This window comes from Adelges cooleyi, unplaced genomic scaffold (assembly GCF_023614345.1).
Source record: "Adelges cooleyi isolate 19-005CV unplaced genomic scaffold, UGA_ACOO_1.1 ACOO_flye_CR_arks_rails_tigmint_CR_PRNA_651, whole genome shotgun sequence".
In the NCBI taxonomy this organism is placed as follows: Eukaryota; Metazoa; Arthropoda; class Insecta; order Hemiptera; family Adelgidae; genus Adelges; species Adelges cooleyi.
This window is the reverse complement of record NW_026096352.1, coordinates 12,887,380-12,994,500: the sequence shown is the minus strand read 5'-3', so window position 1 is coordinate 12,994,500 and position 107,121 is coordinate 12,887,380. Positions and strand designations below refer to the sequence as shown.

Sequence of the window (107,121 nt, the reverse complement as noted above, 5' to 3'; positions counted from 1 at the left end):
GATGACGGAAACGGAGATAACGGACAACGACTACGGAAAATTGAATATGGCAAATTCGGATTTTATGACAACGATTCTTCTGACGACGATAATTATGATGAAGGTTTTAGAACTTTTAAAAAAATTTCGTAATTATTAAAAAGTCCGCATAATCGGACCGTTAAGAAAATGTGTACGCTCATTAAGATTGTAAATAAGGGATAAGAGATTAGAGATAAGACTTAATAAATAAGGAATTACTAATTAGTGATAACTTATAAGTGTTACACTATGAATGAAAGTATGATGATTTCATTTTATTACGTTTCAAGTAAAACAAATCATTTAGAATTAGATGCTGAGATTTCTCTGACACTTGCTGATTTTTGTAGGGCTCTTGAAAACCGTAAAATATCTCCTTCAGATTCTTTTGTTTTTTCTTTTTGCAAGTTTCTATATCTTCTACAATTTAACCATGTTCTTCTTTTAATTGCTATGATACTATAAAATATGGTCATACCAAATTTCCAAGTAACCCATGAAAAAAACATGTTAAAGTTAATTCTTAAAAAAAAAAGGAATTGGTCAGATTAAAAACGTAGGTCATGTATATCGTAGTTTGTCTTAAGTAATTTTATTATATCAAGTTTTTGTAATAATGGTTGTTGGTTGAAAATTTAAATTTAAAATATAACAGACCCAGGACAGTGGAAACGGAGCATATTGGGGAAGGGTAGCTCACGGGTCTACGGAAATTATAATAACTGAAAGTGATCAAATTTCTTTTAAATAAACGCTTCGGTGCGTATTTTTAGATAACAAGCATTGTCAATAATGTTGACTGTTAATTCAATTCAATCATAGCAACCTATAAATTTACTACGGTCAAAGTGAATGAAAAAGTCTGGCTTTGAACGGATCCAATAGTTTTAAAAATTCATACACGAGTACAACACTAAATACTGCTACTTTTAAAGATGTCTAGTTTGAGGATACTAGTATAAAAGTACTGAATTTTTAAGTTTACTAAAGATTAACTGATAAACTTGGTAGCACAAAGTTGCCGATAATTGCAAGTGTTCTTTATTTGAGATCGGTTGAAATGGTGTGCTCTTAAAAATCCGTTTAATTATTTTTAAGAACGCTGTCTAGGGTCTATCTAAGGGAATGACAAGTCTCTTGTAATAATGACAACGGGATACGGTTTAATTAAAATAAAATGTTTACCTGATCTCCAACAAAATCGAGAAAACGCCACAAAAATTAACATTTAATTACTATAGATATAATACTTTGCTGCATTCCGTCCTTACTTTGCTGGCTTTATCAATTCAACAATCAATATTGTACAGAAAATTATCCAGATGTTGTTAAACTATACAATTGTTTCCCAAGCAACTACCCAACGGCTTACAAACAATCTTGATTGTTATTTATTATTATTTATATTTAGCAATTATTAGTCATTTACACTTTAATTTTTTTTATGACCACTGAGATATTTTGTTTTGAGTGTCATCATAATGCCTAACCGTTTTAGTTGGAATCGCAACAAAAAAGATAAGGATGAAGAGGTATTGGATGAAGCTCCGCCACAAAAAGGCAATAAAAAAGGTATATATTTAATATAGCATTTGAATGACCGGTTACTATTTTAAAAAGACACGATTGATATCTTTAACGGTGTTGAGTTCTATTCAAATAGTTTGTTTCTTGTATTAGTTAATATTTAAATATATAAATTTTACATACATGACTTGTCTCGTATCTGAATTACCCGATTTATTTAAGGAACCGGAAAAGAGATTACCCCGTTATAACATATTATGTTTAATGGTAATTTTTTTAAAACAGTTAAACATCTGGTTAAACAATAATTATCGCATATTACACTTTTCAATATTGTAGAAAAAAGCACCGTTTTATTTATGTGATTAGGTATATTAGTTTATATTTAAAAGTTTTATTATAGTACATTGTACTAAGAAATAAGGAAAATTTCCTATTTATCCTACCTCAACACTTTTTATAATGCGATATAATTAGATATACTTTTTTCTCTTTCTTGTCCAATTTTTAGACTTTCAATCAAATTTCTTTGTATCCTTTATCATACTTATTATTTGTAGTAAACAAGTATTTCCATATATACTTAAAATGTGTATATCTTGAATACTTATTGATATTATACAGTAGGTACATCCAATTACAAAAATAATACCATATTGATAAATTTTGCTATAGGCATGCCGCATGGGTAGACTCTCCGAGCAAGTAGTAAATTTCCAAATAGGGGTTTGGAATTTGGAAATAAAAAAAAAACTAAACCATCAAAAAACAAATTAATGTTATAATTATAAGATTTAACATCACATAATAATAATTAAAAACAAATTGGTAAAATTGACACAAAAAAAGTATATAAATACATACTTAGTTCTTGATTTTTAGTAAAATTATAAAAGAACTATTCATGTAGATCATCTGTTTAATTAAGGTAAAAAATGTATCAACTTTGTGTTTTATTTTAATCCATTCAGAAGTCGTATTTTTAAAAAAAATGAATACACTCATTTTCATTTTATTTTTTCACACACATTGTGTCACATTCACTGATTTTGAAAATTTGCCTTTTTTATTATAAAAGCTAAACATTTTTTTTATTGGGGATGATTTTATAATTTTGTTCTTATACATTTTAGAAAAAGCTTTTATATTTTTACATTGCTTCCTCAATGAGAAAGTCATGATTTCCTAAAATTTAACCAGCAGACAAACTGATTAAAATTTGGTGGTGATTGCATTTTATTTGAACGAAAACTTTTTCTCGCGATTTATTGAATGCGTAGTCAATTGTGCCATTTATGTAATTGACTGAATTTGAAATGTGATAAAAAAGTCGGCTTTGAGGTCGATAATTTAAAAAATATAGTTAAAATAAACTAAAAAACACGCTTAAATAGTAAAATAAACTAAAGAGTAGAAAATAATTTTCAATATAGAAATCAATTAATAAAAAATAAATAGTATTATTGTGAAAAAAGTGTGGGGCGCTTTTCAAGAACTGATATATGTAGCACCCCACGCTTTTTTCACAATAATACTATTTATTTTTTATTAATTGATTTCTATATTGAAAATTATTTTCTACTTTTTAGTTTATTTTACTATTTAAGCGTGTTTTTTAGTTTTTTTAAACTATATTTTTTTTATTTTCCACTTTTTAGTTCGATGTGCTTTAAAATCGTGTTTTTTTAATTCTAGTACATACGTGTCTCTATTACTTGAAAACTTCAGGTAAACAACAATGAATACATGCATGTACGTTCAGTTGCCTATCTCTTTTATTAGTTACATAGTTACATACAAACATACAAGTGAAGCTAATATAAGCGTGTTAAAAATGAATGCCTATTTTTAGTGTTATCAGTAGACCTTACCTTAAACTTCTTGACTTTGAGAAAAGCTTTAATGGGTTATTCTGCCAAACTATTTTCTTTTAATTTTATAGAGATTTAATTTCTAATATCAGTAGAATTCGATTTCGAGGAAGTTATTTATCAATGATTTGGTAGCGGTTGTATAGTTTTTATTATTAACCTAATCAATTTTCTAATAACTGAATAACAATTAGGCGCCACGGAGAATGTAGTCAACTTCCCCTATATAAAAAATCCAGCACGTGACTTCTGCGAAAGTATTATTTGTCAAACCATTGCATATCTATCTATCGATTATCTATTTATATATATATATATACATATATATCTGTTAAATCAATATTATTATTTAAAATTCTATCTATGTTTTATTTCAGATTTAAAATCGCATTCGTCGACATCGGTTTCGAGACAAGTAAGAACAAGCTTGCATCCTTTAGAAGAGGCCGAACATGACAGGCGGTTTCGCGAAAAAGGATTGTCTGACGCAACTGAGTTTAACTACGAAATTGTGCCAGCTGTTCGAATTTCATCGACGTTATATGAAGGATTTAGTTCACTATCGACCGTTGAGAGTAGATACTTATTTAGGACAAATACTGATACCAGTTGGAAACGTTTCAAAGCGTTCCTACGTACGGAACAGTCTGTAATGTTTTACACAAACATTATTCTCGCGGTAACTATGCAAATACACCGCATTACACGAGCACCTACTGAATTAAGGAGAAACTAAAATTTTAGTCTACAAAATTGTATTTTTCTATTGAAATGAACCAAACAGATTTGGGCGCTGGTGTTGATGGTTGTGTCCGATAATTACTTAACGAATATAGACATCACTAGAACATTTCTCAATCTGGAGACAAACAAACAAATTGTTTTTACTGTGTATAGTGGAATCATTATGCTATTGTCTTGTATATGTGGAATAATTTATTCTGTGAATACTAAAAAAAACCTGTGTTATTGTGTACGTTCATTACAATATAATATCTATTTGATACTAAGAAAGTTTAGCGAAACAGTTTTTAATTAGAGTTAATTAATATTTTGTAAACCCTCGGTATATTATTATTATTTGTTTGGCCAGATGTGTTATGGTATGCTTTTTGGCGGATTTTTACAATTTTGCCTTGGAATAATTTCCATAAACAGAAAAGTTGATCAACAAATGTTAGTTAAAAAGGAAATGAAAGCTAGTTTTTTTAGTTATAGCCACGAAGCAGATATTACAAAAAGGTGGAATGACTTTCAAATTGAAGTAAGAAATCTAACGTTTGTAATTGGTTGTTAATAAAACCGATTAACAAATGATAACGATATGATGTTTATTATATATTCAGTTAAATATGTATTTATTTGTGCACATCTGATAATGATATCAAAGTGCAGAATACTCTGACTTGATTAAAACTAAAAAAAAAAGACAATTTCTAGTTTTACACGTTTAGTTTTATCTGTTATATTTGCGCAAATAGGTTATTTTGTACAGGTATTAGTTGGTAATTTTATACTCGACTCTCGAGCAAACGATCGTTAATATAAATGTGCGTACCTACATCGAATTATCGGTTACACAGTCTTACTGGCACCAACCGCCATTGATTTATTGTCATGAAAGGTGCTTGATTTTAATGTTTTAAAATGTGCAAGTCTTTGTTTATTTGAAAGAAAGTTTAAAACAAATTTTTGTTGACATTCACACTTATTCAAACATTTATCCGATTACTAAATGTCAAGTAGGTACACACTATTAGTATTTATTTGATAATTCGGCTTTTGAGAGGTTTATATAATTCGTGTTTAAAATATATAAGATGCAACATTGTATAATAGTTAAAATTGTATTTCAGTTTTCTTGTTGTGGTCTGTATGGAGTCAATAGCTACATTGCAAAAAAAATAAAAGTGCCCGATTCTTGTTATGATATTGTATGTCCTCAATATGGACAACAATGTCAAAAAATACCCCATGATGGTTGTTATGATATTGTGAAAATTTTGGAAGCACGGTTATTGGATCCAGTCATTCTTACTACACAGTTTTGTTCAGTCTTACAAGTAAGATAACAAATTAAATCACAAATTGATTAAATTAGTTTAAATGGTATATTTATAATTATAGATTTCAAACGCTATTTTAGCTTTGAACTTATTAAGGCCAAAACCAAAAGCTAGAAGATATCAAGTTCACTATAAAATACCACATTTTGTTGTAGCTCAAAAATGAAATTAAAAATGTAGGTATTAATATTAATTATAATTAATAAATTAAAGAACTGTTTACAAAAAAAATATATTTATATATATCTTTTTGGGGGATTTTCCGATTTTAAGGGTGAATGTCTTAAGACCTCTAACATGCTGTTTATGTAAGAGGCCGGTGCAACATAGCGGAAGGACAAAAATAACTCAACAAAATATGTACAGCAATAATAATGTATAATAAAGAAAATTGAATACCTAACAAGTGTAGTTTTCTATTGTTGGGGTTATTCAGCGGCTCGGCTACTACCGGTATAAAATAAATTTGTCTTACTTTGCCTACTAACATTGTTTGATCTTATCAAAAATACTATCAAAATTTGCAAGTAAATATTACACAAGATAAGACAAATTTTATGAAAGATAGGCGAACATCATGTAGCTCGGTAACTTGCTTCGATCGATCCAGACGGGTGCCAATCGGTCAGTCTTAGTTTCAACTATTTGCAAGTCCAATCCTGCAATTTGCAGTATATATAAAATAAATGTCTTTCAAGAGAAAAAAGTCACTATACTATATTATTTAAGAATATATAAATTAAAATATTCATAAAAACCTAAAAATGTTTTTAAAACAAAATTTAATAAAAAAGTATTGTTATATGAGTAACCTGTTACAATAAACTTTATTACTCCATTGTCACATATAAGTTATTAATTCAATAAATCAAACATTGATCTTCTTATAACAAAAAAACGAAATCATATACAAAACAAATGTCTTCCAATAGTTGAGAAATCAAATTAATTAATAATATAATAATTAAAATACAGGAAAAAAAAATTGTTATGAGATTGTTTTTTATTAAGTAATATTAGACCATCCAGATTGTTTTAAAGATTTCAAAATGGTGTCAAATTAATCGTTATAATTTGCAATTGACGTCCTATTTCTCTAGAGTTTTTTTTTCGTGAAAAACGCCAAACTTCTCCCCTCTCCCAATTGCTCTACAGTCCTTAAAACAGCGTCAAATCAATTATTATACATATTATTCAATAAACTTGCAATTTCATATTGCAAATATATACTTATTATGGACTTTATATCTTGTTTTTCATTCAAAGTATTTTCTATACATTTAGGTTTCAAGTTATCAACGGTACTATGCAACAATTTGTTTATAATAAAACTGGAATATAATATGTTTGTATTTCTAAGTAATTAAAATTATTTTACCATTTTTCAACCACCAAAACCTCTTCTAAGAATCTTAAATTGTTTAAATATGACCATTCTTTTTTACCTCCTGCAGCACCACTTGCTCTTTCCCCTAGTGTATCTTTATATAAGATACTTCCACCTCTTTTTTCATCCTTGAATAGAATATTTGCCTCAATATTAGGACAATTTATCATAAATTTTTAATAATAGCATATGATTAAACAGATTTTCATACTATCAAATTGGAGAAATATTTTGTTCAATAAATTATTTTTTATATTTTCTGATCTTTCTCCTAATTATATTTTATGATTCCAAAGTTGTCTGCTTACTTCTACTGAAGTAATGCGATTGATCATATCTTCTTTGAAAATTCCTACAACTTGATGGTTTGTAAATATTAAATATACAGTAAAACTAAAGCTGGTTATCAATAAATTTATGAAAATACTATTTTTATACTTTGAGGGTAAACATGATTCTTCACAGATTCTGTTACAAAAACATAACAGTCATTATAGAATTTCCCCAATGAAATAAGTAAATTAATGTTTATAAAGAAAATTAAAAAATTAAAGGTAAGTATGCATGCATTAAAGCACAAAATTGTCTACAGTTTTACCAAAAAAATAAATTGAATGTATTTAGGAAAATAGTTTAATTATATATCGTCGTTGCGCGAAAAAATCTCCCATGTGTTAAAACCTATATGTTCAGGTGACACTAAAACGTCTAAAATGATTTATAGTAGGTAATACATAACAGGTATTATTTTTAATATAATCTACAATGGCGATAGGACGTTGGAGATTTCATCATAATATGATACCTAGTTTATTTTTTTCTGTATCCAAGAATACCAAAACCTCAAAATCGTAAAATTGGCACATAGGAGATTTTTTTGCGGCAACGACGATGTACCATATTGTAACCTTAATGGAACCGCGTGGTTCAGCCAATCAGAGAAAAGTATTTTACACGACACAGCACAGCATCTTATATCGTCTTGTGATTGGCCGTTGTAATCACGGTATGTTTAAGTAACCATGACCTACCGGGTTATTGCTATAGATAACATTCAATTAATCTCACATTAAATTGTGAAACTGAAGCCAAAACCACACGGCTGCCCGGCTACAGCACGGAGTACGAGTTATATATTCATCAGATTTTTGCGACTACGGACTAACGGTACTTGCTCATAAGAATATTTCACAATGACTTTTTTTATGAAGTCTTTTAAAGTCGGTAAATCATTATATAGTAATGTTTTGGCATCAGAAATCAGGTGAGATATTAAGAATATAGTCTTATGTTCGGATTATTTTTTTGTAAGCTTGGTAATTTGAGTATTTTTCAACATTATTATAATTTGTTGTTTAAGCTACATACCTTAAATCTTTTTTTTGCAATTTTTTAAATTTATTTAGGGTAACTTCAGTGTTAGGTCATAACATAGTTCGTTGCAAAGTATCAGACGATACTAATAATTATACAAAGAAAAGCGATGAAAAATCTGTTGAAGATATAGTTAAACAAAATGAACAGTTATTAGAAGAAAATCAAGTTCTTAAGGTTTGTAATATTCTTTTGTTTATTTTAAAATCAAGATAAACATTTAGGGTACAAATTAAGTACTTATTTACTTAAATTTAGTTTAACAAAATTAATATTATGAACAAATATTTTGAAAATTAAATATTTGAGTATAAATATAATAATTTTAATCATTGTAATAGATAATGATTTTCTAATTTTGAATAATTTGATACCTAGTCTAACAATACCCATCACAATAGTTTAAGACAGTATTGTAATTTAAATGTACACTATTAATTTTTACTCAGGACAAATTCATAAGATCATTAGCTGAAATGGAAAATACACGTAAGCAAGGTGTAAAACAAATAGCAGATGCCAAGATCTACGCTATTCAAGGATTTTGTAAAGATCTACTTGATGTAAGGTATAAAATGTGTGCCTATATTCATATTTTTATCAATAAAAATTGTGTAGGTTGCTGATAGTTTGGGGAAAGCTATTGAACTAGTACCAAAAGAAGAAGTCTCCGATAGAAATCCACATTTAAAACATTTGTACGAAGGCCTAGTATCAACAGAATCCCAGCTACAAACGGTTAGTATATTTTTGGTGTTCATACAAGTTAATTACTTCTTCCTCTCTTTTAATTTATTACAACCACTCTTAAAAATGTTAGTGAACAAAATGTGGAGCATTTGATAGGCGTTTTAACTGGGTGCGCTAGAGCTACTGCGTTTGATCATTAGATTCTAGTACAAATATAGAATAATATAATTTATGGCTATTTTTTGCAAGAACTTTCCTCTATTGAACTTCCAAAATTAAATTAACAACAACTGTATTTGTTCACAATATTTCTATATAAAAACAGTTGTTCAAAGACGAGTCTTTTTAACTTAGGCAAATATGTAGCCTGGTTAGTTATTTGCGTTAATCGAGTTACCTTAAATACACCCTATTTAAGATTTTAAAAGATGAGCATCCAAGAAAGTTGAAAAATAGTCGACATACATAGTCAAGCATCAGTTTTTATTTGATAATATTATAGTTCAGATAGTACAATGTTCTAGAATATATTATGATTGGTATTTGGTTTTTTCAGATTTTTCAAAGACATGGACTAGTATCAGTTAATCCATTAAATGAAGAATTTTATCCTAATGAACATAAAGCTCTATTTGAACAAGTAATCATTTTTAACAATACAATAAATTAATAAAACATGTATTTATTTTTCAAAATTATAATTTCTTAGGTAGTTGAAGGTAAAAAAGGAGGGTTAGTTGTTGTAGTGTTACAAATTGGATACAAGTTACACAATCGTGTCATCAGAGCAGCTGCTGTAGGTATTAGCAAAGATGCCAACCAATAAAACTCGGAAACGAGTAAAACACAATTGTAGTAGTAAGACAATTTAATGTAAATAGAACCTTGTTTTCTCATTTCTTGTTATTTGTCTATTCAATTTTTAAAATATCACAGAACAAAAAAAAGATGTTTAAATATATATATATATATATATATATATCATATTATTATGTATTATGTTTTTTTTATGAAACTTGTATTAAATAATATGTCTAGATGCAATTTTATTATAACACACAAAGCGTATTATTATTTCTACTATTGGTCGTTGTACGTGACATATGGTATCGGACGTCAAATTCTGTACTAAAAATATCGGGTTTGGTTGCCACAACACTGCAAAACAAATGTCTACCTGCAACTTGCAAGGTCTGCTTATTTGAAGAGGGCGGTAGATATTATTAATAAAAGAACATTATAATTAAGTGCTCAAAGGAATGGGCATAATGAAGTGTGTTTACAAAAATGGATATTAAAAAAAAACCAGATTAATAGAGTTTGTGAGGTTTTTTTGGAAACTATTATAACTGATACATTTATCACTTTCAAATACACGCTTCGATGCGAAACTGGAGGTCGTAAAAGCAATTGAATATGAATTATTTTAAAAGACATTAAATAACTGTGTAATTACATTTTTGTGTACAAAAAATAACAGGGGAAACACATCATTGTAAAATCAATACTTTTTCACCTTTACATCGAAGCTAAAAAAAAATTATCTTAAACTAAATATAATATAAAAAAGCAACACCAATGTAACAATTGGCCATAGTATTCCTGAAGATCAAATTGTTAAAACTGTTGTTTGTTTTTTTAAAAAGGAGAGTAATTTCATGATCATGATTATTGCTCATAATCAGGGGCGTAGCCAGTAGGTAGGCCCGGGCCTAAACAAAAATTACACTTTGACCGCAGTCAATATCTAGGTTGCTATCTTGTGTGTGAATTATCAATGCACAGGTTTTTGAAAATATTTTCGTTGTATTTTTAATACAATGGGGATTGTTATAGACAATATTGTAAAATATCATAGACAGACGATAAACCCTAATCGTATCCATCCTAATTAAACATATTCTTGTTGAGCCTTGAGGGAACTCCAAACAATCAAATTAAATGTAATATGTAACGGTGAAACACAACTATTACATTACGGACAATTTCATAGGCATAAACGTTATCTAGCGTACGAATAGTATTTTCGCTATAACTACCGGAACAACACACTTCAAACATTGGCCAATGGGATTGCGGGTTTTTACGAAAACATCATAAAATTCACCGACAGCAATCGCATAATCAGATACAGTCTTCTGTCAACCATCCGGTATCTTCTTAAGCTGGATCAGAAGTTGGAAGCCGAAAACTACACTATCAACCGCCAGCGTCTACCAGCAGTAGCAAGCGACACTAGCATGTAAACCACAGCGGCCCCAGCAGCAGTGTGAACCTGAGGCAGAAGTGGCAACCGCAGCATAAGTGCCGACAGCTCACACGTTTGCTACTCGATCGATTTCGCACATCGAAGGCCGTCCTTCTTAAAATACAGAGTCACGTTTTCAAAGTTGCGCTTCTCCTCGGTGACTAGAGTCCGTAGGCGCTTATTCAGAGCTGCGCTACTTCCTGCTAGTCATCCAAAACATCCCAAATAATTCTGTGTACTCCTTCTAGGACAATATGTGACTATAACGTTAATAAATAATTGCCCTAGTAAAAACGACCACAGTAATCAAAATAGTAGAAATAATTATAAATAAAAGCTCTTTAATTAGCTCTTATTTTGTTATTCCAAACGTTTCTATGAAACGTAAAATTATATATATTATACTCGTACATGTACAGAACTATCAGAATTTCGCCCTATACTTGATATTTTTATGATATGCTCAAATTTTGAAAAAATGTTACCTATGTAAAACATTTTTGGTTTTTAACATACTATAATAGATTCAAGTTAATGTATTTTTTTCAGTCAGAAGCCAGATTTAGAAAGGTAACTTTTGAAATTTAAATGGTAATGTATACATTTTGTTAGTTATTTATATTGAGAATAATTTACTAAAAAGTTGTCTAGTAAATAACCAGTTTTTAGTCAGTACTATTGAAGTTATTAGAGTTTTAAAATTTAGGATGGGAGGTGCAGTATAGTTGAGTAATCGACCAGACAACATTTTCATAAAATTATTCCCGATTTAAATAATTAATTAAATGTATACGTTATCATTTAAGTTTCACTAACTTGTGTTAAATCTATAACATAATTTTCTTTACGGTTATCAACGTACATTTTCTTTAAAACTGGTTCAACAAGTTTAAACAGAAATAAAAATTGAATATTAAAAAATTATAATTCAGTTTATAAACATATCAATAATTTCCAGCCTTCATTTTCTATATTTTAGAAATTGCTGAATCAAAATGAACTGGAATACGATCGGTCTAACAAGACCATAAAAAGTTATAAATGTTATTACACTATTATAGACATTGACCTACTGTAAATAATAGAAATAATGGGTTAAGGTTCAAAACAATTTAATAACATAGGATAGATATAATTAAAGGTCATAAAATTACATCAATTTGGAGATAATTTAATTAAATTAATTTAATAAATACTTAAATAATAACTTACATCATCATAATTAGTAATATAAGAATTTGTGTCATCTTCATTCTGCTCGGCAATTAAAACTATAAATAATTGTATTACCTATATACTTATTAATATGAAGTTAATATTTTTTTTTTTGCATTGAATTATTAGCCTACTAATAACAGTATCGTCAATAAAACCCCAAAAAATATGCACCGATGAATTCGATTTGAAGTATAATTACCTATCTTAGCTAAATGAGTTTGAAAAAGAATTTTTTATTTTAATATCAAATGTTGAAAATTTTAATACAGTAAAGAAAAATATCATAATTTAATATTTTCACTTATATAGCAAAAAATTGTAAATGTTTTCAAAATGTCGTCGAACACTTTTTTGTATGTTTAAAAACGGCGTAGAGCATAGGCAATTTCGCTACATAAAAGAATAGTGTGCTTCGTTGAGGCGTCTGCCCCCATATTTCACTTTTTAATACTTATATAGGTCATTATATAGTTTTTTCGACTAGGCTTTTGGATAAATCAAATTTAAATTAAGCAAACTACCTTAGTATTCATATCTAATCCATTTGTGTAGATGAAGCACCATTATAATTTATTATACATTATACAAACAATCTACGATATTATTTTTTATTATGTTTTCTTATTGTTTCCCGTTCGCTTATTTCTATCTCAAACTTCTTGAATTTTCAGAAACATTTAACATGTGTTTTTTTTTTAATTAAAAGTTTTAGAAATAATAATAAGACTAGTTGGGCAGACAGAAAATTACATTTTATTAATTATAAGATTATAATTTATAATATTAATTATTATATCTAATATAAACGTAACACAAACCATAACAATTTGAACAATTTTTTTTTAACATTGTAGTACAATGTTAAATTATGAATTGAAAACAAAAAATAACACAAAGAACAAAATATTATACAAACAAACAAATATTTTTAAATAAATTTAATCAAAATAAAAAAAATGGAAAATAATAAACTTTGTGAATTAATTATCAAAAATGTATTAATATAAGAACTTGTGTTATGAAATTATACACAAATAAAGATGAACATTTTTTAATATACACATTTTAGTAAGCATTAAAATTTTCAGAATGTGACACCGATCTTGGATACTGCCGTTTTGTTAGTAAATTTAACTGTCATTAGCGGCGGTTAGTTTTTAGGTAAAAAAAAAATGAATTAAGATATTGTGTAAAAAAAATTTTTATTTAAAATTATCTTACACATGAATTTTTATTCAAATTAAATTAGGCTCCTTAATAAATAACTAATTACAAGACGTTTCCATTTTAAATAAAATCTTAGGATTTACTAGTATCCGTTGTTTGAATTCCAAAATAATTATGATTGTTAAATATCAAACTATTATGTGTAAAATAATCGCTTATAAAACATTTTAAATATAATTACCTAAGAGATAACAATCATATCATAATAATTTTTTTTTTCAACGTTTTATTTATTTTTCTGTATTTTAATTATTATATTATTAATTAGTTTAATTTCTTTGCCCTGGAAAGAAATTTTTTTTTATATAAACTGCAAATTGTGAGGTTGGATTTGCAAATAGTTGCAAACCGAGACGAACCGATTGGCACTAGCCCGGAGTAGATTGGAGCAAGTTACCGGGCTACATGAAGTTGGCCTACCTTTTATAAAATTGGTCATCTCTTGTGTAATATTTAATTGCAAACTTTTGATAGTATTTTCGATATAGTCAAAAACGTTAGTCGGCCAAGTTCAAGTACGTGGACGGGAGGTAGGATATAATGTTTAGCTGCACGCTTTACTTTATGTCTCTACCGTACTCCACCTCCCGCTGCATGAATAAATATTATAAAGAATTCAAATGTTTGTTCTAAACTTTAGTATTTTTTTTGTAAAAAATAATTGTTTTGAAACGTACTGTAAGAAGGTGAAACATATGTATTTATACAAAAAATAGAGCCTATATGCGTTATACAGGTTGAAAAAAAAATGAAATATCAAAACAGGTACTTAATGTGTTAAAATATGATCTTACAAATTGTAGCTTAATGTTGTTTCATTGAAATAAAGGTTTTAATTGACAATGCGCCTTAAATCTTAATAAATGCTACCCCCTTAGTAAATAACTAATCATTTTAAATAAATAATTAATAACAAAAAAAAAGATAAGCAATCAAATAATAAACGATTAATTATAAAATTATTTTTTATTTTTCACGTTATTTTGGTAAAAGTTAAAAGTTTTATTTGTCAGATTTATCTTTGTCACGGGGTAAATCCAAGCAACGGTTTGTTTCAACCTTTATACTAAAACATTTTCTCTAGTCTTATTACAGTATTTTTTATTTGCATTGTTAATTGTTTCAATTACAAATTGTTCTATTGAATCCGAATTGATATTATTTTTACTCAAAATTAATATCGGTTCAAATATTTTTGAAATAGTTAAGTTTGGATGGGCTGCTTTCACTTATCCATCAATGAAATCGCCTAAGCCACAATGCGCTCAGGAAGTACGTCTTGTTGCTTTAAGGCCGCCGAGAGTGTCGAAACAGGTTGCGCGTAGGCTGCTTAACCTTATTTTAATATTATTATACAAATAAATAGTTTTTACTGGTTTGATTATATCGTACGACAAAATGTTGCTTTATAATGTGTTACTAAATACAAACTTTAGAACATTTTTAAACATTTTAACGCAGCCTTACGTAAGGCTTGTTTTTAAAAGTTCCAGAGAATGAAATTGGAATTCAGGTACAGATATGATTTTAATGACCATTTTAAGTAACTATTTGTAATTTTGGATAAAAACCATAATTATCATATTAACATATATTATAAAATCATTAAGTTGTACTTTCTGTTATTGTAATATTTTCGATTTTACGACGTCTTCGAACATTCCTTAGTTTTGGACACCAACCGGACGCTTTCGATCACCGTGTGCTTGCTGACAGCTTTACACATGTCGTACACGGTTAGGGCAGCCACTGTGCAAGCAGTCAGTGCTTCCATTTCCACGCCGGTCCGGTCTTCGGTAACGGCGGTCGCGGTCACGGTGACCGCCGACTCCTCACGGTCCAACCGGACGACAACCGATACTCCGTCCAACCGGACCTGATGGCACAGCGGTATCAAATCCCATGTCTTCTTGGCCGCACAAATACCCGCCAGCTGCGCCACGGCCAGCACGTCCCCTTTTTTCATCGTATTTTCTTGTATCAACTCAACGGCTGTCCGGTTTAGTTTTACTAAGGCCGTGGCCGTGGCCGTGCGACGAGTGGCCGGCTTACCGGTCACGTCCACCATGCGAGCCTTGCCGGACTCGGGGTCAACGTGGGTGAGTTCGTGGCATCGACGAATGATGACGGTGTTCCAGCCCGGATCATCTGGTCTTGATAGTAGTGATCTAATCTTGTTGTTCGTCCGAGTAGTCCGAGTGTTGACCGACGATAAGCCATTTGCTGATAAAAAATAACAATAAAAAATAATTATCACAGGATGGCCTGGTTAAGATATGCAGGCCCTAGAGTTGTCTATGGGGTAAAAGTATTGTAAATAGGGTACAGTTGAGTCTGAATCTAAATTGTTCTCTTGATGAAAAAAAATTGGGGCATTGAGACCTCTGTTCATTAAAAATGTCAAATGTATTTGTGTAGCCTACGTTTAGCCCCTTAATATTTTTATCCTAGGTTTTGTTCTATTTACTTGATAAATAAGTTTCTTAGGTCATGGTTTATATACTATGCAGCTAATGAAATCTGTTAACAGGAGTTGGGACTAAAACATAGCAGCCCACCCAACTGGATTGCTATTAAGTGGTTACGCCAATGATGGTATTTTAGGCGATCGTTTTATAAGACGGCGTCGAGTATAGACAATATAGCAACGCTCATGACGAGTATCCGACAATTTAATCGACGCCTTCGTTTGTTTATGTAACGCATTTCTGTATATAGTCTAACAGACGACGCCTATCATATAATTATTGTACGATTGTAATACAGTTATTATGCCAAAAATTAGTTTATTAGACTAGACTTAGATTACACTCATGTTACCCTACTTGCGTCAAAAAACAAAATACACGGTATTACAATTATAATTTGTTAAGAAAAGTTTCTGAAAGTATTTCTTAAGTTATTCTATAATAAAATAAATGTTATGCTGAGTTACATTACACTATGTATTGTTTAAGTGGACTTACCTATCCACCAATCAAAATCATCGGGCGATTGGGCATATTTGGAAGGTTTTTCATTCCTAAAAACATATTTGCATTTTTTTTTTTTAATAACTATTTTATTTGTTTTGGATTTTATTCATAGGTTGGCGGACATAGGGATTGTCGATAAAAAATTCTGATACAATATGTCTACTTTTTCGGATCGGGCTCGTGATGGAATTGTCGATAAAAGACATTTTTAAAGAAATTTTGTATTTTATAAAAATATGTTTACCAGCGTGTTTTCGTTTTTTAGCTTTTACTGCATCCGATATGATATTCAGCAGTTCCTCTTCCGGCGCTCCTCTGCGGAGTGGATCTCTAAAAACAACAAACTTGTAAACAATAAACCTACAATAATGTAGGCGTGCAATTTACCTGAGATTGATTTCATCGTTTTGGAACAGACACGATTTCAGGTTGCCGTCGGCCATCAGTCTTAGACGGTTGCAGCTGTCGCAGTAGTCGCTCGTCATCGAAGATATAAAACCCACTTTGCCCGCAAAATCCGGCACCCGGTACATCTGCAAAGAAAATGTAAGAGATCTTTCAATCCTCTATATTATATTCAAAACTTAGATAACACAATAAGGTGTAAATTGGAAAGAGGGGAAACCTTTGAAGTCGAATTAGGGTCGTCGTGATCGCAAGGTCCGAAATTTGGATAAGACTTGCTGATTTCCCGGATGGCTTCTTTGTACGGGACCAATTGTCGTTCGTCCCAGTCGTTTTTAGAGAATGGCATAAACTCGATAAACCTAAAATGAACGTCACGGTGCCGAGTGGCTTCCACGAAGTCACAAAGTTCGTTGGCATTGAAATCTCGCATCAACACACAGTTGACCTGAAAAATTAAGAATAATATTTAAGCCTACAGCCATGTCCTATGTAGACTGATGACTATAATACTGGCTTTGTGTCTTAAGAACTCTTCATAATTTTCTATAAAACAGTTCCTTTTTTGGGGAGTCTTATATTTTTACTCTATATATAGATTTTTTTTTATTAATTAATTGCCTAACTTATTTATCTAACTGATAAAAAAATCAATAACTCACAAGGTAACGATACAAACATTATCTCACAAGATCGTTTGAATTTGTCTTGCTTACAATTATTTAGGATGTGTGCCTAACTGTTTATTTTCCATGTCTTAGATTAATCTAATAAAAAGAAAATCTAAAACACTAATCATAGTGTTAACCTGCTTTAATAGTATTTTTATCAATAATATTAAAATCATCGATTTAAATTAAAACGCTGTTTAATATAATTTTATTAGAACCTATATAAAGGGCAAAAAGAATATTTTGTTGATATCATGATTAAAAAAATAAGGTATTAATAAAATCTATTTTTATAATAAATCCTATTATTTTAAATAAAAATAAACATGATGTGATTCTAACTAGTATTTCTTAATTGGAGAAAAATACTTAGCTCCAATAAATTCGTCCTAAACTTATTATTTTTTGTATGGTTTCCCCCTCCTCCTTTAGGATTTCAATGTTATTTTCGTATTTTATAGTTATTTATGTCGAAAACCTTGACAAATGTCAAGTCTCAGCATAAGTTGTTTGAATAATTCCTCTTGGGTACTTTGAGGTAATTAAAAATGTTAAGTTAGAATTATTTAATTTTTATTTCTATTTAAAATAGTAGAATTTATTATAAAAATAGATTTTTTATATTATTCATGTTAAAGCGTGTACCTCGTTATTTTTATGTTTAAATCACGAGAACGGCGAAATACTTCTAAATCTTTTATATAGGTTCCGATAGAGTTATATACAAACAAAATTTTAATTTTAATCGTTGATTTTAATATTTCTGTTACATAACAGGTGGTTGATGCCAGGTACAAAGAATACAAAACAAGTTAAAATAAGAACCACCCTATTGTAAACATACACACCATTACCGGTATTAACAATTGTTATGCTAAATAATATATTGTGGACGTGTATACGCACCTTGACCGGGCTGAAACCGAGCTGCAAGGCCAAATCGATTCCGGCCAACACCCGTTTGAGTAGCCGACCATCGCGTCTGGTGATCTTTTCGTATTTGGCCGGTTGCAGAGTGTCCATACTTACGTTCAGAGCATTTAAGCCAGCCCGCTGTAAGTGCACCAAGGTTTTCGTCAGGGTCAACCCGTTAGTGGTCATGGCGATCGTCCGCAAACTCTTGAAACACTTGAGAGATTCTGCTTGTATACAAACATAATATTATAATAATATATGGAAGATAAAAATACACAAATAATTATTACGTTGAAAATAACAGCTACTATGCTGTCACTTATTTTTGTATGTATATGTCTTATGATGTAATTTTAGTCTTTGAATAAACATTGCGGGGGTCTGGTAGGAATAGGATCTGGATAGGTGTGTTGCTTTTGACAGGTATTTTTTTTATATAAAATATTATAGTTAGTATAGTAATAGTAAATTCACTCATTTATTTATTCAATTCACTCATTCGCGTTTAAAAGAATACGAATATTTAATTAAAATTCCCAAAATATTAATTTTTTAGAAATTAAAATGGTCGTTTTCCCTTTGCATGAAAACTGTTTCCTCGAATTAATGCTGAGCGTGTTCAAGTCCAAAGGTTATTATAAATCCTATGGGTTTTATTATTTTATGAGAATTAGTATTTGACATTTTAATATTTTGGAAAAGATAGCAGGGGATTAAAGGCGAGTAAATCAAACTGTGCTCTTAAATGTATTGATACCTGTTTTTTTATTATTCTATTTCATAATTATATTTTTTGTATGTACATATTATATTATATATGTACATAGAAATAATAGTAATTAAATATATTAGCACAGTGTCGAGGCTGGACCCTGCAGGTAACCAGTTTTAAATAACAATAAATATTGCACGATATAAAAATAGTATCTAACGTATCTTCCCTCGCATGTATACTACTAAATTATTCAAAACATAATATGTTGACCATTTTCTTACAAAGACAACTTTCAATTTTGCATAAAATAATAAAAAAAAAAATAAAGTTTTAAAACTATATTGACTGCAAATTGAAATAAAATTAAATCGGACTCGTTGGACCCGCCATAATTGTCATAACGACTTTATGACAATATTCTTACCGACGATGTGGACTATGTCTTTCCTCACGGTCGGCTCTCCACCAGTAATTCGGACTTTATCGACTCCATTTTTAACAAAAATACCCACTAACCGTACCGTTTCCTCAGTAGTGAGTAAATTGTCTCTGTTTGACAGCTTTATTCCATCTGCCGGCATGCAGTATTCGCCTGTTACAGACATATTATAATCAATAACATTTTCAACTAATCTTATAACCTAGCTGGCTTTTTTTATTTATTTTTATGTTTAGCTTATTTTTTCCACTCAAATGCTTATATTATTGCATGTGTACATTTTATAATGACCAAAACGAAGCATAAAAAGCTTCCAAGCTTTGAAATAAGTTAAAATTTCCAAAACGTAATCTCACATAAAATATAATTTATAGTATCAATATTCTCTAGCAGTAGAATACTAAAATGAAAATCATTAAGAGTTTACTCACATCTTAAATTACAACGTTCGGTCAGAGATACTCGAAGATAGTTGTGCTTCCTTCCAAACGAGTCCGTCAGTACATTCATTAAATGAGAACTCTAAAAAAATACATTTTTCTTGTATTATTATCAACCGTATTATTATCAATCGTATTATTATCCAACATAGTTGGTCTAGAATTGTATTTTATGTAAAATAGCATTGAGACAATTCTTCCAGTTCGAATCACAATACATAACCAGTTTCTTTGATATAACATTTATAAAAATACAATAGATATTATTTTCTCTGTAATTATAAAACAAATTCATAGGCACATGAGAGACACAATTAAATAAAAACATTGAAATAATTCCATTTTAAAACTAAACGATTTACTCACCTTAGTAGTAGACATGGACTTGGCGTTAAGCGGCCATTGTTTTTCGAATAACAAGCGAAACATCATCACAGTGTTATTTAATAGAAACAGGTAAACTCGGCGATTCTTCAACAGCACTAAAGAATATACTAAATATCGACAAGATTGTATTGTTAAATATTATTACATAACAGTGTTTCGAACAGTACGGGGTGAGCTGTCTCACAGGACTACATCACTGGGGGTCGACTTAAGCGAAAGTAAAGTAGATATGGTCTGACACATGCGGCGGACATATAAGTAATATGATCCGAACATGCTTATCGTCGTGGTGACAGAATGGTGCGGTTTCTAATTAAAATAATTTTGAAAACATGGACGATTGCATAATAAACATAATACATGTATAATAAGTGATAAATATTGTGCTGTGTCGTTATTTGAACAGATTTGATTTTCTTTATCTCGAGTATGGCTGATAAACTATTCGTCACGCTATAACTTCTTAAAAAATATTCAGAACAAGTCAAATGCTTTGAAACCATTAAACAGCCGTTTAATTATTATAAATTAAAATATAAATATTAACTTGTGTTTTGAAGTATTACATGTTAACGTCTTAGGTATATATATATAAATATGCATTTTTAAGCAATAATATAAAATTAAAATTGTCACGTTTATTTGCAGTTCTTTCTCGACCATTTTCTGTATGAAACAATGCGATTACAATGTACTCAGTACTGTCGTATATAAAGATTTATTACAACATAATATACACACACCTTGACCGAACGAACTTAGGACACACTCTAAGGGTACAATATATCCTGAAAATTCAGTTTTACTAGTCTATTACAAATAAAATTACAACCTTTTGTCTGTCGTAGGAGCTAAAGATCCTTTTCTTTTAGTTTAAATCCGTTCACAACACAACACGTACACATTATATATATTATTTAACAACCTAATCTACAGCCCTAATTGCCCAAGATATTTATACTAGATACTAGATAGTGTTCTATAAAACGAAAAAATTGTATATTATATTTATTGTAATATTTCAATCGTCCAGAACGCTATGGAATGTATTGTTCTAAAAAAAACTGGACCAGGGTTTTGCAAGTTAAGCGTCACTTGATGTTGTTATGGTCTTGTCCAGTCTAACATGATTGTGTTGTTTTTACCAGCAGTCGTGTGAAATAATATAATATAACAATAATATTTAAAACCGCACCGACTGTTCTGTAGACAATTCCTCGCGTTGGCAGTTTACCCGAACCAAATATTATAGTTTATTTTTTTTTCTACTACAGTCTACACGAGTTGGTGTTTATAAACTAGCATTACATATAAAGCCGATTGCTATATTTTATAATCTGGTTTTGATTTTTTTTTTTTCAAATCTGACCAAGCGAACTACCGAGAATATTATCTATCTATTTAATACAATTTGTTAAAAACTAGCACACCGTTTACAGCCGGTTTCCCAGGACGGCGTACCATCTATTGCGACATCGTATGATGTCATCATCATTCACAGTAATCGAATGTCTTCTGGGTCACATCGGACAGTGCAGACCAACTAGTGCAACGAGTCCCTCAAGTCCACCCGCTGTCGAACGATGATGTCAACAGGAAAGTGTCACGGAACGGTGTTGCTGGTGCTGTTGGTGGCGGTCATCACCGCCGTCGTCTGCGATGGTGCACCGGCCAACAACAACAACGATCGAAGAGCGCCGGCCAACGAGAGGACAACCGCCGAAAAGAGCGAAAATGAAACGTCAACTATAATCGCGGAAGCGGCCAACGGGGACGACGAGCACATACCAGAAAACCGTGACGGCAACGCGGACATCAAGAATAGGGACTCCAGACAGGCTGGTAGCGACCGCGAACATAGGTGCGCGTCGGCCATTGATCGCGCTTTGGGACGGTCGTCGGCCAGATCGTGTGGGCCGACCGCTACCATGTCGCGTTTAGCGTCGTCCGGCAACGACGACGTGGCCGTGCAAGACAAACAGGTCGTGTACCGAGAACGGCCTGTCGTGTACCGGGAACAACCAGTGGTAGTCCGTGAGAAACCAGTGGTGTTTCGTGAGCGACAGACTGTCCTGTACGATAAACCCGAGACCCCCGTCATGTTCATTCAACAACGAAAACTGTCCGGCGGTTTTGTCGTGCTCAAGCAACCACATTACGTATATGACGACGATTTGGACGAAGGCAGGATAGTACACCGCAGGAGACAGCCTGTTCGTATGAACGTGCCATGTGCAGAACAATCGATTGTCACCCGAGAACAGAGTGATGCGGAACTGCTGCAGATGAACGACGTGCGAGAAGTGTTACAAAGGGTGTTCTTCGAAGGCGTCAAAGCTGGCGAAGCAGCGGCTGAAGTCCGCGGGAGGCCGCCTGTCGTGTTGGACGTCAAAGGTAACTTGTTTCAACTTTTCTGTTTTCAAGTTATAAAAACATAATTTATTTGATGATTATGTAAGCAAAATATTTCGATAATGTTTCGCTATTATTTTTTTAATTTAATTTTCTGGTACTTGTATGTTATCGCGACTACTTTTATTTTGATAGAATTGGCAGACTGATAGATATGATTTTATATTTTGGTGTTTGGGGGTTGGTCACGCTGATAAAATAAAAATGTATGTTATGTTTTGGAAGAACTGACCTCAGTTGCGTTATTACCATAGAAGGTAAACCCCAGATTATCATTATTAATGATTGTCAAATAATTCAACAAATTAAAATTTTTAAAAGTTCAAAACATTTAAGTGTAAAATTAAAATTTAACGTTTTTGTGTGTTGATAAGTCTTACAAGGTCATACAATGTTATTGTGATACCATAATCACAGTATAATTTGGTAGTCGCGACAACATACTTGTAATTACCGGAAAATCGTAGGTAGTCACGATATCATACAAATAGTGGATATATTGGGATAACCTTGAAGAATGCCCCCTAAAATATCGGTCTCGCGTAGGAATCTCGCAGCCTGTAATGTAAGGTTTGCGTTGTTAATATAAATTCATTGGCTTGATTGTTTTTTAGTTACAAAGGTGGGAGTCTGAGCGTAGTTTTTTTTTTGCCAATTCCGCCTTTAACGTTTAGTTTTGTTCGTTATATTTTGTAATGGTGTTTTTTAAAGTACATAAAATACAAATTACAAACTATTAATAACAAAAATAATTTACTAACATCTCGTATCTGACGCTGTTTTACTTCTGTGGCCTTTTGAACCGCTGACACTATTTCTAACTAAAAAGTACACAAAATATATATTTATAATATACTAATAATAATTATTTTTTAACGATCATATGCAATATATGCTAACAGCTAAAGGACTACCAACAAAAATCTTAAAAAATATATCGGTTTTAGACATGTTTGTCTGTATAATTCTGAAGAAAAAAACAGACAGCAAATCACATTTAGACTGATTTAAAATGTATCGTAAAAAGTATTATTTATAATATATTTTAACACGGTTGATATTTTTATCATTTGCATTATTGCCGTTTGGTTCTAGAGATCTTCTTCCTCCTCACTTTACCCCGCACAAAAAGAGTAGACACTAGACCAACATCTCACTCTACACTTTTCTACTCTATTTACCTTCTGTATTTATTAAAAACCATCCGCCCGCCCTATTTATGACATAGATATTTCTTACCGCTGGGGTTTATCTTAAAAATTTGTTCCAAACGTAACGCGATGTGTCACACTCCACTTAGGTCTTATTATTTAAAAAAATTAAAATCAGAAATTGGAAATTTGAGTATACTTAAATTTGACATTTACTCGGCTATAAGACATATCCTTGTTCCTTTTATCCGCTTGTAGTGTGGATACTCGGGGTTTGTTTACCTATAGGCGGAGATCACAAAGAAAAGTAAAGCCACCCCTCTCAAAGAATTGTACTAAACTGAAGCAATAATTGTTTTTATGTATTATACAGGGTTATCAACTTATCATGAACCACTCAATATCTCACTGGGTTTAATTAACAATTGAATTGTTTTTTTCTTTAATGTTTGTATTATATAATGTGATCTCAATTTCTCACAATGGTTTTGTTTTTACCCCGTCCGGCTTGGTTTTTTTGATAGCAACTTTTAAAACTTAAATGGCAACGCATACATTTCATTAACTTTTTAAATTGATAATAATGTACTAAACATTTTGACTGGTCGATAACCAGTTTAGGATAACTATTTTTCAAGTTTCAAGTTTAGGGCAGGAGGGATAGGTGAAGTGTAATACTATTTTTATCTGCGCGCATTTCCCAACCGCACTTAATCCAAACTAGCAAAGAATAAACACTATATACACAATAGGGGCCTTCACCCATTTATTTTATTATCAATACTATAAGTATGACTCAAATTTATTTTTATTATTTGTTAGGTAGTGTTTAAAATAATTTTTAAAATAACACTCGAATAAATGTTTTTTTTTCATACCTGAACTGTTTGTTTTTTTTTCCACAGCGTAAAAGACTGTTTATTTCAAATCGAAAAGAAGCGACAACTGCCACTGGTGGTAAATCTACAATTATGGTGATTTATAATAAAATAATATTATTGAAAACTATTAAACTAACTTGTAAACTCGTGTACCTGCAAGATTAATACACAATGCTTTAATATTATCGAATGTGTGTGTATGATATTGATTATTTATTATGTTTCTGTAATAGCCAGTAATTTTTATATGTATGAAACTATGCGCAACATTTGTTTTTTTCTTATTACGCGATTTGTTTATTACTAACAAATGATAACATTAAAATATGTTCGTACTTCCACAGGGTGTCCCACAAAGAAATGGCAAATGAAATAACTTTTGTGTTAGTGAATATTTACAAGATTGCTCAAAACTGTTTTACTTTTTTTTAAATAATTTTTTATTATTTTGGTTGCTTTAATTATTTTTTTTAAATCTTGAATATTATATTCAGTTGAACAAAAGTTATTTTATTTGACAAGTCATCGTGGGACATCCTGTATTATTATTCCGTAAAATAATAAATATTTCTATATTATATTATTCAAGAAGATTTCTGCTTAACTTCGCACTTCTTTTTTTCAATATTTTATGTAATTTTTCTAGACGTAGGGTCATGGCTTTTGTTCGGAATTCGAAATAAAACCCATAATAATATAAAAACGAATTGTATCATCGTTTAAAGGTCGTTGAACGAAATAGTGCATGTTTTATTATTGTAATTATATAACTATATTAATATATAAATTATCATGCGTTGTTAAAATAGAAGTGCAATAAATATAATAAACATAAATACCATAATTATGTGATTTGTCAAAGACCAGTTTAATTAAACTTAACTACCATGTGTATTTCCAAAGCCGGAAAAGTTATAGGATTAATCGAAAATTTACCGTGCATGGTTCATCGCTTCAAACGAATTTTGGTTAAAACGTGGGGTTTGATCGGTTTTTATTTTTTTAGGTGCAGTTTTAAAATGTATGAGTTAAAAATTAGACTAAGTGTAGGTCTAATCAATATTTGAGACGCAACATGTATAAAAAAAAAAAGTCTGTTGACTAATTTGTTTTGTTATAAAAAACGACTAAAATATGGATTTTGAAAATGGTACTAACTAAATTTAATATACAATACCTATTATAAACCGAAATACTACATTTAATATGTACAATTTTAAAAATTGTATTCTTCTTTTGTAAATCTTTTTTTAAATGTAATATAGGTAATATACAAATTGAGGGAGGGCCTCTAACCCCACAATTAAAGATCAAAATGAAAACTAATATCAAATCTGAAATTAATATCAAAAACAAATAACTCGACTGGTTTTGAAGGCCCTTACACAACAATTAAGAAAAAATTAAATTTTTGAAAATATTCCAGCTTCGATAATAAGAAGGTACGGTTTTACAATGATGGTCATTTATGGAATTGTGTTTATTTGTGTCTGTTCACACAATTTTATTGTTGTTGTTCATTTGGTACTGGGCTTTCACGGGAATAGGCGCAATTTCTTTATCAATTATTTAGTAGACCTTCGAGAGTAAATCAATATACCTACCGGGCAGCACATTAAAAAAACGCACATGATCTCTGGACCAATGTACGAACCGAACGCTTATTTTGTTTTGTTTGAAATTTACAAATTCTTGCCATTAAATATGCGAATATTATCATTTTCAAACTAATACTTAAATATATTACCAACACCGAGTAAGCATTAGATAACACTAACAATAATAAAAATAATGAATAATATGTGTTTGTTTGAGTAATGAGGTTGCGACTTGTGTTAATTAGTATTTCATAACTCAAACTTTGCATACATCAAGTGCAAAACAACAGTTTAACATTTTATTTTATAAACATAATATAGTGTAGCTCGAATAAATTAATTCTATTGCATAAGGTAATGCAACATACTAAGTACCTAACTTTTATAATTCATAAATCATAATTAATGTACTTTTATTTTTATTTAAACTTAGCTTGTACGACTGTGTACTATTATTTGTTAATTTGTACAACTTTAATGATAGTAATAATAATGAAAGAAATGTACGATAACCAAATAAAAAACCCAGCACAGTCTGAATCAGCATAGTATAAACCCGCATAGAAAGAAATTACCAAAGTGGGTTATTCAGTAATCAACAAATTCGCAACGAAGTGTTTTGTTGAATGTGATTGTATTACTATCTCAAAGAAAATGCTCTTGAAATCAAAATACTATACCTTAAAAAGTTTGCGAGAGGTTAGGTAAACGTGATGGATCCATCTGTAAAAGACCATCTAAGTGAGTACTACAAATACAATTTAAATGCAATAAGACAACTCAGTCATTACCTACCATGAGAATAGATGCCATCGCAATTATGTAAGTTGTATGAAGACAGCTTACTATAATATAACTAACAAAGTAAAAAAGAACACTAAAGTAAAAGTTATTAGAGGAGAAAAATTCCTATAAAGTAACATTCAAGAAAGCGCTTAAATGCAAGTTTATGTAAACTAACTGTACTTTGGTCTTTGATCATTTCTTACTGTAATTGTTTTGGACTGAACTAAGTTTAAACGGTGCTGAATTATTTAAATATGTTTCTCATAAAAAACAATTATTAGTCATATTTTTTAAAAAGTCGTACATTGTTAGAAGTTTAAAAATAGGTCTTGAATCAATTTTTTTTATTATTTAACATTAATAATTAAGTTGCCGATAATTAGTAATTATTCAAAACTAAATCTCGACCAGTCATTCTTTTTTTGTAACTTCTCTACTCTCCTAAGCTAATAGGTAAATTAATACGCAAGTTGTCATTTAAATTTTAAAAAAATAACCCTATAAAGTAATATTTTTTAACAAGAACACCAAAACTAGTTTTGATCATAAAATATAATAAACATTTTTATTAAAATATGATTAGCTAATATGATTATTATTCCATGGAAAAATGTATTGAAAAGTAAAATCTTGAATAACCTATGAATCTTAAGTTTTGATCTACGAAAAACCGTCTCATAAATACTGACAGTGGACAAATTCTGATAAGGAAGTATGGTCTCTTAGTACTTAGGACATCTCCCTAATTAAAAAAAAAACCATAGTTATAATAATTTATTACAAGTGGCTATATACAAATAATAAATTGTATAATGCACATATACCTTTTCCTTGAAGAATGCAGCGGTTATCCCAAAAATATGCAGATAAGCTAAAAAATGTCTATCAAAACAGCAACGGTATCGAGAAAACAGGAATGTAGATAAAATATTATAATAATTATTAATTTAATCAGCTTACAGACGATATACTAGCAGCATGTTTTCGAGCAAAAACAAACAGAAAATGGAAACCCTTTTTTTGATTTGTTTTTATACATTCACACATTGAGTCTAATGGTCATCAATTATAGAGGTCGATAAGAATATAATATATTGAATAACTCAAAACCTGAAAAAGTTATTACTTACTATAATATGCTGATATATTTGTTTTTTCCGTATCGATACCGGCCTCTGCCTTAAATAAATTAGAAGCACAAAATATGTATTGCTTATTTTAGATTTTATAGTGCTTATACTATTATTAATTAATTTTAATTAGCATAGCAATTCGTGCATTTATTGGATTTATAGTTTAAATGCCCATTTATAATTCAACTAACTGGTAAAGCATTATGTCTGATACAGTTCAATATGTCTTAGGGTATTTAAAAATGTATTAAGAAACTGTTGTTTTTACAAAAATTAATAGATTTCATATTTTGCACTAACAAGCCTACGTATAAGAGATAATTACTACTAAATGATAATAGCTTTATTAGTTAAAAAATAATTAATAAAGCCATGATTACTTCTATTAACATTTGATACCGGTTTCAGATTTGTGCAACTCGACGTCTATAATTAGAGTAAATCAAAACTATAAATAATTTTGACTGTTTAAGCACAATTTAATCATAGATTTTTTTTAATGATACTACAAAACCAACAATAATGAACAATTTTTAACCTGAATATCATTTTATTAATACTCGAACACATTACCGGTAGCATAATAAGAATCATGCTGCTGGGTTTGCTAAAGAAATAATTGTACCTCCCCTATGTATGGTAAGTTTTGTTTAGTGAGTCAGATGATCCGAGCAGCATATTCGAGTCCGACCAACCTGTTAACTAGAAATACGAAAGATCACTGTCAACAGGAGTATAGAAAAAAATTTGTATTTTTTTATTTTTAATACACAATAACAAACACATTAAGTGTAATAATATAGTATAAACATACACGCGTGCGTGCATATGTAATTCATCGAATTTGCAAATCACAATTATAGGTAATAACTAATAATAAAAGTAAAAATTGTAATCAAGTATAAAAGACATTAATGTTAAAATATAAAACGTATACAATAATAAAAATAAAAAAACCTAATAGTTAATAGCAACGAAACACGTCCACTGTCAAACGTACAAAAAAAATAAATAAATACAAATAAAAAAAAATAAAAAATAAAAAAATAGGTAATCGTACAATGGCTTAACAACTAAAATGGATTTTAAATAGAAATATTAATAATAAAATTAAAAAAAATGAAGGTGGAAGTGTATGTACTACTACTAGAGTCTAGAGGTGCAAGTAAATGTAATAATACGAGGTAGGTCCTATGTCAATATACACGTCCGTTCTTCGACGGTTATGTTGATACCGTGCTCAGCTCGCAAAACTATTTCGCCCACCAGTCCCAGGTCTTGTTCAGGGTCCAGAGATTTAATCTTGTAAGATTTCAAAATGGTCGCGATCGCCACCTTCAGCACGATAATGGCGAACCGTTGGCCTGAAATCCGTAATAATGTTATGTGAGATTTTATCAATAAAAAATGAAATGGAGCAAAAAAAAAACTAATAAAACAATTGTAATACGAAAAAGTCAACACTAGTGTATATGTCTTATGACTTTTCTAACTAAACGATTAAGTACATTTTAACCATTTAGTTCATTAGGTTATTGTTTTTGTTAAATAAGATATAAATCTAATTTTTTAATGACAAAATAGATTAGTAAAAATGTAGTTTATTTTTGGTCTACTTAAATGATGGAATCTATAAACATCGATTGACTATTCAATTAGTGTTATTAGGTAATAAAAAATATATATTCAATAAAAAAATAATACTAAAATATTGTTTAATTTAAGTTAAAAATGGACTTAATTATTTTCTCTTTTGCTACTCTTAAGCTTTCGCTATTTGTATGTTTTATATAATTAAAGAGAGCGTAGCAGGTTCAATTTTAAAACGAGCAGACTGTAACTGTCATCGTTTACCCACCTATGCAATTTCTTGGGCCTGCACTGAATGGCAAAAAAGCGAACGGATGCCTGTCATGTTTGTTGTCCGCCAAAAATCTGTCTGGATCGAATTTGTCGGGGCTGTCGAAATGTTTCTTACTTCTGTGTAAAGCATACGTGTTTATCATGACCGATGTACCCGGCATTATTGTAAGGTCACCTGGCAAGAAAAAGAAAAACATAATTGCATATAATTCATAATAATTATTGCCAATGTTTAAGTAGTAACAAGCTAGGTATTTTTTAATTATTTTTCAGAACTATTTCCTACCTAAGCTCACGGTTAAATAAAAAAACACGAATTATATAATAAAAGTTTTTAAGAAATATGCTTCAAGAATGTTTTTTTAGTATTTAAAATTTGAATTCTGTAATTTGTATGAAGACATTTTTTTTTAGAGTGACAATAACCCCTGTGGGTGGGGGCCAGAATACACTCACGGCAGTCCATGCCCGTCGTAAAAGGCGACCAAAATGGACCTAGCAATGGGCAGCAGCATTGTTAGTATCTATACTTGAATAGCATCCCTTAGTAATACGAGGTGCCACTGCGATGCAGAAGGCAACGGGAAACCACTGCATTAATTTTCTTAAACATCAAGCAATGAAGGTAAAACGTAAGAATGATAGAGAACGTTGACATAAAAAGACTGGCTTTTAACAAAGAAGAATGGAGAACCAGATTTGCAACGACAAGGCAAGGTCTTTAGTAGATAAGAGAGTGACAATTGACAGTTGTTAAAAATGTAACATCATAAACCGTGGCCGTAGAATACGGGTAGAAACTTTTTAATTATATTTGCGCTCTTTTAAAAAATTGCACGAAAATGTATTGAATTATTTCACAAAAATATATTTCATGAAATTTTAAGAATAGTTGCTTTTCATGATAGCATAACAATAGATGATAATATCATTGTTATGTGATAGCATCAATTGTGTAGATCATTAAATAATAATAATAAGATGTTTGTTTAATATTATTCCTCAGAGTTCAAGTTCACATTATACTGCAAGGTCAAATTTAATCGATTAAAGAAATATTAAATGCAGTAATGAAATAAAATGATGTAATATTTTTACTGAAGTCCAAACAGAAATATATAAATAAACATCATGCAAACTTGGACTAAATTTAAATTCAGTTCTAGTTAATTAGAAAATGTTGACTAACAAATATTGGAAACTAAGACTTAAAACCAATAGAATCTCAGCTTAAAAATAAATTATCACTTTTTAATTAACTGATCAAATGTTAAAAATATATATTATAATTTAGTAAATAACAGAAACACTTAATACCGTTAAGAAATCTAAGAATGCCATGAAAACATTAAATTAGTGTACAAATAATGACTTATGATTAAACTAATTATTTAACTAGTTCATTTTCTTCAGTAAGGCAAATTACAATAGTTAATTGTAAAGAACGTTATTTTTAAAAATGTATTTACTAACAAAAATAGGCAAAAAAGTAGTATTATTAATCTGTTTTAACACTGGGAAAATATTTAATCACTCATATATACAACCAATGCAACCCAACTCTCTCTCTCTCTCGATGTTTACTTTTACAATAATCAATTGAATACAAATATAAAAAGAGTTTTACCTATTGTCAGTGGTTCGTATATTTGTCGACCGATCAGGGGGACAGCTGGGTATAGCCGGAGCACCTCTCTGATAGCCCTGTCTAGGTATTCGAGCTTAGACAAGTCCCTCACTGACAATTCCTCGTCTCCGAAATTCGGCAGTTTTTCATCGAGTTCGGTCAATATCTGTTCTTGGGCTTCCGGGTGTTTGCCTAGCACGTACATGGCCCACGATAGTGTCGTCGACGATGTGTCCACACCCTATACATTGCAAATAATACAATAATATTATTACTACTATAGTCAATGTTTGAATAAATGAGATTTTTCTTTATTTTAAGTAGTTCACTATAAATGCTGAACACTAACCGCAAACATAAACGTGTCTACTTCCTCTTGAATGTCTTCGTCGCTCAGCACTTTGCCATTGTCCGACACGTCGATCAACAGGTCCAACAGAGCTTTAGGTCGTTTTTCTGAAATCCACATGATATAATATTTTTATTTTTGTCCTATTCGATCAATATGGTTTTCATACTTATTATTATTATTATTATTATTATCATTATGTTAACTTAGTACATTAACTATAGACGTTAATTGAGAGGGAAAATTAAGTGTGTGTTTTGGGGGTGAGAGCTATTCAGTCCTAGTTATTTAGCTGAGGCAAGAGTCCCCACCTTCTATTTAATTTAAGACCCATCTGCGCATGATGTTTAAGACAATGAGCACTTACTGTAAATTTCGTTTTTATTTGCGTCAGACACGTGTTGATCGGCAGTAGAGGATTTCAAATTTTCCTTTCGGTCTTGGATTACCTGTATGTAAGATAAAATTCAGCCAATAAAAAAAACCTGCTAGATCCGTGTAAATACAATGTTGAAATGTCATTGAACTGTATTTTAAGCGTACAAACCTTTTTGGTAAACGTGTGTATGATATTTATGCAATGTTTTAATCTTTTGCCGAGTCGTGTCGAGTTGAATATTATATTGGGTTTCAGCCACGGTGTAATAAATCGTTTTTGCATTATATAGGTCACTCTAAAAACAAAACAAAACCAAATATTATTTAAACAGTCATAATCGTGTGTTATTATCATAGCAAACTTAGGTATTGCCATGAGATATTTACCATGTTATAGTAGGGAGCTAAATTTACTGGCAATGGTTAAATCCACACCTCTATTGATTTTCATATTTTCTCTTCTCTACCTTATCAAGGGTTCTATACTAGTCAAATCGGTTCTCTCCACAAATCTCTATCCATCGCCTTTTGTTCACTCTGCGTACTCCTATATCCTTATTTATCACACCCACCCACTTTTTTTTCAACCTACCGCAAACACTATAAATGTTTATAAATCTTTAAACTCCTCTTGACACACATATAGCTACTGACCAAGAAAAAAAATCAAAGAACCATCATTAAAGACCCGTCAAGTAGGTCGTTAGAGAAGGAAACGATTATAAAAAAAAATATAAGTATTGTAAAAAAGTAATTTTAATTTTCGACCGATAACTATAGACATTAATTTTAGAAGATTTTATGATTTTTTTTTTCATTCGTAACTGTCATATATATATATATATATATATATCAAATGTTGGTCACGAGGGTTTTGCAAAGTTATACATTTTAATTAGAGTAGTTTAAGAGAACTTTCAGACTTTTTTTTCGAAAACAGGTTGTGGCTTTTAATTAAATGGTCCAATTGTGGACCAACCAGGTTATTGTAAACAAATTTGACTTACTCGTCCAGAGCTTTGACGTAATCGCTATCCGAATTTTCCTGCGAATTGATTTCGCATCCCATTGCTGTGTTGCCTATAATGTCCAGGGCGGCCAACTTAGCGTAAGGTGTTATGTCAAATCCGGACTCCTTAGCTACCTCTTTTTTCAACATGAGCGCCAAAATTTTGCTTTGACGCACGATTGGTGGTAGAAACTCTTCGAGTATGTTAAAGTGAAAAGTTGGCGTCAACAACTTCCTTCTGCCGTGCCATTTAGATCCTGTAAAAAAATGTAATATTATTAATTATAAGTATCGCTGGTAAAAGACTTTGACTTAAATTTTTTAAAAAAAACGGGGTAAAATCTACATATCAACAAATCTAAATACTAAAAAATAATTTGTGTACATTTATCGAGATAATACGATATTATTACTATTATTAAAGGACCAATAATAATAATAATCAGTTATTATAATACTATGCACTAAACTTATTCAACCAATGAAATTAATAAACATATAATTAACACTCCTCTACCTCCACGAGGTCGCCCAGATGTAAATTAGATAAAAATGATTTACATCTGTATGTACAACGATACGAAGGCAAACATTTTAAGTGAACAAAGAAATTTAAATTTGATCAAATGTGGATTTAACCAAACTAAGTAAAATATAGTAAATAAATGTATTGGTCATTTCTTGATAATTTTGTTTTTTACTCTAAATTATTTGATACATATTATAGCACCTTAAAATTCGTTTAAAATGAATTATCTCTTTACCTTACATTTACCCTAGGCCTCTGTTTGCTTGCAATTGCATTTATTCGACCCTCGTGGAGAGATTATGTTATAAAGTATAAACTGATTTTACAAAGGCATGACAGAACCATCATTAAACTTGTCCGGCTTATAGAAATATGCGAGTAAGTCAAAACGGTACAACAATGCAGCGGCTCTAAACCGACATAACAATAATATATGTAATATAAAGAGCAGCAATAACTCTACGTCGATAATAGTTATTTAAAAAAAAAATATGTACTATAAATTATTTACTGTTTTGACGTTTATATTTTTTTTTGAACATAAATAAATTATTACAATATAGTATGGCTCACTACAACTTTTTACGACCCTTATACATAATATGTGCGTACAACGCAACTGCATTAGATTTTAACGACTTTGCATAAAAATAAGCGGTGCATGTGCATTGTTCATGTATAATAATAGTATGTAGCATTGTTGTACACGGTCACCTCGACCATCGCAGTTGCACAGCCCCCTGGCTGCGACCATGTCTAGACGTGCAATAAGTGCAGCTCCAGTGGCATTGTTCAAGGATACAGAGGCTAGTTTGAATTACGGTCATTATGCAGGCAGACCGATTGCATCTGTATGCAATACTTATATGCTACGTGCACATGTGGTGGGTGGATGCGAATGAATTCAAAATAATAATAAACTATGTAACAAAGTCTCGATCCGTTGTAAAATCATTAAGTGCCCACATGAACTTGGTGATATTGAATTTACATACAAAGTTGCCGAGAAAATTGACCGGAATATTGTTTTTATTAGTTAAGACAAATTCTGTGACTTATGTCTAAAAGGGCAGATCTCACTTTTTGAAACTTTCGGGAAATGAGCTTTAAAGTTTTTCTTTTTCTTTAGGCTTTATGTTAATTTTTTCACCAAATTCTTCATAAGTAATTCATTTTTTGGCCTCAGAGTGTCATTTTTATCGCAGTATATAAAGGATGTTAAAATTTTTGTATTTAGTGGACTAACACGTTTATGTCCAAAATTAAGATTGGCCTTTTAGAGTCAAGCCACAGAATTTATAATGGAATGCTGTTAATAAAGGGGCAAACGATAGGCAATATTTTTACAAACGATGAGGTCATTCGTAGCCCTTTTTCGCGGTATGACTTTCCCCTTTAAAAAGTTACAAGTTACTTAAAATCGACTGTTCATAAACTTGCTGCGAAATATTTCATATTACTATAAATGCTTCTGATCGGGAATGGTCATATTCCATAAGAGAGTTACACCAACGGCATAAAACATGGAAACAACAACAAGCACTATTACACAATCGAATATTTTGTAGCATGCGCGAGGCAAGTAATAACTAATAATGAAAAAAACTAATAATGAATGTAGAGTAGAGCAGCTGTGGAAAGAGATGCTGGGATAGTTAAAGATTGAAAAAAGTAGCTGGATGAGACACCAAGTCGAATAGAGCAATGTTATCGAATAAAGAAGTATATTATTATGGAGAGACCCTGGACGAGCAGATACATCATTTAAGGGGTTACGTGTAGGCATTTTTTACACAACAATTATTGAAAGCTAAAATTTTAGTTTGTATATTTTAACGTAAGTAATAAAGATTGCGTTTATTGATGGTTATCGTTATTTTTATCAAATTATCACAGAAACAATTTGCGATGATTTTTTAAAAAGTAACTATTTTATTTGATTACATGTTCATAAAATACATGTTACAACGTTTTTACAAACAAGTTTTGTCCTCGAGTTTTTTTGGCAAGTCCGCTAATTTGATTCTTATTTATGTACATTTAAAATCAATTTAGCATCGCTTTGAAGGTCCCATTTTCTATATGGACAGGTATACTTTTTAGCATAAGATATATTATGTAGATGCGATTTGTTCTACATGGAAATTTGATAATGATTTATTAAAAACTTAAAACTACTATCCTATACTAGCTGTATAGATTTTACAGAAAATTGACGAGATAAAAATAATAATTATCTTATTTTAATAAAATTAAAATATATCATTTTTATCGTACTTTGTCAATTCGTTTAAAAAAGTCAGATTTTTTCAAATAAACAAAAAAAAAAACGCGTACGAGTTTTGCAATATTAAATTGTAGTTTCATTAAATCACGATTTTATATTGAATCGTTATATTTAATATTGATTAAACTACTGCCAAAAAATAGAAAAAACTCTAACAATGAGTTTCCAACAAAACTTAACAAAGAGACCAACGCAATCGTACGTTTTTACAAAATTAAAATCGAACCATCCCAAGTAGGTGAAATGTTGTTGGTGTGAACCTTAAAAAAACCAAACCGCTTTCAATCTCTAAAATATTTAAGAATTAAACCGTAAATTTGTAGAAAATTTTTATGTAGTAAATAATTTATTATTGTATGAATTTTTGTCTGTATTCTTTTAAGTATTCAAATTAGATAGATTTTGCTACAAGACTTCTTTTTTTGTATTTATTGCTTTGTATATTATCATTTATCTAGTTGCAATAAACGATTATTATTACTATACTCGAGAGTTCCAAAAATGGTAATAAACATATTATTAAATTCAAATCGTGCATTTCGCGTTTGACACGGTGAATTTGTCGTAAATTCATAACGCGCCTGATGATTAACCTTTGCGATATGTTTAACATTGAACTTTTGTATGCCACGTGGAACGCTACACTGTTGTTGTTCTCCGCCTCTTACAAATAAATTGCACTCTAAAGACCGATTGAACCGCATGTGGAACTCCACTAAACGAATTATAATCACTAATTGTTCTTTTTTATGTCAAAAATGTATGTAAGGCGACTGCATTCCCTGACTGTGTTATTGCTATTGAATTTTCCACTTAGGTTGATTTTATTTTATTTTAACCGCTACTCGCGGTTTGTCTGTACGGGCAGGCGCTTCCCGCGATAAAGGCTTTAACCAAAGAGGGCAATTAACCAAGGGCAACCCACACGATGATTTCCAGTAAACTTGTGTAGCTGGTGAAATGCAAGAAAGGTCTGTGTGTCATCGATAAGGCAAATGCGTATGTTCTCCTCTGTGCTCCGGCAAAACGCTGATGCACGACCGATTTGTGCGCGATCGAATAGGCACTAGCGTTTTGTATAGATTGTAGCAATATAGAGTATACATAAATACCAATTAACGTGCTCCTTAGGTAAAATGCAAGTAAAAAAATATACAAATGATAACGCCATTGGAACGTGTACAATGTGTGCCAAGGCTCACATTTTCTGACCGCGTGCGATGCACCGCAATAAATTTGCAATGTGATTAATAACTAAATGTACAGCAATACTCAAATGTATGAGAACAAAATCGATGAACACACTGATATGGTTATTAGCTCGAAAAAATATGCACATGAATACACCTCCTCGATGAGTATGTTTTGAAATCGAGAAAAATGTTTTTTTAAACAAAATGTAAATACAAATTTGTATCTACTTAAATATACAAATTACTTATCAAACTATGTAATTGTACTCATTACATACATTGCCCAGACAATCGTGTCTTTTTTATTCATTTACGTGGTAGAAGTCTTGTCCTTACGATGAAACTCGATACCTACCATATACCTTAATAAACTATTTGCTATCATCATAATATGCTAAGTGGAAAAAATAGTAGTCGCAGTAACAGGATTTTACCTAAAAAATATTTTTTTATGATTGTCTCCAATTTATAGATTAGATAGTATTTTAATTTTTGAGTGGAAAGAGTTTTTATTATTATTTATAAACAATTATTGTAGCGATTAGTGAAAAAAATGTAAATACTAACCTTAAATCTCGTCTAATGTTTATTGTTTTAGAGAAACTGCTTGTTTACGACCCCTTAAATAAAACATACACTTATGTGGACTGAACCGAGTTTAAGTTTAACTGTACTGACCTCCCCTCCCCCCTTTAGGCTAATTACGATAAGTAATTAGGATTTTAGTCTAAGAGAGATTACATTTCAATGTGAAGTATACGTTACTGATAAAGAAGGTTGTAGGCGTTTAAACTTTGTAGGTATTATAGCTTGATATGCATTATATTATTAGTACCGGCTCTGATATTCTGGGCCCTAATACCCTTGTCGACTCCTTTCAATTAGAAATAGTAAACAGGAAATTTTGTTTTTTTAAATTTGTTGCGAACCGCCTTGACATGACATCCTAGTTGTCCGAGCGTAGACACTCTGTTAAACTAAAGGTCCTTGATGGGTTATTGACCGACAAATTCCCCAATTCTTCTGTCCTCGGTCAATTATTTTTTAGGTTCCTACAAGTCATACTCGTTTCTTTGTCCTCTTTTACATTAAATATTGCGTCCCATTAATTAAGAATGGCTCGCTAAAAAGATTAACAATCGCTGCCAATGCAGACCGAAATCGTGTTATTTTTTTTTATCTGTTACGTTAAATGACACCTAATTGTATATTCTAAAATCGTTTAGCAATGGCATTCGCTATATTAAATTGTATAAGTGCTCTTGAAATATTATTATAACTAAGCATATACAATATATACACAAAATAAGTGAGTGTGAATGACCGCAGTATACGCGCTAATTTCCAAAGCGCATCGACCCTATGGTACGACATACATATAATATATGTATATTATTATTATTATTAATATGTACACGGTACATCGGATTGTTTCCCCTTGATCTTTCTTTCAATACCCTCTGAACAGAAATCGCGCAGTTAAAGTAATAATAATTATAATATTGAATTTAAACGTCCACAATATACATGCAAAATGTATTGACACACAGCTTTCATACAAAGTACAAAACACGGGGGAGTGTGTAAGACATCATAAACAGCCCAACGTACGTGTTTGGTTTTATTTGTTTCGGGTAAAGAAACAATAGCAATATGAAACTATGGAAGTCCAATTATAATGTAGTAATGCTTACCTGCACTGGTGACTAGTCCGGTACCGATAAACGGATGTAATAGATCGTACTCCAGACTTTTGTGTATATGTGTCGGCGAACTGAGGATTTGCTGCAAACATAATATAAATATGTATAATATATATCAGATTGTGTATACAAATAACTTTTTTTACCCTCTAATAAATAATAGCCTATTAAAACAAGAAAACTCTGAAATTTCAGTTCCCTAGCTTTTAACTCTTAGTTCTTCGCGCATTCATTTTTTGCGTTTGATTAACATGGAAAATTGTAATTTAAAAACTTAAAAACTAATCAAAAATCGCATCATGATAAAAATTGTTCTTATCAAGTAACAGCCCACTGAAACTGATACAACTGGAAACTTGATAACTTTTTGAAAAAAAAAAACAAAAGATGGACTTTTAAGTGTCATATTTCAGCTTTAAGAAATGCTTTTCAAGTTAATAAGTTTTTATTAGTTTTTAAGATTTTTTTTTATGAAAAATAAAATTGTTCATGTTAATTAAATGCAAAAATAAAATCACGAGGAAGTAATAAAAGTTCAACTAAGAATCTAAATTTTTATTTGAATAAGCTACTAGCGGTTGAAAGGCTAAACCGTTAGAAGAAGAAAAAGAAAATTTAAAACAAAACAGTCTAATGTATTTATTATATAAGTAGGTACACTTCGAACACACAGACTTCGGATGACACATAGATCCAAAAGATTATAGGTCAATTTATCGTATTTATAGCTGATTGTTATTAACTCTGAGTATACAATAAAGTGTAATATGTACTATACATACATATATCGTTATATTATTGAACTTTGTATCAAAATTTAAAAATACCATGAGTTATAATTTTACAAAAAAAAATTATATATTTATATGTATATGATACGTTGAGGCCGCATAGTTTTTTTTTTTTAACTTGTATAATAAATCTACATCGATACATTTTAATCAATGCTTTTTCTAATCAGTTCAACAAGTTTGTAAAAAATAATTTGCATTACGTAAAATTTGCTACTTCCGTTATTTCTTCATAAAAAGTCACGGTTATAAGAAGTCATGGTACACAATTTCAAAATTTATCAGCTTTCATCAATCATATATATATATATATATATATATATATATATACGGTTAAACAATATTAAATTGTTATTAATCACGTGTCAAGGTATTATGTAACGGATTTTGGTAAGTAGTATTTTTATAATTTAATATTACACAATTTTGCATATCTCTCAGTATATGAAAATCTATAAGACGCAGGTTAGGTTAGGTAAAATACAGTAGGTTTTTAATACTGCGTTTCACTGAATAATGGTGGACTCTTTTTTCTTCAGCATAGGATTTTATGCATTATGGCTCGTGCACACCTTATGATGGACCTTAATTCTTACTATAGTAATGACCACAACCATTGATAGTAGGATCTAGCTCTTCTTTATTTAAAAATCTTGATAGAACTTTAGATGACTCGGGGAGGGGTTGTAGCCATGCTCTTGTTTAGACCATCAAATGCAAGTTATTGAAAAATATCCATCTTGATTTTATACAAAATAGTAATGTAGAGTTGACCACTATAATAAACACTACCTATACGTATAATTATACACCTAATTGATTCTGTGAACATATCCATGGCGACACAAGGTTTTTACCTCGTAGGCAATAGTGTAACTATATTAAGTTGAAAGTGTACATTTTTTTCTAATTTCACCATTTTTTTTTATAATTTTGCATTTATTAATAAAAAAAAATATATATATATTATACGAAATAACTATTTAAAATTAATATGCATCGGCTATTGTAACGACAAGCAGTTGTTAATTTAAGGGTATACAAAAATAGTTAAGCAATTGATTACTTTTAACAAAACTAAAATTAAACTTTTATTATATAAATAATTAGCTATATTTGTCTGGATTATCAAGTTTTACAGATCCACTCCGAGCTAGTATTAAAAACGGGTCTCGAGTGAAACCACAGCTATTGAATCTATCGAATACGTACTACCTACGACCACAAAAAGGCAATTTGTGTTTATTCATATTGCATTCGCCACGTGTGTGTAGTATTATGTAGCAGTGCAATGAACGTATCCGTGTAGTATATTGATAAGCTCGATTGATGCGAAATCCCGACAAGGTCGCTGGCAAAACACCGCCGTGAACTTTTCAAGAATAATATTTGTACACGTGTTGGTGGAAAAATGAAAAATACATTACTTTTTTGTTTCGGTTAAATTAATTTACAACTTATGTACAATCTACCTACATTGAAAACAATAATTACATAATGGTATGCTAATGTTCATTGGTCTACACGTGTGTGTGTTAATGTTAGACGTTCCAGCAAAAAAAAAAATCTTTATTATTTTTAATAATTTTAGAATTGTTTGTTTAAAAAAAAGCTTATTGACCAAAATCTAGGTAGCAAAAAATTTCCTTAATAAACACTTAAAAGCATGACAAAAATTGTATTACAGTATGAATATAATTAGCAAAATATACAATCAAATATTATTCAACCAACTATTGTAGTTTCGAAATATATGTAGCTTAAACTTTATTTTACAAAAATATTTATATTTTTACAAAATCCTGTTTAACATGATATTGGTTAACCTAAATTACTGCTTACTCAGATGGTGGATCAGTAACTAATATATTAACAAGTCAAATCAGAGATCCAATTGAACACTATATTTTCTTCAAGGTGTTTATGATTACTAAAAACTAAAAATAACTAAAATAAATATCAAAGCACCCAAATCAAGAACAGAAATGTTATTCATAATTTTATTTCTTTAAAAAACCAAAACACTATGACTAGGTACTTTAATGGCGATAAAAATATTGACATTTTTTTTGTTGATTCGAACAACTATATTAATTATTATTAATAAAATCTTAAAATAAAAATACACATTAAATTAGAAAAATTAAATTATTTTATTCTATGTAATGTTGGTATAAAAAAAATCACTTCAAGATTACTGATAATTTGTCCTAGTATACTATGATAAAATTATAACTGCCTGTAATTTTACTAATCTCAATATCATATTTCAACCGTAGATTGTATGCGTAGGAAATTCATGATTAATAGATATTATGATATGGTTTGATAATATTATGATGATGTTTCGATTTAATATTTGGTTATTTAAATTTGTTTTATTAGCATTATTTATAAATGCTGTAAAACATAAAATATTAGATTAAATAGATAATATTCAATGTGTGAACTTAAATTTATGTTTTATGAAAGCCGAAAGGCCTTAAAAAAATAAATGAGAATTCTTATCACCGATTTTATTATAGTCGAGGAAATTTTTAGTTTTGATCACACAATGATTTATATATATATTGTTTTTTATAATAATTTGTTAAGGTAAGTTTATTACCAGAATTTGATCTGCGTCCGAAATGGAAAGGAACGGCCGTAGTCCAATCCACAGCTGATAGGTCTCGCCAAATTTCAAATGCCATTCCCTCAGGAGTCTGAAGAAGTCTGAAAGACAGAAATGATCGTTAGATGGTATTGATAGTTCAATCAATGCGTCCGCACTATCATCACAACATAACATTAAAATTACGAAAATCATCTATTATTATCTTATTGAGATTTGCAAACTCTGGTCCAGAGTAATACCACTTTAACCTGAGCCAACTACGGAAATATTTATAAATTATAATTTAATAACAAAACAGCGGCTAGTCATTATGTTTAAGATTAGGCATTACAAATTTTCCAAACATATAAAAAATAATTAATAAACTCGATTTGTTTAAATTTAGGCTGCAATAAAACCTATAACTGTATACTAGTGTATGTATAACGTATAATAAATATAGTCATACAGAACGATTATTTTTTAAAACTAAACTCTTATATTACAATATATTAGGTATAGCAACGACGGACGAAGGTTATTTTCTGCGATTTTTTGTACGCACAAAAATAAACATATTAAACCGTATAAAAATAATAAAATAAATCGTTCTTACAATTTTAGAATAATTATCATAACACAAAGGACTACGGTTACGACGATCGCAGATATATCTTACGTACATTGACCCGATCACACGCGGCCGTAGTACTATGCATTGTATAATAAAATAAACTATAATGTTATAGTCGTTATGTTCAATTTTTCTACGGTACTTTATTATTTTTTAGGGTTTTTTGCTAGTTGTTAAATCCGAAGATCATGTAAAATTGTAAACACAATAACATATTATGAGTAAGTCGATGCTTGTCCCGTTGAGAAGTACAAAATATATAACCCTTACCGGGTGGTTGTTGACAATAAAAAAAAACTACGGTGCAACACGAGAAACCGGTTTCGTTCAATCAAGAAAATGCATCGAGATCCATAGGCCGTATAGGTATGATAAGGGTGGGTAGACCACGTTACAATAATATTATAGTACTTTTTTAATAGTCATTTCTTTTTATTACACCATTATACCTTAAACCGATAATTCTTACATTTAGATTGCTGTTTGATCGCTCAAAAATAATAATAATTTTATTTGGGACATTTTTTAGCTAAAACAATTATTTCACAGCGGAAATTTCTACTAGTCTATACGACTTTGAGGTTTTGCATCACTTATCTTAATGTAAACATGATGAGTATGTCAATGTAATATTCTATTTATGCCGTAAAATCAACTTCAAGTCAATACAATTGAAATACAGCCATTGATTTAGACGAAGAAATATAAGACAAAAGCCCTCTGAAAAAAATATATTAATGTTTTTTTAGTGTTGGACAATGTTTTCTTCAATTAAATCTTATAATATAATTATGTGTTTTTTTTCCACATGCAATCAGGTCACAGGTTTTCGGGAATTATTTTCACTAAAAGGGATTTTATCAATAAAGAAAAAGGTGCACCTCCTTTAGGAAAAAGGAATTATGATATTTTGTTTGTATATAGTACTTTTGAACTAATTTGACCTTTTTTAAATAAATTCCGTAATTACCAGTTTAAAATAATATGTATATGAATATATGAAATAATATGTATATAAATATGTAAATTTTTTGGGTGTTTTTATTGACTTTAATTTTACTTTTAATTTTTGGTCCAATAAGGTACTCTTCAGGTACGATTTCAGATCAATGGACTGGCTATATTAAAATATCGGTTCAGCGACTTAGAAAATATCGAGGGTCAGATATAAAAAAATTTCCAAAAACCTTTTCTTAAAAAAGAGAAATTTTTTGTTATTTACTTTTTTAGGTGTAGTTTAAGGGGAAGTAATGCCCCACCAGGCAAGTTCCTCCCCGGAATGCAATGGATGCATGGAGATAATAAAAAAGGTGTAGTTTAAGGGCTATGATCTAAAAGTTAGACTGATGGTAGATGGGTGTAGATCTAGAGTGGGACTATAACTATTAAATTTTCTTAAAAATCTGTTGTCAAACTTTTTTTTTTAGGAAAACGGTAATATAATTTGTTTTATAGCTCTTGAACTAAAATAACTGCGTGCGGCCAACGACCGATTTTAAACGAAATACGTACTACACAACAAAACAGGCCTATATAATAGATACGAGATAAATTATAATAGTAATAATTATGTGTTAAGTAAATATTTGTCGTTCGTCTGAACGGAATCGTGTCCGACGGTCGAAATGCTATTAAAACCGCTGTGACGCTGTGCAATAGCCGTGACATTGACAGTGCACATAATATCAACACACAGCCGCATGGTATAATAATGTGTACATTGCACATTATAATGTATTATAATAGTAGATATACACACAACACGTCGGTCGTAGTCGTTGTATTATTTATAATGTTAATCGTAATAAATTTCCATTCACTTTCTCACGACGCGACGATGGTGACGGAGATAACCTGTATATTATACTGCGCATACCATTAGCGTACGGATGATAAGAAGATGTTGTAGGTATAACATAATGCTAATTATTGTCTTTACAGACAGAGGAAGATAATACCCAAAATAGGTAGTATCGTAATTTGCCAAAAAGAAAAAAAAGTTGACACCTCAAGGGCAGTGTGTCAGACAGTCTAGACGAGCTCTCCGTGTCTGACCGGACTCGATACAAGTATATTATTGTAATAATACAGCATTATATTATTATTATTATTATTCGTCGTGAGTTGCACATAGTGACCTACATCAACCAGTGCACTTTGTGCGTGGTATCGTCAGCAGACATCCGACTTTTTGGCCATTAATAAGGTTAACGTTGATACAACAAAAAAAAACTCACATTTACTATAAGACGATCCTCCCATGCCAGCCACCCGACGCGTCTTCTTCAGAGTTGCAATTATAATAATCAATTTTTTTATTTAGCAATACTAGCGGTGGTAAAATGCTAGAATACATCTACTCAACAGGCGAGTGTCTGACAGATCAAAAATTAAAAAAAGTCATCTCAGTTATTAGCATTAAAAAAAAACTAGGTATATCAATTAACAATTAATTTGGAATTATCCGTGTTTATAATACAGTATCTCGGCTCTACTGGCCAAAACTTATAAATGCTAAAGACTATCGATAAGTACTATCAAGGCAGTTTTGAAAGGGACGAAATTCCCTAAATAAAACAAACTATCATCTTGGTGTATATAAAAAAAATGATATACCTATATTAAAAAAAATGGTATATTTTGTTAAATATGGTGATCTGTTTAACGTAAGACATTAATAGTTTAAAAAAACTTAAAAGTTTTAAAAAAAATATAAAATTTTGAACATTGTTTTATACTGTAAAATAACATTAACGAACATATAATTATAAAATTATAATTATTTTCAGAGAAAATAATTGTCTTACGTTAAATGGATCACCCTGTATGAATCAGAAGCGTCGATATCTAAAAGAAAGTATAAAAACTATGATAGGACTGTACAAACAATGTTATAGTACAAAAAAATACATTTACTTTTTATTAATTTCATCTATGATAGTACGTTCAATACTAAAAATTAAAAAATAAGTTTAAACTAAAGTTTAAAACGTTGTTAATATTTTTCGTTTGGTTTTAAGTTTTTAAAAACATGTACCTATGCATGTTTAAAATTGTATTACGACGTTGATTCAAATTTCCACAATAAAATTAAAAAAACAAGTAAGCTTTCGCCTATTCCTCTTTTTTAATTAATAAATTGAACACATTCAAATTCTTGATTTCCTATGCTTAATGATATTAATTACTATTAAATTCGCGTTTTGTCGCAGTAACCAAATAAGCAGGCATATTTGCTTAGGTTATAGGCTAGGTGTACCTAACCTATACCTATAGCTACAAATAAAAAAAAATTAAAATCTATCTATCGCCGATAAACAAGTAACTGCAGCTTATTGAAACTTTGCATCGATGACTTTGGCACGCCATTATTAGGATAATCATCGGTCTAGACAACCAGTCTAAATATCAGTGGCAATTTTTTATTGCTACTTGTCTGTCTACTGTAAATACATAATATAATATTATATGTGTTTATAAACGCAATAATGACAATATAAAAAAGGTAGGTAATATGATAAATGCACGTGATGGCGATGACGCATTGATTGTGACGATGACGCGCGTAGACGAATGCTCGAGTTTCGCTTTTCTTTTGCATTATATTATGCGATGACCCGCGAAAATTAAAAATACCATTGGCGATTTTTTTTTTAATTATAATAATAACAATATACCAATAAGTGTATCTTCTATAGTTCACCTCTCTGGGCGGGCTCGTTTTTATCCATTAGCATAATATTTTTAAAAAAGTAGCTACCAATTATCTTTAAGACAATACTAGTGGATTAGCACTAAACTAATAAATGATTATTGGGGCACCAAGGAGACTCGCCGTTACCGGGATTGTCGTATTAGGAGGGAATGATTGTGAAAAAGTTAACTTTTTTTTTTTAATGGTATTATTACATAATGAGTAAAACATAACTATAACAACCGTTCATCCTTAAAAATATATATTTAAAATTATAAATACAAATGTGTAATTTAAAAAAAAATGACATAATACACGGTTTATATAACATTCCTCGATATAATTCTGTAAAATATATATGTCTAGACTCCAAGATTTATAATTGAAAATGAGTCTTCTTCCTTGAAATACTTATACCGTTCACAATACGCTGATTCCCCTACCTGATTATAAAACTTAAAGAAAACCCAACATAAAATTACTCTGTCTGAACCCTAAGCGATACTCAGCTGAAATGCCTAAATTCAGGCTAATGATCTCACAAACAAATCACGTTTAAGTTGTAATTGTCAGTGACTTGTTGATTTTCTACAGATGCTAATCAAATTAATTAACAAAGATAAATACAGTAGAAAACCCGCATCGTCCATGTGCTTTATTAAAGATATATATTGAAATAAATATTTAATGTCGAATGGTGTAGTACATAATACGTTTTACAAATCAGATTTCTATATAGAATGTTTACAGATAAAAAAATATACCGGCATTGCAAAAATGTGATTATTTATTGCATGAGTAAAATACGAACTACCTTTATATAACATAAAGGCAAATATTAATAAATATATATTTCGTATGACAACAATAACTATGGGGTCAGGGAGTATAATGAATATAATGATTACGTTGTTGTGATGGTTATTAGTTATATTATATTAAAACAGTATACAAGAAGGTAAAATATAGTGAAACATTAAGGTCGATAATTAAGTAGTGTGATAGAAATTAAACCAATGACTAATGTGAGACCAATGTGAGGTAGGTGTTTCAGACTTGTTAAGCTAAAAATATAGATACGTAAAGTGAACCTAACCTATTTAACTATATTATAATATGTTATGTAACTTATAAGACCGTTCTTAACAATTAAAGCCAGAATCGCTGATAGAGTATTGGCAGTATATTAACGCCTCGTGTGAATATGAATATCGCGCTACTATATTGATAACTTTTTTTGTTATGACGTTGGTGCTGTACGCTCAAAGTTTTGGTATCATAATATAATCTATATTATTTTGTTGTTTCAGAAATCGACTGACATAATATTTAAACGCGTGAAAATGATCTAATAACAATAATAATACCGCACACAGGTATGCAAGCGCCAAGAAGTAATACGTGTTTGCACGTTCTTCCATCACACGTGTGAGATTTCAAAGAACAATCCACGATTGTATCAGTCAAAACTGTGAAATCGTATGCGGTAAACGGAATACCTACATACCTGAATATATAGCTATATTTTGTCAAAAACTACTGCTGTTTAACTTAAACTAGGTCTAACAAGGCTGTTACGACTGATAAAATTGTCAAACTCAATGCAAAACGACCATAGGCCAATCACCGCGATCACGACTAAATTGAAGTACAATAGGTATAGGGGCAACAGTTTGTTTAGTTATAGTCCACATAATAACTGAATAGGTCAATACACCTATTACATTATTTGTATACAGTGTGGATCACAGCGATTTTTGACACATTAGTAAACGAAAGAATAGATTTAAGTTTGTCAAATCCTCGTGACTTAAATTGTATAGATAATTGCAAAACTGGGGTTTTATCATTTTTATTTTAGAAAAATACAATTCAAAACGAAAAAAAACTAGGTACTTGTAAGATTAATTATTAACTATTTATTATCAAAAATTACATTATATTTGTTACTTGAGATTTGAATTCAATAGTTTTTTTTTAAATTTAATTTTTTGACATATAAACATATTTTATATTATAGTATATCTAATGAATTAATTACATTTCTATTTATACTTTCAGCTGTATAATATCTAAAAAATTGTATTTCAATAGTATTAATGCATTTTCTACAAGAAATATAAATATAATTTGATCTCTATTGAAGAAGAGAAAAAATATGTTTTATTCAGATGTGTACAAAATTAACTTATTAAGAGTATGTTTTATCATAATGGCGTTTCACAAAAGTAGCACGCCACGTGTGTTGTCTCATTAGTTGGTAATGTTAATCATAACATATAGGTATTTGTACATAAGAATACTGTTATCGTCGATCAATATTGACAATATAATACTAATCGTATCACATTAGTGTGTTTATACTATTTTACAAAATATTAAATAAACGTGTGCGTTTTTTGTTAGACTCCCGAATTACACCGTCAGGTGTTTGTTTTTGTTTGAACTTAGGTCCGACATTGTATTATTATAAAATAAATGCAATGTACATTAGGTGTATTTCAGAACATAGTCTAATATAAAATATCCGGTTTCCACATTGACGAAAACTATACTAGCTCCCAGCATCACTTATAGTTGCAATAAAAATTGAAAACTATTTCAATACGAGCCAGAGGTCTCGCTGATTTGATGTTTGTTTTTCTAGACATACCTATAATACGTATGATCATTTAGATCAAACGTAGTTGTGGATCTCTGACTGTCTAACTGATTGAGTTAACAATAACATTTTGTTAACATCCCTTTAAATTGTTTTTTTACCGGAGGAAGGGCAAGTTCTTCGGTTTATCGCCTTTAGATTTAACAATGATAATGTCATCAAGCCGAGTCTAATATGATCTCGTCACAAATAACATATACCATTATCCATAGTCGCACTCTATGTAGACATTTCCAGTACTTCATACATTTTTACTCTGACAATAAAATCAAAACAATCAATAAAGTCAAAAACCACCGAGCGTCGCCTCATCTAATACCTAATGAAGAAAATAATTATAATATTAAACAATTAACACATTTCCAATTGTTTAACGCAATTAAAATTTAAAGAACAAATCATACAATCAAAACTGAATAAAATCAATATTTTTACTTGTTTTGATGTTTGTATAATTATTATTATAATTCTAATAATTGATTCATTTATAGTTTGTGCGAGTACTTTTTTTGTCATATAAACATTACATACAATAACTTTCAGTGAAAACCAAATACATATAGAAAAACGTTACGATTTCGGTATTATTAATTATTAATATTTTTGAGTTAATATTTGAGTTTAATACATGAGCATATAATTATTTTAGTAGGTAGCGCGGCTTACATTTTAAAGTGGAATTATGGATGTATGTATGTTTGAGGGTAAAATTGAATTTTTCCAGGCGGACATTTTTAGCAAAGCGTCATTACAATAAATATTGTACGTCTAAATTAACTGTTAAGTATAATAATAAAAAGTCATAATAAAGAAAATTAGTTAATCACGCATTTAAATTTGGAATGAAATTGTAATTATAATTTTGAGAAATCAACACATTTATTGGTTTAAAGTGCTTAATATTGCAGTTTAATGTGAAATTTATTTGCAAAACATTAAATTTAACATGTTCTATAAATAAACAATTACATTGAACGAGACCATCAGAACGAGTTTCAAATAGTAGTCTATGACCAAGGTAATTGAATTTCGTGATGTAGAGCGTATACAGAGTGATCAACTTAACGTAAGACACTCATTTTCTCTTAAGACAATTGCAATTTTGTAGTTTTTATTTTTAGGCACACTTGAGTTTATGTTATTTTACAATATACAATAGACAGTATCTAGAGCTCTATAAACTTTTGAAAATGGTAACTTATATATTATCTAACTTTTTAGATTAATAATAATTTGTTGAAAATGTTGACTGGTCTATATCTAGTTTTAGATAATTATTAAAGTTTAAAATTTAGGACGGGAGGAAGTGTGAAGTATGCGCATTACACTTCCGCACTCCTTTTCATGTCCTCAATAAAATGTAAACTTAAATAACTTTAAAAGTAATTATCCAAACTGATAATTGACCAGTCAAAAGTTTCAGAAAATTATTCTGAATTAAAAATATAAATTTAATAGGTTATGTTACACTTTGAGTTTCAAAAGTTGAGAGAGCCTTGAAAAAAATTAAATAAGGTAAATATTTAGTAATTTTATAAAATATTATAAAACAATTTAAGTAAAAAATTTTCCAAAAAGAAAAACTACAAAATTGTAAGTATTTCCCGAGAAAAATAAGTTTTTTGCGTTTAATTGATCACACTGTACATTTTATTTTAATACTAACAATGATTGTATAATATATTTTTTAATATCTAACCGATACATATTTTTAGATTAATTTTAATTACCGACGCAGGGTAGCGTGATTGTGTGACTTGGTGGATTCATTAATCAAAAAACATATATATATATTTTTACTGTTTTCGAACCAAGTAGTCAAATATATTATTATACTAAAGTAGGTAAAATATATACTCACATACGCATGTTACTCGCAGCAAAGCTAAACAATAATATTATTCGCTATGCGGATAAATAGATCATAATATTTGCGGACCGAAAACATTGCCGTTTGAATAATTACAGCATAAAATGGTCGATTTGTTTTTATTCGCCAACATTAGGTACAAACGGATATCTTTTATACTTACTTACCTGGTATTATAATACAAGTGGCATATAATAATAACACGAGAAATTTACAATAAAAAAAAAATGCCTAATAACCGTGCGGTTAGTCAATTAACGGGCCAAGCGATCCAATCAAAGTTCCTCGGTTGTGTATTCGCACACACACACCCAACAAATTGATACCGGCAAATAGGTAATAATTATTGAACTCGTTATCAGTGTTATTCGACGAGCTCACGTTGTCCGACAAAAGTGCACTGTTACAATAATATTGAATGTTGTTATGTTATTACTTTACGACGATACCTGACACTAGTGCAATTCTCTTGAAATGCCTTATTATGTATTATAATAGATACATATATTAATGTGTAATTCGATTTGCACGGTGTGGCGCGATAGGTTCGAGTGAGAGCACACAAGGGAGTGATTTTTATCGAAACACTTGGGGAGGGCCATCGACCCGGTAAGGCGATCGAGGACGCGATCCGCAAGTCAAGAACCAGGTAGAATAATATTAATATAATAGTAATTATTAGTATGAAATTCAAAAAAAAAGATAGGGGGGAGACCCTTCTAACTTGTATGATTATTTACAATTTTTACATAACAATGATTCAGACTTACCGGACGGCGAACCGTTAAGCTGCAGAGCGTTACCGAAGAAAGGTACCGACGGCGGTCCGGGTATGTCGCGGAAAGCCGAGACGAACTTGAGCCGTCTCCTGGCGAGCAGCACGAGCAGCGCGACGGCCGCACACACCAGGACGACCGTACCGACGGTCATGTTGCCGACGACTCGAGTGCAAAAACCGTAATTTATAGGTAATTGATTTCAATAGTTACGGGTGCTCGAGTGCAAAAAAACGGTAAAATGAATTCTCATATAATATAAATAATAAAAAAAAACAATTTTTTTTAACGTAACTTTCAAAAAAAAAATATATATATGTGTAATAATTCTTCAAACACCACCGTCAAACGCGGCCCGACGAGTCTCACGGAACACGACCGGGAACGGCTCGATAACGACGGATAACAAGTAATAACCGATGTGTAGGTACAATATTTTATTATTAATATTGTTGTTATTGTTAATTTTTATAATTCGGTATCACGCGCTGCTATGACATTCTCCGCCGATATGGTGCGATCCGGTTTGCACGGCGCTCTCTTATATGTGCCGGGGCCATCCCCATTTACATTACACGGTACACACACACACACACACACACACACATACGTACATACATACATGCACACGTACATACATGCACACATACATACACACAAGTACCACATGTACACGCGGCAGCGACCGGCGGCGGCGGCGGCGGCGACGACGACGGCGACGACCAATCAACCGACCAACCCCTACCCAATGGCCAGGCCAATTTATAGGTGTAGTCCCGGCGGTCGTGGGACGCACACGCGCCAGTTGCCCATAATCAAACTTGATACACATGCATGTACAATATGCCCCAAATTATAAATGTCTCATGCTATAGTGTTTTGGTCGCCCAAAAGCTTGTACAACATTGTGTATTGTTTTTTTAAATATATTAGCTACACGACGTGGAAAATACTACTGGACTTGGGGAGGGATTATACTAAGAACAAAATTCAAGTTGGTTAAACCCTAAAATATTGAAATACTTCCGACAGTCGGGCATCTCTCTTCAAGTACAGCCTTGTACCCGTCATGGCATCACTAAAGGTCATAAAACAGAGTTTAAATTTCTCCGATAAAAAACATTTTTATGCTATTTAATTTGTATATCTATTTAATCGCTTTTGAAAATTAACAGAAAATAAATTATACGAGGTCTATGAGAAAACCATTGTTGTTCTAGCCACGTTCAAATTATCACTTGGTCCGGATTGGATTGCATATAATGGAATGGTAAAGACTACCTATTCGTATTTTTTTACACGAGATTTGACGCGTCAATGAAACGATTTTAGTTTCAATAAATACACAGCATACGAATTTTCAAAAACAAACAAAAATACCTTCTTCTCTCACAGGAATAGTGTATTAGAAACTACCCTACTAATTACTATACAGATTACAGGTGCTCAGCGAAGTCATTTTTCTTACGGGTCTGCCAAGACCATTTGCCTACTGACTTTACGAAAAAAAAAAAAATACACACGTATCTAATTAAATCTATTTTTTATTTATTTTATTTTAAATGTAACATTTTCTCAATGAGTATGTTAAAAGTATTATGCAGGGTGATAAATTTAACGTAAGCAATTTATTTTCTTGAAAAATAATCGCAATTTTGTACTTTGAAAACATTTGTATTTATGTTTTTTTTTTTTTAATATTACAATATTATTAAATATTTACCTTTTCTAGTAGGTTTATTTCAGAGTTCTGTCGACTTTAGCAACTTAAATGGTAACGTATATATTTAATTAACTTTTAAATTAAGAATCATTTTCTAAAAAATTTGATTATCGACCAGGCAACGTTTTCAGAAAATTTGTCTTAGTTTAAAAAGTTTATTAAATATAGAAGTTAATATTTAAGCTTTAAAAATTGACAGAGCTTCGAAAAGAATAATACAAAATTTAATATTGTCTAATATTGATAAAAATGTTTTAAAAAGAATAACTACAAAACTGCAATTATTTTAAGAGAAAATAAATGTCTTGCGATAAATCGATCACCCTGTGTAATATATAACATCCAACAATAAAATTACATTAGGGTAGCTATATTTACACAAACAAGTAATGCATTAGTTACAAAAAGTTATTAAACGATAATTTTTTTTTTTTAAATAGATCTTACCATAAAATATGAGTCATAAGACATAAGATCATCAACAGTTCTTCACCAATTTTAACTTGTTAAATGAACGCACATTTCCTGCAATAATTATTGGAACTCTACACAATAAACCAGACTTTATTTATTAGCAAAATTGCAAATTAATCTGATACAAGGTCTACTTCTTGATATTGATATAATGTACTTCAAACTCAACCTGTCAATGTACTATGTAACAAGACAACAAAAAACGTTTTGGTAAAAATTTTATGACATTGTGAACTCCAGTTTTAGTCAAGTCATTCCATATAGATACAGTTAGATTGACCAGCTCATATACCAGGGTTAACAGTTATAAATTATAATTTTTTTTTTTTTTAATTAGGATCACATTCAGATTATTTAATATTTTCGAATGTATCACTTTTTATTTATTTTCGCTTGTAGAAATAATATTATAATTTTAAGCATTTTAATTACTGGTGACCAAAATAATTGTTTAAATTACACCCTTTATGAATATACAGTTCCTATGTGTTATATCCTTGTCGCCAAAATCTAAAATATAAAGTGTTTTGTATTCATTATTATTTATAAATATATAATATCATAATGATTAAAACAAACTGGGAGTTTTGGCGGTAGGCCGTGATATAATATTATTCATTACTTTCAGAACTAGTTATGGTTAAAATTACATTTATATTAACCCGATTCATCGTATGATAACTACTTCTAATAATACGTCTAACATGGACATTTAATTGTTCCATTATAAATTACGTAATTTTGTTTTCAGTTGTTTGTGAGTACTAATAATAATATTTAAGATGCTTAATACACTAAAATTACCATTTTTTATGTTATTTATTTATTATGTAATTAATTGTAATTAATAACGATTTAAATTGATGAAAACGCTTACCTATTGATGTCAACTGTTGAGACTTGTTTCCATGCAGAGTTCATAGAGAAATAAAATAAAAAGATAACACTAAACTCAAGCATTAGGTAATAAAGAGATAAAAACCTACAGAATTATCGCACTTCACTCTGCTCGATAACTTCTATGTCTCGGGTAAGTTTAGGGGGTTGAGTTGCTCACCCAGCCCCCCTTTAATTTCGCTCTCCTGATCTATAACATATTATTAAATGTTATCTAATAACTATAACCATTAAATTTTGTTTTTAATGTTTATACAAATTGAACTTGTGATAACTGAAGCTCGTTTCAGCATATCATTATATAGAAAAAAATGTTGTTGCATTAACGGAAATTTGGCTGCATCCGCGACGACTAGATTTTGTAGTTACACCAATAGTTATTTTAGTTTTCACAACAGTTGTTTAATCATTATTGTAGTATAAACATAAAGGGTGTGGCGTAGCTCAGAGAGCTAGAACCCCTTGTTAAGGTTGATTATTATTTTAATCTCACCCCTTTAACGCTTTCGTAAAACAGCAATGTACATAAATGTTGTTAAATTTAATTCGATGAAATAAGTATGTTTCTACTTTCTAGAACAATAGACTTTAAGAAATTCGGAAATGTGTTATTTTATTTGCCAATCTTATAGTTGGATATTTAACTGGAGGACATGTTCCACGTGAGGGACTATGGGGAGGCAACTGTTTCTTTTTTGACAGCCGTAAATTTGTTTGGAACGAAGTTTGCTTTTGGGATGAATTGCCCAACCGTGCCAAACCTTCTTATTCAAAAAGGGAAATCAGAGTGCTTGCTCTAGTTTCAAAGTGATGTTCAAAGCCCAAGGACTCAACGTCCAAACAGATGATGTCGAAGACTGTTTCGGTTATCGGGGATGTACTTTAACGTGTATCTATGGACAACGTGGCTAATGCAACGCATCGCATTTTACTGTAATTAAATAAGACAGCAACAGCTGATGGCATGGATCGAAACGCAATAATGTTCACGTCGTGTAGATAAAAGTCGACAAACCGTGTTTACAAAACAAATTGCATGATTAGAGTCCTATATAGGTGCTATAATTTAGCGTCAAGGTTGATACATATAGATAACTATAGTACGTATATTGTAATAGTGTTATCTAAGGCATAACTACAGCACGCCAAGCTGATTTTTAATCATACTATATTATTTTTTAATACACTCACAAACGAGTGTATTAAAGACTTGCATGCAAGTCAAAAGTGAGATTAACCATAAAAATATTGATCAAGCTTTTCGTCTACCTTTAGCGACACCTCGCATTTTCAAAGGATTCCAAGGCATTGATGAGTGCGAAGGACAAAATGAGTGTTTGGGATTGAATAGCAGTGATAAAACAAAGATTCAGAGAACAGAGAAGATTCTGGATTAAGTCTTAGAAATACATATTCATTAATTTATGTTTAAATTAACAAATCAAATAATCGAATATTCCCACTCGTATTACTCATAACGTTTTATTCGCGTTTAAACTTCTAAAAGACTTATAATAATGTTTTAACTTTTTTTTACTAACCATCCTTGTAACAAAAATTTGAATTGTTACAAACTTTTTCTATTAATATATTATAAAGTACCGACTAGTTTTTTAATACAAATTATACTTTTTTTTTTAAATTGTTGAGACGTGTATATCAATATTAATAGTTTTTTTTATATAATTATAATTTTTGTATGAACAGTTTTTCTCTTGATAAACGAACCATTGCAGTTTATATGGCATTTCAAGCCTTAAGGCATTGCGCTGTAGCTGTAAAAATCACCTTGTTTCCATACACAGCTAACAACAAGTCAGCAACCATACAGCCATTCAGATTGTACTGTGTGATTCCAGGACTCAGTGTGATCAGGTCCTTAAGTAGTTAAGTTAAGAAATGCGTAAAGATAAAAATAATACTCCACTTCACCTTCCCGTCCTAAATTTTGAACTTTAAAAGTAATTATTCCGAGCTGGTTATTGACCAGTTAAAAAATGTATTCTTTTTTTATGAAGTTAATAAAATAACCCATACTATTATAGAACTTTTATTAGGTTTGTGGTTTTTGTATTTTTCTAGTATGAGACAGCCGCTAACTGTTATAATATTATTTAAGTATACGCGAATATAGTGAACATTAAATTATTTAACTGTTGTGTTACGAAGCCATTCGAGTAGATACTTGTGCGAATTCACAAAGATGATATTATCTTCAGCGTATTTTCTTAATAATATATTATTATTATTATTATTATTATTATTATTATTATTATTATTATAGTTGTCTATAGCGTCAATTAATTAAGATTATTTAAAACACTACACGTTTTGCCTAATCTCGGTCGTTACAAACGCAATCGATGCTTATCTAATGACGTACAAATAACGGTCTTAATATTTAAAATGCCATGCAAAATATTTTGCTGTAGATGCATTTTTTATTAAGTACTGCACTTGTGTACTAATATAAATAAATATATAGAGTGACGTGCCCGCCAAAAGTACCACACGCACACCGACATTTATCCATTATTTTTGTAGGTTTGTAAATATTACATATTATTGTTGTATACATCACTCATTCGTGTGACATTAATGTAATGCGGGGAATAATTGATTTTTGAACTTTTATTTAGGTCGATCTAACCGTAAATGATTGAACATTTTGATAAAACATAGTTGCTAAGTAACAAGTGAAGACAATTAGATATTTGTACCTGAGAATCCGTAGCCAAGTCGGCTTTTCAGGAGAGCCAAAAAACTGAAATCTCTGTCATTTTTTTTTTAATATCTTCATCAAATATTTACGTATTAAAATAAATTTGTTTTTAAAAAAAAGAAGAGATACAATTTGATATTTTTTATCTACTAAAAAATTATACTAGCTATGTGTATGTTACGTTAATAATATTATTGTTCAGGACTTGGATTACTTCGCTCTAGAGGAATTTTTGACTTTCCATTAATAACTTTGTAAGATCCAACGTTCTACGTCCTACACTTGGATTATATTCTTTGCAGTGATCACATTTTCGGACCTAGATCATATTTTTTTTATGTATAAAAAGATCTCAAAAAATATCCATTCTAGCGCGTTAAACCATCCAGGTAAAATAACTCAGGACAAAAAATTACATAGAAAAACACCAAAACCTCAATTTTTTTAAAAAATGGACTTGGACCGATCTGATTCTCGGTTTCGTGTATTAGTCAAAGTATAACAGAAAAGGCGCAATTTGCTAGTATGGTGGGACTAATAACAGACAAATATACTTAGTTCCAATGGAACCCGAGTCACATAATTTGTAGAATTAATTAATAAGTGCTGATGCGACGTCGAAAAATACAGCATATAATCAATCAAGAATTTTTTTTCTTCTAAGATTAGACGGAAACCGCGTTAAAACTAGTGGATAACGACTAGCGTAGGCAGTAGACAAAACAATTAGACATCAGCTATTATAATAAGCAACCGGGAAGAACAACATAGTCTATTATAGTACTATGAGATGTGTTTATGGCGTTCGGACAATCGTCTGGTATTAAATTTTATCAGCGAGCAGAGTTAATTTTAGCTGCTGGGTATCATTCGTAGTGTATGAATATGTACAGAAATTTGCATACTATAAGTCGGTCAATTTATATGAAAAATCTATCGATTTTTAAAGTTTTTTGAATTTTAATGAGCTTACTGTCTTCAAAAAACGTAATCTCCAACGCACAAAACTTATAGAAATCAGAGGCAAAAAGTTTATTATGATGTTATTGAACAATACTCGCACTTCTCATCTGTATTATTTCTCCAATGGCAAAATCATGTTGTTCTACAAATATGAATTTAAATAATATTTTTTCTACATAAATAAGTAATGTTAATTTATGCTTTATGATGTCGAGTCTATACTGTTGACTACCCCAAGGACGTGCCTACCACTATCGCATCCGGTTTAACATTATAGAGTGAACCACGAAAACAGTCTGCATAATAAACCAATGGCAAGTTTGTTCAAACTCAAAATTTCGTATAAAAAATGATTTTTGAGCCATCGTTCAAAGTAGTAAATTTTCTAATCGTTTTGTAGTTGTATAAAAATGTTTATCTGAAGCCTACTTAAACATAGTTATATAACGTAAATGTATTATTATTAATTATGTACATATTCTCATCATAATTTTTTTGAGTAGGAAGATTTTTTTAATAATTTTCTTTTTTTTTTATTCTCTCCGTAGAGGTCATTCAATAATATTAATTTATATACGGTGGCACGTGATTAATTATAATTTATAATTAGTTTGTTCACAGATAAACTTACTATGTTAATAATTATAAAAATAAAATATTTGTACTAAACAAATCATTAATCAAAATTTAAAAAAAAACGAAAATTAAATATGTCAAATATGTTATTTCCGAAGATATTATTATTAGTATTTACTGTTGAACACAATGTTCGAGGTTGATAAGATAAATCAATATCCAAAAGTGCTCCACACACATACACACAAATATATTTTGAATAAACAAATTAAAATGTTTTTAAATAACAAATTTATAATGCGATTAATGATATTTATTATCATATGACTTTATGAAAATGGTATAACAGCATTGATGTAATACAACTCAACCCCTAACATGGATATGGTGTATAATAACTTTCATTAGATATATAAATACATCTTATACAAGAAAAATAATTTGTTATAATTTACAACGCTTGTTATACATTAAATTGTAACAGATATTGTAAACTATTAGAATACCCATACATGCGGTATCATCACATTACGGCTATTTTCGTGGTATAATCATTTTATTGAAAACGGATAAAAATAAAAGAGAAAATTATACGATCATTTGTTGAATAATACTAACATATTTTATAAATCAGCAAAATATAATTTTACGCCATTAGTCATATCAACCTAAGTCCTAACAAATACCACAAACGTATGATTTCAATTAAGCAACAAAAAAAATGATTTTTTTTTTTATAGAAGAACGTTTTTTAAGGGCTTTAGATTTACTCATTTAACTTGTAAGTTTATTTTTTATTATTAGCTAGTTACATTTTATTAGTAAATCAATATTGGTTCTATAAACTTATTTAAAACCAAATTCTATTTAACTACCTATACAAATTGATTATAGTAGTGAAATTTACTTGCATAGGTCTGCTGATATGCTTATTTATTTGTACTCATCTAATTATAGGCGAAAGTAAAGATATATTTTTAAATGAACACGTTTAATGTCGTTGCTTAAATTACATTAATCTACGCCATGTGTGATAAAATACTTGAAAAGTATAAAAATTATGTTAGAATAAAAATATATTTTATGCAATATAATATTAGTCTTTTTTTTAGTATTGACTCTATTATTAATGGATTGAGATAGGCATAGTAATATTATTATCATGAATACAATATAAAAGAGCTCTTTATCATAAATGAATAACTGTATATTATTTAACAATCAAAATTCAATATAATTAAACAATCTGTTTTACAAGTACAACCTTAGACCTAGACTACTGATCATGGCCAAGACCATTAGGTATATAGACATTTCGATTTACTATAATTAGAACTTAAATGTACTAAGAACTAAACTATTTTTTATCATTAATCATTATAAATTATACTGATGCTATTATTATAAATTTGTGTTTAACGTAAGGTACAACGTTTGTGTCTTGTAACTTACATATTCTGTATACCAAAACAGCTTACAGATATAGGTAACATAGACAAATCTTAATTTTTTTTATTAAAATAAGTGATATTATTTATCATAGTATGACTCCTCGCTGTTGTTCGATTGAACTATGAAAAAAAAATCCTACGTCTAAGCCGTTTTTTAAAAGGTTATGCTTATTATATGTAAAACTTTTGAATCATAAAAAACTCTAAACGGTAATTCTCATTTGCTAAGTATGTGATTCTTTATATATTTTAGAGTGAGTGGCTATGTAGATGGATGGGTTTATTTAGGAGTAAAATATAAAAAGCAAATGTCTGAGTAAAAAATTTGACAGATCGCATTAAATATACGTAGAAGACTAGTTGAAAAAACCTAGGGTAACCATAGCCAGAGGTCCCCGTTTGAATATTTTTATAGAATATATAATTTTAAAACAAATTTAATGGTCCTTACAAAAATATATAAGCCGATTTTTAAATTAAATGAAAAGAACACGTGTTAAAAAGCTATTGAAATAATTTCTTGAAAAAGCATCTTTCATAATGCTATGTTGGCCGAATAATACATTTTAAAAAGCCAGCACAGTGGGGTCGAGAAAAGTGAGGACGCAGCAGATTGGAATGGAAAAGATCACAAGTCTTCAAGGCAAACATGTAGATGGTAGAAGTACAAAAATAAAAAATAAAAACATTGTGAAAAACTGCAATGTGCTTAAAATCATATTTAAGTATAAGAATTGATCGTTTGCTTATAAACATGTGTTGCCGTTTTACCCAAAAATCGTAATTAACAATATAATGAAAATATTTTTCAAAACTGAATGAATCAATAGATATTGATTCAATCACACATACTAATTTACCTAGAAATTTACAACGGCGAAAGTGCAATTTTCATTTTTTTTTTGTTTCTTCCTTAGTAAAAAAAATTGCATTACAGATTTTTATAAAAATCGTATATTATGTATTATGTTATAGCTCACTCTAGATGTATTATCAGTCTAATTTTCTAAATTAAGGTCTAAGACCTAAATGAAAAAGAGAAATAAAGAAATAGTTTCACCTTCTAGTGGAAAGAGTCTTTTTTGGTTTGACAACGTTTATTGACGGTACTTTATCTAAAGAAAATTCCATACATAAATATTTAAAACTAATATGACAATTTTTAAAAAAGTTATAACACTGAATTTTAAGTTGTAAAATATGTATATTTTTTGGGTGATTTTCTCGATTTCCAAAGGGAAGTAGTAAACAATTTTAATTTTCGGCCCTAAATAATACCTTTCTAAAATTATTTCAGATCTTTATGTGTTTGGACGCATACTAGTTAGTTGCCTCCATAAAACTAAGAATTACTTCCCTTGCTTATCGTAACTTTTAGGGTCATATACTTAGCTTCGCATCGAAGCTTAAAACTAAACCTATAATTTGAATCTACATGTTGTGGGATACTAGTCCGTTGAGAAAACGCCACATTAACTATACATTAAGGAGTACAGTTGACTGTATAATTTACTTAATAAACTTTGAAAACTGAATGTTCCTAATACACGTTTACATACTCATATAGTTACATAACTAAGGTATTTTCCCTAACTTTTATTTTTTTTATAACTTATAAGCCTTTAAAAAATATATTGTAAAATCGCATGTCATATCACTCTATTTCAATTAAAGTAATTAGAATATCAATAAACGCCCATGTCAAATTGAGTAATATCTTAATCTGCATAATAGCTAGAGCCGACGATTCTACACGTCTAGAGAGTGTTGCGGTTGACAATTTTACATGAGTACCTACCCAAAAGTAACCTCACTATTTATAATTGTCATAGGCCAAACATAGAGAAAAACGTCATTGGTTAGTGTTTTTTTTTTTTTTTGTATAGACATATTTGATGTGTTTGTGTAAAACATGCTAAATATATATTGCTAAGGTCACGCGGAGCCTAAATTTTAGGCAATTATGTCTATAAAGCTCATTACATGTTTATTAAAAAAAATAACATTTTTTTTTTTAAATATTGTATTTTTATACATTATAATTTATATTAGATCCTAAACCGAATTACCTTGTACGACACACGTGCGTTTTGGTGTGTTTAGTATATTTTTGAATATGTGAAAATATAATATTATTGTGTATACAAATTCTAAAAGAAACTCACATGTAGGTTAGTTGGTTTACTTTAGAAATTTGGTAGTGCTGGAAAATGCATAGTAATGAAAAAGTATTATCATATACGAGTACAATTTATAGCAACGAAAATTTCCGAATTCCCCAATTGGTCCATTCCACGTTTTACTGTTATGAATATGCTTCAGACAGAGGTCAATTTTTTAGGTACTTTTTTTTATTGCTTTTTGAGTACTTACACGGCGATTACTGTGGCAAATACTCGTCAGACCAGTTGTGCTAAATTGTATTTAAAATTTCGACAACGCCCGTATTATTATATTGTTTGTTAATATTTATGAACCTAAATACGTGTCTAACTGAGTACCTGCTAAAAAAAAAAAATACACTAATATTATGCTACACATTTTAATACTTGTGAGTTACAATTTGTTTTCTCTTCCAAACTACGTCATACCGATTGGTTTCTCCCGACCAATTTAACATAATATTATATTGTTGAATTTTACATTTTGTTGCCCGTAAAGCAATCAGATTTTCCGACCAAATTTTTAATCTTTAAACGAAGCTTTCATTTGTAAAACATGTGAAAAATTTGATTTCAGTAATTTTACACCCAATTTTCATAAAACTATATTTTAGTTGATTCTTTATAATGTTTTGATGTAACAATGATTTTTTAATTTTAAATAACTTGTGTTTACTTGAATATTCCTAATGTAATGTTAGCTTTCAATTATTATATTATACTGTTTATTATCAATTATCAATAATATGCACTATTTTTTTTTAACACGCACGTGATAATAAACATTTTGTTAATATCGTTCAATATTTGCTTACTGTCAGAAGACAGTAAGCACGTTTTCACGTCTTCGTTCTTATATTATCTTCCCCTACTCTATCTATTCCCTTTTCATCCGCTGGTGACTCGGTTCGGGATACTTTTCATAAGCATATCGAAGAGATATGCTGCAAGGCATTTAAACTGCTCAGGTTCTTAAATCGTACGTCTCTTGAGTTTTGCCTTGCTATCCCTCTCAAAGTCTTATACTGTGCTCTCGTTGGTGTCATTCTTGAATATAGTTCTGTACTCTGGAACCCTGCTTCATCTGGGGCCAGAGATATGATTGAACGAGTCCAGAGGCGCTTTTTACGAGTGGCAGCATTTCGTCTTCGCATCCCTTGTCCTCCTCGCGATTACTCTCCTATCCAAAACTTTCTTAACCTTCCTTCCTTGTCTGATCTTAGGCACACGGCTGATTTATCATTCCTTAAATGTCTTCTGTCCAGAAAAATTGATTCCCCTACCCTCCCTTCTGAATTTAACTTTAAAACCCTGTACGTTTCACACGCTCTTCCTTTCAGTTCCTTATCCCCCATTGTTCTACAAACTACTCCCTAAACTCACCTCTTAACCGTTTAATGAATACTGCAAACACCGACGCCTTCACTACTTGTTTATAATTTTTCTCTTTTCTCTGTGTAAATAAATTAAATAAATAAAATGTTTCAACTTTAAATTATATTACTATAGTTATTGTTTAGTTACAGTTCTATTGTTATACATTTTTAAATATTGTACTGTATATATTGTCAATTTTGGGCTTGTCCCAGAAATATATATTAATTAATTAATTAATTAACATTTAGGTTTTCAAAGTTGAAGAAAATACTAAAAAAGATAAATATTTATTAATTTTATAATATTGTAAGATAACATAAACAAAATTTTTTTTAAAAAGAAAAACTACAAAATTTCAATTATTTTAAAATATATTTGAGTGTCTTATCCTTAATAAATCACCCTGTATATATAATTAAGAGGCAATATTTGAAAAATAAACTGTTGGTTTGATTAGGTCATGGAAATTATGTTAAGATAACGCTTAATTTTTCTATTAAACGGATTTAATTTTTTTTGTGTTAATTGAAAAAGCTTACAATTTTTTATATGGGAGCTCAAGTACCAATTTTGAATTGTATCTTAGAAAATTAGTTACAAAAACTATTGAAGTAGGTATAAATGTTCATATTTTTAAAAATAAATATTAGAAATTTACGTTTTAGCCCTCATAGCGAATACACGAAGGGTCTGGTTTTTGAAAGCTGTTATCGATCTTACACACCAATATAGATGAATAAGACATACAATACTCGATGTTACCGTTAACCTGATAATTGCTTAAATAAATAAAGACAACCGTCGAATAAAGAACAATAAAAATTGGAAACGAATGAAGTAGGAATGGTCTTAAAGAATTACTAAAACTCTATAAATGATTTAATGCGATTTGTAAGCATGCTGAATATCAAATGATACCGCTATAGTGTGTTGTAGTTTTTTTTTTTAGTACGATTTTTTCTCAATAAAACAGTAGTTTGTAATTCAGTTTTGTATATCATTTACATGTGATTATGTTGTAATTTTACCGTCCGCCTTTAAATTATAGACTCGTTATTAATACATTATTAGTCATTATTTTATGTTATATTAGTTATAATTTTTAATTTTACTCTCTCATATAAATTATGTGCCCCCCCCCCAAGTTTTTTTTCACCAATATATTCCATTTGAAATACATTTTTAAAAAATGTGATTATGTTACTACTACTACTACTACCTATTTGGATATTATTCTTACTTTGACTCAAAGATAATACCCAGGGAGATAAGCGAATAAAATATTTCCTATAAAAAATAGCAAAAGACCATGGTGTACAATTACATAGATTAGTTAATGAGATAAGACCTATGATTGAAACAAACTAATTCCAATTTCTAGTAATATTGTGTCGTTCAAAAACCAAATGAACAAACAGATAACAAATAAGTGTATCATTTGGGTACAGTATAAGTAAACAATTAAATTATATCTCAAACGTAAAAGTTTAATTTGAGCGGTTCAAAACTACACCTTGGCAAAACAAATAATCACTTTAAAGTGCACTAGTTTAAACTAACTTAAATTTTTAAAAAACCGAAATACTTAAAAAAAATTGACATTCTGAAGTACATTCGTACAATATTGTATAATAATAATAATCATAATTTTAAGCAAATGTAAATTTATAATACATATAAATATATTTACTATAATTAAAAATAATGAAATAATAATTTCATTAAATCGCATGAAAATGTCATAATAATATATTAAGTATCAAGCAATTTTTTTTTTTTTTGTTATTTAAATAAATATAGAATCGAAAACTGTATTAAAATATAGTGAACGTTTTCTGAACTACCGCGGTATGCACCGAATATTTTAAACTTATTGACAAATATAAAATACTATATATTTTTTCTTTTTCAAATTAATTATGTTTTTTTTTTTTTAGATTTTTTTTCCCATAAATATAATCTTTAAATAACAATAAATTGTATTGTATTTTTAAAATATAATGTATAATGCGACAATTAGTGAAGTCACTTGAAAAAGTCGCTCGATCTGAATTAATACTATATAACATAAGGTTATTATTTTTTATGTGCTAGAAACTGATTACAGCAGCAGGCAGTAATGAGACGGTGTTCTCTGCACGTGTTGGAGTGAAGGAAACTGCAATCGGCAAATTGGCATTCATTCGGCAAATCTGTAATAAACATAATACAAAAAAAAATTATATATAATAAGTACTTATTTATTATAACGGAATGTGTCTACACTCTTAACGGTTTTGTTAGTATAATAGTTATACCTCATTAACATACATCTAGTGCACATACATCATCAGGTGAAGGGTCACTGCTCGCAAAACGTATGAGATTTTTCAAAATTTTAACTTAGATATAATAATTTGCGTTATAGAGTATAAGTAAAATGAAAATACAAAAAAAATTGTTTTCGATTTATCATTTGCATCTTTTGGTTGCATACCTATAATAATGCGTTTGTCCAAGAGAACAATATATTTTTTCATGTAGGTTTTATTAACAATATCTGTCATCTCCCTTGTATGACTCAGTCATAATGATATACCTAGCTAAATATGATACCTAGCTGTCATGCGGTTAATCAACCCAAAATTGTTTAAAAAAAAAATTTTGAAAATTCTTTATACTCAAATGAAAAATGTACGGTTATTTAGCAGACAATAACTAACGATTTTGACAAGATAAAAATATACTATGCACATATTATTATATTATAGCACAAAACTGCGCTTACGGAATATTCATAGAATTTCAAATTGTAATTTGAAAATTACAGTATTTTTTTTATACATTTTATTTTTGGCAAATTACAGGTAATGTCTTAAGAGGGGAAATGTGGATAAGACAAATTTCGTAGCTTTCTTGAGGCAACTGACGAAGTAGTGGCAACAGTTTTAGTGTAATTTAACATTTACAAGTATTTAAACATGCGTATTACACACAAAAATGTACTTGGAGAGCTATATATATATATAATATTATAAAATTGACAGACGTTATAGTAAGAATAACCCAAATCTTTTTTAATAAAAACCAGGCAATGGGCTAAGATGGTAAGTGAAATGCAAGGTTGTTTCACAAAATCTCAAATTTATTGAATTTCCTCTAAAAAAAATGTGTTATGTTTATAAGACATTTTCTTTGTATTTACATTACTAGTTTTGTAGTTCATTTTTTTTTTTGACACGAATAATTAAATAGCTGTTAAATAAAAAAAAATGAAAACATTAGGTAGGTAGGTCGTCACTTACGTTGTCCTTGTCAGTTCGACAGGCACGTGACTATACAAATGACGTAGTTCGCCACTAACCTGGACAACAATTGTGGGGTATTATTTCATTGAACACGCGTCGAATAAAGTCACTATTTTAAGGTCAGTGTCAAGTTTATAACTGTATCTACGCTTCCGTTTGATTCGCCACTATTGTTTGCTGCTGACAAATTACTTGTAAAGTATTACATAACGTGTTATATCATATAACGTTCTGGTTTTCATGTACAATATGGTGGTCAGAACATATTTTTATCATTTTTTCTGACATTGGCCCAAAGACATTTGAGACGGTAGTGGGCCAATGTATAAGACAGACCTATACGATAAACTGGGTCTCAATAATCGCTAATAGCTCCGTTTGTTGGTTTATATATTGTTCACTGCAACAACAGTTGGGTTTGGGGTACACCGAAAATTTGTAGATTTGACTATCCGACACGAAGCCAATATTTAAAAGAGATGAAAAAAATGATAAAAAACGAAATTACGTTGGAAACCGTTTATATAAAAGTTTAGAAGAAGACAGACACGTGTCATACAATAGACAAATGCAGGGTATAAGAGTTTTTTCCTCAACAATTCGTTACATAACTAAATATATCAAGGTAACTTTAGGCGAATAATACTAAGGAATTAAAAAAAAAATTAAGCGGTCGGACACGTGGACCTACATCCGTGACAGACGGAATTTTTAAACTACAATTTGAAAAAATTATTTTGACTAGGAAAGTAATTTTAAATAACTCAACGAGGAAAGTAATTCGTAATTTTTTTTGATGGCCTAACGATGAGTGAGCGAACTACGTCAGTGCTTTGAATATAATATTATTATACACAAATTGCTCTTCAATAGTAATTAATTTTTATTCTGACATAAAATAACGCTGTTTCAAAAAAGTCGTATAATGTAGTATACATTTGAAATTGCACACGTAGTTTGTAACTTTATATTGTTTTAAAAAAATGAGTTTTTTTTCTATTGTCTGTTGTAGTAAAAAATTAAAGCAAGTATAGTATTATAAGTATTTACCCAGTTTATTATTTGTACATTTAAAATTACACATAAACTTTTTGTGGACGTTGATAATATCAGCTTTTGAACCAAAGGCTTTTGAGACAAAGTACGTGGACGACACTATGCATCGACAGAGCTTAAAACCTTATTTGTTTTTGGTCTTGTGCACTTAAATAGTATTCTTATAAAAAAACATTTATGGTTTCACAACATTTCGGTATCACAACTCAACGGGAACTATGAAGTGTAGTTTTTCGAAAATACAACTAGTTTTATTTATTATTACATTTAATTGGGCAAAACAATTTTTCTTAATTGGGCGGATACTAGACAATATTTATAGTGAAGTGTATTAAAAAAAATACTCAATAAAATTCAATGTACTGAGTATTATTATATAGTGTAATAAACTACATGTTAAAGTGTGCTATGTCCATTCGGTCAGTCGACATTGCATTTTCGTGACCAATATTATGAATTTCTTATTATTACAATCTAGGGACTTCTACGCTAGCATTTATTCAGGCGCGTTGTATAGACAATATTTTACTAAAAATAAACAGAAAGTTAAAATCAAGCTATACTCATATATTAAAACAGAAAAAAGGCACCTATTTTTATACTTCATGTATTTTCCAACTTTTATAATATATTTATTTCAAGCAACGCGTGCCTGACAATATACTCCTGTTTAAGTTTTGAAAAATGATATGAATTCTTCATGACATTAACACGGCATGGGTCGTGGCAACATTTGCTTAGGTTAGTTTTTACTCTAATGTTTAAGGAGCCTTCCTATCGGTTTAAACAGCAAAAAAAAAGTGCCCTTCCAAAATATTGAATATTTTGTTTTGCCATTATCAAAGTATTAATGTGTTGAAATTGAAAAATAATATTCAATAACAATATAATGTTGTTTAATCGTTGTTTAATTATTGTTATTTACCATTATATGAGTACCATTTAAATCGATGATTATACATGCACATCTCGATTCTTAGAAACTTTATTGTTAGAAACAAATAGCCTTGCGGTCACCTTGTATTTAATTTATATTATCTGTAAATTCAGTTTCTTAGATCTAAAGAAGGTTACAGATTTATTTTTATTTTTTACACCCACAATGATATAACTTTAACAGGTCCAGAACTAGGAGACAAAACAATATTATTACAACAACGATATCCAAAAGACTTCTCTGAATCATTATTGACTCAATTATTACTTTAAGTAAAAACATTAAAAATGCTCTATTAAAGGTGTATACTTAATTGTATTCTTCTACATTTAAACTGAATAGGAAAGAAGCGCTTTCGATTTTTTGCATCGGCACCGAATTTTTATATTTACACCCCTTTAATGTTATTATTTAATTTGTCAGTGTCTTATAAAGTTAAATTATTACTAGTTGACATTTTTGTAATGTTTTGGCCATAAAGCAAACAAACAGTTTCAAGTTATAGGTATACAGAATATCGAGAAAATTCACTAGTTGCTTCTAGAAGGGAGGTGAGAGGAGGGGGTAAAGTACAAATGAATTAACATGCATCTATTAAAATCGTTTAATTCGCTACTAATTGTTGTTTATGAACCATACACAATATCGGCTTGATTGTTGTATAAATAGTGTTATGTATCTTATTTCTTTACAATTTATTTCTGTAACATATAGTTAGATTGGACAAACAGGTTGAGGCAAAAATAAATTATAATATTTGTTGACCAGTGAAAATCACAAATATCTTGGCTAGGCCTGTTGAAAATAATTGTGAAAAATATTATAATACAACAAACCATGTTATACTCGTTTTAAATGCAACAGACAAACGCATTTTTCTCAAACACAAGGCCAAATTTTCTCAAACACGCGGCAATAGTACAAACCGTTTGATCTGGATTGTCCGGTCACCAATTTTTACAACGGCGGTTACCGGTTTTTCTTTTTCTGCTGCCAAAGATCCCCCGACAGATCCCGGGTGGCCAACAGTACCGGCACCACCACGGTGGCTGCGACGGCGGCCAAAACTTGAATTTTGGTAACTGCCACTGATTGTATACATACGACGGCGAGTGGTACCTATTAAAATTCGTGTTGGGCCTTACGCGCGACGGTAAAAACTGGGGTCCGTCTCCTCCACGAGGATTGTGGCCGCCGCCGGGCACACGTGTCACCGACCGCCGCCACCGTCGACGCCGCCCGAGGGCCGCGACGTCTTGGCCGAATCACCGATGGAAAACTCGAACCCCATGTTGTCGGGTGTGCGCGCGTGTGTGTGTTTATATATCATTATCATCGTTATCGTTGTTAAGCCGAAGGGGCGACGCCGTATCCTTGACCCGGCGGCCGCAAGTACACCTGACACCGAAACCGTCGGCGACGGCGAAGAAGACACGGCCGAGAAGGCGTCGCGTCGCCATCACCAGAAAACAATATCAGCCCGGTGCACATCTCCACCCCTGCCGCCAACGACTAGTGCGGTGGACGGACCAAAGGGGGTGTAGCGGAAGACGGACACCGAAGCGTCCTCAAGGCCAAAGCGTGGGACTACGCACGACCGGCTGCAACGAGGGTGTCTGTCGTGCGCCACTGCCCTTGCTCGACACGTTTGTGAGAGAATTTTTTCAGCTGGCTTGTTGTTGTGAGCGCACATAGTACTTGATGATTTATGGATATATACATTTGAAATCTTGTTCGTCCGAGGTATGTTTTGTACAGGCGATTATTGATAACAATTAAAAACTATAACATGGTGTCTGCGGTCTAAAGACGGGTAAAAACGTATAACCTCTTGTAAGTGAAATCAATCATGTATTATAATATTTCAAAAATGTTTGATTTTTACAAGACATTGCGCAGTGGACAAGTATCGTCGGTAAATTAGTCGTAATTCAGAAAGCTAAGCAAGATAGGGACAACCTTAGTGACACGTGCACACTATAAGTTTTATAACTTTTTTTTTTATAGTCGTTATTATAAAACATCTATAGACTTTTAAGTATAAATGTCAATGTGCTTTTTATTTGCTTATAATGACAAACGTCTCAATCGTAATTGCCAATAAATCAGGTTATGTATATTTATACTTAATATAATATAGTGAACTGTTTAGACTTTAGAGTGCAATACTTGTGATAAATTGTAATAAAAAAAAATATTTATTCTATTCATCAATATTGATATTTGTATTTTGTGTATTTTAAAGCCGCTTATCTAGTTACAGGTTGATCTTATGTTTCAAGATATATATAAGCTTTTATTGTTAATAACATCAGCAATGTCTATTTTGTCTTGATTAAAACAGTTGAATTAAATCTAAAGACATTATTAGTATTACCGGTATCAAACGGAGTCAAGTAGCCTAATTTAAGGAGACATTCCTTAATAAGTGTACATTGAAAAAAATATTGGAATTGTCTATGTCTCACCTAGTCCCTAGAAAACTAAATACTAAGAGGAACGGTAAGATCAAAGTTTCACAACAATGTCTCCAAATAAAATTAATTTTTTTGTTGTTGTTTGGAATGATATCTCTTTTATGAGGACAAGAATGGCCTACTTTTTATTTTTTTTTTAAAGAGTTATATTTTTATAGCTTTTTAAATAAAATTAACTATGCCCAGTAAAATTACAATTTTTTTTTGTACATATTAAAATTTAAACAAGTGATTCAATTTTTTTACCTTTCGCTCAAAATGGACTATACGATAAATAAAAAATAAAAACGGGTTTACGCGGGTAATTTGATTTTACATAACTGTAATCGCTTATAACGGGTCCAAGCAAACGGATACCGAGTTGGCCAAATACTGCAGGCTTGGTATACGCACTATATGCTGTTGGATTTAACCAAAATTCTTTGGATTAACGCCAACATTATTACACAAATATGCTTACCGTTTGGGTCCAGACAACAGCAGGCGTCGTGGAGCAGCTTGTCGGAGCAATAACTGTACACGCTTGTGTCGCACAGAGGACATCCGTTGGGTCGTCGCTTCAATGTCATTGGGCCACCCTCTTGCACGTCGCTCTGTGGCTCTTCGTTGTTGTCGTTTTCCGACGGCACATCCGCCTCGGCCGAATGCGCTTCTTCCACAGTTTCTTTCACCGGTTTTCTATCTGCAAACAATTCAAATCGAAAAAAAACGTCACAACCAACTTTCACAGAGTTCACCGTGAACGCCTACATGGACCGGAGTACGGTCATAGTGTTTTAAAATTTCTTTAAAATCGATTGCAGTGCAATATTTGTAAAGTATGAAAAATAATCGAAACGATTTCTGCGTTACAAACACTTACAATTTGAGTAACACTAAAAAAAAAACAACATCGTACAGCATTAAAATGTTAAGTGCTAAAAAAATGACGATACCCTTATCTTAAAAATAAAAAATTAATGAAATCTCATTTAATAATTTATATTTTTTTAGTATTTGATTGGAAATTTAAAAATCAAAATTAATAATAAATATAAGTCGCTTATAAATACCATTACTGATATTTTATACACATAATATATATATATATACAATTAATAGTGTATTATTCAGTCTTAAACTCTATGATTCGGTATTAATTACAATAATATACATCTTATATACTAAATAACGTCATGTTTTTTAAAAACAAAATAAGACTTGTAGACCAAAACAGTCTTAAATTTATGCCGATGATGTAGGTCAGTCTGATTCATAACCTGGTACCTAACATTAAACCCAAGAAACTCAGCGGCTAGTCTCTGCTGAATATTTTACTCCTATCTGGTAGAAAGTTCACGTTGCAAAAAGAAAAATACTGAGCTAAATATGCGCATTATTTCAGGCACACAGGTCTAGACTCACTGGTACAAATAAGGCGCACAGTGGTCTGAAACGCAATTTTAGGTGGAAAAAACTTATATTGATCAAATTTTCCTCAGATTTTGTCCAAAAAATTATAAAAAAGTGGTGCTTAATGTTTTTGGGGTCAAAGAGTTCAAAATTTATATCAATTTTTAAATTCACGTATAATTGTAAGATGCAAGTAAACATAATATTTTGTTTTTAAATTGAAATTTAACTTTCGTAAACTTCTTCATAAGTTTTATAACTTAAATTTAATAATGATTTTACGTCATTGTCCAATTCATTTTTTTTTTTTTTGGTATGTTGCAAATTGGAGGAGGAGGAGTGGCCGAGTGGGTAAGGCGGCAGTGTGGTAGCGCTCACTGTCGCCGGTTCGACACTCGGTCACAGGCGCTCCGTTTGCTGGGCGAGCAATCGTCCGGTAAAAAGGAACCGCCATCCCCCTCTCCGGCGACGGATTGACGACCCGTCCCGGAAGCGAATTCGTCAAGAAACCATCTCATGATGGCAGCGTTGGGCCTTCATGGCCCGTTAGCTACATGATGATGATGATGTTGCAAATTGAGGAAATATATGGATCTGAAGTGACAAGTAATAAGTGTAGAACGTCTTCATTTTGAGCTACTCTACTAATTTTTCGCGAGTGATGTTCGCGATAATTTTTATAGTCTTTATTTCGAGCTTCCTGTGCTTCCTCGGAAAGTTGTCCTTAAAAATGTTCATATTACATTAGTTAATTATAATAAAGTTTATAGTGGCTTTTACGCCAAAGTCTTTGTAAAACCAAAGTAAACTTTAAAATTGAATGGTTGACTAACTTAATGTGTATTGCGGTTCCCATTTTACATTTTCATACCGTGCCCTCAAAATTTCAAATAAATAGTTTCTCGATTTTAAAAAATGGGGATTTAGTGGACCTCTATTTTTTAATAGCTGATAAAAATCATTATAAGAATAATACCGAGAATCAGTGTTATTCCAATCCAAATTGTCGTCAATTTCAGAATCATTTATTCCAACACTGCCGCTAGAGCTACCTACAAAAAAAATTATTAAAAATACAGATGCAAATGAATGCAAACCAAATTTTGGGATCTGGTACTGAAGAACAAGTACTATATTGTATATATATTGAATAACGATTTATATGGGTTATTTTTTAGTTATACACTTTGAAATATCAATACTAACATTTTTTTACTACTTTTTTAACTTTGTTTTAATAGTAAAATAATAAATATTTATAATATTAATATGAAACACTTACCTAAGTTTTCGAATTCATTACTTATATGAAACTAATTCAAAAAAAAAAAAAAAAGTTTACCTGTGTATAATATACTAAAAAAATGTAATGTACAATCGGTGAACGATTCGACGTTTGTGAGCGCGTTATTATGTTTTACTTATCGCTTGCGCCGCTTGGTAATGTTAATATTATCTGAAATTCTATTTTTTTGTTATATAGAACTTATATATAATGGGTTAATAACATAAAATACCTATTTTTATGAATTTTAATAATTGACTTTATTCCACCTAAATTAGCTTTTAGACCACTGTGAGGCGCGGGGAGGGGGTTATGAAGGGGACTTTACCCCCTCAAATTAAACGAATTCCCCCAAATCAAACCCTCATCAAAGGAGTACTTACTATAGTTGTTTTCTACAATTAAAAAATTAAACCCAATAATAATAATTAAAAAAAAAAAATGCTTAATGAGTAGATCGACACAAAAACACTAGACCGTCAAGTGGTTGGCAATGTTCTTTAATAATTACCAAGAAAAAAGATTAATAGGTAATTATAAATAATTTAAATTTCTGTTAATTAACTACGAAGGATAAAATATCTACAATTTACTATTGAGACGCGAAAATAATTGTTTTAATGGGCACGAAATACTTTAAAAATATTTTTACTATCTTTTTGAAACGTTAATTGTTAACTTCTGGGTTGGACACAGAATTTTTAAAAGCAAAATATAGATGCTTACCAACATACCTCATTTACGGAAATAATATTATTATTACTATTATTTATACTAAAAATGTATTTATTATTTTTAACTACAGCAAAATTATTATCATATGCAGAAAAATATATCATTTTTTTTTCTATTAGCTTCATTACTATTGATGAACGAGTTATTGAACTATTAACATAACATAAATATTTACACCATTACACGGAAACGAATGATAACGTCGGTAAATAATAAATTAACATTTACCTTTGCCGTGTGTCAACCTTGTCCGAAGTAAATTGTATGTTGCCTATCTACTTCAATAACAGGTTTTAGACTAAATTTGTCGTCTGCGTTGATAGTGACAGTCAAATGTATAACATTATATCAAGAGTGACAAACAAAAATAATATTAATCATATATATTGCTTAATTTATATTATCAGAGTAGGTGTCAGAATCGAGCAACTTTCTATTTCCTCACGAACTTCAGTTCAAATAGGAATGAGTGGATAAATAATTGATGCAATAATTGTCTTCAGGAGAGGTAAATATAACTATCTTGACAAATGATGGTTTTTACAAAATACTAATGCTCATTCTCACCAGTATAGCTTAACAATACTCAACATATTGACTAAACTACACCTAAAAATTTAGCCAAATTGGAAAAAAATGATGAAATTAATTTATCAAGTTGTACCTTTACATCCAGCCATAGCGATAAAAACGTATTAACAGCGTTGTTAATATTGCAGTGTTCTTAATGACAAAAAGTTTAAGGAACGATAAAATACAAACGTGTAGATGTTATAAAGTAAACCAAAAAACAATCGATCGCTTATTTAATTATTTTAAAATAATCTCTATGTTGACATCTCTACAGGGGATACTACTATTGTGTCTTAGTAAAAATGGTTTTATTACCAAATTATTACTTCTATCATAACATAAAAAATTATGCAAAAATGTTAAACACTAATATTCAATACTGTATTTCGATTTTTAGACCTCTGACTTGATGTCACACAGCCTTGAGATAAACTGGGCGGGAATATAAACTAAGAAATTTAAAATCATAATAAGGGAGGCAATATACTCTCGTATGCCATTTTAGTTGCCTACACCAACGCCCAACACACTAATTTCTGTTGTCATTACTGTCGTAACACAAATATTGACAATGAATTATAAAGAAATTGATTCGGTAAAGATTAAACAAAGATTTCGTTTCAATTTATATTATTAAAATGACTCATAATTAATTATTTCTCAACATATGGAAATATTTACTATTACCTACATGTCATCCGAGGCAAACTTTTATTTACTGACAACCGGTCATTTGAAAATGAAAATAAACGTGTGCTCAATTAATCTAAATATTTATTACACAAGTAATATTTACAACTAATCAGATCATTTAAAAACAACGACATAGGTACACAATCTTATATATCGGGTGTTTCATAAACCATTCATACCTCAAAAGATTCAAGTCAAATGTATTTGATAACTTCAACAGTTCAACGTGAAAACCAGGACATACGTTTTAAAGCGGTTATTGTATTTTACTATTATCCCTAAATTTCTATCAGATTTATATAAAAAGAGCAACATTTAAATAAAATGCGTATAAGTTAAACTCCATTACAATTTGGTGAGTTCAAATAGTATTACTAATTAGACAAAAATCCACGCAATCTGAGTAAGGCATTTAATGATATCACGCCGAGAACCTTTTGATAAAATACAATGAAAACAGACAAATGATAAACAAATAAAAGTTTGTTTTATATTATTTAGTAATTATAAAAAAGGAAAACTATTTAAGAAAAAAAGAAAGTAATAAGCACAATTTTATAAATATTTTGTTTCCGAAAAATTCTATATTATAGACAATATTTTAGAAGAGTAACATCATTATTGTTTTCATGTACACATTAACTAAGAATATATATATATTGTTCATATAATTTTACAAAGTCCATTAACAATATATTATTGTTTACATGGGATTTGTGTTTGATTTAATTTAGCAAACCGAAAACTTATATTTACATTATTACTATTATTATTACAGTTAAACACGACTTTTATATTAGTGAATATTTCGGTACAATGTACCGAATAGCAAGTATACTTAGTACACGTTATTTTTTTTAGATAGTAAATAACACAGTATTTATCATTGCCAAACATTTATTAGTATTTAGCAGTAACAATAATTTCGTCATAAATACAACACAGAGGTAATCGCCCTTTTGTGTAATTGATGTATGTGAACTCGTATGTCATTGAACATGAAAGGTTTAAAATAAATTCATATCCAATGCAAATAAATAGTTGAAGTATAATTACGTTTATACTACATACATATTTGTTATAGGGCATCCGGCATGAGTACCTATGCTGTACATTTCTACTAAATTCCTTTTGCGGAAAAAACTATAACGGTTTCAGTTATTAATATATTTATTGTTTAAGTTTTTAAATGGTAAATTTGATGTGTTTCAATAAAGTATCACGATCTTAAAAGTTGTCAAACAAAATATTGGCATAACCAAAATCTAGTAAAGGAGAAATTTTGTTAAGTATTGCTTATATTTTACTCTTGTCTCTTGGATATATTATAGTTTGTAAATATTTTTATACTGTTTACAATATAAATTATATTAAATTTTTTTTTTCTATTAAATTGTACTCAAAAATAAGATCAGTGTTAGTGTTTTAAGTTTTATTTTTAACAAAAAAATGTTTTAATGAGGTCAGATGGGCTTTCTGGTTTTTTGTTAATTCCATCTGATTTCCTGAAGAAGTATCATCTCTATCGTCAGTACAAAAAAACAAACAGTAAGCCCAGAAGGCAAATAATTCAACACTTGCCTTTCACTTTGAATATTTAATTAGCTGGTTTTAGTTTTCAAACATAATGTAAAATTAGCCTAAAAACTAACTTCTTAAATATAAATTTATAGTATATATTATTTCAGGTCTCTGCTGCAACTTTTAAGAAAGTAATGTTTTAATTTGTATGATTCGAGAAATAAAACCAAGTTAATTGTTAAAAGTTAACCAAGTTGACACTAGGGTTGCCAACCGTCCTACATTGGCCAGGACAGTCCTACATTTGTATGATTTGTCCTACGTCCAACAACGCTTTAAATTTTTTGTAGGACTATCCTACATTTCAATAAATGTACCCAATAATATAGTTTAGTCTATGAAAAATTAAAAAACAATTTTTATATTTCATTATTATTATAAATTATTTTTTATTGTATCTATGATTTAGGTTAATCACGTCTTGTATTATGTATACAAAGGTCATTGACAATTCAAAAATATTTTATCATCTATGCTTGTATATACCACGGTCTTAAACATAACTCTTGAGTCTTGGACCAAGACTCAAGAGTCATGTATATTATTTTTTATTTTGTTTGTTCTCATTAGTTTCAGTATGCATTTCATAATTAATATTGTTTTTTGTTATGATAATTTATATTAATAAATTTCATTTTCTTATTAACTTAAAATAAGTATTTACTATTTGGGTGAGGCTCTCATTTGACAGGGGACCATAGGGCCCCGCTGCCGGCTTGGATATGAAAAATATTGTCCTACATTACACAATTTGAAAGTTGGCAACCCTAGTTGACACGGACATTACTCGTGAAATGTGTACTTCTTTAAATCAAAAGTGTGCCTGGAATAAAATAAAATTTAATTAATTTAACCTTTGAAAATTATCTATAATTAAGAACCTTATTGTACAGTTTCTGCACCAACATAAAAACTATCTAGTTAAATTTTCAAAAAACCAAACAATACATATATAAATAAGTAAATTCGTTGGCTTGTATGGCTTTGTTGATGGCTTTGTTCTGTCTGAAATCTATATTTTGTACAAGCTATAATACAATTATTATTCCATGTGTTTTTCCTCTGAAATCATAATAGATATGATGTGAAGAATAACGTCTTCAAAGAACAAAGAAAAGCGTTAATAATTAGGCAAAATTTTATATTTATAATCACACTTGCTGTTTGGGTTGTATCCGAATTATACCGTAAACGTACATTTAATGCTTGCTAGTTCCTGGTTGTATGACCATTGAAAATTGTACATACTTCGTCCACATAATACTTATGACTAAGGCCGGAAGTTCATGCATTTCTATGTTTTTACGGGATGATCAAAGAAAAACAAATTCTCCAAATTTGAGTTACACTTAAAAAAATTGAAATTCAAAATTTGATTTTGCAATATTTAGATTTTGTTTACTTAAAAGCATCAATAAAAAAAATGAGAATATAAAATAAAACATTTTTTTTAAATATAGTAACTATAACTTAATATATAATAGTGTTATCGAATAAAAATAAGAAAGTAAAAGTTAATAAATATTCTCTTTGAACAATTTGTTTTATTTATGGTTTTCAAAAAAGTGTTAATTTAATTTTTATTATTTTTAAATAAGTATTTTGAGTAAGTATAAGTAAACATGTTTAATAAAAAACGATCTATGATCATTTTTTTAGTCTAAATATATGCATATTTCGGTATACTCTAAAACTAAAACTTCCGAGCCCTACTTATGATGTGAGAAATATATTTGAAGGAATTTAAAAGTTTGGATTTGAATCATGATGTTAAATTAAATAATACACAGAATTAATTATCAAAGTGACGTTCTTTAGTTTTACTCGCCTAACTTAATATAATTTATCTTAGTTAATGTAAAACTAATATTAGCATAACTCGAATTAATTTAAATAAACAATAGAGTTCTCCTTTATAATTCACGCCTCAGTCGTCTTAATTGTGGTCATAAATCATGTCATAATAAACTGATATCAAAGTAGTAACCTTTTAGAAACCCATCCATGTACATTTATGGATGATAAGAATATAGCTTTAATTATAGAACACTTGTAAAATAGGAATACTTCAAAATTTAACACGGTTTTAGGTAGTCGAGTCCAAACCTAACCAACCAGAATTTTTCGACTTTTTGACTAAAGGAAATGCTGCTGATCTTTTTATAAACTATGTATTGTAATTATAAATAAATAGTCATTGGCCATTATCAGCTTGCTTAAAAATATTGAGTGGCGTTCTTAAAAAACGAATTTGATTTCGCTTTTGCAAAAAAAGGGATGCTGCAGTAAACACAGCAAGTCTATATCGTTTCAAACTCGACTGGAAATTAAAGTCTGCGTACGGCCATGTGTTATACATAACTTATCAGTTCCACATCGAAGCTAAAACATTGAAGAATTCTATAGCTATGAACCTGCTACCCGAAATCACATAGGGTGGATTTTACGATTAAGTTTGTAATAATATAGAATAAGTAAGTTAAAGTGTAAATCTTTTAATTTCCTTACCTTTTAACAACACTAATTGGGCGAGTTTAAATTCTTTTACTAGCCCCGTCCAAAACTGTAACAGTTAATCTGGCAGTGGCTAATAAAGGACGGCAAAGCTCCACCCAACCCCCCAGCTAAGTACCCTTAATCAATTAACTACCAAGCTTAATTAAATCTAGGAGCCAAAAATTAGTGGCCCGCCTGAACAGAGCTTTTTATTTCATAATATATGTAATAGTATTGTGTTTATACATTGGGTTTCTTACTTTCATGAGTGCTGGGAGATCTGGAATTCGCACAGCCCACGCACAAGTAGACGGCCACGACGACCAGCAGCCAGTTGCAGGCTGCGTTGCGCGTACCCATCATTGTTGTAACACAATAATATGTATGCGACAGACGGGTAAGTAATTATATTTCCAAGCTCGCCGACCACTGGTTATGACGTATACATTAGACCGACACAACAATTTGGGATATTGATTTTCGAAATTTACAGATTTACACGATGTGGGCCTAATAATAATTTATGGACACGAAACGCCAATATGGGAACTTAAACAACGAAAACGTGTATGGTTCGCACTTGCCAATCGACTAGAGCTCGTCGCCGGCGTTTAATAAGGAGATCCTGTTTTTTATTTGTATGTGTTTATTTATTTTAATTTTTTTTTCCAACTAACGATACCTATATCTACTGTATTTTCTTCGCCGACCGTTCCCACCAACGTTATGCGGCCGGTTTAATGAGGAAGAAACACTTTCATTCCGCGCGCCATCGTTTCCGGAACCGATAGCCTCTATCGAGTGGGGTTTTTTAGCGAGTCGTTCCGGTTCAGTGGAGTCCGGCTCATACATATACCTATACCTGCCTGCGTATAAAGTATCATGTAACGAGTAAAAACAAAAAACACAAAAAAACCTAACGGAGAAAAAAAAACTCAAAACACTGGGAAAACAAACGTAACAACAAACCGGCGCACACAATGGTCTGTTGGTGCTTCGGAAAAGCGATAAAACCGTTCGGGCAATTCAATGACCTTTTTTATAACGAATAACAATCGGCCATGTATACATGACACCACCTCCGACTTTACCTACCAAAATATTCCCACACGATAAACGTTTATAATATATTTTGCTGGAAGTCTACAAACTTACAATGAAAAAATTCTCGAGATTTAAAAAAATATAGTGTATATTATTTGTGGACACCGCAACTTTCTATTCTTAGGTGTAAAATCTAGCCAACTTTTAACCGTCCTACTTTGCATCTTGTATTATAGTCAATTATAACATGATACTCTATGATTTTTATTGATGAATAGTCAATAAGTAAAGTCTTATGGTGTCGTTTTATAATATCCAAATTTTTATGTTTTGAAGGACATCAATAGAAAACGATAGAAACACTATATCAAAAAAAAGCTCCTGAATCCTGATTCATGATGTGAAATACTGATTTCTAAGCGCCAAAAAAAGTTATTATTTTAAGACTATACATTTACTGTATTATAGACGAGTGTACTGCACAATATAGTAGGTAATAATGATAGATAGATTAGTTAAAATTATCAATGTATTTTTTAAAACCCAATAGTATATGTTATATAACTTTTAATTATAACTATATTTTTCCCTCTTTTTCAAGAACTTTGATACGTTCCCAAATAACCTTCTTCTTGAACACAATTTTAGTTACCTTATTGAGTATAGTTACTATCTTATAACGCAAAACATTTAAAACACATTATGATATGCTCATGTTTCAAATTTGCTCATACAACAGAAAATAAATGGCAGGTAATTAATGTTGATAAAAAAATAGCCATATATTTTTTTTTTCTGAATAGCCGATAGACGGCGTCCTATAATCTAATGACAATGCAAATTCATTCAAATTAGTTTTCGAGATATAAAAATACGCCCTTTTTGACATTAGAATTTTAGATTTCAATTGTATCATTAATTCCTCCCGGCTATACGGTATATCTACTTCTATAATATGTGTTTATATACCAACAAACGACGCTGTTAAACGTATCTATATGATGTTCAGCGAAACTAATTTGGTTAACATTATACTGTCACGGTCCCATGTCTATTGTTTTCATCTATCAAGTTGAACCCCTGCAATAAGTTTGGAAGTTACTAATACTATTGTTCATTACACTTGTTTAAATAATATAGAAATCAGAATTGTACCGCTGCAGTACTCTAAATTATATCAAACACAAAGTGACCAATTAATTAAAATTATTTACTTTGATAACGATGAATATTAATCAGAAATCGAAAATAACTTTTATTCTTGTTAATAACTAAAATGTATTTGAATTGCGATACTAATTACTAGCGATTTATTATTATTTGGATTTTATTGTTTTGTAACTTCTAATCAAAATAAACATTAGCCATTACAAAATGTTAGTCCACCTTGCCTTTTAGTTAACTAATTGTAAGGTAAAAACCGCTTACAATTACTTATTTCTACTTTATTTGGTTATATTCCAATTATTTCCACATTACTGTGTAAATTAACAAAAAAAAAAAAATATATTTGTCTCAAAGAAAAATATGTTACAGATTTTTTTTTAAAGTTAAAATATTTTTGTACACAATATTGTACCTGTAAGTATAGAATTTTTAATGTGTTCTCTGTTCATAGAACACATAATTTATTTAGACACGTCCAATGTAATGTCAATTATATACTTATATAATTTTTTTTAACAACAATTTTTTATAAAAGAAAATTACGTAATAACAATAATCCTAGTAACTAATATTTTACTACATACGATGGATTAGTGTGTGTTATCCAAAAAAATTCGACAAACAGATATCAAACTGACATTTTAAAAATTATATTTCGTTCTTAGAATGCCAGGAGTTATGACACAAATACATTTCGTTAAAAACATTATAATGACAATAATATGCTTAAAATTGTATTTTAGTAGGTAAAAGATTATAATTGATTATTTGTCTATAATAATTTGTTGCCGTTGTCGCAACTCGCAGTCAACAATATGTGAAAATATTTTCAAATACCAATTGCAGTTTCGTTTTTTAAGTTTTTAAGGGAGGCTGGGGAAGGCAATATTTTCGACCGGGCCATTTAACTGAAAAAAATCTATCGCGAGCTTCTTGGCACATTTTTATAACCTTACATAATTTTATATTTTTTAAGGATGATTTTCCGATGTATTCAGTTTTATTCTAATGTTACAGACTCATTACAGAGTACACATCTTCAGAGCTGAGTTATCTCGATCAGGGGGGGTGTTGTACGGCAAAACTCATAGTTCATAAATAGCGATAAGAAACAAGCAAGACAGTGAGTATAGTCACGATAGCGAAATGGGAAAACGTCAACCTAGAACAGTAGACATGAAAACATCCGATAAATTTCCCCATAATGGTTCAATCCATAAAAGCTTTAACACATTCATAATTTTATATTTGTTAATTTAATATCATAGACACAAATTTCCCAACATTTGGGAAGAAAATTGACCAAAAAACGACGTGAGACGTGCGACGTGGTACCTACTTGATGAGAATTTAGTTTACTGGGAACTTGTCCCTTTCAGCTTCGTCTTGTAAAATGCAAAATAAACAATAATCGAGATCTACCTTCAGATTAATTTTCAGACTTTAAGCCCTAAAACTTTGCTAGAAAAAGGGAAACAAAGAAAAAGTATCCATCCCTTCTAGGAGAAAAGGGTTTATGATATTATTTTGACTGTCGACGTTTATCGGTAGTAGTATGTGTAATTGTAAAAATTAGGTGCATTTGTAAAAATGTCTAAGATACTTAAATGTCATGATTTTTCACTAGGCACTAAGATTAGAATATTAAGATGTTATATCTTTCCTATTTTATTATATGGTGCCGAAACATGGACATTAACTGAAACATTGAGTAAGAAAATTGAGGCATTGGAAATGTGGCTGTACCGCCGTATCCTAAATATCTCATGGACAGATCGAGTATCCAACATGTGCGTACTACAAAGAATGCAAAAGGAAAAAGAATTACTGAAAACTATAAAAACACGGAAATTAGAATACCTGGGTCACATAATGAGAAATAACCATAGATATGGACTGCTACAACTTATACTTCAAGGAAAAATAGAAGGCAAGAGAAGTGCTGGTAGACGAAGGATACCTTGGCTAAAAAATCTCCGGGACTGGTTTAGCACAACATCAATTGAACTATTTCGTTCGTCGTTAGTAAGAGAAGCAATATTCAATATGATTTCCAACATCCGAAACGGATAAGAACTTCAAGAAGAAGTATGTGTAAAGAATATTCCCTAGAAATTTGAAACTAATACGACTATTTTTAAAAGTGCCTTAATTTTAGCCTTAAGGTTGAAAAATATATACGTTTTATCGGTGATTTTCTCAATTTTTAAAGGGGTTGAGTAAATTTTTTAAATTTTTAGCGAACTATAATATACACTTTTAGGTACGATTTCTGATCTATAGTATAGACTTGCTACTTGAGGAAATCGGTTTAGTGGGTTAAAATATACCATTGGTCTATACAAAAAATATATACAATTTTAAAAATGTATTAATGTAAAAACTTATTCGTACCTTCTCAGCTGCGCATCGAAGCTAAAACCAACAAACATGTATATGTACTTAAAAGTTAAACTACATATATTTAATACATATTATATTTATCACTGTAAATTGTAATTATTTTTAGAAGTTCTGGAAAAACATAAGGAATTTGATATAAACCTTTGGAAATAAAAAACATATTATGTATACCGTCACTTTAGTATTAATTAAGATTTCTTATGAAGTTTTTACGAATTATAATTCAGATTAAAGCAAAAAACTATTAATTTAATATGTCGATAGTATATACAAAATGTATTTAAATAAGAAGAATAGTGATTAAAACAAGTAGAGGATTAGAGGAAAGAAAAACAGAAGAAGTTAAGGCAATAAATTAATAAATAAATTTAATCTTAACAATCTTTTATTCTTAAGATTTTTTTTATAAATATAATTATCTGCGGCATATAACATATAACTATTTAATTCGGGTTTTTTACTAGGCAACCTATCAACCTAATCCCGGTTTAGAAAGCCATACGAGTAATTATAATTAGGTTCTTATATAAATATCGTTCAGTTACCGAAAGTACCGCGTACTTCTATATGACTTATTTGCGATTATTATAGAAATTAAGTATCCTTCATCACAAGAGAGTGTTTCTCAGGTTTTTTATATCCAGATTATAAGGATATGTAAAAAACCATACATTTTAATACTTAATTATTGCAACTATTTTTAAATAATTGTTTAATTTCGTTGAAAGACTCGCTGAAGTCGTGCAAATGAGTTTTCATAGTGTCGGCCATAGATTTAAAATCCCATTCTTCCTTATCGGTTTGTCGACCTTCTGAACTCTTCGCGCCTGCGTACTTGTCCACATTTGGCTGCGCACAAATGTTTCGAACAGCGGCCGAAGCCTTTATTTCGGTCATTTCATTTTTTAAACGTTTGTTTTCTCGTGCACGCTCTTCGATTGTACATTTTAGCTGGTTTATGTCGTGCTTCATAAAATTTATCTTTCTGTCGCTCAGTTGTATTTCGTTGGCCAGCTGTTCTCGTTCAGTCTCATACTTTTGAACCGCAATTTCAGCACACTGTTGAATCTTTTTAGCATCCTGCCGCTGTTGTTCCAACGTCGACTCCAACCGCTCGACGTCTTTCTCATATTCGTCCATCTGACACTTGAGCCTCTCCCTTTCGGCGTGCGCCTCGCAATGCTTATTTTTAACCGCCATTAGCTCTTTGCCGACCTCCTCGGCTTCGGCCTTAAGCACGCTGATCTCCTGGTCGGTCTTGCATTTGTCTTGTAAACGTGATTCTTGGAGCTCCACGATAATCCTTTTCAGTCTTTCAATTCGACCGGCTTGCGCCTCTAACTCCTGTTGTCGGTCTTCCAGTAACCGTTTGGACTCGGCTATATCGGTGTTTTTTGTACTCAACTGACACTGTAGCCCGGCCAGTTCGGACTGCAACGCGCTAACCCTCCTTTCCGTTTGATTTTTCAATTCTGCCATAGACGACTTCAGACACATGTGCTGCGCCTGACCTTCGGCGATTCTCTTCTCTAGCTCGGCTAGTTCTGTTTTTTTGTCCGCAGTGGCTTTTTGCGCCCTGGCCAAGTCCTGCGCACTCGAATGAAGTAACATATCAGCCTGTTCCAATTTAACGCGCAACTGCTTGCCGTTCTCCACCTGGTTGGCCATTTTTTTGTGCAGTTTACACGTTTCGTTTTTAACATCCACCTTAGCGTTTTCCAGCTCTCTGACAACGTTCTCCTGTGTCTGAAACGCATCGGTCAGCTCGGTCAGCTCACACCTCAACTTGTCGTTTTCCTCTCGGTATTTGTCCACTCGATCGCACTGCGAATCGTACGAACTACACAGACAGTCATATTTACCGATGAGCTGGCCGAACATGTCATTTTGCTTTTGGATGACCGACTCCTTCCAACAGTCAATGGTGTATAACTGTTCTTGCAGACGATCCCTTTGTGTCACCACGGTATCGTAACCACACAGCGAGTCTTCCAGATCCCTGATCCGATTTTCGGCTTCTAGCAGTTGGCATTTTAAATTTTCTTGATTTTCTGTCATTATGTTACAATTGTTCAAAATGTTTTATTTAACTTTAAAGTAATTTGTATTTATTTATTATTTCCATATACATGTTGACGATGAAAAATAAACAATCAACACGGTGGTTTAAGAGTTTCCCGAAAACAGGGCGACCAACAAACTTTTGAAATTTGATTATTTTAATTAAAAAAACCCGCAATGGTTTATTATACAGGTATATTCTCTGGCTACCAGTGTTATTTAAATACGTCATATTCACGTTTCAAAATTAGGTAGTTTACAAAATTGAAGTGGTAAAAAAAATCGGTGATTGAAACAGAAAAAAAATTAAAATACCACTGTATAACATAATCAATTATAAAATATACTACACTATACCAGTTGTTAACTCTTTTAATAATATTTGTTGACAAATTGTCTAGGTTTCTCAGGAAGCCGATCTTCGATTTAAAATTTGGTATGCCTAAAATAAATTAAAATATAATTTGGTAATTATCACTGAATTTTCCAAAGTAATATCATAATTTTGGAGGTCTTCAAAAGAGAAAATTGAAAATCGCCTTCCTTAGAAACCTGTATAATTGGTTAACAAGTACATACATATTTCAAAAATTAAAATCAAATATTGGGAAGTATGTCTAATTTAACACCGCTTATTAGTTATTGGTCTAAAACGCATGAAAATATTAGTTGTGCTCCGACCCCCTTAATAGAAATAAAATATCGATAAAAGCCTTGGGAAAACAATAATGTGTTTTTAAGATAAGAGTGAATCCCCGATTAAGGTTGATCGTCTGTCTATAATAATTTTTTGCAGTTGTTACCCGTGTATCGTAATCACTTACCTACCTATCTGATAACCTCTAACTACTAAATTATTTCATGCATAGCAACCGATTTAATTTATTGGTTCAATAAAGTAGACCTTTTACCTTCGCCATACGATTTCTGATATACAAACTTGCTACATGAAGAAATCGGTTCAAAGATCTAAAAAATATCGTGGATTCAGACACACACACAAAAAAAAAACAATAATAAATAAATAAAGACACATTATTATAAAAACAATGCCTTTCAGCTCTTCGTCGAATCTAAACAACTGATTTTATATTATAATACTTAAAATATATTATACATATTAATTTTATATTTAAAAAAAGTTATACTTATCTTTATTTTTTAAGATCGAAAATTAAGTGGTGTAAAATAACGGTGATGTTTTTTTGAGATGGTTGATATAATATTTGATGGTTGACGGTGATATTTTTACATCATTAAATTAAAAAATTAGTTTTTCCCACTATATTATAAAATATAATATATCAATATACAAGAAGGAATTTCGATATAACAGATATACCGCACCCCGTCACTTCAAAGATGTGTTAATGAAAATATTATATGTTCCTCCCCTTTCTTATCCTTCCTTTCACCTTCATCTTCTTTTCTCAATTTTCTCCCCAACTTTCCTTTTTCCCTCCTTTCTCCTATCTTCTTCTCCTTCCCTTCCCCTTCTCTACCGCTCTTCTCTAAATAATCAGAAACCATTTACAATATACAATGTAAGTTGTACATAACCATTTACAGCTGTTGAGTTTTCAAACAAATTTTAATAAAATAAAATGTGTTGGCTTAAAAAATAAAATCATTACAATTTCAATAATACGAAAGTCGGTTTTTAATAATAAAGTAGATAGCTTTTTTTATAAAAAAAAACTGCTTTCTAGCAACGAAATCCAAACTTGGAGACTGTTAACTTATTGCCTTAACGATGAGCAACGTCTCTCAAAACAACGCAACGAAACATAGTTATAGAAAAATGTATTTTAAAATTTAATTTTTGCCATTTATTTTTACAAAATATTTACATCTTATAATTGTGTGCATTCAAATATTTTGTGGGTTAAGACTTAAATGGTACCAGTGTTTGTTGTCTTATTTTTAGTTGGTGTCAAAACAAACACGAATATTGTTTTCCACAGTATTAGTTGAAAAATAGATAGGATATTCGAAGCAAAAAAAACATTTTTGTTATTTATCAAGTCATTTAATCATTTATTTTTAATCCAGGATAATATTGATTCCACGCTTATTTCACAATTATATTATTGATAGGTAGCAAATAACACTGTTTGTTTCCTAATGGTTGGGGATAATGTATTTTTACTTTAAAATGAAGACATTTGAAAAAAAAAATAGATTGTAATGTATTTTACGATCGTAATTATTAATCGTTTTCAAGAATGTTACATAGAATAGATGGAAAAAAAGAAAACATAGTTATACAAAATTTAAAAAAATGTAATTAAAAAATCATATTATTACTGATCGATGATGATGAGTTCATCAATACCCCAATCTTCATAACTGTTGTCAGGCAAATATCTTCTGATAATTATAGGTATCTTACGCTTTTTTAATTCTTTCATTGCTATCTGCAAAGGATCAGTTTCACCTTCGAGTTCTACCATTACTGGAGCACACATGGCTATCTGCAGAGCTCTGGTTCCTAAAACTCGAGCTCTTTCATACCTGTACAAAAAATTGGAATATACTAAATAATGTAAAATTGAAACACATTTAATAATGTAAAAAAAAAAGAAGTGCTAACCCTCATTTAAGGATACATTATAACCCTGGTTTTAAATATGTCTACGCTGCATGCGTACTAAAAAAAAAGCTACCATGGATTGAATAAAATATATTCTGTATAGCTATGTTTAGGTGAACATTTTATGTCAAGGATGCTATGATAATCAGATAAAAACAATCGAGTCCTAAATACTGTACTAACAAATAAACATCACAGTTTAAGAGGAAGCCACACAGGCCATTTCTAAGGAGTAAAGTATAGGCAATTTTTCGAAAAATCTTAATTTAGAGTTTGAACTATAATGCATACTTATTAGTACAGTAATGAGGATACATTGTTGAATGCCATTTTTTTTGTCACACTATCACAGTCATTTCTATAGGATAAATTACAATTTTTTCCCTTCAAAACTGCTTTGCGCGAATTAATTTTTCTCAGGCTTCATTATAGTTAATACAAATAAATAAATAAATAATAATAAAATAAAAATAAATTCATACATATTAATTATTACAAAATGATCTGTGTTCTATCATCCATATTTTTTCGATATACCTAATACAACCAACGCTATACCATTTTTAAAAAAGTAAAAAAATCTTTTCTTAATTAATTAATTATTCATTAACTGGTTGAAATATTAAAAAAAGAGCGTTGGTAGAGCACAGACAATGTTGTTTAAATTATGTAAAAATTTGGTCTCTTAGTTTTGATTACAGCCTTTGTAAAATTAATACGGGCAAGGCGGGGTTTTTGAAGAAAATAACGGGTTTGTGACGTCCTCTTAAACTATAAGTTAAGATTTTGCAAAAAAAAATGCCTATATATATCAGACTCCTTAATAAAAAAACAGGTTATAACGTCCTCTTAAATTATAAATAAATAACTATTTTATAGAAAACTGTTTAAGCATTAACACTATTTAATTATATCTAGACAATTATGTTAATATATTGTTGTGTTTGAATACAAGGATTGGTCTATGTAGCTAACACCAGAATAATCTACTACAAAATTAAGACAGCCATTCGTTTTTTTGCTATAAGAATTTTTTTGAGAAATTTTTTTGTTGCGTGTATACACATGTCCCAGTATAACAGCTAATTTTCACCAGTACCGTACACACTACACTGTTTTCCAATAGTCGAGTGTTGTCTATAGTAAGTGAATGATGAAATATTCGACGTACTTAGTCATGTATTTTGTAGTGATACGCTTAGATTTCTGAACTTGGCTTTGAGCTTCTTGAATTGGCAAAATGTCTATGTTGTCTTCATTTTCCTTAAAAATAATAGATATAACATTATGAATCCAAATAATACATAACTAAAGTGTACTAAATATATTATAACTGTCAATTTAATTACAAAATAGCTTAAGCTTGGTAATGTGGCGAATGCAGGCAAAAGGTTGCCGGCCGGTGTCTGAAGACATTGTTCGGTAGTTGTCGTGTGCGTATTTATATGTGCGCTCTGGGTGACTTTGATCACATGCTAGAAGTTCGCTACGGTTCGTCACAACTACCGAGATCTGGCGATCTGACCATGTGTTGAGGCGGTATCGATGCCGACAGCTAGGTTGTGCTAGCTGTGGCGCCTCGTAGCCATACATCCGCCACAGTAACAAAACTTAATTTTTGTAATTTTTTTAAAAAATGCAATAACAAAAATTATAATTCATTTTTATAATACTAGTTTTTAAATTTAGATATTTTTGGTAAAATCATAATTCATCTAGCATATGAAGGTAGTTGCTATTCGTGAGCAGCAATATACATTATTATTATTGCGTATGGCTTTTATTGACAGGGAGTAGGTAAGGATAACGCCTAGTTCAAGTCGCCTATGAGTGGGATGGTAGTATTTCTCTCTCTAGACAGTTGCCCGCCAAAAGAGAGAGACCATTGTAGAATAGCACTATACATATAATCACATCTCACATCGTCCTACCCTTCTTTTTGTTTTTTGCACCTTTTTAGAACAAATTATAAAATTTGTACTTATTTGCTTTTTTTTTTTAAAAAGGCAGCTTTAAACAAAGGCTTCCTTCTGTTTTAAAGAGTTCTGTTTTGACAGTTCAGAGATTGCTTGCATAGTAGTATGAGGTTAGATTTTTTTTTCTTTATACGTTAATTATTTTTTAACGACACTATCCTAACAAGAGTTTCGCAGGGACTCAAGTCAGATTATTGAGTTGGCAAGCGTTAGGAGTCCCTTAACACGGGTAAAGGTTTAATTAATTGAATGTTATGTATTTTAATAGTTATCAAAGGCAAGTAAAAAAAAATGTTAGCATAATAATTTTTGTTCATTAAAAAAAAAAAAATACGAAAACGATGATTTTACTTTTTAAATTAAAAAGTTAGTATGATATTCAATATCTGACTTTTTCAGCATACAAAAATACACTTATCTCACAAACAAAATGTATTGTTGTTTTTTTTTTGAGAAATTCGCAATAAAATTAACTTTTGAAAAAATCTGTAAATGTATTAAAAAATGTAATATAATATAATTTGCAAAAGTATAACTTATAGAATTTACTAATAAAGTAGTTTACATTTTTTATTTACAAATTTAATTTATTAATCACAAGAAACTGAATTTTTTAAATGATTTTAAATTTTAATATATTCTATGGCTACATAACATAGTAGCCATAGAACTATGATTTCTTTACAAAATTGAAATCAGACCACCTTAAGCAGTCAAAATTTTGAATAGCTTTTTGGTCTAAAATACCATTCAAATATCGTTTAATCATTGAAAAAAATATACAAGTTAAAAATAATACCTTGAAGCTTATACAAATTAATTGACATGATCGAACATTTATTAAAACTCCTTTTATCTTAAATATTGCCTATAAAAAATCTTCTTAAAACCATCTGCTTTCAATTCCCTTAAAAGTTTTTTTTTTACAAACCTATAAATAACTTTTTAAATTTTTATCACGGAGCTCAGGAAATATTATTATTTACATAATTTACAAAAATTAATTTTTTTGTTCTGTTTCCTGATCACAGAAATTTGTCTAATTTCTTCTCTAAAACTATTAATGTTTTGTTTGCTTACTTCAGGCTGATCCAAGTCATCTAAATCTGGTTCATCTTCAACATCCTCAAAATCGTCAGCACCACCACTAAATAATATAAAAATCTATTAGAATGGTATTAACCTAATTGAAACTACTTATATAGTAAAATTTTAGTATTCATCAAAACAAGCAGAGCTTCTGTGCGAGGGGGAAAGAGATCACCGTTTTGCAGACTGTGGAAATAAAATCGATACGTGTATTATGTAAAACCCACCTATTTTTTTCAATATCAAAGGATAATTAAATAAAATAATATGTTTTTTACCTAGACAGAAGTATATTTAATAGGAAAATAACCAAAAATTTCAAAATTAACATATTACATGAGATGTCTAAAAGTCTGTGTGTAATGCTTCAAACGCGTCTCCGTGCTCTCATTTCGTCAAGCCCTAATTAGTGCTACATTTTTTACTTTTTATTATATTAACTTATTTTTAAATTTAAACTTGACTAAACTTTAAGCCTGTGACCTCTTTCTAGACTGTAAACTGCAAAACTAGGATATTATTAATTTAGCGGAGCAAAGCGACCTGCCGTCTTATAGAGGTCTATAAGTGGGGGGGGGGAGGCAAGTATATGTTTCATTAGGAACTGTGTTAATGTGTAGTGTTATTAATTTTATCCAATTATCTTCTGATATTGAAAAATGTAGGGGGTCCATGTAGTACACAAGTACCTCAAAACTCAATACAAATCATGCACTAAAGTCAAACTACAATTTGTCCTACAATTGTCGTCACCGATGTATGGAATTATTCCTACCATTCATGACTATACTAAGTCTAAAATCCTATTAAATACAAGTTTCGCTTATTTAAGGAGCTTTAAACAACTTATCACGCTTTATGATTTGTATATGATAATTGATGAATGATAATAAATTATTTATTTTGTAAAAATGTGAAAAATTTTAGTTTTAAAACATTTAGCCATTCACTTAGTTTAACCACGTATTCAAGTTTAATAACAATTACTTACTCGTCATGATCAAATTCTTCATCGGCCATGATCTATTGTTTATTAATCCAAACAAATAATAGCTGATAGGAATAAAATAATAATTGTTAAAAAAATATCTAACTAACTATAATTAATAAGTTAAATAAGTCCACGCCGCATAATCAAGTGTTGTACTTACTTGCGAGTTTTTAGATTTATAATATTATGATAGATTCGAATTGGTTTTAGTTAGGTACGAAAATTGAAAAATCGCAAGCAAAGATTTACGAGTGTGAAGTTAGCCATAAACGAGCCAGCAATATTTGATAACAGAAAGTGTCATGGCGTTGGTGTATGTTGTGTTGCAAATACACTTATTATTCTAAGGGGCAGTCCATATATACCCCAAACACCGACGATTATTATTATACGATATCGACTTAAATAATTAAAATATATTATAATTATCGACAAAACAGTAAGAGTATATTATTTAACTTAAAAAAATGGCACTTGGGGTTTTGCGGCCGCCGAACCCAACCCAGCAATAAAAAAGCGGCCGACCGCCGACCGATTGCCGACCTAAAACGACGGCAGTTATGTCAATTTTTGACAATGTTCCGGAAGAGGTCCCCTCAATTTGATTATACCAATCGAAAGCTTACTAAAATGTCTAAAAATTCGTCTCTATGAAAAAAGTTGGCACCAGGGGTCTTGCGGCCACCAGAAGCCGCCGAACCCAACCCAGCAATAAAAAAACGGCCGACCGCCGACCGATTGCCGACCTAAACCGACGGCAGTTATGTCAATTTTTGACAATGTTCCGGAAGAGGTTCCCTCAATTTGACTATACCAATCGAAAGCTTACTAAAATGTCTAAAAATTCGTCTCTATGAAAAAAGTTGGCACCAGGGGTCTTGCGGCCACCAGAAGCCGCCGAACCCAACCCAGCAATAAAAAAACGGCCGACCGCCGACCTAAACCGAAGGCAGTTATGTCAATTTTTGACAATGTTCCGGAAGAGGTCCCCTCAATTTGATTATACCAATCGAAAGCTTACTAAAATGTCTAAAAATTCGTCTCTATGAAAAAAGTTGGCACCGGGGTCTTGCGGCCACCAGAAGCCGCCGAACCCAATCCAGCAATAAAAAAACGGCCGACGCGCCGACCTAAACCGACGGCAGTTATGTCAATTTTTGACAATGTTCCGGAAGAGGTCCCCTCAATTTGATTATACCAATCGAAAGCTTACTAAAATGTCTAAAAATTCGTTCTATGAAAAAAGTTGGCACCAGGGTCGCGGCCACCAGAAGCCGCCGAACCCAACCAGCAATAAAAAAACGGCCGACCGCCGACCGAAACCGGCGGCAGTTGTCTACTAGTTTTTTTAAATTGATGGTAAATAAACTAAGGTTAATTAGTGTCTTGTTTTTATTTTATTTTATATTTGTAATATTATTCATTTTTTTTTATGACTGTTAAATAAGGTTTTATAATTTTTCAAGATAATACAAATCATATTGTAACAAATCTACAGTCACCAAAAAAACTATGTATGGAATATTTAATTTTTCAGGAAATAGTTAATTATGAAAAAAAAAATTATAGTTTGTTATTTAAAATAAATAATATTATTGACTACCTATATAAATATATTATGTTAAAATACACTATTTCCACTGAATTTTGCCAAAACAAACTAAGTTGTGAATATGGTACGTTTTGGCGCGATTCGTTTCACAAAATTATGTTTTAATGTATCTAAATTTAAATTTACATATTAACAATTATCATAAATAAGTTCAGATTTCTTTTATGCATTTTTAGAATATTACAGTTTTTGTCTATGACTTTCTTATATGCTACAACAGAAATTTGATGTCACTGGAAAAAGCGAAAAATAGCAATAGCACGTTTTGCATTGTCGCCCTTCAATTTGGGTGTTCTTTATTATAAAGCTATTATTTAGTAGAGTAGTGCGACTGCAACAAGTACTCGGGTAAATTATATTAACTACAAACTGTTTAAAATATTTATTATGCTAAATATCCAGTTTAACCAATAAAACTTTTTATTATTATACTAATATTAACTAAGTTTAAATGTGTTTAATTATTTAACAACGACTCCTAGTCCTGCCGATACCGTTAGTCGTTTAGTGTACTGTACGGTCCTTCACAGACGCGTACACTACAGCTGCAACGAATGGATATGATTTTTCTTATGCTACATTAAAATGATGTAGGCTGTAGCCTGTAGGGCATGTGTACAAATTGCTGGAAATTATTATTCTATAGCTAAATATTAAATAAATATTATGAAATCGTAATGCTTAATTTATTTTCCTACTGCTGTAGTCTACTACATAGTACACTTACAAAAAAATAATTCTTTGAGATTTTTTTTTATTTTTGCTTAAATTTGTATTTACTGGCCTATAAGTTAGCTACGCAAAATGTGTTTTTAAAAACCACTATGGACTATTTCAAAGGGATTGTAATGGATTACTACAATTAACTAAATGACCGATTTCTCCTCGAACGATAATAATGCACGACCTAAATGGGTTTTTTCTCTACTTTGTAGCCCAAAGGGTAAAACAACGTAATAAATTGTAAACTCCAATTATAAATTGTAAAAACCGATTTATTCATACAACTATAAGAAATCGTGTACTCTGTACCTAGCCAAAGGGTAAAACCATGGCATAAATTGTAAACTCCAATTATAAATTGTAAAAACCGATTTATTTATACACTATAAGAAATCATATACTTTGTACAAAAAGAGATTGTAAAAACACACGAATAAGCCATTTTAATAAATCAACTATCCGACAATGTTCCACAATTAACAATGAACAGCTCAGCCATTCACCCGCAACCCGGACTCGGAGATTGGCCATTGCACCACTTGGGAGAGGTCAACGAGCCGCCAAAGGACGACTCCTTCCACGACGATCGGACGGCCATTTGACGTAAATACGAGCTGCCTCGCCATGCGGGCTTCAGAAGTGTTTTGGCTGTGTATTATGACATACCTGCAACAAGCACTCATTTTCGTTATCTGTGTATCAACTTAATGCTTATATTGTAATACATATATTACCTATTTTTTAATTGAAAGTATTAACTTTATTTACGAAACATCCATCTTCCTTCTTCAACCTTTTGTGTACAAGTACTCAAAGGCCACGAACTTGCGAGAACTTTACAGGATGATAGAATATCGGGTCTAGTATGATTATAAAATTAATTCAATAACACAATGTAATTATGTAAGCAGCTCATAATTCTGGGTTATTGTTAATTTATGTTAATGGATTATATTATATATTAGTTTATATTATATTATTTTATATATTATAGTTAGGTTGTTTTGCAGGATGTCATGATTGGCTAAATGACATCATAGCCCATAGGCCTTAAACTTTTAAATTGTTATTACACAGTATTTCTTATTGTAAACTAGGTCACGTCTAGTTACCCCTTGTAATTATTTTTAAAATTCGTGGGTGCGCGTGAAAAAGGGGTTAAGTCAACCACTATGAACTTTTCAGGAAATGGAAAATAAAGTTTAGAAGAATATGTAAGATCAGGTATTAGGATAAGATAAATATCTTTTTAATAAGATAATAAAATAACTTGTTTTATACTTTCCTGTATAAATTAGAACTAGAACACTATTCAATTGTAAATTCAAAAATATTTAAGTCGACTTATTACAAAATACACTAAGATCAGAAAAATAGTGACATCTCATCAAACACTTCTTTATTATTCATTGAATATTACACTTAGACTTAAACTATAAAACACAAATGATAGTTTTTTTTGTGAATTTGTCGGTGCATATAACTCATTTTGCACAAAATGTTGACTTAACCTCTTTTTCACGCGCATCCACGATAATATTATTAGGCCTTCCTAGTTCTCTAAGTTAAACGTCATTCACTAATTTATATATTACTATATAAACTGATTTTTAATTAACCACAATTAGGCCAGTTACTTATGCCAGATCATAGACATAGTGTGTCAGTAAAAGTTATAATTATATATATATATATATATATAATTGTTATTGTGTGTTTATTATAAATTACAGCTTTAAAGTCTTTTAAGTTAAAACGTGGTTTATATATATTCTCTTGGTCCTCAATTTTATGTAGTGAGCTCTGCTTACTACAATAGCATATATTTAATCTATAGTAGTGACGCAACGCCACCAGTTAGGTGCCTGTTATTTTTTTTTTTTTAGATACTCCAAAGTAGCTTAGCTGCTTTAAATAGATATTTTATATACTATTTATCATGGTTTTTTCCACGGCACGGGGCACCTGCTGCGCCGGTTACTGTTGTCACGCCCAGTGCCTTTCAACATACGATAATGCTCTATTATTGTTATTATTGTTATTGTTATCAAACATGCCAGTTGCCACCTAAAACCGGTTTTGGTCGCGGTGCCCGAACCCGGAGATTTCGGCGCGACCGATTCGCCGCCAGAACAAGGGACGTTAAAATTATAATATATAACGAGGAATTACTTAATGCCATTCTAGAGGGGCTAGGATTTTATAACACAGAGATTAATGTATATTTATTTAATTTTAGTGTCAATGAAATATTGATTTTTAAATCGAATCTGTTTATACAAATATATATTAAATACACTTTTAATTTATACAAATGTTTTGATTATGCATAAATGTAATGCAATGTTTTTTAAAATTAACTTTTAAAAAAATAAGTACAGATTGATTTATATATTGTTTTCATTAAATGTAATATAAAATTATTTTAAAACAAATTATATGATTAGTTAACCATTATATAAGCACTTCTTCGGCGGTCGGTAGACGGCCGGCTGCTTATATTTTTGTGCCTGGGTTCGGCGGCTTCTGGTGGCCGCAAGACCCCCGGTGCCAACTTTTTTCATAGAGACGAATTTTTAGACATTTTAGTAAGCTTTCGATTGGTATAATCAAATTGAGGTGACCTCTTCCGGAACATTGTCAAAAATTGACATAACTGCCGTCGGTTTAGGTCGGAAATCGGTCGGCAGTCGGCCGCTTTTTTATTGCTGGATTGGGTTCGGCGGCTTCTGGTGGCCGCAAGACCCCCGGTGCCAACTTTTTTCATAGAGATGAATTTTTAGACATTTTAGTAAGCTTTCGATTAGTATAGTCAAATTGAGGGACCTCTTCCGGAACATTGTCAAAAATTGACATAACTGCCGTCGGTTTAGGTCGGCAATCGGTCGGCGGTCGGCCGTTTTTTTATTGCTGGATTGGGTTCGGCGGCTTCTGGTGGCCGCAAGACCCCCGGTGCCAACTTTTTTCATGGTGACGAATTTTTAGACATTTCAGTAAGCTTTCGATTGGTATAATCAAATTGAGGGGACCTCTTCCGGAACATTGTCAAAAATTGACATAACTGCCGTCGGTTTAGGTCGGCGGTCGGCCGTTTTTTTATTGCTGGATTGGGTTCGGCGGCTTCTGGTGGCCGCAAGACCCCCGGTACCAACTTTTTTCATAGAAACGAATTTTTAGACATTTTAGTAAGCTTTCGATTGGTATAATCAAATTGAGGACACCTCTTCCGGAACATTGTCAAAAATTGACATAACTGCCGTCGGTTTAGGTCGGCAATCGGTCGGCGGTCGGCCGCTTTTTTATTGCTGGATTGGGTTCGGTGGCTTCTGGTGGCCGCAAGACCCCCGGTGCCAACTTTTTTCATAGAGATGAATTTTTAGACATTTTAGTAAGCTTTCGATTGGTATAGTCAAATTGAGGGGACCTCTTCCGGAACATTGTCAAAAATTGACATAACTGCCTTCGGTTTAGGTCGGCGGTCGGCCGTTTTTTTATTGCTGGGTTGGGTTCGGCGGCTTCTGGTGGCCGCAAGACCCCCGGTGCCAACTTTTTTCATAGAGATGAATTTTTAGACATTTTAGTAAGCTTTCGATTGGTATAGTCAAATTGAGGGGACCTCTTCCGGAACATTGTCAAAAATTGACATAACTGCCGTCGGTTTAGGTCGGCGGTCGGCCGGCGGTCGGCCGTTTTTTTATTGCTGGATTGGGTTCGGCGGCCGCAAAACCCCAAGTGCCATTTTTTTAAGTTAAATAATATACTCTTACTGTTTTGTCGATAATTATAATATATTTTAATTATTTAAGTCGATATCGTATAATAATAATCGTCGTTGTTTGGGGTATATATGGACTGCCCCTTAGAATAATAAGTGTATTGGCAACACAACATACACCAACGCCATGACACTTTCTGTTATCAAATATTGCTGGCTCGTTTATGGCTAACTTCACACTCGTAAAGATTTGTGTTTGTTTGGTTTGTATTTGTTATCAATTAATACGCTTTTGTACTAATCACGATTAGGCCATGGAATATGAACGATTGATAAGCACATGTGTACGCCACAAACGAAACGCCAAAATGAAAATCCTTACGTTAGTACCGATTTTAGAATTATTTTTATTATATTTCACATGTTTATAATAATAGTAGCAATTTATTTGTTTAGATGTCAACAACGAAAATCGCTAAAATGCTTTAGACCTCCATTTCCTCCACTGAGGTCCTGATATTTTCAATTTTTAATGACTATTTCCAATCTTAAATACTTACTACTAATATTTTAATTGCATTTTTATAATTTTGCCCGGAAGGGTTTATTTTACAATAATATAATTTTATAGGAATTAAATAATCAATGATATAAGAGCACAACATTCAAAAGATTCGTACAAAGGCGGTTACCCTAGACCTACAAAGAAGTATATTTATGTTATAGGTCTATCATACTTCGATGAAGAAGATAATTAACTCACTATAACGCCTTCCTTAACTAAAGGATGTGTGCAAATCATATAGACCCATAAAGAAAATAATTTATAGGTCAATGGTGCAAATGGCTAAGGATAGGATAATTTCTTCTTCGAAAATAAATTGTTTAACACTTTCTGTTATCAAATATTGTGCTCTACCTTATCAGTAGTCATAAGATTGAGGTTACAACAATATTTTAATTTCAATAATATCAAAAAAAGAATTAATTCTTAAACTATACTATGGAAATTTTATAATAGTTACTTTTTGATTGTTATTATGTATTACAAATTGTTATGTTTCTTTCGTATTATGTTGAAAATACGTACTTAATTCTAGTTGTCTTTTTTGTTTTACGTTTCCTGCAAATTACTTTTCGGTATCTAACGTTTTGGAAAACACTTAATTAAACCTATTTGGTTTTAAGAACTACTTTATTTTTTAATCATAATAGAGCGGATAAATTGGACTAAAATATATCATATATTCATATTTACGTTATTAAATTAGTTAATTTAGATAAATTAATCATATGTCATTAGCAAATTTTTAAATTGTAAGTGTGTTGATATTGAATAAAATCTCATAGTTCCATATTTTATAATAATAAATTAACTTACAATATATTTTTCGAATTGTTTAAAGAAATATATTATGAATAAATTGGGCAACTGTTTGCATTTTATGCGACTGAAACATAAAGCATCATTAAATATTATAAATCACTTATACTCCTCACAGAAACAAATATTAAATTACCTTCCAGCAGTTTCTTATTTGCCATCAAGTGAGTATATTATTTCTTTATTTTGTATGTTCATTAACCTTTCTGCTGCTGACACTAAACACTTATCCTGTGCTAGCTAATTTTTTTAGCAAAATTAAAGAATTTATATTAAGTATAATATGCTGCCCTTTTAGTAAAAAGGGCAGCACTTATTTTAGTTTTCTATTTCAAATTAATTAATAATAAAAAATACATAAGTACAGCTTAGCAGGTTGGTACTTTAGTGTGGTGTTTATACATGTACACAGCAGTAAAATGGTTAAAATGTAAACACTTGTTTTCTTTCAGGTTTTCTGACGGTAACTAGATACTTGTCAAATGACACTCAAACAGATTTAAAAAATGTCACAATTAATAGTGATGTTTTGTTATTAAGTATAAAAAAAGCTAGCAGTACAAATGATGTATTGGAAATGTTAAGAATACACAATAATGTTATGACTCCACTTCAACACATGGAAGCACTTAATACTATTTTTATTTTGCAAAAGAAACAATGGTAAATATATAATGAGCATTCCTTTTTTTAAATTTTTGTTCACAATTCAAAATGTGATTTCCAGTACCAAATTATCAAATGAAGAACTGATTCGTAGTCCAGAGTTTACAGTACTGTGTCGTAAAATTTTAAATCAATCAAGACATCTTGATCTTAATAATGTTTTAACAAACATTAAGTGTTTATCATATTTGGGCGTACCTGTAAACAGTAACATTATGCAAATGCTGTTGCAGATAATGAGCAAAATGGTCAATGAATTGTCCTTACAACAAATAATGTTTCTACAGTTTTTACTGAAAGATTTATCATCGTGTCCATTAGTTGATGCTCTTAAACTTGCATTACCGATTGTTTTTGAAGCTCAGATACAATACAAAATGATAGACAACCTATACTGGCAAGTGGAGTTCCTGAACTATATTACAAAACACAAATTATCTCAGGGTACATTTGATTTTGTCATGTCGAAAATTAATCAAAATTTTCATGAAATAAATCCTAGTTTAGCCAAAAATCTAGTCTGTACATTATACCAGTATGGTTATTCCACTGAACAGTATATATCTATTATAAATAAATGTTTAAATATTTTAATGAGCCAACCAAAATGTCATCTAACAATATCTGATACCGAAGCTATTTTATCAAAAATGATAAACAAGTATTTATTAGTCTCGGAAATATTTTATAACGAGTTGTTTATAAATCACACAATCGATCAAATATTAAAAAAGCAAACGTCATTTGAAGCATTATCATTTATTGTCAAAAAAATTAACAAAGTGGTAAAAACAGAACTCTTAAATTATATACTTACTTTATGAGTAGAAATAATAGTTTATATTTTTTTCAGGGATTTGTTCATTTAAAGCTTCTTGATCATTTAACAAACCTTCTAATTAGTGAACCCGAAAGTCTTAACAATTGCAAGTTTGGGACTTTATTTTCATACATTGGAAGTTGTTCCATTGCAAACTATATTCCTCCAGGGTTTCACGTGTTAAAACCTTTTATTCTAAAACGACTAATCATGCAAAAGGTAATAAATGGTATTATATGGATCAATATTAGTACGACTATAATAAGGTTTAATAGTTTAGATAGTAGGTGCAATTAGTAAAAGTTAAATGGCGCTAAATCAAAATAAGATAGTAGGAGTTTTTGGCTCCCTGTAATTATTTTTCGTAGACATTTGGCTTTATAAAATTATTTTTCTGAAAAAGTATATACAAATGTGACATCTATGGGAAAAGATACCTTATATTCCCGGAACAAATTGTTCAGGAGAACAAAAACTAACTAAATTATTAAGATTTACCACTTGAAAACTTCATAACTTTTGAACGGATCAAGATTCATTGTGGAGGCACCATTGTAATCAGCGACTAATGAACTATAACAAAATGCAATAACCCTGATTTTGAAAAATGGAAGATAAGGTTCCTTTTTCCAATGGATATTCGCAAATAAATTATTTATTTTCCTAATAACAATAATCCATTCTTAGAATACCACAAATATGTATTCTGTAAGGACTGATAACAAATCTATGTATTTTTATTAAAGCCTTCCAAATGTGTTATGCTATTGTATAGTAACTTTTTTTATTACAAAAATAATTAAATAAATTAACACCACTATACTCTATTTCTTATAAGAGCTGTAGTGTGCAGAATCCAAAATGCATTACTCTCGGATGCGCCTGCACAGAAAGAAGTAACGCGGTTTAGTTTTTACGCAGTACTGCTCTTACATAGAATACAGTATATCAATTAAAATAGACTTATTTTGGTGACACTATACAACAATATGTTGGCAAAACAATGTTCCACTACGTTTTTGTGATATTTTTACTGTGTTCTAACTTTTGTGTTATTTTGGAATCGAATGTAAGACTAAGTAGATATTGTTTTGCTGAATTTTGTATATTATTGGATAGATTCAAATATCCAATTAACAACTTATTAATAACAACAAACAACCTAATAAATTTTCTTGTTCATAAATTTACAAAGTAACTCTACTAATGTATGTTTTGAATTATGACTCATATGAAATACATTTCTTGAAAGAATCTTGGAATCTATGTTGTACCCGGGTTTCATTATTTGTAGAAGTATGCCTTTTCCTTTAATATGTAAGAGATAAAACTTAATTATATTTAAGCAAGGTCAATTTTCAATCATTTTGTTTATTCATAAACAAGTCACCAATAAAATAAAAATATGTATACATCTTTAAATTTATTTTCTGTTTTATACGTATGAAAAATTCACGGTCATTAAACATTTTTCAACATTTAGAAAATGGTTCTGAGTTAAGTTATAAAGAATTTGTAAAATGGGAATAACTTTACATAACTTTGTTCATTTATTGTTTAGATACTTATAAAATTGACTTGTATTAGTTTATTTCTATTTATTAGTATTACCTATTTATATTATGACTTATAAAAATGAGTAAAAAGTTAATTTATATAAAGTTTAATTATTATAAAATTACTATGAAAAATGACATTAGACTTCTTCACATTGAACCACAAAAAATAACGTGACTGGAGGTTTAATACTAATTATAGGAGGTAGTGCGTCAATCAAAATTTGTTTTGAATACTGTATAAAATTTTATTTTTAATTGTAAATAGGACATATTGGAGTTGCCTTGGTTAAAACTGACTCTAAACTTAGCAGTTTTGGATTGCTGGTCAGAAGAACTTCTTGAGAAAATTTTTTCTAGATCGTTTCTTCAAGCATTTTTAAAGCGAGGTTATTTTAACTATAAACTAGTTGTATTTATTGTACCTATAAATAATTATTCTTTTAAAAATGATTGTGATTTTCCAGATGACAATCAACAAGACTATAATACTCTACTTCAACTCTACCAAGCCGTATTGACATTATACCCAGGAGGTTACCAAGGGTTATTACCGCCTAATGATATTTTGGAAAAAGCCATTAAGGTTTTTCATCCGAAACTTGAAGAATACCCTTTAAAAACAGCATTAGAACATGGGTTAGGTGGTAAAGATTATGTGATTACACCTATTCGAAGTAAATTAGGACATTTCATAGGTAACAATATTGGTTGATCGAGTGCAATATTATTTAACACTTAGATGACGTAAAATATGTTTGACAATAGATCATGTAGTAGTTATGAGACCTGGTGGTTACTCAGTTGCAATTAAAAAAGAAATCAAGGATAATACATCTGATATATTATTAGAAGACGTTCTCAACATTGGTGGCGATAATATGGTGTGAGTGTTTAATGTTTTATTTATACAATTTGCAAGTTTTACAGGTACTATATTTTATTGTTATTTCTTTTTCAGTCTATGTGTATTACTTAACAGACCTACGAATTTTGTATCAAATATTGAACGCCTGAAGGGTCCAAATGCTCTAAGAATGAAAACCATAGAAGCTTTGGGTGTAACAGTAGTACCCGTGTCTGAAATCTATTGGAACAGTCTAATTGGTTACGAAAAGATACCATACATCATGCAAGAATTAAAGTCCAAATCCAATTTGACTGAAAACCATTTAACTAGCTAGATTTTCTTTTTTAATTTGTTAGTTATAACTTATACACTATATTAATACTTGTAGGGTGTAATTATATATGTATAATAAAATTTGATTATCGAATAAAGTATACGGCGATGTCAGAAAAATCTTATTAACTTAACAAAGGAACATCCAAAAAAACTATGTTGTTCGCAAATTATAGACACTTGATTTCAGAATGCCTAACATTCATATCTAGAAGTGGATCGAAGTCTTATGTAAATTCATATATATGTAAACAAAATTATAGGACTAATCCAGTCAGATTTTTGGGAAATTCTTCAATTTCATCACATTAATTTATTTTATTAAATAATTGATAATGTGTAGGATAATGCTTAAACTGCTACACCGATTCTATTAGTTATTTTTTCAATTTCGATTGATTAACTGTTAAAATATTTTTACAAAATAAGATCTTAAATTTACTCCACATTGTTCAATTACAAAACGTGTGAACTTCCTGAATAATAATTTTTTATCTAAAATTTATGACAGCGCTATTTTGCCATCGTCAGTGACACAATTATGTACTGTGGGCATAGGCTCAAATAAGCTTAGGCCTCACCAAAAAAATTCTAGTCTTAATAAAAAATCTAAATAATACAAAAATAGTAATTTGTTTAATACTGTTTTTTCTAATTAAATTAGCATTAATTTCGATATTGTGCAGATCACAAAATAGTATCCGAGTACCTAAATATAATTACTTTTAATTTTTTGTAATATTTTCGGTGAATAATCAGCGATTTTTTGGGAACGGTGACAGT

The 107,121-nt window shown here is 30.4% G+C and overlaps 7 protein-coding genes, 1 long non-coding RNA gene and 1 other non-coding gene across 17 annotated transcripts; 4 read left to right on the top strand and 5 right to left on the bottom strand.

Annotated features, from left to right (window-relative positions):
* Positions 1-8,036: 8,036 nt before the first annotated feature.
* On the top strand, positions 8,037-9,762 carry LOC126844647 (grpE protein homolog 1, mitochondrial-like). Its single transcript, XM_050582983.1, has 6 exons — positions 8,037-8,136; positions 8,279-8,423; positions 8,696-8,809; positions 8,865-8,984; positions 9,493-9,576; positions 9,646-9,762. Exons 1-6 carry the CDS (start codon positions 8,066-8,068, stop codon positions 9,760-9,762), a joined length of 651 nt encoding a protein of 216 aa, XP_050438940.1. The 5' UTR covers positions 8,037-8,065.
* A 4,852-nt stretch (positions 9,763-14,614) lies between these two features.
* On the bottom strand, positions 14,615-25,281 carry LOC126844522 (molybdenum cofactor biosynthesis protein 1). 8 transcript variants are annotated; one of them, XM_050582779.1, is made up of 12 exons: positions 25,174-25,281; positions 25,018-25,102; positions 23,750-23,809; positions 22,007-22,989; positions 20,556-20,683; positions 20,181-20,271; positions 19,735-19,902; positions 18,587-18,822; positions 17,230-17,457; positions 16,992-17,137; positions 16,849-16,934; positions 14,615-15,852 (listed from the first exon to the last, which is right to left on the bottom strand). In XM_050582779.1, exons 4-12 carry the CDS (start codon positions 22,038-22,040, stop codon positions 15,272-15,274), a joined length of 1,698 nt encoding a protein of 565 aa, XP_050438736.1. In that variant the 5' UTR covers positions 22,041-22,989; positions 23,750-23,809; positions 25,018-25,102; positions 25,174-25,281; the 3' UTR covers positions 14,615-15,271. The 8 variants fall into 8 exon arrangements, with proteins under 8 accessions (XP_050438736.1, XP_050438737.1, XP_050438738.1 ...); XM_050582780.1 differs by having other exon boundaries at positions 25,158-25,225; XM_050582786.1 differs by adding an exon at positions 16,596-16,651 and having other exon boundaries at positions 15,729-15,852; positions 25,018-25,212.
* LOC126844523 (uncharacterized) lies at positions 22,020-25,554 on the top strand. The gene is made up of 2 exons (XM_050582788.1): positions 22,020-22,970; positions 25,045-25,554. Exons 1-2 carry the CDS (start codon positions 22,160-22,162, stop codon positions 25,047-25,049), a joined length of 816 nt encoding a protein of 271 aa, XP_050438745.1. The 5' UTR covers positions 22,020-22,159; the 3' UTR covers positions 25,050-25,554.
* A 3,791-nt stretch (positions 25,555-29,345) lies between these two features.
* LOC126844421 (cytochrome P450 4C1-like) lies at positions 29,346-53,031 on the bottom strand. Its single transcript, XM_050582608.1, has 10 exons — positions 52,493-53,031; positions 42,875-42,981; positions 39,467-39,557; positions 33,762-34,020; positions 32,924-33,050; positions 32,744-32,825; positions 32,377-32,483; positions 32,028-32,268; positions 30,396-30,575; positions 29,346-29,901 (listed from the first exon to the last, which is right to left on the bottom strand). Exons 1-10 carry the CDS (start codon positions 52,650-52,652, stop codon positions 29,729-29,731), a joined length of 1,527 nt encoding a protein of 508 aa, XP_050438565.1. The 5' UTR covers positions 52,653-53,031; the 3' UTR covers positions 29,346-29,728.
* Positions 52,090-55,386, top strand: LOC126844422 (uncharacterized). The gene is made up of 3 exons (XR_007686574.1): positions 52,090-52,371; positions 52,487-52,690; positions 54,662-55,386. It is a non-coding gene; the product is annotated as an uncharacterized LOC126844422 (long non-coding RNA).
* An 11,193-nt stretch (positions 55,387-66,579) lies between these two features.
* LOC126844497 (uncharacterized) lies at positions 66,580-81,992 on the bottom strand. Its single transcript, XM_050582744.1, has 3 exons — positions 81,616-81,992; positions 73,061-73,282; positions 66,580-67,035 (listed from the first exon to the last, which is right to left on the bottom strand). The coding sequence occupies exons 1-3, from the start codon at positions 81,716-81,718 to the stop codon at positions 66,920-66,922; spliced, it is 441 nt and encodes a 146-aa protein (XP_050438701.1). The 5' UTR covers positions 81,719-81,992; the 3' UTR covers positions 66,580-66,919.
* LOC126845041 (small nucleolar RNA snoR126) lies at positions 76,365-76,462 on the bottom strand. Its single transcript, XR_007686670.1, has one exon. It is a non-coding gene; the product is annotated as a small nucleolar RNA snoR126 (small nucleolar RNA).
* Positions 81,993-90,194: 8,202 nt separating the features above from the next.
* LOC126844910 (DNA-directed RNA polymerases I, II, and III subunit RPABC2) lies at positions 90,195-94,932 on the bottom strand. Its single transcript, XM_050583395.1, has 5 exons — positions 94,840-94,932; positions 94,680-94,741; positions 93,680-93,746; positions 91,795-91,886; positions 90,195-90,544 (listed from the first exon to the last, which is right to left on the bottom strand). The coding sequence occupies exons 2-5, from the start codon at positions 94,706-94,708 to the stop codon at positions 90,334-90,336; spliced, it is 399 nt and encodes a 132-aa protein (XP_050439352.1). The 5' UTR covers positions 94,709-94,741; positions 94,840-94,932; the 3' UTR covers positions 90,195-90,333.
* Positions 94,933-101,028: 6,096 nt separating this feature from the next.
* Positions 101,029-106,439, top strand: LOC126844902 (uncharacterized). 2 transcript variants are annotated; one of them, XM_050583382.1, is made up of 9 exons: positions 101,029-101,111; positions 102,136-102,277; positions 102,566-102,776; positions 102,841-103,564; positions 103,633-103,818; positions 105,424-105,544; positions 105,623-105,853; positions 105,924-106,041; positions 106,117-106,439. In XM_050583382.1, the coding sequence occupies exons 1-9, from the start codon at positions 101,070-101,072 to the stop codon at positions 106,337-106,339; spliced, it is 1,998 nt and encodes a 665-aa protein (XP_050439339.1). In that variant the 5' UTR covers positions 101,029-101,069; the 3' UTR covers positions 106,340-106,439. The 2 variants fall into 2 exon arrangements, with proteins under 2 accessions (XP_050439339.1, XP_050439340.1); XM_050583383.1 differs by lacking the exon at positions 101,029-101,111 and adding an exon at positions 101,804-102,046.
* Positions 106,440-107,121: the final 682 nt, after the last annotated feature.

Coding starts and splice junctions, on each gene's coding strand:
- LOC126844421 (XM_050582608.1), bottom strand. CDS start 52,652: ATGACCGTCGGTACGGTCGTCCTGGTGTGTGCGGCCGTCGCGCTGCTC. Junction 39,558..42,874: donor CGGACGCAGATCAAATTCTG/GTAATAAACTTA, acceptor TTATGTTTGCAG/CAAATCCTCAGTTCGCCGAC. Junction 32,826..32,923: donor TACACACGTTTACCAAAAAG/GTTTGTACGCTT, acceptor TCTTACATACAG/GTAATCCAAGACCGAAAGGA.
- LOC126844523 (XM_050582788.1), top strand. CDS start 22,160: ATGATGTCAACAGGAAAGTGTCACGGAACGGTGTTGCTGGTGCTGTTG.
- LOC126844522 (XM_050582779.1), bottom strand. CDS start 22,040: ATGGTACGCCGTCCTGGGAAACCGGCTGTAAACG. Junction 20,684..22,006: donor TGGGAAACCGGCTGTAAACG/GTGTGCTAGTTT, acceptor GTCGATATTTAG/TATATTCTTTAGTGCTGTTG. Junction 15,853..16,848: donor TAAAAAACGAAAACACGCTG/GTAAACATATTT, acceptor ATTTTTTATCAG/CAAATGGCTTATCGTCGGTC.
- LOC126844902 (XM_050583382.1), top strand. CDS start 101,070: ATGTGTACGCCACAAACGAAACGCCAAAATGAAAATCCTTAC. Junction 103,565..103,632: donor TCAAAAAAATTAACAAAGTG/GTAAAAACAGAA, acceptor TATTTTTTTCAG/GGATTTGTTCATTTAAAGCT. Junction 103,819..105,423: donor AACGACTAATCATGCAAAAG/GTAATAAATGGT, acceptor AATTGTAAATAG/GACATATTGGAGTTGCCTTG.
- LOC126844910 (XM_050583395.1), bottom strand. CDS start 94,708: ATGGCCGATGAAGAATTTGATCATGACGA. Junction 91,887..93,679: donor ATGACTTGGATCAGCCTGAA/GTAAGCAAACAA, acceptor ATTATTTTTAAG/GAAAATGAAGACAACATAGA. Junction 90,545..91,794: donor ACTACAAAATACATGACTAA/GTACGTCGAATA, acceptor TTTTTTGTACAG/GTATGAAAGAGCTCGAGTTT.
- LOC126844647 (XM_050582983.1), top strand. CDS start 8,066: ATGACTTTTTTTATGAAGTCTTTTAAAGTCGGTAAATCATTATATAGT. Junction 8,424..8,695: donor AAGAAAATCAAGTTCTTAAG/GTTTGTAATATT, acceptor ATTTTTACTCAG/GACAAATTCATAAGATCATT. Junction 9,577..9,645: donor ATAAAGCTCTATTTGAACAA/GTAATCATTTTT, acceptor ATAATTTCTTAG/GTAGTTGAAGGTAAAAAAGG.
- LOC126844497 (XM_050582744.1), bottom strand. CDS start 81,718: ATGATGGGTACGCGCAACGCAGCCTGCAACTGGCTGCTGGTCGTCGTG. Junction 73,283..81,615: donor ATCTCCCAGCACTCATGAAA/GTAAGAAACCCA, acceptor AATTGTTTGCAG/ATAGAAAACCGGTGAAAGAA. Junction 67,036..73,060: donor CTGTTGTCTGGACCCAAACG/GTAAGCATATTT, acceptor TGTTTATTACAG/ATTTGCCGAATGAATGCCAA.